Raw genomic sequence first — 108,723 nt, forward strand, 5'->3', positions numbered from 1 at the left:
CAACACATCAGCAAATCACAGTATAGTTCTAGGGATTTCCTCTTCTCTGATACCAGTTCTCAGCATGTTTGCATTCTGGGTCACTGGAAAGGATTGTTTTGTACTTTGCAATAGGAAACTACAGCTATTCAGACAGCTTTTCAAGCACCTCTTGAATCCAAGAATCATATGATCCTGCTCCTGTCCTGAGTCATTTGGCTGCTTTGATGCAGTTTAGAACTCCTATGAGGGATGCTGCTGATTCTTGCTGATTTTATTTCATTTTCTTTATTTTGACATGTGAAGTCTTCAGTTACCTTGGTTCAGTCTAGTGACTTGGAGTCAAATCTGAAGTGACAACTGTTGACCAGCTTCCAACCTGGAAGCTCGTAACTACTTATACAAATCTAGAGTTGCACAAAATAAGGACCATTGCTTTTATCTTTAACAGTGTTTCTTTGTGGTGTCTTCAGAGTTTGTGTATACTATGGAAAATCCTGTCTTGAATTGAAATACTGTGTAAGCCTTGTCGTGACGAGTTCAAAATACAAATTCTGGCCTCATTAAAAGCGTGGCTATGTTAAGTAAAATAAATAAATGAAAAGGCAGCCTGCTGGTAACTGGACTAGTGCTACAAAAAGTTGTTTTACTTGCAGCTATCTTAGTCATGCCATGGCTTTATACAAGCAGCTACAGTGGATCTTAAGGGCTGTGTGGAACGAAGCAGTGGGATACTCAAGGCTGAGTGGAGAGTTCACATGTATGTCTGGTATAGCAACAATTCAGGGATAACCTTTACTGAAAAGAAAATGGGGTTTGGGAGCAATTTCTGTTAGACATGCAGGAAGGTGATGAATTCTGCTTATTTGGTATGTTTTCCTAGGTTTTAATCAAGACAACAACACTCAGGGTTTCAGCACCTGGGAGCTTGCTTTGAAGACTGCATGCAATAATTTTCAGTCCTAGGCTCTGCACTTGGTGATTTTTAAATTTTTCCAGGGTTAAGTAACTTTAAGCTATAATATGTATTTCAAAGGGGTACAGTCTTTAGAGTTATCATTCCTGGTAAGTTACTTAAAAAGTTACTTGTTGCAGTATAACAGAATGCCACAAATAGTTAATGCTTACCTTGCAGTGATTCATTATAGAAAATGTTGGCATTTTTAATAAAACTAATATATTTCAATGAATAAAACAGGAAAGGTTTTTGAATTCAAATGTGCCATTCCTTTAATCTGAAAGTGTTATGAGTCTTTTCTTTCTCTAGATGACTCCTGATTTCTCTAGATGAAGTCTAAAAATAAAAAGGTAAATTTTCTAACAAGTCATCCTGGAGTAACAGGAATAAAGAGGAAGGTAAATCACTGTCACTTTCTTTTCTCCATGCAGTATCATGGTCAGCATCAACTGCAATACAGTTACAAGTGACTTACAATAGTTAATGTAAGAATAATGAAAGCCCTTAAACTCAATTTTCAGGACCTAAAGAAGTTTCAACAGGAAGCAGTGTTGACACCCTGTGGCTGTACCAACTGAGGGCAGCCTAACAGAGGAGAAAAGGATTTTATTTGTTCAGTACCCATGAAAAATGGGAAACAAAATTTTGTAATTTTTTTCATATATAATGTTGAAAAAGTCCTTCCCATTTTAAATGAATATTTCAGTGTCATTTTTTTGGTGTTTTTCAAAACCAGTTCTGTAAGTTAACTTCAGTGGTGCAGATTCTTACTGATTTTTCTCGACAAGAAATTACAACATAAATTTACAGTATTACAATGTATTACACTGTTGATGTTATGTTTTCTGGTTGGTTTTTTTTCCCCTTCTGGAAGAAAGTTCATATAGAAAGGAAATAGGAGCCAAACTCTGAAATCTAAAATAAGGACTAAAAGCTTTTCATTTGCTTTTCTACCCTTTGAGATGCCAGAAGCAATTTCCTCTTGAAGCTGACTTCCTTTCTGGAAGTGATTTTCGTCTCCAACCATGTTGAGGCTCTTTTCTCATTCTTTCATTCTGACTAACTTGGTTTTTTCCCCTCTGACTTTCTACCACAGTTGGGAACTTCTGGAGGTAAGTAATGACAGACAAGTTTCTCTCTAACTTTCTTTTTCAGTTCTTCTTCCCCCCTCCTGCCCCCCCTCACCCAGTCAGTCTAGAAGGACAAACAAAGCACTATTGGTGTCCTCTGCAAGAGAGCACTGATAGGGGCTGGCTGTAAATTGACGTGGCATGGAAAATCTTTGCTAGTTTGGAGCAGCTCTAATGTTGCTGCGAAATACAGGCTCCTCTTAACCAAGTTTGTAGCTTGAAATCACCATGGGCTTACTCATTCTATATTAAAAATGAATGGAAAGTACCTTCACTTTTCTGTTTGGGAACTGGACTTTTTCTGTATTTGGATTTACAGCTAATAGAAAACAAAATCAAAGGGAATTATTTGGTTACCTCTTTTTGTTGTTTGGGGTTTTTTTTCCCTGTAGTAAGAGCGACAGATCTTGCTGCTCCCCCCACCTTTTCCTGCCACTTAATCATTTCCAGATCTTGCCATGGGGTGCGGACTGAGGAAGCTGGAAGACCCAGATGATAGCAGCCCTGGAAAAATCTTTTCTACACTGAAGAGACCCCAAGTTGAAACAAAGACGGATTCTGCTTATGAATATGTGCTGCTGGATTTTACTTTAGAAGGTATTTTTTTGTGTTGTGTGTTTACTATTCTGAGATAAGAAGGAACGGGATTTAACTTAGCTCTGTCTTGTTTGACTTACAGTAAATCTTAGATACTTTTAGCAAAGCTCGCCAAAATGTAAGACTTTTATTTTGAAACACAAGTCATGACGAAGGTCCTCACTTATATAAAATTACAGTGGAAACTACCAAAGTATTTTTAACAACCAATCCCTCCAAATTACACAACTGTCCTTGTTAAGGAAGCTGGCTAAAACTGTGAGAGATTTTCCTGGTTTCCTGTGAGTCAGATACTGCCATCCGTGCTCACTTTGAATAATGGTTGTCTGAATTCAGTGTGACGGTTCAGAAAATACACTGTGCCTGAGCCTTAATTGAATAACAATTTTTTTTAAATGCACTCAACTTCTGAAAAGAGGCTGTCATTGTCCTTGTTACTTTATGCAGAAGTAAGTCTGTTCCTTCGTTGTATACCAGAAGTAACTTCCCCTCTTATGCCCACCCACCCCAGACTCTTCGTAGATATTCCTGTAAGGCTCTCAGAGTTTCATCTTACTATTTTTTCCCAAGTGCTTTACTTGTACTTGTTGAATAGTCTTTTGAAATCGTGACTGAAATGAAACAAAATCTGTATGCATAGCTGGAGGCAGACAGTGCTCTGTGGGATACTTCCTTCCCGAGGGTGTCCCGTCTCTAACAGAGCAACTCCCTGTTCCACTGAGTTGAAAACATAAACAAGCCCAGATGGCTGCCCTCGCAGAACAGACAGCTCAGTTTTGCGGTCACTTCATAGTAACTTGCATTTTAGAGCAGTCCAGTCTACTGGAAATGCTTAATAACAAGGATTTTAAGTAAATGGAGTTATTAGAAGGGCTTGATAAAGGAAGTGTAAGTACAGGGCTTACTGCAATTTCAGCAACTTTTTTATAAACAAAACTTGACTTCTGCTTAGTTTTATCTCTGATTTAAAGGACTGTAGTAATATTTTATTTAACATATAGCAGTCTTTTCATTGAAAAACTGCAAGATATTACTAGAAGACATATTCTACTAGGCTATAGTACTTGAAATCCAGCTGTATTTGTTCTGTTTATTTACACAAAGCTTCTTCCTGGCTTGTTCCTTTTGAAGAAACAAAACTCGTAGTAGTGGAAATATGCTGGAAATAAAGCTGGGCTGCCTAATGCACACATAGATTACCTCCTAATCTACTGATAATACAAAGGGTCTTTTTGAACTTGAAGAGCATTTCATATTCTTAAATAACCTGTGTTCTGGATACTTTTCCTGTGTTTTCAAGTCATGGTTTCTGAAAATGTTGTGTAAGGGACTTGTTGTAAAAGTGTTTGGGACTTTTTAAGTAAAAACATGTCAAACAACTGCAAATAAAGGTGCATATCTTTGTTTTAATAACCTAGCAGTAAAGATAAATTTTCTCCTGTTTAGTCTGATATTCAGAAATGCTGAGCTTCAGTGACCTATGAGTTACGTTTCAGATAGTTGCCCAGCTTTTTTTAGGTTTTTGACTGTAAGCAAGTGGATTTGTAGCCACAGGTGTCTGTCTGTTGAATAGTCCTAGCTGTGTATGTATATGACCCTAAAATACTCTTTGTTTGGAGTCTCTCTCCTTTTTAGAGCCAAGATAATGAATACTGAAAAAAAATTACGTATATACTGTCTTGGAGGCATTTCTGAATTCTGAGTGCTTCTGAAATGTGGGGATTGGCTAAAGTACTGTGGAAAATGTTGGGCTCTTTTTTTTTTCTTCAGTCAAACTTGGTCATATACTTGTTGCTACTTGAATATCCTTTGGCTAAATGAAACATCAGTGAGATCCTTCTATCACTTCACACCAAAGTTTTGACTCTGCTATCAAGTTGTGTTGTGTATCTTCATGGCACTTATTCAATGTCTTGCCAATTTTCAGAGCAAGGTCTTCCCCTACAAAGATTTCTGTTTGCCTGAGTGATTTGTGCCACTGGATCTCACACTGAGTGAAACAGAGAATCAGTATTTAATAAAAGTCTTTTTAAGATCCTGCAGTGAGCTATGTCCTGCATCAAGATAAAAGTACAGCAAGCCATAAGTGTGTCACTTCAGTTCAGTTTGCCTTATTCTGTGCTTTGTCAGGGATATGCTGCGTGAAGTGCAAATGAACCTGCTGGAAAGACTTTCAGCAGTCCCAGGTCTTCTCCCAAGCCATGATGCAGATTAGGTCAACCATGCTGTAGCCTAAATTTGCTGGCTGGAGTCCTTGTGCATCTTAACTAGTTATTAACAGTGCACTGAACCTTGGCCTCTTCCTTTCTAGTCCCCAAAATGTTCCCATCCCTACTGTAAAAATTGGCTTTGAGTTCCATGGAGGATGATCTGCATCAGGAGAGTCCCAAGCAAGAAATGCCTATCAGTGATTGTAAATTCTGAGGTCTCAATCATGAGGCATATCTCAGTTACAAAAACACAATGCTGTTTTTTCAGGTCATTTTAACCAGAAAATAGCAATAGTTTAAATATTTCTACTGAAGCAGAATGCTTATGCTTTGTCCACAACCCTCCTAATGGGGAAAAGAAGGAATATTGATGCAGCCCACTAAGATGGACAAGCTGTGAAGTTCTTGTCACTCCGAATAAAAATATGAATATGTATGAAATAGCTGATTTGTTGTCATCTTCAGTGTCCTGTGTCAGAATCTTACCATGCAGCTGCCAAGTTGGCTGTAGTTCTGGTATTGGTTAAAATGTTTTGGCTACCTGTTGACAGCACATCAGGAAGGAAATTTGGTTAATGAAAAAGGCTCAAGACATTTGCACAATCAGTGAAGTGATGGTCATGTTGCATCATTCCTGCTTTTTCAGCTTGTGGGCTGTGAAGCAATTATTTCTCAATACGTGTCTCCTGGATTTACTGAGTGGATCATGGGACTGAGGTATTGCCAAGGGCAAAATATCATCCCTTTACGAAAGAGGATGAAAACTTTGGCAAACCTGTGCTGGCATAATCACTCCTCTGTTGCTGTCTGTGTATGAATGTTGATTTCCTGCTCTCTGAGAGCATCCACAGTTCCAGTTGTACTTGAGAGGATTGGGAATTACTGCCCCGTGGGGAGAGGCTGAGGGAGCTGGGGTTGTTTAGCCTGGAGAAGAGGAGGCTCAGAGGTGACCTCAGCACTGTCTAGAACTACCTGAAGGGAAGTTCTGGCCAGCTGAGGGTTGGTCTCTTCTCCCAGGCACTCAGCAATAGGACAAGGGGGCACGATGGGCTCAAGCTCTGCCAGGGGAAATTTAAGTTGGAGATCAGAAAAAAATTCTTTCCAGAGAGAGTAATCAGGCATTGGAATGGGCTGCCCAGAGAGGGGGTGGATTCCCCATCCCTGGAGGTTTTTAAACACAAATTGGACGTGGCACTGAGTGCCATGATCTGGTAAAGGGACTGGAGTTGGACCAAGGGTTGGACTTGATGATCTCAGAGGTCTTTTCCAACCCAATTGATTGTATGATTCTATGGTTCTATGATCAGACTGACTGTAGCAGAACAGATCATCTGTTACCAGTGTGGAATCTTTTTTCTCTGTGCAGCAACTGTGGATCAGACTGTTCAAAAAAGGTTCTCCAGAAAGTTTTGCTTTTACCTGTGCTGTTTTCCCCAATAACTCTGTGTTCTTGGTGTGGCCCATTGATACCTGCACACACTGAGGGGTCCTCCTCAGAAATTACACACCCCAGGCTTACTTAGGTGACGTGAGAAAGGAACTGGGACTATGTAAAAATGTCAACCTACGTTTCACAGAACACTTCTAAGGGAAAAAACATCAAGAAAAATTAATTGTTGTAGGATTAAATCTGTTACACAGGAACTTACCTCAAAACTAGGTTGAAGAATACTGCATCAGTATGTTTAAGGCTTTGGCTGGATGAAATAATTGCTTTAAGCTCAGCCCTGTTGTGTGTTTAGGTGTTAATTCATCTGTTAAATCAGCTTGGCAAACTTAGATCAAACAGAAAATGTTGCCAAGTATGTTAAAAATAGATCATGCTAAGTTGTAAAAATAGTTACTTCAAGTAGTTGAATGCTGTTGAATCTGTGAATAATCCACTTTTTCTTGTATAGATAAAACTGTAGCTTTTTAGAAAATGCCTTGGGATAGGATTTACATAAAAGGACTTCACCTAAGACATATATGGATGGATATACACAGTATCAGATGCTTCTCTTCTGTTTTCAATGCTTTTAGCTTCCTCAAATCCAGAAGTTATCAAGATCAGTTCTGTGCTGGATATTGCACCTCAGGTGGAAGAGTATTACAGCCAAGGATATGTTGTGGGAGCTGTTCATCCCATTATGCTGCCAATTGGACGGAGAAGGAGTTTCCCTGCAAGTCACATGTATCGGGTGGTACTTTCACGATTAAAATTAAGGTAACAGGGAAATAATTTGAATATACTCATCCAGTACTTAAGCCATTTGTAAGTGGATTGCTCAACATGGATAACTTGTTATCAGTTTGAAATGAGTGCCTCAGAGAATCAAATTAACTGCTCTGTGTCTAGAAAGGGTGAGCAAGTTAATAATGTTTTTTTAATCAACGCTAAGCACACGATAGGTGAATGTTTACTTTGCCTTAGTAAATGTCAAAAAAATCTGAACTGTAATATCATCTGTCTTAGAACCTGCAGGAAAGAAAAGATGAACCAAAACAATAGGAGAGTAATAAGCTGTTCTAAATTATTTGGTGTCTGCTTTTCCTTTGTTTTCAAAATGTCTCTGTTTTCACTTTTCCCAGGGAAAATAACATGTAATTTGTGAATTGGCTTGTCAGAGACAGCTTGGGTTTTTTTCTTATTAAGGAGGAGGTAATCATTCTCTGATCGGAGGTGTGGCATCTCCCTCGGTGTCAAAACCAAGCTCCTGTAAGAGTTTGTTCCAGCTCCACAGTCTTGTTTTATTACTCCTATTTTCACTGTCTTATAATCACCATGTGATCATACAGAACATGCACAAAAAATGTTACCTTTAGTTCCTTTGAAGGCAAGGAATATAACCTGTTGTTCTTTGAAAAGCAAATTTCTTACTGCGTTAAAGGCTCTTGTGCTTCCCCTTCTCTCCTGAGTCCTTATGTGAAAGATTCTTTCACTTATTTGGAGAACTGGAAGGATATGAATTGGAACCTGCACGCCCTGCCACTCCAGTAATGCTTCTATAAAATGTGTTCATTTGAGGGAACTTCTGAGACCCTTTGCTTAAACAAGTGTTTTCCAGTAGCTCCTACAGCTTAACCTTTGAGTTCATCTGCGAACAAGGTGAATGTTTTTCATGTGGGCAAAAGCCTGAGTAGGAGGGTGCTGCTCTCTGGAACTGAGGCTCCTAAGAGCTCCCACAAGTCACCTTATCCCTGTAGGTGTGGCATCCTTATGAAGTTGTTTTTTGAACCTTTAGCCCTTGAATAGGTGAATGATGAGACCAGCCTGTGTGTGAAAATGTTTATGTAGATTCCCAGTTTCCTGTGCAGGTGTCACATGTACTTGTGTTGGTCTTGCTACAGGCAAATAGGCCTTCCCTGACTCCTGTGTGGAAAGTAACATTTTATATTTCAGTGTGTCTAATTCAAATGTTTATGTGAATGAAGCATCAAATAAAATCCTGTTGTATTATTGATGTACACTAAATATATCTGAGTAATAATCCAACTGCCTTTAGATGGAACATGATCAGTACTATTCTATAACTGTAAATGGAAGTTAGAGCTTGTCACTTCTTAAATCTGAGAGATTTAAACATTATCTAGCTCTCAGTAATTTTTGTGCATTGTATTTCTAGTATTTCCCTGTTTCATATGACAGCTGCAACTCCACTTTAGTTACAAAAACTAAGCAGCAGCATGTTAAGTGTAAAAGAACCATTTCTATTCATAGTGTTTTCTCCAGAATTGAACTTGTTTTGTGCTCACTAAGTTTATAGTTTAAATTTGTATTCTTTGCCTTATTTGAGACTCTTGCATTTATTTATTACAAAAGCAGAGCTGTTTATCAGTAAAGCTCAATTTCCAAAAGATGTCTATGGACAGCCTTCAGATGAAATGCCTGTTAACTATTCATATTCTTACCATGGCATTGTAACACATAATATCTGTCACTTTGTATAAGAAACAGAACAAAACACCAAAACCCACTGAGTTCTAAAAAGTATGAAGAAGCATTGTCAGAATTCCCTAACTATTCCAAAAGAAAAGGATTCTATATGCCAGCCTTTGCCCAAGTTAGCAGCAAACTCCTGACAAAGACTGCTTTCTTTCTGTTCCAGCCAGAAACACGCAGCACCCAGAGGACAAAGGCACCCCAGGCTGGTGATTGAGGAATGTCCTTTAATGTATGAAACACTGACAAATGAGGCAGTGAAAGAACTGTTAGAAAAGGTAATGGAGCCTTTTTCCAGCTTCTCTGACTTTTGTTGCTATCATATGTGTAAGTTATATTCAGTAATTTTTATGGTTTTAGTTTTGTCTTTATTTCATAGAAGCTACAAAGTGAAAAGAGTTCTTTTTCTTCACTAGTTGATTTTTCTAATGTAGGACTTAGTATTGATCCCTGTGAAGCTTTGGGAGACTGGCTGGTGATGCCACTGAAAGCAGAATCAGGCCCAAACTCAGTCATTCTTTATTAAATGCTTGTATGTCATGGAAAGAAGTTGAGGAAAAAGCATATTGGAGATCTTTTATCATACTTGAAATTATCAAAATTGTTTAAATTTTCTAAATGGCTTGTTTTGACTTTGTCAGGCATTTCAAATTTAAAGTGTGATTCCATTACGCACTTACACAATATGCCAATTGCCAGGTTAGTGGTGTAGAGTACCAAAGATTACAAGGAAGAGCACCCCTGAAATGAGCAGTGATGCTGTCTTAGCACATCTAATACAGTAGTGTAGGAGAATAATTTGATTTTAAAATGTTCTCAGTGTTTTAAAAAAATTAATCCAGTAAAAAATTGCTTCTATCTTTTAAAGATCTGAAACAATAAGATTTTGTGGCATTTCAGGGAAAAGATGATCATATTGCCTGTTTATTCTCTATATTGCTTGTTAAATTTAAAATTATTCTGGTTGTGAAGCAGCAACTCTGTATAATCAGCAATTACCTTATTGTATGATTGCTGTACTAACAGTAGTAGTAGAGAGTAACACTTCAGTCTACTGTGATGCTAATAAGGGGTTGTTGTACCATCAGCTGTTTGATTGTTATCAAATTGAAAATTGATAATCCATTACTTCAAGTGATTTCTTCTTTCTGCATTGAGGCTTCTTTATTTACCTGGGAAGATTTTCCTTCACAAAGAAGCTTGTGGAATCACCTTCCTAAATGTCAGCATTCCATATCCCAGAAAAAACCAAACTCCAAGAACAGACACATCCCACAGGTGGCACAGATGTTACAGCTGTATACTGAGACTTCAGTGCAGAGAAAGACATGCCACGTGCAGAAGGAGTTGGGGACTTCCATTTTCTTCCAGCTCTTCCCTTTCTCTGCTCCTTCGCTGTTCTCAGTAATAATGAAGCTGAGTAGCCTCGAAGGGAACTGGGGGATAATGAATCATGGCACATGACAGAGATATTTCTGTAGTATTGGAGGTCAGTATTTTTAGTACAACTGGTATCACATGTTTAAAGCAACAATATTATTTATTGCTCCACTATACTGCTTGTCACCGCATCACAGTAAATTAAATCCTTCAGGTTTGTTCTAAATGAAGGACTTGGTATGCCCTGAAGTCAGTTCTAGTGCTGGCCACCTTTCTTGGCTCAACTCCAGAGACATGATGGAAAACTTCCATTTCCTTTGAACCATGGGCAGTGTTAAAGACAAGCCACCCTTCTGTAGTTCACTGTTAGGCCTTCAGAAGAAAAAGTTCCATGCAATTCTAAAATGACTTTGCAGCTACATTTCTGTTGTGTTACAGGTTAACGAATCTGCTAAAAGAGGAAAGAAGTTTGTGGGATTTGTGACACAACCTTTTCCTCAGCCTAAAGCCTGTAATGGAACGAGCACAGATGGAAGTGCAGAGCTGGAAGCAACGCTGGGCAGAAGAAACAGGGACCACAGAAGAGACAATTTTGATGAAAACTATGAAAACTGGAATGAGGGTACATTGAGTGGTCACTCCTCTGAGAGTGGGATAGAGGAGGAAATGCAAGGAAAAAGCAGACTATTGGAAGATTCAGATTTCCAGTTTGGAAAAGAAGTCAGCCCTTCTAAACCACAAAAAGGAGATGGTAATAAATGTTGCTTATTTATTGTTAAGGTGCTGGAAAAAATAGAGCTGTTCTATCAACACTGGCTCAGGATGAAGCCTCTGTATATGAATATACAAATACATGTGTATTTCTAAAAAAAAGTTGCCAGTTAAAAAAGTGGAAGAAATATTTACCTTCTGCTCTGTGTATGCAAGGCTGTGGCAACATGTTAAAATAATTAAGTTTTCACATTGGATATTATAAATGTACTGTCCAAATTCTAGTTTATAATTTAAGAAAAAGGAAAACCACAAATCAAAGCCCCAGAATTGCCCACAATCTAATTCTGACTTGAAATGTGGCACAAACAGGTAGCTTTGTGGTTGTCTTTTATCTTAGAAGGATTAATTGTTGTAAAACGTTTTCCTAGATGCATATTGTTTTTTACTTAATATTAAATCATAAACCAGTAATGGATTTCAAGAATATATTGATTCCAGTTGTGCCTGTTTCAAAGGTGACAGAGAGCCCCTTCCAGCCAGAGCTGTAATTTTACATTCTTCTGGCCAACTCACATAATGTACAGCAAACAAATCCATTCATAATGGATTCTTTCTGGTTAATGTGCCTTCAAGAAGCATCCTGAAAGAGGCCACTTAAATTAATGCATTGACCATGAAATCAAAGACGATAACTGTTACAAAATTAATCTACTAGAGACAAGTAAGCATTAGAAGTATAGGAAGAGAAAGTATAATTGAAAATGTTGGTGGAGTAGTAGACAAGTTGTAGAAGAAATGAGAGGCTTAATATAAAGTGTGTGAAAGATTGCCTGCAACATTGACTGCTGATACTCTTAAGTGTTGGCTGCTGAGAGGAGAAGGTGTAAAGGAAGGAGTAAAATGAAGCATGAGAACTAATGCAAGGCAGCACTGTGTGGAAAACAGGCAGCGTGAAACTTACATGTCAGGCTGCATTTTGATATAATAGGTTCTTCCCTGATGGGCCAGAAATGTTCTATTTGCCCTCAAAAGCAACCTTTTCACTTCCCTGTTAAGAGTAAAGCAGCAGTTTGTAGACTGTCTAAGAACAATGCTAAGCAAAGAGATGGTCAATATCCCTCTTATTGTTAACACCTGAGTAAAAGCAGTTCTCATACAAGTGAGCCCTCATAGCATAATCTCTTTAAAGCTTAGCTCTTTTCTTACAGCTTGAAATAGCAGGTTTGGTATATGTGGCAAAATAGAAGTCCCACAAGGAAAGAGCAGGAAACTCCTGGTTCTGTTCAGGAGTATTGTTTGTGCAGCCTGGTGTGAGCAGGTGGGTTGGCAGCCACTGCATCCCCTGCATGCCATGCTCCCAGGAAACTTCTCAAAGCTTCAGAGAGGAGATGCCAGGCCTCTCTGTACTAGTCAAATGGTAAAGTCACTGGAGTTCATAAGGCTGAGCTTCTGGAAACTTAACCTTTCTTGGTATATGTTGTATGTAACCATTATTTAAAAAAATACTGATGTGAATTTTCAAAGGAAGCCTTATTCCTGTGCAGGTATGTCCTGCCATGTCAGCGTGCTGTTTTCATAAACCTCTGCTCAAAAGAAGCAGAACTATGTCCAAGTTCCAGATTTTGGGGTCATAACATACTAATTTTACATCACATTTTGTCTTATTCTATTAAATTTCTACTATAATACACAGCTTGGAAACTTCTGTAGACATGAGCAATTGAATAGTTGTATTGGGAAACAGGTTTTTTTTCCAACGAATAAGTAAGTGATCTCACTTTAGTCTAAGGGAAAGTAAATTAAGTTTTGTCAGGATAAGTGTATTTATAACCACCTGTGAAGGGGATAAAATAAAACCATAGCAAGGAGAGTCATCTCTTACTGCAAGTTCAAACTTTTGTTCTGAATTTAGTCTACCTTGTTCCAGGCACCTGATGTCACTTGCAGTGGGTGAGGTAACACCTCTCAGGACAGAGGGGTTCTCCCAGGTGCTGGTTCAGATTACTTGTGCTACAAATCATCCTTTGGAAATCTCTGTTTCTGGAGGGACTTGCTTCTTATGTGGGGTCATCTAAGCCGTGTTCCTTTGTTTTGGCAGTGTGAATACTTTGGTGTTTAGAGATTGTTTTTAATTGATTAGGCTGCTCAGCAGTGTTAGACCACCTGGGAACGTTTTTGGGGAACTGCTTTGTGTTATTTCCCCACAGCAGTGAAACACGAGTGTGTTTGTGGAACACATTGATATAGCTCGGACTTAGTCACTTGCACCAGTGATTTCCTAAAATGCTGTGGATCTGTGAATTTTAGTTGTTGATGAATGCCTGTTTGGACTGGTTCTGTAACAGTGGTGTATTAATACCTACATATAAAATGATTTGAGATATGTAGGTTTTGTATGTTTAACTGAGAAACCCCAGCAGTCAACTAATTATACCACCACTTAAATAACCTTCAGAAAAATAATGGGTAAAAATCAATATTGTACAAGGCATGCCTTATATTTGCAAACTTACATCTTTAGTTATTATAATTTCAAATATTTGTAGCCAGAAGTTCTCAGAGTGGCCGAAATTAAACCTGTTTCCAGTGGTTTCTTCTTAGCTCTTGTGTATTTCTTCTTTATGCAAAGCCCACCTACCTAAAAGGTCCAGTGGCAGCCCAACTGCAGTTAGGTCACATTTTCCTCATATACCCAAGTGTGTCTCCCCTCACACCTTGTCCTGAGTGTGTCTGGGCCTCAGGCAGAGTACAGTCATGTCAAGGAACAATTATTAAAACTGTTACTTAGAATTAGAAATAAGAGATTAATAATATTTTTAATTGTGGAGCACTGTCCTTCAGAGGTTCATTTCTCTTCCTTTCTCTTTTCTTAGACAAACTGTATACAGTCTTCAATGTTTTTGATGATGATTCCACCTGCTGGACCTATCACGAAGGTGTGTTGTCTATGAAAGTAACCAGGAAGGGGCCAGTTGTTAGCACTCTGGAAGCAGACTGGCTAGAATTAACTACATTTTATTATAAACAAGGATTATCCTTAGTTGATTCTTTTGTACACTGGGAAACTTCTAAAGGTGAGTACTGTCTCAGAATATCATGAGGTTTTTACTTGTTTATGTAGAACTGCATAACTTGAAGAAAAATAAGATGTTGCTTTGCTTCTTGGTATGAAGGTCAATATGTAAACATGTCCAGATAATCTATTGTAAATTTGTAGAATCTGATATCTAAAAAGGGAATAATTGGTTTTCTGGCCAGTTACAGGTTTAAGTAATGGAAATTTCTACTTTGTTTTGTCAAATTGAGAATTTCCAAAGCAGGAAACGAGTGTAATTTCTTCAGCTCTTTGCTGGGCTTAAAAATTCATTCCAAAACATGAAACTGCATTAGAATTTGCTTTTCTGGTCAGATGTGGACATATGTAGAGAAATCTGGTTTTGTCCTTGCATTTGGCTGTGGGCAGATCCTCCAGGACTTGTTCACACAGCTTGGAGAGAGGTCTTCCCTGGTCCCTCCTGCTTCCTGTGCTCTCCTGCAGGAATCTCCATTGACAGGCAAACTGATAAGATAGAGCTCTAGGCCACAGGGTTTTCAAATTTACTTTTTCATTCTGCCAGTTTCAGTCCGATACCCAGTTTTACTGTGGACAGATCCTGCTAGCTCTGTGAGTTCCCAGCTTTCAGCCCTGGTGTCAGCAGTGCCACTGCTGGACAGGCCCCTGCACACCCTGCTGAGCCCAAAGTCCTGCCCTGGGGCAGAGCTTGTACCACTGCTGACAACAGAGGCAGCTCTTGGCTGGCCCGAGTGTCTGGAACTGTGAAACTCTGTTGGTGGTAAAAATATGTAATTAAGAGATTCATTTCCATTTGAACTGAATTTGCCTGAAAGCCAAAAATAGCGTTGCAAAAAATAGTCAGTAGCTACAGTTGTGCCATTGCTGGAAAAAATGTGAAGAGAATGGTAGTTACCCTCGTGTTAGGTACAGACCAAGACAAACTGACCCAAATAATGCATTCTGAAACTAATAACTATTTAACAAATGTTGTTTGATGTTGTCTGAAACCTGGACTTTATACTTCTGCAAGGTGCTGCTTTGGTTGAATTTGTACATGTCTTGCTTGTCCCAAGTTTCAAGTTGTTGGTGTTGCTTTTCAATGAATTGTGGCAGTTAAGTGTAAGCAGGAAAAACAAAGGGCTGCAGTGGAGAAACGTTTTTGTAAAACGTTGGCTGAAAAGGTTTTTGCAATGCTCAGGCTGATTATCAAGAGCATTAGATAATTAATGTGTTCAAGTGGCTTTCATAAGTCATTTTATGTCTGCCTCTTACATGAATTATACAAGGAGGGTAAAGTTACTGGGACTTTGAGTAGTTGTTATATTTATTATGCCTCATGCTTTTTATCTGATAATTCTGATTTAAAATAATATGCATTCATCTCCTTTGCAAGGCAGAGCTTAAATTGAAGAAAAAATGTAAAACAAACTCTGTAAAAGCTAAATTATGTGGGCTCTTCAAAAACAAAATCCTGAAACACTGACAGCTCCTCAGTTTTCATTGCTCTCTGCCATAAAATAAATTTAGTGACTGTCGGAGGCACAGAAGCTCATCAGAGATGTACCTCAGATGGAATTTGGCAGCTGGTCTCTCTCAAACTGCATGTTTTGTGCACATAAACAGTCTAATGACACAGTTCCAAAGTCCTCTTTTTTGCTCTGAAATTATTATTCCTATTTATTCAAGTCAGTGGAAGAAGAAAATTTCCTTGGGAGAAGTAAAGATGAGAATTCAGACTCCTGATTTTCAATACAGAGTTTTTTAGAGCTGGAAAAGAGCTCTCTGGAGATCTCTTACAGTTCACTGAGGGGTGGCTTTGGCAGCTGTTGAAATTTATCTTTGCAGCTGTTGTCCAACAACAGTTTCACAGGCTTCCCATTCCCCACATAGACAAGATCTGCCTGCTCTTCTCTGTGTGAGTAACTACCCCATCTTTAATACCCAGGCAATAACATACTTTCTCCAGTATTGGAGGGGATTTAAGTCTCCTATTCTGTGGATTACATCATTTTACTGTACAAAATGTAGTTTGAATTTGTCAGCTGTCAAGGTACATCTCCACAAAAGGCTTCCTGAAGGCTCTTGGGAGCAGCAAAGCCAGAACATGAACCAATATCTGATGCACAGCTTTAGTTTGAGCCAACCGGATGCTCTCGGGCTTGGACGTGTGAGTCAGGGAGCCATGCTCTGAAACTTCCTTCCCATCAGGAATCTTCCTACAATTACTTATGCTTCAGGCTCTTCCTGTGCCCATTTCTGGTTTTTAAGTAGCAGTAGTTAGGCTTTGCACTTGAAGGTTCCCTTGTCTCTGTGTTCTCTCCCACCACACCAGAAGGCTCATTGTTGTCTGGCAAACGATACCGAGGCTGAACGAAGAGGGTTTGTGCCTGTTCCCTCTGCAGGGTGTATGTTGGATACAGGAATTCAGATTGGAGCATGGAAGGGGTTAATGCTTTTGAGAAAAATCAAATAGTTCAGAGTTCAGTTTGTATAGAAAAAAAATGGATTTGAATATTAAGTTGACTTGCATGCTTCCAAGTTGTAACTAGATGCAGAAATAACCACAAATTTGAGTTTGCTGAGCACAAGTCCTATGAGGAAAGGCTGAGGGAGCTGGGGGTGTTTAGTCTGGAGAAGAGGAGGCTCAGGGGAGACCTCATCACTGTCTACAGCTACCTGAAAGGATGTTGTAGCCAGGTGGGGATTGGTCTCTTCTCTCAGGCAACCAACAGTAGGACAAGAGGGCACGGGCTTAAGCTCTGCCACGGGAGGTTTAGGTTGGGTATCAGGAAGAAATTCTTTACAGAGAGAGTGGTCAGGCATTGGAATGGCCTGCCCAGGGAGGTGGTGGATTCTCCAACCCTGGAGGTTTTTAAACTGAGATTGGACGTGGCTCTGAGTGCCATGATCTGATAATCACAGTGGGGTTGGATTAAGGGCTGGACTTGATATCTCAGAAGTCTCTTCCAACCCAACTGGTTCTAAGGTTCTATGAAGTTTATTTTAGAGGAATGTTTAAGGGAGGGGAAAAAACCATCCCATGTGTACTTCTTTGTAGTGTATCAACAAAAACTTTGTTCATCTTCACAGGGGACTATTTGCCCAAATCTTTGGAAGGATTATTTATCTATGAAGAAGAAGGTGCTGGGGTTCCAGGTCCTAACAGGAAAGGAAATGATGCGATAGTTGTTGAACAATGGACAGTCATTGAGGTAAATTGGTGATTATTTAGCAATGCTGTTTGCTACTTGTATTTTTGTGCTTTTTATCTTGAGATACTTGTGCTACTGCTGGGTAAATGTTCAGGATGGTCTCCTGAAGCCACTTGCACAGGCTAAACTGAAGCCTTGAATCATACAAGTGAAGTCAGGTTTGTGGCTATTGGTGAAGGTGCATAAAAGAAAAACACTGGAGGGATTCTGGCTTGACATTTACAAGTGTTCAAACCAACAAATAACCACCAAAGAAAACGTTTGGGGTGGGGGGTGGTGTTTGAGACCAATTTAGATATAATTTCAACAGATGCAGATCACACTGATAGTGTGAAGTATTTTTAAATAAGAAGGAGAAGAAGATAGCTAGAACTAAAAACAGGAGAAAATTGATAGCGATTTAATGATGGTTTTCAGATGTATATTTTTATTATAATTTTACTGCTAAATATGAAATAAGATTACAGCAATAAAATGATTTTTTAAAAAAATAAATCCATTATAGGATTACTGGTACCAATGACATCTGAAATTAATTGGTTTTGGAGGATATTAAGGGCTTACTTATGAAATATCCAGTGATAAATACAGTTACCAATGTGAGAAGAATCAACATAACTTGTATATTGAAAAAAACCTCACCAAAATCTTAAGTATATAGATAGGTGAGATGCTCAGTCTTCACATGTGAAGTAAAAATAAATGCATAATTGAGACCTATTGCGATGTTTTAAAAGTTTTAGGCACTAATTTAGGGAAGGGACAAGCTGAACAAGTGAGATGTGCTTTGAATTGAATGTCTTGCTGAATCAGGGGTCATACCTAATGTTAATAAATTATTTTTCCTTCGTTTTTGTAGTCTTGACCTTTCAAATTGTTTTCAGTTTAAAGAGTGAATCTCCACCAAACAAGTTTGTCATCTCAAAGGATTCTCTTACTAAAAGTTAGAGGAGTTGTAATTGTGTAGAAATGCAAATAAAACCTGTACAGAGTCTCTTTACTACTTTTTATAATTATTAATGTAGGGGTGTGAAATTAAAACAGATTATGGACCTTTACTGCACACGCTGGCTGAGTTTGGATGGCTCCTGACCTGTGTCCTGCCCACACCCATCGTGCGACATGACAGGTACCAACTGTGCCCTTTGGTGTATTCCTCTCAAAATTATCCAATAGTTACTTGCATATTTCAGTGGAAAAGAAAGAAAAATGCTAATCATATTAAATGTATATAAAACTTGAGATGTAAGTAGCATTGTTGTGGAATCTTCTACCATGTTGTCTTAGGACTGCTGGTTTCAGTGAGTCTAATGTTTAGATTTACACAATGTATTTTAATTTTAGAATTCAAGATTTTATTTAGAAAATGTTTTGCCACATATCCAGCCCCCAGCGATGGGGTTACTCATGTGCTTCAAGTTTAAACAAGTGTTGCAATATTTCACTAATTTAGGACTCTGGTGAATGAGTAGTTTAGGTGATGGAACAAGTCATGATGTCACAAGACAGTCATGCAGTATTTATTGTAAATAAGGGTGGAGATTGTGCTAATTCAACAAGTTATTGAGCTGTTTCTCTTCTTTAATACAGACACTGTGGTTCACTTCAAAGGCAGTACCAAACTACTGAATTTCAGTTCTCTGGTTGCAATATTTATTTAAGTGACTGAGTGCACTCAGTCTAAATAAGAAGAGCTAAATAGGAGACCTGGGTCCCCCATAAGGTTCCAAACTTTTTTTTAACCCCACCCAAAAAGTACTGTGCTTTCCATCACAGGATCAAGTTAATAAAATGGCAAATGAAACACTGGATTAAGCACTCTTAATGCCCCTCATCTCTTTTTTTTTTTTTTTAAGTTCTCCCATTAGATTAAGGTTGCCAAGCCTTGAAAACAACCAGATGTAGCGAGGCATGGCTTAGGGCTCATTAACAATCATGAATGAGTGAATGACTTGAGTAATCTTTGGATCCCAGATCTCACTGTGTTAAATCAAGACAGCATGAAAAAGATTGAATGAAAGGTTCTACAAACTCCTGCAAGGAAGTGGCAGTTCTGTTCAAGTGATTTGACATAATTGAATCAACTCACCCCTGTGACAAGGAAGCTTTTCTGGTCAGGAAATAGGTGTTGGGCTTCTTTGGCTGTGGTTTTCTTAATAGTTGATCTTAACCAACTGGTTAAGTGCAAAGACAGAAGTGGTAAAACAGTATGGCATGTTCTGTTACTTTTGTTATAAGGGTCTCTCTGTGTTTTGTTTTCTTTTGAATGAAGTAGTTTCCAGAATACAAAACAAAATTATTTTCCTTTAATGACTTCAATAATTTTGTGGTCTAAATGTATCAGCTTTGAACATGGTGACTTATAAGGGTCTATGAACTGCCGAGCTTGTTTCTTCATAAACAGCTGAAATTTTGGCCAAATTTTAGAGCTTGAGAGTAAGTCTTCAGAATCTGAATCTAGTCTTTGAAGGTTGTCAGTGGACAATCAGAGAGAGATTTTTAGTAGTCATGGTGTGCTGTGAATCACAGAATGAGAGATTTCTTAACTTTCCATCTCTTGTGTCCCCAGGCAGTGTAACTGAGCCATCCCTGCAGGGTCTGGGCAGGCAGGGCCGGGAATGGCCTGGGCAGCTGCTCAGGAACACACTCGAGTGTCAGTCTGTGCTGCAGCAGGACAAGTGGTGCTTGTGCCTCGTGGGTTGCAGGGTCAGGTGAAAGAAGTGAAGTGCTGAAAGAAAAAAAGTGGGAGAAACACAGATTGATCAGACTGGAGCTGTTCTTGAATTAGTAAGAAGGCAATATATCAACCAGATATGTAAGCAGTGATAGATTCCTCAAATAGTGTTGATCCCAGATGTGAAACAACCAGCCCATTCATAGCAGTGTTCTTGGTAAAGGGGGTTAATCCCAGCCAAATCTGGAGCTGGATTCATTTTGTATCCACACTAGAATAATTCAAAGTAATAAAAAGCATTTGTTTTCTGGCCTACATGGTTGGGTAGGAGTCTGCATGAATTGTCTAATACTTGTTATCCCACTGTGGCTTGTGAGTTACTCTTGGAAGAAATAGAGTGAATTGTGTTTTATGTGCATGTGGTATATCTCATATATAGCTGTTCAATCTTTTTTTTAAAAAAAAGTAAAAATAAAACAACCCCATGAACAAGAATTCCTAATTAGGAATTGAGTTCATAAGAGTTGGAAAATGAACATCTTCCTGTCCTGATGGCCTAAGCAGTGATTGATAACTGCTATTTTTAGGCATTGCTGTTGGTATTTAGAGGAGAAGAAATTCCTGGATGGTTACTGTGTGTCTGATACGAACGATGCCATTACTGTGGTGGTGGTGGGTTATTCTAGGAATGCAAGTTCAGTGTCTCAATAAAGAAGGGGACTTTATGCTGCTCAGCAGCTGGGGGTTTTTCCCAGACTTGGAACTCTGACCTCAAAACCCAGCCTGAATATTAACAGGCTGCAGAAACACTGACAAAAAGAAAAGAAACAACATTTTGGGATGATCTGGCAAATTCATATTTTCATTTTATTTTTTAAAAAGAATTTGTGCACAGTATCTGGAAAATTTTTCTCTATTATCCTCATTCTTACTTGCTGTAGTACTTTGCTTTTTTCAGTTTTCTGCTCTTTCTGGCTGAAAAACTTTCCATCATCTCAGATCTCCTGTGATCTGTTCCCTGGATGTTGTGCCCACTTCTTGTCTGCAGACACAGAGTGTGACCAGCTGTGGGGTGTGAGGGGATTGTCATGCACTTATGGGTTCCTTTTTAGGCGTTTGCATGGTTGGGATTTGAAACAGTTTAAAAAAACCACTTGGCTGTCCTGTCTTGTTCCCCTGTGGTTTTGTTGTTGTTTAAAGTGTTTAATTTTTTGCAGGTGTTTTTCTCCATAAAATACAATGTCCTGCTGTGGGGAGTGTTGCCCCATGTGGTGGCTGAATGCCAAGGGTCACTGTCCTGTTTCTGGCAGGGTCTGTGCATCTGTTCAGTCCTTCAACTCCTGCTGCAGTGGCTAAATGGGTTGTAGGAAACATTTCCTTGAGAAAAAGTTCTCCTTGCTGTTACAGACAGAGCATAAATGTCATTTTTGAAACATACACAGTGGCCATTTTGTGCAACATTTGCAAAACAAATGTGGGTCTTGGTTTGTTTTTTGGTCAGCACACTATAGAAGGCATAGGAGGTGCCCTCTTCTGACTGGGATTTTTTTTTCCCCAGGGATATGAGAAAAGAGAGCATGAAAAAATGCCTATGGTATAATATTTGTTGTATCCATGCATGTCTTGGGTATTTAAACCGTGTCAACAGTCAATAAAGAGATTTTTTGTCCAAAAAAAGGAGACCATAAAGAATACCAGATAGACCCACAATAATATCAGTGACCTAAAGAGGCCCCTACATTATATACAAGTCTTACTTAATTGGTAAATGTCTTCCAGGTGAGAATTTGAAAGTAATTATGCCAAGTTCAGAATATCAATAGCAAGAATAAAATTAGTACTCCTTTTAGGAGTTAAATCTAGTAAGTATTGCTGCATTTTTTTAGTGTATTATCATGAGTTTGTAGAATTTCATACTTGTTTGTGGTTGAAAATTAGAATTATTTCTAAAGTTTTTTCCAATTTTTCATTAAAAAAATCCTTTAAGCCAGGACAGTTGGTATCCCAGACTGGTGTCTGTCTCATGACTGAAGTCTGGATGCTGTTCAGCTCCAGAGGAGTGCAAAGTTTTGTTCTGAGAAATACACAAAAAACCCTGAATAGATGAAACGGGCTTACTATCTTATTTCTTTTGGTCATTTTTAAGATAACTTGGTCTAACTTCTATTTGAAGTGCTTTGTAAATAAAATACTCAATGCATTAAAAAAATCTGTAGAAATCAGAGCCATGGGAGTACTACTGACCTTCTGGCTTGATGAGTGTTTTGGGGAGCTTAAATATAGACATGTAAGAGGACAAATGTTTTGCCCATCCAGCATAAACAGGCAGGCAAATTGCTGATGTTTCAACAAAAGTCTCTGTTGTTCTTCATCACTCTTAAGAGAGAGAAAAAGGCTTCAGCAGCCTCACTCTGCATTGACCTTTATTTCCCTCCCCTGATTACTGCAGTCCCTGAAGATGGGCAAGGCAGACTCTGAGCAGTGCAGTGCAAAACCACTGACTTTGGTTATTGATTTATCATGGCTCACCACTTAATCTCTGTCTTCAAAATGCCCTGACTTGGGAGGTAAAGAGGGAATGTGGAAACATGAGGGAAGCTGTGGAGCTTCCCTTGCTGCAAGCACTTTTTCTCATTTAAATTCTGTGGAAATCCCACTGTCATTGAGTTCTTTGTGAATTAAGCTCATAGCAGCTTTGTCGTGTGTGGCATTTTAATAAGGTCAGACTGAGAAAATTGTTAATTTACTTATTGTCTGCTCCCATTCGTGTCCTTTTTCTGTTCTAGTAGAATTTGTACAAGCTGTAGCTTAATGTTTGGGGGTTTTTCTAGTCTCTGAAGGAATGCAGACACTGTTACAAAATAAGCCGTAGGCTCTTCCCCATGCCAGAGGCTGCTCAGCCTTCCTGCTTACAAGATGGATTTCCCAGTTGATTTTATTAAAACAGACATAACTGAGGTGTAGGGAGAAATATGTAACCAAGTGGAATAAGGCTGCAGGACTGTGGATTTACTTGTGATGACAAAATCTTAACACGTTTTCTTTTAATGAGTGCAAACCGTGAGGTAGAGAAGAGACTCTTGGAGAAGGCAACCTTGTTAGCTTAAGGAAATGAATGGATTTGTTCTCCTGCATTCCTGTTTTTCCCATGAGCTGGAGTTTGAGAGTTCTCCACTCTTGTCCAAGGAACACGTGCAAAGATATGCCATGACCTGAGTTCAGCTGGGCTGAAAGGAAGTTTGTGAGGGGCCAAACACAAATCACAAACCCATCATCACCAACTACTGATCTGGGTACCTGCACACTGAATAGCTGTCTGTGCTGGGAGCTCTTCTCCTAGGAGCAGTTTTAATTCCTGATTTTTTTCCTGGGCAAATCTCTAATGTTAAATATAAATTAACTCTCAGTTGTAGCCCTGTCATGCAACATGACCAAGTTACCTTAACTTGGTCTGTGCTGTTACCCTTGTGACATACCCATACTGAAGTAAAAGCTACATTATTTTAGTAGTTCTTTCTGTAATGTTATGCAAAATGATACTGTTTTATGACTGATAGAATAGGTAAAATCATAAATATTTCAATTGACCTCACTATGTCTGTTTGGTGTTTCTATTTTGCTGCTTGTCTTTAGTGCACTCTTGAATCTGTAGTCACCCTTTTACTGAAGTATTTATGTCTTCCTGTATAAACATGAAAGTCTTACTGAATGCTGCCCAGAAGCAGGAGCTGGGGGGAGAGGAGCTTATAATATCTGATATTTAGAAGAGCACTGGAATTTTTTGAGCTCTCATTGTAGAGTTCTGGTCTTGAAATTCTCTGCACTTTGTCAGTGACACAGAGTTGGGCTTTGTAGTACCTGTGCTATCAATGGGGTGACCTGTGTTCTGGTGGAAAGGTGATGGAAATATGTTCTCTTGAAGTTTTAATGTATTTATCACCACAACCAAGAGTGTAGGACTTCTGAAACATCATGTCAGTAGAATCTGATTAGGTCTTGAGGAACAACTTTCTTCACCTTGTGGTGTTTATTTTCCTACAAGGATTTCTTTTGGAAGAAAAGAAACTTCTTGGTCTACCACAACAATATTAACATCTGTAGAAGTTCAGGACTGAAGTTGCACCTTTTTTTTTCTTTATTTATCTTACTAAAATACTCTCTGGTGCTTCCTGTGCTGGTACCTCCCTCATACAAAACAGTCATTTGTCTCACTGGTGAGGAGCTTATTAAAACTGAGCTGAGTCCTTTTATCTATAGCTGGTAAAGGCAACAAGCTTATCCTGCTGGGTCAGATGTCACGCTACAACCAGAGAACAACTTGGATTTAACAGTAAAGAATGTTAATTCCCAAGTTCCATGCCACAAAGTGTTGAGATACTTGTTGAAGCTGTGAGATCTGTTGAGATTGGACCTGGTTGTTATGGCATTAATAGGCAGTAATATGTTGCTGTATATTTGACAGTGAAGATTAGCTCAAAGAAAGACTCATGGGGGTTTGGTGCAGACATAAAGGTGCAGACTTGGATTAAAAGGAGGAGGTCTGGGACTGAAACTTCCACGAGTCCACATATTAAATAACTCCAGTCATAGTAATACAAGTTATTGGTCTGTCCATATTTTTATGTGCATCACCTTAACCCAGCTGTTTGCTTCTATTTTTGAAAAAGTGTGTTTACAGAACTATGCAGGAATTAATATACCAGTTAATGCTTGTAGCTTGTCCTCTTCTTACTCATGGACTTACAGAACTTAAAGCTGACTTTGAAACGTATGACTGTGTTTGTGACAATTATTGCCTTTAAAACATTGTAACTATTTTCTTCACATTTTAGTGAAGGAAATCTTGCTACAAAGCAAGTAATTTTTCTTCAGAGACCTGTTATGTGGAGTTCTGCTGTCCAGACACCAGAGGTGAGTAACATGTTTATGGTATTAATGTTAGAAAAAGTACTTTTCTTTGCCATATCTTTGGCCATCCCGTGGTGGGTTTCAATCATTTTTCATTTCTAGATTCCAACAGCTGTCCAACCTTTCTCCATTCAACACGGTTTTCCTGTGATAGCCTTAAGCAGCTATGAATGTTTTCACTCATGTCCAGCACCAGAGTAGTGCCTTTACTTACAGACTCACTCATGGCATTTTATACAGTGATACCTGGCTGTTTCCTTGTCCTTTTATATAAATACTTTCACGAGTCTCTGAATTTCTTGCAGTCATGTTTGATTTTTCTCTCTTTTACTTCCTATTCAGTCTGTTACCATCGTCTGTGCTTTCCTCTGTTTAGTATTTCTAAAATATGGTCTTCCTTTTTTTGTTTTTCTCCAGGCTTTTGCTTCAGCCTGACTTCCTTCTCACTGTGTCCCCTGACAATTAGTACTTCCATTCCTGGGAGAACTGCCTTCAACATGCCCAGTTCAAGTCCTGTTTTATTTTTTTGTCACTGTCTCAATTCCCACCTAGTTCTTGTACACTGTAGTTCATTTCCTCATTTACAAAACTGGAGCTTCTGCTTTTTTCTCTTCAGTGTTCAGTGTAGTCTCCCTTGCCAGTGTCTTAATCTTCTCTTTCATTCATACCCTCTTCTAAATTCTGCCAGGGGGATTTTCTCCTTTAACCACCCTCGCTGTTGAAAGCACCTTCAGCTTTCAAACCTTCTGCCCCTGCTTTCATGCCTGACTTTGTAGTCTCTACTTTCCTTCCTAATGAACTTCTGAAAGTGTGTTTTGGAACATAATTTTGATAGCAATATGGTAAAAATATATAAATTAAAATATACTAAATATATAAATATAAAAAATATGCCAGTGATTATAACATAAAAAACTGCTTTCCTACTTTTTCAATACTCTATCTAGTAAGGACATGAACTCTTGATAGGAGAACTCTTCCCTTTGCAAGGGGGATATTAATGTTACTTCTAACTGTGTCTCTTAAAAGGCAGCAGAACTTCAGTCTGAGGAACTGATGAGTCTTTGAGATGTGGTTTAAATTTAAAATAGGAAGTATTATGCTCACAGTTTAAATTCTTTCACCCAGTTGTGAGATGATAAACAGCTTTGGCTTATACAAATAAAATGGTGTGGTTTGTTACTTACTGTTTCACTTTGTTGTAATGGGAAACCTTTGACTTAAGTGTTAAACATACTGGAAGTAAACAAGAAATAGCTGATTTGTAGCTATTTACATCAGGATTTCTGTGTTTAAAATCTGAACAAACTTAATATCTAAATGTGCTCTTTAAGTACTAGTGAATATTTTACTTCTCCATCAGGAAATTTCAGCATGATGAGGTCATTTTAGCATGGGATAAATGGGTAACTGGGGCTGAAACTGAAACGTTTAGCAGAGTAACATTTTCCTTCTGTTTTGCCAATTATGTTGGTTTTCCCCTGAATTTTAATTTTTTTCTTCAGTTTTTTTGCAAAAATGTTTGAATTGGCAAACAGCATGTTACTTTCATTTCAATTTAAATTCATCTGTTTGTTAGTAATACCAAACTGGCATAGAATGTCCTGATGCCATTGAGAGTTCTGGTGTAAAACAAGCTCCTGAAATTTGAAAGTGCTCCCTACAGCTCTAAAACGGTATTTTTCCTTCTAAATAAAAGTCTCCTGGACATTGATGACACAGCTGTACAACTTTAGGGAACCCTTGCAAACATTTTCATAAACACATTCAAGTCCTGGTTGTGTGGATTTTAGCATGACATCTTCCTTTTCATTTGTGCTGTGTATCTTTTAATTGATGTTCATATTATATTAAAGCTCTTACTCAAAAAATTTTGCTGTCCACAGCTTAGGATGTCTTTGAAATACAGAAATACTTCAGATACCTAAAATTTAAAATAAGAAAAAAATTGCATCACAACTTATGTTTAAGTACACCCTTAGATTATTTGCAACTGAGATAGCTCAAAATCGTAGAATCACAGAATGGATTGGTTTGGAAAAGACCTCCAAGATCATCGAGTGCAACACTTGGTCCAACTCCAGTCCCTTTATCAGGTCATGGCACTCAGTGCCACGTCCAATTTGTGTTTAAAAACCTCCAGGGATGGGGAATCCACCCCCTCACTGGGCAGCCCATTCCAATGCCTGATTACTCTCTCTGGAAAGAATTTTTATCTGATCTTCAACTTAAATTTCCCCTGGCAGAGCTTGAGCCCGTGCCCCCTTGTCCTATTGCTGAGTGCCTGGGAGAAGAGACCAACCCCCACCCGGCTATAGCTTCCCTTCAGGTAGTTCTAGACAGTGCTGAGGTCACCTCTGAGCCTCCTCTTCTCCAGGCTAAACACCCCCAGCTGCCTCAGCCTCTCCCCACAGGACTTGTGCTCCAGTCCCTTCACCAGCCTTGTTGCTCTTCTCTGGAATGCTGCTAACAAGGCTGTTTCATTACTGCAATAAAACAGCCTCCTCCCACAGGCCTTTTCAACCACGAAGCCCCAGTGCCTTGGCCACAGCACGTTCTGTTCCCTGCAGTGCAGCAGGGTCTGGCCATGACAGGAGCTTTGCCCCACAGTGGCATCACAGGGCATGGGGTGCTTTGTGTGCTCAGGGCTGTATTTTTTGATTGTTGGATTGAAGTTAACGTTGCTGTTCCTAAAGGAAGTTTTGCTGCAGTAAGAATTAAGGGGAACCCTTATTTACCTGGTTTCCTAATCTCACAGGGTCTCTTTCTGAGGATGGCATATTTTATGTCCTTGCAGCTCATGTCTCAGCCACCTTGTATATTCATGGGGGGTGGGTGGGGTGTTATGGCCTGGCTTATGACTTAATGTAATGGTTCAAAAGCCTCTTGGGTTACAAGGGCTGTACTGTTTCCGTAGACTCTTTGTTTATCACATATCATTTGCTTTTCAAAGAGAAGACCTCAGAGGAGAAGATGCAAGATGCAACTCCTCGTGCTGTGTTTGAGGAATTTCTGGGGTTTTTTTTGTTTCTTTTCTTGTTTTCTTCCTCTATTTCCCTTAAGCAGAGTTCTCCATTCTCTAGCTGTGGCATCCAGGCAATACTAACTTCCTTTTGTTTCTCCTGAAGCACCAGTGTGTTTCCCCTTAGCCTAATTTCCCAATGTCTCCTGTAACAGCTTCCCTACATACATTTCCTTTACCCACATGGCCCATGGTTTTTACTTAGAAATGTGTAGAAGAGAGGCACAAACGTGGTAAAAGCAGTTGTGGGGTGGTTTTGTTTTTAAAGTGTTTACACTTGTGTCAGAGTGCTTGTGTTCTTCATGCACTGAACTGCAGCTCTGTGCTGAGGTTGTAGCTGGATGTGTTCCCTCTGTGGACAATGCTATGTCCCCTGGCAAGGGTCTCCTGGGTTAGCAGTGCTTGTGCTGAGAACAAGACTCCAAGCAGGCAGCTTCTGCCTTCTTGACCTTGCTCTTCTGTTGTGGCTCAAGGCACTGAGGCTGTTTCTGGGGGTGCTGCATTGTCACAGGCCTGAGTAACTCAGATAGCTCCTCGTGCTGAAGTGAAATAAACCTTTTATTTCTTTGAGATGCCTCAGAGGACCCTTGGCACGTAGTTTGGTCAGTCTCTTGTTTGCAGAAATCACAATCTGCTTACTTTTGGTTTTGACATTGGCAACTGCCATCATTCAGCAACAGACATCACTCAGAGTTATTCTATACAATCACAGACTATTCTGAGTTGGGAGGGACCCACCAGGATCATCGAGTCCAACTCTTAAGTCAATTGCCCATACATGGGATTGAACCCATGACCTTGGCATTGTTACAACCAAGTTTTAACCAACTGATCTAATCTCAGGGTATCACTCAACAACATCACACAACATTCAACTCCAGTACTGGTGTCAGACTGTATTTATACCAAGTTCTTCTGTGCAAGGACTCTGCAGACTGCATTTCAAGTGGCTGTACAGAACAGCCACTGATTTCCATCTGCATGGATTCACCATGAGAGTTGTGTCATTCTCAAGGAATGTGCCATTATCTGAGGAGGCCTTTGAAGATGTTTATGGGCAGAACTGGGAAGATGGGAAAGCCTATCAGTCTCAGCATTAGATGGGTCAGTGGAAAATCTTCAGTCCTATGAAGTGGTCAGGTCACACTCTTTAAGAAGAGTCCAATATTGGTGGAGCTTCATTCACACCTCTATGAAACATTGCACTGATGTTGAAGCTCCCAGACAGAGCTGTTTGGGAATGTGATCACCATCCAGGGAATGGCCTGCAGGGCAGGGCAGTGGCCAGAGGCTGAGGTGGTGGTGTGTGGGTCTGTGAGTGCAGGACAGTGAGGCGTGTCTGCCTGCGGTGGCAGCTGGAGATGGTGGAGGTCTCAGCTGCACCTGACACTGCCTGTCCTTCCTGCCCCTCCAGGTACTGGGACTGCTGCAGGCGAGAGGCAGCTGCCAGCAGGAGCGGTGCCAGCATCCTGCCCTGCAGAGCACAGGGAAGGGCAGCACTGCATCTGTCTGTGGCAGACATGGTCAGTCAGGCTGTTTCACTCATCTGTGTTAGTCAGAGGTGATGCTTTCTTCAAAGAGCTGATTTTAGAGTGGGCAAAAAGTTGTAAATTGTTCTGGTTCTGTCAAGTACTGCATAAGAATTGATCATTGTTGAACTATTTTTTCTTAGCATTCATCTGTACTTTCTTGAATCTCAACTATGTATCTTCTTTTGTTTCTCTTGAAATGTATCTGTTGGATGTTTTTTCTCCAAAGGAGTTCATAGTTTAAATGCAAGTCTTAAATGGTGCCTTATGTTAAAATGCAGCTCACACTAAATCCATGCATGACTCATTGCAAAGTATTTGGCTGGGTGTTTTTTCCCCTAAATATGCTGACATTTCAACATCCTCTTGTATTCCAGAGGAAATCCTTACGACAAGTTACTGGGGAGGAAAAAGGCAAAGTGTCTAGCAGAAGTGTTGGATTAGACACAGCTACTTCTTGCCCTCTGGAAACTGGCCAACCATCTGATGAGTTTCACCTATCTCCTTCCAAACAATGTTGGATCAAGGAGGGATCCTCTGAGTATGGAGGCTTTCCAGGATTCAGTAGCAGTGATGGAGTATTAAGGGAACTGGATGATGGACAATATGACCAGGAAGATGGAGTCACTCAGGTCACATGTATGTGATAAAGTAAGTAACTGCATCAGATGGACATGTACATAAATCACACAAATGGATTTTTAAAAAAATTATACTACTTTAAATGCTTTAGTGTAATCCCGTGACTCTTCCCAGACTTATTTTGTATTTTTGCCAATTTCTTTGTTGTGTTAATCCTACTGTAGTAATAATACTACTGCAAAATAATTTGCTTTTCTGCCTCTCTTTTAACTACATGGTTGGGTGTTCTCCTAACTTGTTAATGCTTTTGACAAGCAAGGAAGCAAAAGCTGCAAAAGAGTGACAGTTTGAATTGTGTAAGGGAGAAAGGAATGAGGATGTTAGTGTTTTCCACGAACTGGAGGAATGTTTTTTGGTTTTGATTGGTTGCTTTGTTGTTTGCTTTTGTAAATATTGATGGGGAAAGATGAACTGTCTGGCTGTTAAGTTTTAATGTAATTTTCACTTTATTTGCCTTGCATAAGTTCAAAAGCCTAGAGAACTGTCAAGTCTTAGCTGGCCTAGAATGTTAATAATTCAGGCTACATTAAGAACTGGTGTGGACAAACTCAAGGGCTGTAGGCAGACACTTGGTCCTGTAACAGTTTCACCTATGCAGGTTGTACCAGGGGTCCTTGAACATGTAAGCCAGATGCTACAGGAGCTTGTAACTTGTGTAACGATGCATTCAGAACCCCTGAGTGGGAATTAAGAACCTCTCATCCCCTGAAAGATACCTGGCTGTGTGTGAACAGGCAGTTGGAGCAGCTCAGTGAAAGCCATGACATCAGTGTGCACAGTGGTGCTGCTGACACGTGGGAGGAGGATGTGGGGTGCAATTCATGGGCAATGTTAGATCATGCAGTACATGCAAACGTGCTGATGTGTGGATGAAAAACTTCTCAGCTGAATGTATCTCCCATGGGATAAAGTGTTCAGCTGCATCGAACACCAGACATCCTTACCCTGGGGAGGAGCTGCTTGCATTGAGGGAGGTTATAATGCTGGCTGGGCTCTGTGGGGAGAGGCCCAAACAGGAATTACTTTTATGCTGCTGTCTGAAAACTACACTTTATAGAGGAGAATCTGAATAAAAATGCATCTCCAGAAAAAATTGCATTTCTCATTTTGTTTTAGAAGCAAAAGAATGGTAAGTGCTCATCACATTGAAGCTGATGCAAAATAATTTGGTCAAAATGAGAAGTCAGAACAGAACACAACTGAGCAATTGTCTTCACAACCCTACTCTCAATGTTTGCAGTACAGCACACACAGCCCCCAGGGATTGTGATACCTATCTCAGTGTGTTGTGTTGCAAACATGGAGAGAAATGCCATGAATGCACTTCCCTGCACCACTCTGCTCCCCTGGGGGGCTCCCACCAGCTGCAGTGGAAATCTGCCTGTCCACAGTGGTAGATACTGGCCCGAAATGCAGTGACAGGAGGACCAACGATTAACTCCAAATGAGCACCCCAGGAGATGACCAGCATAGTGCAATCTCAGAGCTGTGCAGGAAGAATATGGGCAGAAGATGTTTATTTAAATAGGCAAAAATTAACTCCCGAGGGGAAAAAAGTTTGATAAGCAAAAGAAGTATCAAGCGTGATGGTATTTCAGTTTATTTTTATAGGATGAGGGGTGGGGGATAATGAGCATAGTGCAAGGTTGAAGCATTACTGCTTTGGAGCTGCTTCCTGATTTGATTGTGAAATTCTTGTAGGCAGGCTGGCTTATTTTTTATTTTGGAAGAGAAACTCTTAAAATCCCAAACCTGCTACAAACAGTTGGGGGATTTTTCCAAGAAAATCCACAGCTCTGGAGCTGGAGACATTCTTTCAGTTCCTTTTTCCCCTGGCCTGCTGTGGGGAGCGATGGGAGCACAGCAGTACCTGTGATAGGAGACACAGTAAGAAACCCCTTCCTGCCGAGGCTTCTCTCCCAGCTTTCCCACCCACCAGTCCTGAGGTCAGAGATGGGAGTCAGGAACCTCGTGCTGGTTCCCTGTCTGGTGGCAGGCACTGTGTGGAGGAAGAGCCATCCCCTGCTCTCAGGGAGGGCTGGGCTGGGTGTTCTGCAGGGCTGACCAGAGCGCTGCTTTCTCTCGCAGCTCTGGGACAGCAGTGGGGTCACTCTGAGCAGGACTCTCCTCCGTGGTACACAGGGGGAAGGAATGAACATACATGTCTCTGGCAGAAAGCCAGGTAACTCTGGCATGTTAAAAATGGAGTAACAGCTGGTCTTCTGCAACTTGGAATATGTTGCTCTCCTTTTAAAAGCATTTTTCATGAGCTGTCCAAAACTCCTCTGTGTGTAATTTTAATTACTGGTCATTCTCCATACAAGTTAAACCTGTAAAATGACCAAAGATTGGTCAAAAAGTCCAACAATTCTGAATACTTAAAGTTACAACTTTTAGAGTGTATCAAAGAAATTACCATTTGTAAAGCAGTAGTATTGCTGAAGGTGGTTAACAGTAGTGAACCCTTAAACAACATTGAACTACAACTATTTAAGTTATAAAGTAGTACATTTAATGGAGGTAACTCTTTCTAGAATACATTCATTGGATAAAAAGAATCATTTAACTTTTGGTGAGGTCTTTCCATATCAGCTGTTGAGAGTGCAGAAAATTAAAATGAAATAGTATTGTTTTGAAAAAGAATTTTCTCCTTCCAATGTCTGGGATATACACAACGGAGATTCTGTTTTGGTACTAGGGTAGAAATTGAGCATGCCCTGGATGTCCACAGGTACACTCATCACTTTTGACAAGGCTTCTCTTAGAATGAAAACCAGGATTCCTTTCCAGTAGTCCCCAGTTTTAACTGTGCTTTATTTCTTGCTCTTGAATCTCACAGGTGTTACAGTGCTGCGAATCTCTGAATTTTTCTAGTCTTTAATTCAGTATAAATATGTGATATTGTTTCCTCTGCACCCACTCAGCAGTTCCTGTTAGGGACCAGATGGGGGTGTTTATTGTCATTTTTCTCACAGTGTGAAAGTTGCCCCTGCTGTAGAAACATTAATCTTGATTGTTTCCCCAGCTCTCCATTGTCTTTCACCTCACAGGGCTACATTTAGGCTCTGTATGGAAGAAAATAAACAAAATACAATTCTTCATGTGGGGGGAAAAAGCCAACCTGACAGGAGCCAAGACAGAGATCTGTCAGGTGAGTGGCATGGAGAGGGTAGCAAAGGAGTACATAAAGGAATACATTCCTCAGCACTCTTTTTTTGATACAAGAACTCAGGTCGATCATGGCATTTGTAAGTGGCAGCTTTGAAACAAGTCATGGAATCAGTCCAGCTGCCTGTAGAATTCCTTGCTGCAGGATGATGTGTAAGATGATTGAAAAACTCCTGAAAGCAAAATCATTGCTCTACTCTCTCTGAAAGTCACTGAGCCAGAAACTGTTGCAGACTGTGGAAACTGGTGTGACTGATGCACACCTGTCCTGGCCTTTGGATTACTGTAAGCACCAGGGGTGCATCCCCTGTGCACGTGGCCAAGTGTTCTGCTGCAAGGTTTGCCTTCAAAGTCAGGGCAAGTTACCTGACTTCATGCATTAGTCCAAGAACACAGAATAAACCACCTGCCCTCCTAAGGCATGGATGCTAAAACAGAGAAAATTAAAAGTGCTTCTGAAACAAATTACAGAAAATCTTCTATTTTGTTCCTTGTAGTTAAAAATTTTGAAAGATAACTGTATCTTTGTTGCTTAAGTGAAACAGGGAGGGTGTGTTTTGGGTATAGGGGATTGATTTGAGACTCATTTCCACCTGGTCTGACAAAGCAGAGCATCAAGCAATGCCTTTACTGCTCTGAGTGACCAGCACTGCCCATTAAGTAAACAAAGTTTGTAAATCAGGCCTGTCAGAGTAACTAATAAAACTTTCTGTATGCTGTATGCTATTATGTGTATAAATAGACTGCCCAGTTGTCATTTTACCAGAATGCATTTTACTTATCCCTGTGAGAATTACAAATTAAAGCATGGATGCATCCTCTGACAGAAGAAATAAGTATGCTTTTTTATGCAGTGACAGGGCTTCAGTCAGGAGCCTGTGTCTGAGCTGTAGTAGGAAAGGCCCTTCCCTGTATGTGACAAGGGAAATGCTCTGCAACTGTCAGAGACAGGAGGCAGCCAATACTGCTCATGAACCTCTGCAAAGGACTGTTTATACTTTCTGATGCTTGAATTGTTTGGAGAGGAAATGGTTTTCTAGTGTTTACAAACAGGAAGAAACTGTCCAAGGTTAAATATTTTGTACCCTGCCCCTATTTGTCAGTTTATTTACATACCTGGTCAACTGCAATAAACTGCTGTTTAACTTCTGTGTTTCTGGTCTGTAAAATACCATTTTTTTTGTGAAAGGGAAGATCTTTTCCACAGTTTAGATAGGAAGGTTTTCACCATTAAAACCACTTATCAAATCAGTTGGTTTATTATATTTGTCTCACAGTGACATCAGATGGGTTAGATCAATGTGTACCTTGCCTCAAGCTAGAATTACTTTTTGCCGTCTGGTTTATGCATCTGCCGAGCTCACAGGGCAAAGCCTGACAGAGTTGCAGCCATCTATTAAAAGCTGATTAGGTTTTCCTTGTCCTTAGCATATTGCTGGCTTGACAATTCCATATGGATTCATTCAGAGAATAGTCTAAGTTAATATTTACATTTTTCCAAGCCAAATTTCTGTATCACAGTTTAGATGAGTGCTATGAACTAAAGAAGTGAATGTGCCTGGCTTGAGGTAAGCACAACCTGGAACAAGGAGACTGGTTTGGAGGAACTGGTCTGATGACATGTTCTGATCTGTTTAAGCAGATGAACTTTGACAACATCTGAGAGAATTAAAATCTTAAAAGGAAAGTAGCAAAATCACCATGGCTGATGTGCTGCAAGCTCTGCTAAGCTGAAAGTCAGGAGAAACCTCAGTGATGAAGGTAAAAATAATGGAAAGTGAGTCTTTGCTTTCACCACACCTTTGTGTTTGTGAGTTGCTGTCATGATGTGCTTACTCTGCATCTGAAGGGTCTTCTCTGCGTCTCACATTTTTACTGCAGAACCACCTGATTTGAGAAGTGTATAAATTTGAGGTCTGACTTCCAAATTCCTAATGAGTATCATATTTCTCTACTTTTGAAAGAAGAAACACACCTTGATTTTAGCACACCTTGTGGCAGAGACAGGAGAGTAGAGAAGCTTCTCTTGGAAACAGGCCCTTGGCTGCATTCTTGGATGATGTGAAAAGTGAGAATAACTTGCCAAAAAATAGTAGTATGGATAAAGAAACAGTTTAATTTGATCTTTTTTTCTTTTTTACAATATAGTTCAGACAGTCTCAGTTTCCCTATTATGTAAATCTAAATTAAATGTGTTAATATTTATTAGACAAATCAATGGTTTGCTTAGGCTAACTGAAGATTTATGGTACCATCCAGGCACATGTGTGTACACAGTACTCATGTAAACAGTAGCAAGGGAAAATACAAGCAGTGTCTCACTTAGGCTGGATATAAAATCAGCTTAGTATAGCAAGTCAACTTTACAGTGCAAATCTGAATGAGAATAAACAGGATTAAAACTTCCCAAGTTTTATTTTGAAGTGAAACTCCTAGAGCGTGAGAGGAAGAGGTTTACAATTTTAATGCAGTCCTGAGCACCACATCATTTTCTTCAGTTTTGTAGAGAAAATGTAATTAGCAACACCAGTTACATGTTTGGCTTGTCTCGGTCACCGTGGCCAATACAAACATGCAGAGTGACTGGACAAGGGAACCACACCACGGATGGTCCTAGAGCAGACTGTAACAAAGCTAAATACATTTTACTACCTCCAGAACACAGTCCTACCTGCAGTACAAACTTCAGGGTATCTAACCCAGTCAGGTAACCTGGTCCATACAAGGCAAGTTACAGCTAAGTGTATAGACAGCAACTAAAGCTACTCCCACTCAGACAACATCTCATGCAATTACCCTGGAATTACAATGATAGACATGAGACAAAAAGAGCTGTTGAAGAGTAAAAACTGTTGAAGTACTTAAGCTTAGGCTCTCTATTTTGTCATTGTTTAAATTCCCTTTACATCCAGGTGATAGAGTTGCTTGAGGTGTGCTTGATTCATATAAAGAAAAATAGAATTTAAGGCATGTTTAGTACATTATGAAAAAAGACAATAAAAATAGGTGGACTCCCTTATTTCCATGTAAATATAATGTAGAAAACAAAGTGTAAATTACTGACAGTAGCTGAGCTATCCCATTCTGACCTGCTGAAAGAAATAAAGAGGGCTCCTGGCAACCTCAGAGAAAAAACCAACTAACTTCTTAAACAGCTATGCAAAATTCACTTAATATAAAAGACTGCTCCTGCTTTTAGACCCTGCATTCATGTACACTAAGCAGTATTTCTGTTATATGCATCTCTGAAACATTTAGTTCTATATATAACATAATTAAGCAGCACTCATGGAAATTGTCAGTTACTGCAAATCTGCAAAAACAGCTTCAGATAAACATCTGATAAGGAACAGAAGCGTGAATCCAAATCTTTTTGTCAATATAATTCAGGTGAATGAAGAAAAACAAATGTATGTTGAAAAGATGATTAACTCTTGCAAAGAATGGCATTCAGTATTTCAGGTACTTAAATGTTTTTTCTAGGAATACAAGCAAAGGCCATGCTAGTGTGTCATGTAGTGTAACATGGATAGTTGAGGTATAATCTGTGGGCAGTTGCCATCAATATGCACAGGTTCTTCAGAGGTCCTGGACTGGAGAACAGAAATCTGCCCTAACAGGACAGCCCCTGTGCCCTCCTGTGCACAAACCTCTGCTGTTAACAGAAAACACAAGTCCAGAAAGTGTGTTAGATACATATCAAGAATATCTGTGCTCAGTAGCATAGTGAAATTGTCCTTTTGGTTAATACTATAGATCTGTTAGCTTTGGATATACACATACAGCAATATGCACATCCAGAAGTAAATCTTCAAAGCTATCTTAAAAAAATAAAAGGTAAATTAGGAGTGAGCTACATTGCAAGAAGCTTCTTGCAGAATTATTTAAGGTGATAATCTTTGAACTAAGACTTAATACAGCTACTGCATTACAAAATGACTTGCTGTGAAAGCTCAGTCTCACTTTTTTCCCCACCCAATCAGATACATCTTCAGGATTGTGATTCAATGATTGTTTAGCAGCAATTTTAGAGAACTGTAAATTCTTTTATTAACAGGCATTATAAACAGATACTACTACTTTTATTTAAAAACCATGAGTGCCACACTGATGAATATACAGCTCATGAATAACTTAAAGGTATTTCCCATATTAAAAGGCAATGCACACAGCATACAAAAGTGTACTAAACAAAGCTATGAGGATACGTGATTGAAGTGTCTAAAATGATATATACAGTACATAATTGTTTTGTTTTATTCAGTACAGGCTTCTGTACTGCTGCTCCCATCATGCCTCACTTTCCCCTGACACTGAATTTTGCACTTCTTCCTCCAAAATTGGGACAATCAGGTTATCCTTGGACATCAGATTATACTTCATCACAAACTTAGTGAACCGGTGACACAAGAAAGTTTCATTCTGGAGATGAAAAAAGGGGGGAAAAAACAGGATGTACAGAAGGATTATTTTAAACAATTAGGAAGAACATTACAAAAAAAAGCCTGCTTATACACAATTGCCTCATTAGATTTACAAGTCTTACAAAAAAATAATCATACTTAAATAGTAAATTTTTACTGCTCTTTTTGTATCTTCACTGTTTGCTTTTAGTTACTGGAATTAATAAAAAACCTACTGAAGTTCAGGTTTAAGTCGGAGCTCAATTTAACAGCACTTAGGCCAGAATATATTTAAATATCAACAGAGTTCTGAAATTCCTCCTACATGTACTAACCCAAACTGAACAGGGCACAGCCATTCCACAGCTGCTCCAGCAACCTTAAGAAGGACTCAGCAAAGGTTTCCTTTTATATCTGGCTATGCTCCTTATCTCCTTCTTATCTGTTAATTTCTACTTTCCCATAACAAAAAGCCACAACAGAAGTTAAAGCTTCCTGGAGGTGCACAGGCTGTCACCACATACTCCATTTCCTCACAGTTTTACAATTAAAATTCTTTAGCTGCTGTACAGGAAATACATGTATATATATAAGCAGTACTAACTACATCAAGTGCTTGAATACATTCAGGAATCTTAAACACAAGATGAATTTGAGTTCTTTGTACAAAAACTCTCAAATTATGACCTTTTAGCCAACTGAAGGGAAACCATAATTGGGTAATTAATCATATAAATTAATTTTTACATGTATGTATAAACAGCTTTTCAGTTACTGTAAAACTGGAATCTACTGTAATCAATCCTGCACTTGAGTATAGATCTGGTAGGACCAAAATGTCTTACACAATTCCAGCACAGCTCTAACTTCAGTAAACGCCCTGTTTTGAGATGTCATTTGGAACTACTTACTTCATAATCATCAAATATCTGCCGGTGATGAAAATAAGCGTGTGAAAATATTCTGTAAATCCTTCGGCACACTGATCCTAGTTTGGCTACAGAGGATTCCTTTATGCTAACCCTGTAAGCATCAGGAGAAAGGTTACACAACAGATCTAATTAGTGATATGTACATTGACATGAATTCTGATTTTTAAAACTATATTGTATAATTGTATATGAAATTTAGACTTAAGTATTGCAGGTATCTGTGTCTGCAATTGCTTATTTTTGGAAGGAAAGTAAGAATGTTGGTTCAAGCTCCACATTTACAAATTGTACCCTGACTACCAAACAAGTTTTGCATGTAGCCAACCACCCTCAGTTACTCTGGTAGAGGCTGGATTTCTGGTTTCCAGCACTGATGGGCAAAGCAAAAGAAAGACTTCCAGTTGTGCTTGTCAGTAGTGCATTCCTGAAGAAGCACAGTTGTGATTTCTCAGGGAGGTTTCTGTGCTGTGAGCTGCCCATTCCATGCTCCCTGCCTGCTGTGGCTGCCCTGTCCCACAGGACATCACTGTTGGCTGCTGGGAGCTTTTGGGGCCAGACTGTTCAAGTCCTTAGAGCTGCAGCATCTCCCTAAAGGCCACCCTGTTGTTTGGGTGGGCACTGCTCCAGTGGGAGCCCCATAACAATAACAGGCACCGGTAAAACAGTCTCCCCCTAAAAAGCAATTGTCAGGTCCAGTAAAAGGCAAACTATTTGAATAAGCAAGAATTATTCCTTGGCTTAAAAGTGGCAGTGGGCCTACCAGCCTCTGACAGATGTAGGATTTCCAATATTTCCAGTACAGTCCATGAAAAATGCATTACACCTTTCCATGTGTTTTGTCAATGTGCCACCTCCTCCCTCCCTCCCTTCCTCCTCCCACGAGAAAGGGTTTTACCTGCTGGGGAAGTATTTATTGCTATTCAGAAGACATGCAGCTCCATCCAGTGTGTGCCTGGTGTAGTCTATAGCAGGACACTGCAGAGACAGACAGGAGTGAGCACCAGTGTGAGCACATCCATGACATCACAGACCTCATTTAAAAAGAAGCATTTTAATTGTGTTTCCTGATGCTTCCAACTTCACTGGTCATTTTTATTCCCAGAAGTTTTCCATTGCTTCTGGTATAAATACATTTCCTCTTTAAGTGAGCCATTTCTCTTCTCTATTTCACAACACATGTAAAATACTTCAAGAAAAAAATTTACTGTGGAAATGTAATTATGCACAAGAGTAAGTGAATTTTATGCATCTCTGTAAGTGAAGCTGTATAATAAGAATACATGCTGGAAGTGCACTGAAAGGAAGGATGATTGTTACCTCACAGTTCATTTGTTTCCCACACAGTCAAGCTGCCAGACACTCTTTACTGGCTCTCAACCCAAACCTGCACCTCAGTCTATCAGTGCTTTTTCCCTTGGCAAAGAAAACTGAAATCATGAGTGTAACTACGTGTATAAGGATCCAAGCCTTGACTCTGCAGTCAAGTACAGGGAGAGCAGAAGGAAGAAAGTGAAGATGAAGTGAGACAGGCTCAGAGCAGGAATGTCTGTCCGTGTTGCTGCTCACCAGCTCCAGGAGACTTCTCAGCTGTACATTCCTGTCAGAGGCCAAGGTTCCAGCACCCACTGTCTGACCACTGGCTGTTTTTTAGCACTGATGTGGAAAACAGGAGGTGAGTGCTGCATGCCCAGAGATAAAAAGCAGCCTGAAGTTCTCCAGTTTGGCTGAGTGAAACACTGCCAGGCATCCCAATACACTGAGCGGGGACAGGGGTTCAAGGAGGGATGGGAAAGAAGTTGGGCTTTCAGAGCTAAATCAAGACATCTCAGGAAATTAAAAGCAGAACAAAACAAAAAAGGTTATGGGACAAAAAGGATAAGGTTAGAAATGATCAATACCTTGTTCTGGAAGATGAAATATAAATATGACAGACTGTACTACTGCCATAACCGATAGCAACAAACACCTTCTGAAGGCAAAAAAGATATACCAAGTGGTTCAGTAGAAGATCTGAACAAAGTTTAAAGCCATTAGACACTGAGGGAGACCAGTCACTGCCATACCGAGAAACCCCCTCGACATGAGGCATTTTTATGACCCCACCACCTTTTGGGAGTAACTCCAGTAAGAACATGCACCTGCAGTCACTTCCTGAGGGTCAGGCTTACGTTGTGGATCAAGGCCAAAGTTAGAAGACAACAAGCTGTTCCCAGCACCTGCTCTTCTGGCAGTTGAGCAAAGAGCTTTTCCACTGAGTTTCAGGCTGGCTCAGCACAAATTATGAGAAAAGAGGGGAATGTGTGAAGTCACAAATACTGAGCTAAAAAGCAGTTCCTTCTTATCTCATCCTGTAAAACACTATGGAATGGCAAAGAGGAACAGCTCAGGTGATACTCCCAACCCACACAGGCCTGGTCTGACCAGGAGGCCAGGCCATCATGAACACACCAGCTGTGAAAGAAAATCCCTGCAGCACTGGGCTCAGTTTTCCAAAATATGTTCATACCTCTTTGGGAGTTTTATGAGCTGCACAGAGAAAAATCCACTGTTCAGTTGCTGTCATCTGAGTACATGTGTCAGGGTGACATTCACTCTGTTAAAACAATTGTTCAGTTAAGAAAACCACCCAACAGCAAAAATTAGCTCATCTTTTCAAATAATTTCCTTGCCTTCCTTCCCTGTCCCCCCCAGAAAATGTTATTTGCCAGGATAAAACCCTACAGAACTCTCACCTCAAACCCCTGGTTGGGCCTGTGCATAAAGGGAGAAGAAGCTCTGCAAACTCTGCATCTACACAATACAGAAAAGTCTCCCCCTGATACAATATAAAAGTCTCAAGAAAAGAATTACCTGAAGCTTGACAGCCAGTCCATTGAGCTCAAGGCAGAATTGTCTGAAAGAAATGTGAACAGAGCAGCATCAAAACCAACTCTTTGTTTACTCACTGGATACAGCTCATAAAAACCCATGGTGTGCATTCTGTTCTTCCTCACACCAGTAGATTTTTTTTATTCAGCTAAACAATTCTGTTTCCATTCTTAACTGACAGTACAGGCTGAGCACAACCAATGATTCAGTGGAAGTGTTTAAGATACCAGCTTTGTTATGAATCAAAGTGCTGCTTCACAAATACAGGTTAAAAAAATTAAAAACCACTTCAATAATGTAAATTCTTGAAGAGTGAAAGTTTTAAACTCATACAGCTGGATCATTCCATCCTTCTAAGACAGAATTCCAATAATTTAAGTGGCTGAAGTCCCACCACAGATTGTTAGAGTGGGATCTCTGGAAATACTGTTTTCACTAAAATGTCCCTGGAAGTGTATTCCTTAACTTGTGTGAATTCCCCCCTCCATCCTACAAGAAAATCTGAGTAAATTTTCCAAAACTGACAAGTTTTCTGTAAAACCACCAAGATTTTTGGTCTGTGTGTGAAAGGACAGGGGAAATTCTCAAAATGTCTTCTGCAATTGAGTATATACATTTCTTCCTTTCTTGAGGATCCTCTGTATCTGTTGGAACTGTTGCAGACCAGAGAAGAACAGAGACAAAAAGTCAAGGTGTATAAATATAGGAGGAGCTTAGAACTGTTCTTATTCCTGAAAGTGTATTTGATAAAGTCAGAAGAAATCTAAAAATCAGGACACAGGTACTCCTGCTTTCCCAGCTAAAGCCTATTTTCCTACAAGTTTCAGAAAAAGCACTGGGAGCATCTGGAAATCACATTCCCAATTAGTGAAGAACTGACAATACTATGAGAAGGTGCTATGGAAATTCATGACTGTATTTTCATATTCAAGACATGCTAATACAGTTTTTGAAGTGACTTAAAAACGTTCTCTTCAAACACATCAGACACGTCAGAATGCACTATAAATCCTTCAGAATTAACAGGGAATTCAGAAAATAATACTCATAATTAACAACAGAAAAATGAAGTTTCATTACAGTTGGTTTTGATCTGTCACATTCAAAGGGATGCACCAAAACTCAGAACAGACACAGCATTGACAAAAGATGGATTCTTACCTTAAATGTTCGTACTTCCACACACCTTCATCCTGGCCCTCAGGAGGCTCCAGGATCTTATCAATGTTGGAGCAGTCTGCCCTTATGTTTTGTTGAATATACTAGGAGAGGGAGGGGAAAGAAATCTTCCTGTAATTACACAAGGCAACAGATCAAGGGCATTACATGTTTGAGGGACTCGGGTTTTCTCTATTTAAGAAGTGATTGACAGACTAAAAAGTTGAAGAGTAGATGGACAGGGTAAAAAAACTGATATAAAAAATGCTGGATCTGAAAAAAGTCTTTCTTCAATTAAAAAAGGTAAAAGAATGGGGAAATTTTACAGCTTTTTCGCAACATTCATCTCAAAAAGACCCTTGCAGGAACCCCCCACTATTTTCTTAAATCTGATTTGTTCAAACCAGACATGAGAATTGTAGTTATTTCTACAAACACAATTAACAATTAGTCTTTTAATATATAAACATGCTTGTGAAATTCACTGCTGTGCAGATAAACAGGATGACCTCACTGATAACATTTCATGTAAGGAAGAATACCTGCTGGACAGCCAATGTGCTATCCATTTCTTCAAAGGATTCATCAGGCCAGTTGTAGAAATCCTGTTAAAAAAAAAAGTTCAAAGCAATTTAACAAACCTAAAGGGGGAGGCACAAAAACGCACAGCCTACAATAAGCTTGAACATGCAGGAAAACAGATGCAGTTTACACAATTCCAGGAAGCTGCATCTTACCAGCAGCAGCAGAGTCCTGGCAGGAACAGGGTGAAATAATGGGATTTATGCTCCTAACGCTGAACTGGAAGCTCTGCATGACTCAGCATGAACATCCTCCCTCCCCACACCTCGCTGTTAACACCCCCTCAGCCTGGGTGTCTGACACTGAATAGTGCACAGAGCACTCATTTCACATGGCAGGCCAGGCAGGAATGTAAAGAAACGAGGTCTGTAGAGAGCAGCATTGTACAATGGTTATAAAACTCCCAGTGCCTGCAGTGACACAGCACTGAAAACGTTTCTCTAAACTGAGCGGTAACGCCGGGCCTGCCCAGCCTGGTACCACATTCCCCATTCGCCTGAATTAATCACCTGGATGGTCACCAGCCCTGCTAACGACAAACCCCCCCCCAAGTGTCACCTCAGACGCAGCTGCACCGCAGTGTCCTGCAGCAATTCCCACCTGCTGCACCTACAACCACCCCACACATGGGCATTTTCTTAGTCCACATTTTTCATATCTACAACATGAAAATCTACTCCCTCATCCCATCCAGAGGTCCTGCCCAGCAGCCTGCCCTGGCTATCCCACCAGGTTCAGTGGCTCAGGGAAAATGTCCCCAGCTGCAAAGCTCAGCAATCTGCTCCTGACAGAGCACGTCAGCTCTGGAGAAAACACCTACAGTGAGTATCCACTGCTGGAATATCATTAAGTAACAGTATTTACAAGCTAAATAGCTATTCTAGTGTCATCCAAAAAAATTATCTGTAAAAAAATCAACCATGTCTACACAAAAAAACTCTTCAACCTACATGAACTTTATAATATTTGACCAAATCCAGGTCAATGTCCAGCTCACTGTTTTTCAGGATACCTCAAATTTATCAAAGGTGCACGACATTCCGTCTCATTCACACATTAAACACCTGCAGAATGAGCTGATTTACAGGGTTGTGTAATAGTTTCACCTCACAAACAGGAGAAAACATGTTGTGTCAAACACTGCCCTGTTCTGACCATGAGCTCTCCTTACAAAAGAGAGGAAAAGTCTCACATACAAAGGCTTCACAGATCACATCTCTGAAACAATCAAGAAAACGCCGTTTACGCGTTTGAGATGAGCCTTTTCCAGCTGACCCTGAAGCCCCGGAGATAAGCGGATTTAATTTCGACAAGGAGAAGGGACGCGGCACGGGCAGCGGTGGGATGGCGGGAGGGGAGACCCTTCCTGGGGGCCGGGGGGACAGCGGGGCCCGGGGGGGGCGGACAGCGGGGCCCGGGGGGGGGCGGACAGCGGGGCCCGGGGGGGGGGGGCGGACAGCGGGGCCCGGGGGGGGGGGCGGACAGCGGGGCCCGGGGGGGGGGGGCGGACAGCGGGGCCCGGGGGGGGGGGGCGGACAGCGGGGCCCGGGGGGGGGGGCGGACAGCGGGGCCCGGGGGGGGCGGACAGCGGGGCCGAGGGTGGCAGCGGGCGCGGTGTGACAGCGGGCTCGGTGTGACAGCGGGCGCGGTGTGACAGCGGGCGCGGTGTGACAGCGGGCGCGGTGTGACAGCGGACTCGGTGTGACAGCGGACTCGGTGTGACAGCGGACTCGGTGTGGGAGCAGCCCCGCCCGCAGGGCCCGGGTCAGCGCTCGGCCCGGCCCGGTGCGGCCCCGGCGCCCTCGGTGCTTCGGCCGGGCCGAACGCGGCCTTCACCGCCGGCCCGGGGATCGGAGCGGCCCTTCCGCCGGGCCCGCGGACACGGACCCGCCGCTGCCGCTCCCAGGCCGGGCACAAAGCGATCCCCGCAGCGCCGCCGCCCCAGCCTCGGTAGGCCCGGCGCGGCCCGGACACCGCCCCGCCGGCCCAGCGCGTCCCGGCCCCTCGGCAGCGGCGCTGCCCGTGCGTGCCCGCCCGCCCGGCGGCCCCGGGGGCGCGGTGGGACCGCGGCTCACCTGCGCCTTGGTGCCCGGGCGGTTCCGCCGCAGCACGGCCGTGCCCTCCGCCATGACCATAGCGACCCGCGGGCCCGGATGTGCCGCCGGAACGGCCGCGGGGGCGGGAACGGCTCTCGCGAGACGGGGCGGGGGCGGTGCGAGGGGCGGCCCGGAGGGAGCCCGGCCCGGCCCCTTCCCCACCCCCTTCCCCACCCCCTTCCCCACCCACAGCCCTGGCCCCTTCCCCACCCACAGCCCCGGCCCCATCCCGGCCTCTTCCCCGGCCTCATCCCCTGCCCGCCCGGCTTCCCCCGCCCCCAGGCAGCGCCGACCGGCCGCCCCTGAGCGGCGCCGGAGCCGCGGCCGCTGCTCTGCCGGGCAGAGCCGTGCGGGAACCTGAGGGACACTCGCCCAGGGCTGGGCTGTGCAGTCCCGAGGGGCAGCACCGACACCCCCGACCCGCACACACTGAGACACACACACAGACTCACACACAGACTGACAGACAGATACATACACACAAACACAGACTCGCACCCACACACAAACACAGATACAGACACAGACACACACAGACACTCACACAGATAATGGAGAGCTGGAGAGCAGACAGGCAGAAAGGGACCTTGGGGTACTAATTGACAGGAAGCTCAACATGAGCCAACAGTGTGCCCAGGTGGCCAAGAAGGCCAATGGGATCCTGTCCTGTATCAAAAATAGCATGGCTCTGCATTGGTGAGGCCACACCCTGAGTACTGTGTTCAGTTCTGGGCCCCTCAGTTCAGAAAGGATATTGAGGTGCTGGAGCGAGTCCAGAGAAGAGCAACAAGGCTGGTGAAGGGACTGGAGCACAAGCCCTATGGGGAGAGGCTGAGACAGCTGGGGGTGTTTAGCCTGGAGAAGAGGAGGCTCAGAGGTGACCTCATCACTGTCTAGAACTACCTGAAGGGAGGTTCTAGCCAGGTGGGGGTTGGTCTCTTCTCCCAGGCACTCAGCAATAGGACAAGGGGGCACGGGTTTAAGCTCTGCCAGGGGAAATTTAAGTTGGATATCAGAAAAAAAATTCTTTCCAGAGAGAGTAATCAGGCATTGGAATGGCCTGCCCAGAGAGGTGGTGGATTCATCATCCCTGGAGATTTTTAAACTGAGATTGGATGTGGCGCTGAGTGCCATGATCTGGTAAAGGGACTGGAGTTGGACCCAGGGTTGGACTCGATGATCTTGGAGGTCTTTTCCAACCCAATCGATTGTATGATTCTATTCTATACACAGACTCACACACAGAGGCACACACACACAGATACACAAACACAGAGACACACACACAGATGCACTCACACACACGCACAGATACAGACATAGATGCACAGACTCTCATGCACACAGATACACACAGACGCACAAACAGACTCTCACTCACACACTCACACACACACAGAGCCAGGAGGCGGGCACAGCTTTAGCGGCTGTCGCTCTGTCACAGCGACCCTACAGCCACAGGGCTGCAGCAGCGAGCGAGTTGTTGGGTTCGAGCTGAGTGTGGATGTATGGCCAGGCTTCGCGAAAGAAGATTTGGGCAGGGCTCTCCCCACGTGCCCTTCCAGTCTGCGCAGTGGATGTTTTAGGTGAGGCACAGCGTGCGCAGAACTGGCCCCACCGTTTAAGTCCTGAGGTCCATTTGCAATGGCCAAGTGAGCTTGGACAGTGACAGGGAAGTCCTCGGGACTGTCACAGCACCCGGTACTAACCGGGGCTGACCCTGCTGGGCATCCGAGATGTGACGGGATGGGACGGCAGGGAGGCTTTAACTGCTAGGGGATGGTCCCCACTGAGACTGGACCTCAGGTCCTTGGCATTCAGAGCCCAGAGTGCTCTCCTTTACACCACGGGACCGCCCACCTACTCAGTTAATTTGCTCTAAATAACATGTGCTTCCCTATGTTAAAACCTCTTCCTTCTACCCAGTGAAAGTTAAGAGTTTGTGAAATAATTCTAGATGGAAAGCATTGAAAAATCTCTGATTAGGCTTTCCCATCAGAAGGAGAAGTGCACTTTGAATCCTGATGTTGCTTGGGCAATGCCACAGACATGATTGTGCCGCGTTCTGGAGACCGGGTTAGAGCTGAAAGGTGGGCAGGGTGGGGGCGAGGAGAAACGGGTGACAGGGTCACCTCCCGACCCAGCTAACCCGCAGGTTATACGGACAGCAAGGCTGCTCCTCTCAGTTACACTGTAACACAGAGCTGCCCTCCCAACCTCAGGCACCTGTGCTCAGTTTGCATTAGTTACTTTTTTACTGCTGGTCTGCAATCCTGCCCCAGGGATGTCAGCTCTTGGGGTCCTGTGGCAAACCCAGCTTGTGAAAGAAACCATCCAAAGGTTTGGAGAAATTGATGTATTTGAATGAAGGTCGTTACCTCATTAGATCATCTGTATTCCAACACTAATTTTTTATGGGATTGATATTATTATTAGCCAGTCTCAAAATAAAAGCAGTTCTAGCTGTTTGAGTCCTTCAAAATTCAGCAGATTGTTTGGGTTAGTTTTTATTTGTTTTCGTTTTCTTTTCCTATCACCATATTCAAGGTTTAACTGGTATCTAAAGCACAGGAGAGTTGAGGATTTGACATTCCATTTGTCCCTGACTTTTATTTCATGGCCATCTTGCTTTTAAAATGGAAATAAATCTGACTGTAAAGAAATATTTCTCAGAGAGAAATACCTATCTGTTAATCTGCAGCTGGCTCATGGGTTTGTAGAAAAAGGGAGAGAAATCTGCCCTGTTTATTAAGGTGTTTAAGTCTGTAGCATATCTCTTATTGCCCCTTGATAATTAACCCTGTATTCCTGGAAGCTGTTAATTATTTTTATTTTATTGGATTTCAAGTTCTTTTTAAACAAAATCTGATCAACAGTAATTTCAGGGTTTGGGTTTCACCTGGTCCTCATTGTCTCATTGCCTTCAAGAATGAATAGTTGAATATTTGGCCAAAATTTTACCAACTACTCATGTGCTGTTTTGGTCCTGGCCTTCCTTTCTTCTCTATTGGCATGGAAATGTTTCACCCTTTTCTCACCATGGCAGGGTAACATAACCAGGACAGTAAAAGCTTTCTGAAAACACTAAAGCTGCTGCTAATGGAAACTTCTGGAATGTTAAAACAGGAAAGTTGCAAAAATAGATGGAGTCTACCTTGTTTCCTTATGATTCAGACAGACTGAAGAAAGGTGGAGAAGGCTTGTATACCCTCTCAAAAGCAGGTAGGGCAACATGCAACATTATGCCAAAACTGAAGTTTTGAAATAATCTAGAAAACAATAATCTAAAGAAGCCTAAATTCATACAGGAACAACACAACAAATAAAGACAGTTTGTGATTGATTCTGTCCTTCTCTGGAGAACCTGAGGGATGTGGAATCTGGCATGCAGTCATGGCCTAGAAGGCAGTAACAGGAGATGCATCACCTTGGCTGTGTAGCTGTTGCCTTGTCCTTGCTTGCAGTGATGGCCTCATGGGGCAAGAATAGAATGTTCCCTGTCTGTTGATCCAGCAAATGTCATATTTGATTAGGCTTAGGAATGCTATTCCCCCATCTCTAAATTACTTGTTCCCATGAAAGTCTCTTTTTAATCCATTCTGTAGATACAGACATGCTAAATATTTTGCTCAATAAGCACAATGTCAAGCTGCTGAAAGCCTGGGCTGGAGGTGGAGCTGGGGAAAGGCAGCCTGGCATGGTGTGTGGTGAGAGTTGTGATCCCACTTAATTCAGGTCTTTAAAAGACATTATGAAAAGAAATGCTGAAATGTTAGGCCTAAACATTTCCTGTTGGGAGTTAATTCCTACTGCATCCTTTTCTCATTGAGATGGAGTCTTGTTTCTCTGCCTGGTTTGGTTGTATCTGAAATACCTTCCCCTCTTTGGTGTGTGACTGCACCAGACTGGCTGCCTTATCAGGGCAGATAAAGGCGCGAGGGCTCTGGTGAAGATAACGCTTCTCGGGGAGTTTGTGCTTCATTACACAATCAATTGTCTTTCAAGGTACTTGTACTCTGATTATCTTGTTTCAGCTCTAAACTGCAGAGCTGTAACTATTGCAGTAAACCAGCAATAGGGTGGATTTCAAGGAGGCTTTTTATACTAAAATGTGTGCATTTATTAATTTGGCACCTTCCCTGTCAGTACATAGTTCAGTGTGAATGGAACCACTGGAGCAGTGCCTGGCCTGCCTTCAGCTCCAGAGCAGGCCGGGGTAACCAGCCAGAAAGGATCACACCCCATGGATATGGGGAACAGAAGACATGGCAGCCAAGACTGCCAAAGGCAGCTCCTGGTGGAACAGCCGGGAGATCCTCGGCATACAGGGAAAAATGTGGCACCAGCTCCTTTCTGTGCTCAAGTTCAGCTGATGGGGGAAATTTCTGTTGGAAGAAAGTAATTCTGTTTCAGACTACAAATACATCTGAATGTTCAAAATACATTCTGTGACAGAACTCGAGTCTCTCCCCTACTGCAGCTGCTCAAGGAGTTCTGAAAAATATTTTTCATTAGAGTTCTTTGCTGTTTCCTCCAGAATAAGGGTTATATCTAGTAATGTTGATTTCTGATCAGCTTGGAGGGAACGGGCAAGTACAGTTCAACCATGGTCAATAAAGTTTCAGTAGTGCTGTCATATACTTATTTAATTAAGCATTTCAAGGCAGTCTGAGTTCTTAGACTGCACTAACTCACTGTATGAGCATCAGCTTTCAAAGTGTCATTGGGAATAGTGTGTAAAGTGCAGAATCCTGCATGAACAACCTTGAATCAAGGCAAGATAAGGTGTCACGAAATGTGCAAATTCGACTGCTTCAACATTACTTAAGTAAATATCTTGCTGTTTAAGAATGGTGTGTTAAGGATAAAGGAAATACAGTTTGTGACATCAGGTCTCTACTGAGTTCTGGGAAAGCCGGAGATCTGGGTGTGACAGCAGAATAATCAGTAAAGAAACTTCACTGAAGATCAGCATCAGCCCCAACTCTGCCTCGTTAACTGATGTGGGGAAGTCATTTTCTATTGGCAAAATTCACTGAAAGATACCAAAGAATAGTGGTTAATTCTTATCTGTTTCATCAATAAACTGGATGATTTTGTTCCAGCCCAGACGGGACTAGTACCAGGCTCCTTCAGGCTGCTGTGGGACAGGCTGTTTGCAGCAGTGCCTCCTGTGCTTTAACCTTCCAGCATGTTGGGGTCTTCAGACAGAGGAGTTAAAAAAACCCCTGTGCTATCTCAGGAGTTCCTTGTGCAATGGAGATAGCTGAAGGTCCCAGCATTTGTCTGATAACCATTTTAAACTCATTTCATACAAGCCCAAGGAAAAAAAATTATTATTACACCTGAGTGTTTCAGAGAGTTAGTTCATTACACAATTCAGACTCAGTTTCACTGAGTAACAGCAGAAACTGAGACAGAAGCAGAAGAGTTTTATAAGTTTATTGTAAAGACCTTTACAACCTCAGTACAGAGATAAGGATATAAAATGACGTTGGTTGGAATAATTAAGGCTGGTTGGTGGTCATCCAAATTTCACTGTTCAACGGAACTCAAGCAAGAGCAACTGATTTCTGACTGTACACATTTTTATTTGTGTTCCATCGTTACAGTGAGATCACAAATTATTTCAAAGACTCAATGCCTGCTTATTATAAAACAAAGGACATTATTTACATGATGAAAGAAAAATTTCAGCATTTTAGTGGAATGGATGACTGCTACTGCAAGAGGTTTAGTCCAGGTATTTTCCAAGAATGTCACCATCTCTGAACAAGTAGTAGTCCTGCAAAGAAAAGAAACATTAGAATGTGGCAGATCAGGTTTTTTGTTGTTTTGCAAATACTGTTTTGTTCTGAAGTCACAGCTATCACAGTCATGAAGTACAAAACCAAAGGTGAGCTAACCACGAAGTCAACATGGACAGCTAAGTCTTGTAAAGATTTCTTGTGTTCATAAGATACTCTTTGCAGAGCTACCAAGTTACTACTTTTAGTAGTGGGAAGTGCAAGAACTGTTAAAGACAATTCTGCAAGGTTTCCCTGTCAAAGGCAAGAATTTCAAAGCCTTTTTGAGTTCCCCTAAAATGTGCTTGACAAGTTGAACCATTTTATCCACCCAGCAAAGGTCAGGTCAGAGGTTTCCTTTTATGCAGAGGCAGAAGTAGCAAATAGCTCAGGTACCAGAAGGTGGCTGGATCCCCCTGCTCCCACTGGATACCAACACCTGCATTTCCTGACTGCTGCCAACACTATGAAGTAACTCCAGTATTTATCACAGGCATTTGGGGAACCAGCCTGATTTGTGCTCAGAAGTTGGGAAACCCACCTTATCCTCTAGTACGATCTTCGTACCGCCATACTCTGGTAGCAGAACCTTTTCACCAACTTTCACACTCACTGGCTGAATCTCGCCATTCTGAAGGAAAAAGGAAAACCAAGAAATCCTCAGTTTTACATAATATAGACAGATGTAACAGAATTCCTTTAAACTACAACACTCTGTCCGCAGGTAAGAAAATATTCAGGAAATCACAACAACTCTGCATTTAGTTTTGACTGTAAATGTAACTGTGAGGTCATTTGACAGACTGAATAGAATTTCACTTGAAAAACCATGAAACCCCTTTGTAAAATCAAGGAGAAAGTCCATGTCCATATTCTATAGCCAAGGCTAATTTCTCCAAGTGCCAATTAAAAGTATCTTCCCATCTTTGTTACTTTGATCAACTTGTCACTGTTGCTGCCAAATTAGTTGTTTAGAAACACCTGATAAAGTTTAATTAAATTTTTGTTTTATAAATAAAACATTAACACATTAGTCAAACATTGTCACCATTTCACAATATATAAAGCTTTAAAAATCAGTGCTGCAAACCAGCATGGTATGGATGGGGGGGCTCATAGTAAAGAACAGCCGAGTCAACATGCCCCGGTTGAAATTTAACCTGTTTTCCAGTGTTGCTTCTAAACCCAACACTGCCTTGGAGGGGGAAAAGCCCTTCTGATGCTGAAGCCCCAGCCACTGGCATTATGTGAAAACTGTTCTTTCACAGTTTCCACATATGTATTCAATGTGTAAGATTAACAGTCATTTGATACTTACTTGATACTTATTTGATTCCTAATTTTCTTCAGTTCCAAAAGCCAAATCCTTATGAAAAGTGGTATTTTGCACAGCACAAGATAACTAATACCCCATTCTGGAATTACACCCTGCTCAAGTCACAGAAATTCAGGCATATTATAATTGTAACAAAGAACTCTGCTAGTCCCTCAAGGACCACAAAAAACTCCACTCCATTTTACAAATGGTGAAAAGAATGTTGGAGTTCAAGGTCAGAGCCAGTCAGGAGAATTTCTACCTCCTTTCTGAATTTGCACTTCCAACTTCAAGCCATTTCTGTGAGCTGTCACCACATCTGCACTGTAACCATTCTGCTCTCTTGGCAATATTTCAGCCACTGCCACACCATGACTAATCCCACCCATATGTAATGCTTCAGGATAGTCACCTTTCCTCTGGCTCCAGATCCAACCGCTACGACTGTTGCTTGTAGCACCTTCCCTTGAGATTTTTCTGGTATCATGATCCCTCCTTTGGTTACTGTCTCAGCTGCACATCGTTCAACCAGTACACGATCAAAGAGGGGAAGAAACTTCCTAAATGCTTTTCCCGCCTGTGGAAGTAATTACACATTGTAACAAAAGGACCACAGAACTGCAATTAAAAAGAGTTTTAAAAAAATTCCAACACATAATGATTTCTCTCATAGGAGAAATTAATAGTTTAAGACAAGTGCTAGGCATTTATTTAATAGCAGTAAGCAAATACCCCCTCTGATGGCATCAGAAATAGCTCAAGGCACAGGCAGATGCTGGGCAATCCCAACAGCTCAGCCGCAGGAAGAGGCATTCCAGCTGGGGAATAAGCCACCCACAGATGGAGAAGAATCCCCTGGCTGGAAAGCTCCACAGGCTTTTAACCCCAAACACTTTGGTGCTGCAGTGCCATGAGTGTGATTATTGATTATATGAACTGTATCTATTCAGTTCACAAACACATTAAGGAGCCCTTGGGACGGGTGCATTTGTATTTGTGGAGGGGCTTACAGTCCAGCCACGTGGCCCCTCATCAGTCTTTTCCAGAAGCTTTCAAGACTTAACCTTCCATATAACAATACCTGAAAATCCAATTTACTTGTACTGACTTCTACAAATAGACTCAGACTCTACACGTGAGTTTAGGTTTAAGCCCCTGGAAACAGGAAGGCAGGCACCCTCCCAGCTCAACTGCTTCTGTACCTACCTCTGCTTAAGCACAGTCAGGGTGAGGGTTTTTGTTGAGTGTTGCACCCGGGGGACGTTTCTCATTTGGCTTTGATTAGTTTTGGTGGTTTTTTTTGCAACTACTTACTGCTCCTTGTCTGCATTTCAGAAACAACAGTTTAATTCCCACGTGCCAGATAAATGCGAGCACATGCATTTATCCCAACAAGCAAGGGTCAGAAAGAAGGAACTTGCTTTGATTTGTAAGGAAAGTTATGGCAACTTGCCAAGTCACATGGAGCTGGTACTCCGCTAGACAGGTACCCAGAGCCCACGCTGGGAGAAAGAGCTAGAAACAAGGGCCTGGCATCCATGGGCCCTTTGCTGGCACTCACCAACACACACACTTTAGAAGGGGGAGAAAACAAAGTTACAGGCAGAGCTCGAGCAAAAGACAGCACATGAAAGATGCGTGTCCCTCCCACCGATGGCACTACCACAGCGATGGAAAGCAAAAAAGTAAGAAGCAAAAAGGCTGCCACTTGTGTCAGTGGTCATTCTGTGGAGAGAGAACATCTCTTAAAAATAAAATTAGAGATGTTAGAGAAATAAACTGGCCAGATTTATGGCCAGGAACATTTTACACTAAGTATTAACTCCTCACGTTACTATTACCATAAAAATCAGCACCGCCGAAAGAACAAGGGCAGCTCTGCCTTTACCCAGTTGATCTCTGCAAAACCGGGCACAGGGCAGGCAGCAGGGGCGCTCCGGCAGCACGCGCGGTGCGTCTCCCTCTGCAGGAGCACTCCGGGGCCTGCGCGGCCCTCCCTGCAGGGCCCACCTTGCAGGGCTCTCCTTGCAGGGCCCTCCCAGCGCGGCGGGCGGAACGCTCAGCCCGAGCCCTGCCCAGCCAAGGGCAGCCCCCGCAAAGCCCCGGCTCGCAGCCCCCACACCCAACCGACCGTGGGGCCGCTCCTGCCGCACGGACTGCATGACCTTGCGGCGCCGCCAGCCCCCCGGCTCCTTTCCCTCCTCCCTCCCTTTCCCCCTCTCCCTGCCGGGCTCGGCGCAGCCCGGGCGCGGCGGGGCCGAGCACACCCGGGGCGGCGGCTGCTCTGGGGCCCCGCAGCGACTCGCCCTCCGGGGGCAGGGGCAGGGCCGCCGCCGGGTCCTGCGGGGTGTCCGTGCGGGCGGGGCGGCGGCCCCGACAGTCACACAAACAGTCGGTCTGTCTGTCCCTCCGCCGCTCACTCACCATGGCGCTCCCGCCCCGAGTGACCGCACCGGCCCTGCCGCCAGAGCACACACGTGAGGAAGGTCACTGCCTGCGCATGCGCGCGCGGCGCACCGCCCCCGGGCGGGCCCGCCTCCCCCGCCCGCCCCGGCCCCGCGCGGCTCCAGCGCCGCCGTTTGTTTTCGCCCGCCGGGGCCACGTCCCGGTCCCGGAGGCGGCCGCGGCCCGAAACCACCGCGGGGCCACCGCGGGGCCGCCACGCAGCGCCCCGGGCCGGGTCGCGCCCGGAAGTGAGGTCAGCTCACCTCTGACCCGCGGCGAGCATGAGCGTTCCAGAACGTTCTGGAATCGGCGGGCCCCGGAACATGAGTGCTTCATGCTGCACCCCGAGACGCATGCGCAGTCGCGGCTGGCGCCGCAGCGCTGCGGGTGGGCTGTGGGCGGGCTCGGCGGCCATGCTGGTTCCGGGGCCGGGTGGCCGGGGCCGCACATGGGCCGGCGGCGGCGCGGGGCGGGGCCGGGGCGGTGAGTGCCGAGCGCCGCCCGCCGCTGCTGCCGCCAGACGAGCCCCGCGCCCGAGTCCGCACAGCCGCGGAGCTGCTCCCGCGCCGCTGCAGGTGAGCGCCCAGTGCGGCCGGGGGAGCGCGCCCGACCCGACCCGGCCCGGCCCGGGAAGGGCGCGGGGACCGTTTTCACGCGGTCGCGTTTACCGGGGGGGGGCCCGCGCCGGGAGCGGCCGGGCCCGGGCGGGAGGGTGAGAGAGCGGCCGTGGGCTCGTTGTGCCCGCACGGCGGGGGCGGGGCCCGCAGCCCCCAGTGCCGGCGGGCCGGGCGGCGCTGACCTTGCCGCGCGTGTCCTGCGGCAGCCGCCATGTGGTCCCTCCGCCCGGCCCTCACCGCGCTGCCCTTGGGCGGCCCCCCTGCCCGGCCCTCACCGCGCTGCCCTTGGGCGGCCCCTGCCCGGCCCTCACCGCGCTGCCCTTGGGCACCCCCGGCACGGCCCCGCAGCCTCGCCCTGGGCTGAGTGCTCGCTGCCGCGAGGCCCCGCAATGCCCTGGCTGCGCCCGGCCCCGCAGGCCCGGCGGGAGCGGCGCGGTGGGTTCGGGGCCGCGCTTGGGGCCCGCTCGGGACAGCTCCGCAGCGGGATCGCAGCTCCACAAGGCGGGATCGCGGCCCTGTGCATTGCAGTGGCCTCTGGGCCTCGTGTTTAGCCAGCGGAAAACTGAGCGCTCCTCGGGATCACTTGCTTTGCTTCCTAAATGCGTTTTCTGCCTTTTACTGAAAAGGCAGCTGTGCGAAGCCATAATGCTGATCTTTTCTTTGCATTTGGTGTAATCTTTTAGACATGCTCCGTCTACCTACAGTACTCCGTCAGATGCGACCAGTGTCCAGAGCGCTCGCCCCACATCTCACACGAGCCTATGCAAAAGATGTGAAGTTCGGAGCAGACGCGAGAGCTCTGATGCTACAAGGAGTAGATCTTTTAGCAGATGCTGTAGCTGTCACCATGGGGCCAAAGGTAAGGGGAGATGAGGGGCTTGTTTTATGTTAACACTGAATTAGTTGGAAACACCTTAGGTAGCAGAGGAGAATGGTTTTCCTCAGTGGAGCTGCGTGATTGGATCTGCAGAACTGCACTGCAATGGGTGAGGGGAATGGACAGGCTGCTGAAAGCTGCAGGCAGCCATAGTCTCATGTTTGTCACCTGGAGCTTGACAATGGTGCCTGAGCTTTTCCTAGGAACAAATGAAGGTTACTTGGATTACTGTGGAAAGTGCAGTGTATGTGTTTAAACGGTTTGAAAGTTAAGGGGATGTGCATAATGTGTTACCTGCTCGGTTGATAGCCTGTAACAATGCAGGAGATACTGTAGCTGTCCGTGTCATGAAGTGGGTTTAATCTGCATGTGGGGTTTTGGTTGGTTTGTTCGAGTTGTTTGTACCAATTAACAGTTTTCACTCTGTTTGCCTTTTAGTATTAATGAGCTGAAAAATACACCCAAAGTGTAATGCTGGGTTTTCAGTTGTCTGGTAAATGTTACCAGTGTAAGTGAAATTCTGTGGCAGTGGCATTCAGTTACGTTACACTATATTCTGTCCTATAAGGGAGTTCTAGGTCCCTTGGAAAACTAGCTATGGTATTCTGCATAGTCGTGCAATGTGAATAAAGCTTGAAGCGAGCTTTGTTTTTAAGAAAGAGTCACTGATTTTTCTTTGGGTTCATACAAATATCTATGCCACATAATACATGTGCATGGTAGTTCTTCTCAAGGCCTCCTGGCCTCTGCAACATTAATTCACATATTTCCTGCACATCTTTGGTGTTCTACTGGCTTTATTCAAAAATGCCATAAGCTGAGCAGATGAAGGTTGAAGAACACTGATGTCAGCAAGCTGTGGCTGTTTTCCATAAAGAACAAAGTTTAAGTGTAGTTAGTTAATTTAACTCCTGTTTTGTGGATTGGGCTGTTTTGAATGCCCAAGCACAGTTCTAATGCATTAACTAAAGGGCAGTTGCTGATGCAACTTCGTGTAACCTTATGGGGGTTTTGTTCCTGTGTTCTCACTTCTGCTGTTCTCTTTGTATTTGTACAAATTTAGGGATTGTACTGCAGTGCCTGATTCTGCTTCTGGCATTTTTAAGAAATATCAGTCTGGTGAGGAAACTTCCCCTAAGCATTGCTGTGCATTTTAAGGAAGATGGTTTGCAGTCCCACACAATCTTTTAGTAATGCTTCAAAGGGCTGAACAGAACTAGTTTACATGGGAGTTCAGCTTCTCAGTGTGCAGGAGTGTTCCAAAGGCATGTACATTTACTGGTGGTGTTCCCTTCTTCAGGAACACCGATAAGTGTTTTGGTTCAGAGTAAGTCCTTTCATGTGATTGGATAGATGTAGATTTTATTGTGCCCTTCTCCTCAAAGCTGCAAACAACATTTGGAACAAGATTGTATCAAAGTGTAGAATAAAGTTAAGCAAAACTGGGAGGGACTACATGAAGAACTTTCTAGTAGCAGAATCCTCCAGGAAAGAGTTTTCTTATTCTTGAACCATTTTTAGATTCAGAAGTGCCGGTCAAATAAAATAGTGACCAGCCAGGCTATGAATTATTTAGGCATAACTGTTTCATGACACAGGTAAATTTCCATGAGCTCTTGCCCACGTTCAGCCTCGGTAACTGAAGGGTAACCTCTCCTCCGTAGCTCCGAGGGGTGGTTGTGCCTGGGGAGCAGCCTCGTGTCTGGCCGGGAGCCAGAGCGAGCTCGGCGGCTGAGCCAGATGTGCTGGGGCTGTGCGGGAGGAGCGCAGTGAGCGGCACAGCGCGGCGCGGGCGCTGCAGGGAGTCCTTGGCTGGCCGGGCACGTGATCCCAGCCCCGGGTGGAGCTGCAGCCACGCTGGGCTGGGAGCAGCCATGGCAGGAGGCAGCGTGGGCAGCTCCCAGCTGGGCCTGGCACTCCAGGTGAGAGAGAGCACTGTGCCGGGTCAGCTGGACCCTGTCTGGATAGCTCAAGTTCCAGGACAGCATGGACCAGAGGTGGCTCCTTGTGTTTCTGCTGCCTCCAGGTCAAACTGGAACATGATTGTTTGGGGCAGCTGCTGGAGCTACTGAATACACCTGGGAACAAGCAATCTTTTTGTGCAGATGCATTTGCCCTGTGTTCCCTGTATGGGTCACTGTTACCCCTGTTACTTGTGTCTGTCTATGTTAGGTACAATAGTCCAGCTTTCAGTTGGACTCAAGTGTGGGCTAAGAGAAGAAAGGCTTGTTAACTTGCAGTGTTTGAGAAATTATTATAACGCATGAACACAAATTTATTGAGTATTCTCAGTTCTCGTTGCTAATCACTAGTGAGGTTTGCAAGTCTCTGCTTTTTTTTCTTTCCAGTACCTGCAACAAGTTAATCCCTGTATTACCTTTTTTCAATCACTAAAACTTTTTATTGTGATTTGATAGAAATTTTGCATGCTTAGTTTTTTTGTTTTGCTATATTTAATTTTGGAGTAAAGTATTAGTGTTAAAAGGAATCTCTTCAATTATTTTTCTCTGTAAGGACAGTGTGTCTTTAGTTGCAGACTGTGGCATTAAGCATTATGGCTGAGGAGTGAAGCCTCATTCTATGAAAGCATAAAACCTGTGAGCCATTTTTGTGGTTCTGGAGGACCTTGGTAATGTGTGTGCTTGGGAAGTCCCAGCTGAAGGTTCTGTGCAAGGTGTTCAGCTGTGGCTGTTCAGAAGGATCTTCATCTTCAGTTGAGCTCTTAAGAGTCATGTGCTGTGGCTTTGGTTTAATAGTTGTTCTTTGTCACCCTAGGGAAGAACAGTTATTATTGAACAAAGCTGGGGAAGCCCCAAAGTGACAAAAGATGGCGTGACAGTAGCAAAGGCAATTGACTTGAAAGACAAATACAAAAACATTGGAGCCAAGTTAGTTCAAGATGTTGCCAACAATACCAATGAAGAAGCAGGAGATGGTACCACTACTGCAACGGTGCTGGCACGTGCCATTGCCAAGGAAGGCTTTGAGAAGATCAGCAAAGGAGCTAATCCAGTAGAAATCAGAAGAGGTAACTTCTTTCCCTTGCTTTTAATTTTAATCACTGTTGTTTATTTTTCATATCCTAAATTTGACTGACTGCCTGAAGAAGTTGCATTTTTTTTGAAGAGCCACACAGTGATTCTTAGAGAACACACTTGTTTCTGTTACATTGCTGGCTTTGAACAATACTTCTTTTTTCTAATAATTTTGCTACTTTATATGCAGTTAACTTACTTGTTACAGGTAAACTCCAAAAGCCATTTCTGCATTTAAATGATTTTTGATAACTATATAGATTTACTGCTGCCATGGAAACCAATTTGTGACATATTTCGATAATGACAAGGTATCTCACACCAGTTCCAAAAAGAGGTCACCAGATACACAAAAGACAATACAAAACTTGTTTTTGAACATGCAAACTTGATGCATTTTTGCAATGTGGACTTTTGTTTTTAAATGAAACCTTTTTGGTGGGTGGTTTGGGATTTTCTCTGCTGAATACCTTGTTTTTTTCACTCACAAGTATATTGTTGTCTTTAGGGGTGATGCTTGCAGTTGATGCTATCATAGCTGAACTGAAGAAGCTGTCTAAGCCTGTTACAACTCCAGAAGAAATTGCACAGGTAAAAAAAAACAAACACAATAAAATACAACCCAAGTTTACCCATCTGCTTTTCAGAAAAAGTTTAGTGCAGTTGGGTGTAATGGAGTTGGGTTGTGTGCATGTGACACCTGGGCATTTTTCTCTATGCACCAAGATTCAAATTACATTTCACTGAATGATATTCATGGTTACACTTTATGTTCCTATTTTAACATTCTCATTATTCTGCTTTCAATTAACTGCTAGAAGTTAGCAGAAGTGGGTTGTTTTTTTCACCTTCAAGTTTCATTCCTGAGTGTGGTCTTAAAACATAAATTTGTGTACTTGGGAGGTCTTAAAAGCAAAGCTGTGTGTGTGGATGGGAGGTGGTGGCAGATCACTCAGGTTGAGGTGGTGCCCAGGTGGGTCTCTGTGGGTTGTTCCTCCCTGTGGCTGCGTGTTCAGGTGGTCTGTGTGAGCCCAGGGCACAGGGCTGGCCCGGTGCTGCTGCTGCCCAAGTGCTGTGAGCCCTTCAGCAGGGACCTTGGGCCCTGGTGTGGCTGTGCTTCAGTCACCTGCCCTGTTCAGTTGAAAGGGGTTCTTCTGGTTTTTGTTACAGTGAGGAAATGGATCACTTGCATTGTGAAATAAGATGAAATGCTTTACTGTTTCAGGTTGCCACGATATCAGCAAATGGAGATCAGGAAATTGGCAATATAATCTCCGATGCAATGAAGAAAGTTGGACGAAAGGGTGTGATCACTGTCAAGGTAAGAACTGGCCAACATGAGAACTAAGTGCAAAGTGTCTCTTTTTTCCCTGGTTAGGGCTGTCTCTTGTCTCATCTGATGTAGCTGCTGCTGCTCACATACAGTGTCCCACCATAATTTCTCCCCTGCTCCTTTAGATTGGGGTTTGATCGTTGTTCCCTCTTACATTCCTCGTATTTTGAAAGGAGTGGAACTGATGTGTGGATTGCATCAGAGTGGCATCAGTGTGGTCCAGAGCCTTTCACTCTGCTGTGCATACTATGCTAAAATTATATTTGTGCTTTTGGTACTAAATAAAGAGATCTTCTAATGTGGACCTTCTTGCATCTAAACAGGATGGAAAAACTCTAAATGATGAATTGGAAATCATTGAGGGTATGAAATTTGACAGAGGCTACATCTCTCCATATTTTATTAATACAACCAAAGGTGAGTTAACAATAACCAGTGTCAGATACATTACCTGGCTCTTGTAAGTTACAAATAATGGTACCTATTATAAAGATTTTACAGACCCTTATGCTGGGTGCCACAACAAACAGGGCAGAAAATCTAACTTGATGAAAACTCAGAGTTTTGGGAGTTCTGTTTTCCTCTCAGCAAAGAGTTGGTCCAGGCTGGCCCTGCAACACAGCAGAGCAGTGTAGAATTGGAAGTGGGGTCTTGGGGAAAAGAACTTGGGTCTTTTTTAAATGTAGTGTAAAAGTGCATCTGTTTAAGTTAACAGAATGCTTGGTATGTTTTTGTAATGGACTTGTTCAGATAATGCATGTTGTTTCTGCAGGGCAGAAATGTGAATTCCAGGACGCTTACGTTTTAATCAGTGAAAAGAAAATTTCTAGTGTACAGTCCATAGTTCCAGCTCTTGAAATTGCCAATGCTAACCGGAAACCTTTAGTCATTATTGCAGAAGATGTTGATGGAGAAGCTCTCAGCACTCTGGTCTTGAACAGGTGAAGCTTAAAATCCATTCTTTTAAACAAATAATGCCTTTTTTATTATTTCTTTTTTTTTTAAAGGAGTACCTACAAAAGAGTGTGTTTGACTTTTCCACACTGCATTGCTGTTTGTTCTCTTGGCTGTGCCAAAGCAACAATGGCTTTGGGTATCATCACACTTTGTGTCAACTCAGGCAGAACCTCAGTTGTGTCAAACCACCTTTTTGAGCAAAATCAGCTCAGTTAATGATTGATTGTTTGTGTGATCGTTAGAGCTGTACTGAAATAATTGGGTCTAGTAATTAGACTTGTTCTCTGAACACATGTGGAGTTTAAATCTTTGAATTTTTCTCTTCAGACTGAAGGTTGGCCTTCAAGTTGTTGCTGTAAAAGCGCCAGGTTTTGGTGACAACAGGAAAAACCAGCTTAAGGATATGGCAATTGCTACTGGTGGCGCTGTAAGTAATGATGTTTTAAGTGGCTTTTTGCTCTGAAAAATGTTCATGTTATTTATGGAGAAGAATTAATGTATATTTTTTAGGTCCTTCACTTGTATTTTCTGGGTTGTAGCAGTAACTCATATTTGAATCTTCCTGGTTTTTTTTTAAATGGGGACACTGAAAATTGCCCTGGCCATATGTCCTTGTAACTGACTGAAGTCACACGTGGTTTCCTTGCAGGATTTGGCTACTAAGGGGAAGGAGGAACTCCAAGGCAGTTTCTAAGAAATAGCAAAGTGTTCTTGCTGCCTTATTAAACTGTCTAACAATTGCCTGAACTTAAATGGCAAACATAACTGTTTAAAATGTTTGGAATAGACTGAACAATTTTCTTACACTAAATTTTGCATATAGTTGATATGTTGATTATTGTCCCTTTGTTATGCCTTTTTTTTAATATAGACACTTCAAAAATCATGCATGGGGGGCCCTTTGAATTCTGAATTTTCACGTAATTTCTTTCAGGTGTTTGGAGAAGAGGGTTTGAGCCTAAATGTGGAAGATATTCAGCCTCATGACTTTGGTAAAGTGGGAGAGGTCATTGTGACAAAAGACGACACGATGCTTCTAAAGGGGAAGGGTGAGAAGGCTCAGATTGAAAAACGCATTCAAGAAATCATCGAGCAGCTCGAGGTGACCACCAGTGAATATGAGAAAGAGAAACTGAATGAGCGATTGGCCAAACTCTCTGATGGAGTAGCAGTATTGAAGGTATTGAACAATGAACTAAACCTGTGTTTAGGTTTGTGAAGTGCTGAGGTACAGATGTCTGCCAGCATGGGAGAGGCTGGGTTGGCTTTCTGACACCTGTCAGTGCTGTTGGCTACTAAGTTTGGTGGCAGCAGTGTTGTAGCCAGCAATGCTCTCCCCTGGGCTCCTCCTGGGGACCCTGACATGTGGCTTTGCTGCTCGTAGGTCGGTGGCACCAGCGATGTGGAGGTGAACGAGAAGAAGGACAGAGTGACGGACGCCCTGAACGCGACGCGCGCTGCTGTGGAGGAGGGCATCGTGCCGGGAGGGGGCTGTGCCCTGCTCCGCTGCATTCCAGCCTTGGATGCCTTAAGTCCAGCCAACGAAGATCAGAAAATTGGTAAGTTACGTGTGTGTGTGGAAGTGTCGTGAGTAGCCTTTCTCTTAAGGCTTTATGAGAGTACCTGCAGATGGCTGAGCTTTTAGTTACTTATCTCAGGAGCCTCACACCCCCTTGGTACGGTGGTCTCTGCTTTGCAGGGGGAGAGAGGTCCCAGTGGGTCCCTGACTTGCCTGTGAAGGCCTCAGTAACAGTACAGCAGCAGTGCCCCCTGCAGAGGGGGCAAATGGTTAGAGTTGAGAGCTGGCTGTTCCAGGCATTGCAGACAGACCAAAATCTAATGATGCTTAAGAGATTGTGCGGCAAATCAAATGGAAAAATGCTTTGTGGCATGTTACATGTAATTATAAAGAGTAATAATACTCCTTTTACAAAACATGGTAAAGCTGAAATGTTTGAATATCCTGCAAAGATTTAATTTTTTGGCAAATGTCAAGTAGGAGAGAACTCTTCCTCCTAGAACTGATACAACAGCTTATGTTTTTCTCAGAGGGTTTTCTCTATTGCTTTCCAGCAGCATATGCAGGCATGCCTGGCAGTGGGAGCAGTGTATGCAGCACGGATCTCTAACCACTCTTTTTCTTGCAGGCATTGAAATAATCAAGAGAACACTGAAAATCCCAGCAATGACGATTGCAAAGAATGCTGGTGTCGAAGGATCATTGATAGTTGAGAAAATCCTGCAGAGCCCATCAGAAGTTGGCTATGATGCAATGCTTGGGGACTTTGTAAATATGGTAGAAAAAGGAATCATAGACCCAACAAAGGTGACCTAATAGTCTCAATTCTCATCTTTCCCTCTTCCCACCTCCTGTGTTGGTCAGCAGGCACTAAGTTGTTCCTTCCCTGTCTGTAGGTTGTGAGAACTGCTCTGATGGACGCCGCAGGGGTCGCGTCTCTCCTGTCGACAGCAGAGGCCGTGGTGACTGAAGTTCCCAAAGAAGAGAAGGAGCCGGCAATGGGAGGAATGGGTGGGATGGGTGGAGGCATGGGAGGTGGCATGTTCTAATTCCCAGGGTAGGGATGCATCATGAGCTGTGCTGTTGAAGACTGACAGTTCTGACTTAAAAAACTTGAGCTATCAGTGTCAGAGGGTGGATAGTGACTGAAGTGAGGCTGGTGTTGAAAAATCACTGTAACCATCAGTTACTGGATTTCATTTAACACACGTGTAATTGTTTACAGTCATTGTCCATGCCTACAGATAATTTATTTTGTATTTTTTGAATAAAGACATTTGTACATTCCTGATAACTGGGTGCAAGATCCATCTACCAAGGTCCTGATTTGAACTTAAGGCACTTGATATTCTATTTCAGAATTTCTTGGTGCTTGGCAGTACTAGGAAGAACTTAGAAGCCACTGTGCGTGAGACTAGAGAATTGTGTACAAAGTAGGCAAATAGAGTTATGTGACCTTTATGTAATAAACTGCTCAAAAGTTATGAAATGTATCACCTTCTTCATCTGCCACTGTCATGGGAGAGCCTGGACACCCTGCTACTGCTGCTAAGGTTTACTAGAAATTGACACTTATGCTTGAAAAAAGAACAGGGCATTTCACACCAAGAAACATTCTTTTGTCTGGAATGTTTCTCAGAAATGCAAGTGAGTTTAATTTTGGTAAGAAATATCTAAGCTGAACTGCACTACAGTTCTTTGAAATATTAAACAATGCTCTGAAAACAAGGCATGTGCACTGACTTTATTTTGCCCTGTCTATGCTGGTTGTTTCACGTGCTGGAACAGGCCCAGTGCACCTTTCATAGTTCATAGGAAGGGAAATGCCCAGAGGGTATTAAACAGGTAAGTCCTGGCTAATAAAGGGTTCTGGATTTTTTAAACAGTTCCTTTGCTCTGCTGTAGTTTGTGGTTAACCTCCTCACCTTGAGCCTTCTATTGTCTTCCTCCTTTCAGGTAATGGGTTGCAGAATTTAGATATTTTGCACTAGATGTTACTTTACTCTTGGAAAATACTACTTTGCCACTTGTTCTTTGACCTGATTAAGCTGGTAACACTGATGTGTAAAGTCATCTGCTTTCCAAACTGCACAACAGTGGTGTTCCCAAACTTGTGTGTGTTCATCTCTGATTGCCTCAACAAACAAAACAGCATTACAACTTCTCAGTGCTGTAAAACTGACCTCAATCCAGATGTCACTTTCCCTTACCTTCCTGCCCTTAATAAGAACTTACCCTTCAAGACGGGATGTGTGACATTCCAATTATTCTTTCTGGAAAAGTAAATTATTTGAAACTGTTTGAGGGCTGTCTTTATTCTGAAACACCTTCCTATGCTATTTAATACGCTGTTCTGTAGTGACTGATACGGGTTATGGACACTTCAGAGAAAGGATCAGTTTCAGCACCTGACCTGGAGCTTCACCCCATTTCAGTACGGAAATTTGGTAATGCAGTGCTTAGGATTTAGAATCTGTTCAAACCTATTCACTTCTCTTTCTTGAGAGACTGGGAAGATAGTATGTGGGGAATAGAAGCACTGAACATGGATTTAATCAGACAGCTGGCACTATTCTAATGGGCTCATAACAAAATGGTGGTATGGTACTGAAAAGCCCCTCAGCGGTAAGGTGTTCAGTGCTTTGTATGCTTCTTAATGATTGCTGGCCGTGGGTGTGCTTGGCTGGAGCAAGAGGAGGAGATCTTGTTCCCTGCTGCCAGGGAGGACAGAGCTGTGGTCCCTTTCCCTCAAAGAGGTAACACATATTTCCTTGTTTTACAGCATGGGAACTGTTTGCATTGGATGAGTAACTGAGCCAAGTGCAACTTTAACAGTGAAGGAGTGGAGAGGGGCAAGCTTAGCCTGCAAAGTTCACTACAGACTCCAGTGTCGAGCCCAGACAGAGCCTCTGGGAGCCACTGGCTGTAGCTGAGACTGCTGCACTCAAATTCCCATCCTCCTTATGTGTACCCCCTGCATTTAATTTATGACACCTGGGGTGCTCCGTAACTGTTACAGGTCATTTCAGGAGCAGCAGGAGACTCCTGACTTGCCTCTGCCATCCATTTGGATTAAAAGCACCCACTACTCAGTGCTTGGCAAACTGTTTCTTTCCCTGGAAGCCAGAATGTCAGTTTGGCTTGGCCAGAGCTGGTGAGTTGATGTTACATTCACACAATTATTTGAGTTAATATGTTACAGTGCTAAAAAACAATCAGGAGCTTGGATAAGGCAGGACTTGGCCCGTGATTACAGAAGCCGTTTGGCACGTTAACGGCAGCCTGAGATATCTTGGGTTACAGCAGCTGCCAATTGTCTGTCACTGATAAGGCTTTAAGTTGCACTTGATTGCAGCTTTTGAACATTCTATACACGTCTGGCTGAGCAGGTGTGTTTGGTACAGTATAAAATCTTACACACAGCTCAGATAAGAAATAGATGCCCCAAAGGAGGAGCACAGTGCTTTGTACATGTAAAATGTACAATCAAGTTTATAACTGAGGTGGTTACAGCTGTCCCTTTATGTCTGATGAACTTCATGGAGCATCAGCTCCCGAGGTATGCTGGTTTCTGGGCCGTGGACTTTGGATGCTCTTCTTTGAAAGGCTGCAACCATCTGCTTTACCACTTCATCAAAAAAAAGTGTAGCAAGTTTTGAGTGTAGAAGTGAACGAAATTCAAAAGAAACCTGTTTAAAACAATAAAGAAGAATTATTTTTCCTGTATTTACTGTTGTGGTAAAATGCTGTTGCAAAGAGACAACTCTATTAAAGAATGTCCAGTGAAGTCTGCAAGTAAGTTGTGGGAGAGAGAACAGTCAAAACTGAGGTATTGGTGAGTGTGCCTGTGAAGAAAAGCTGTATTCTTTGGTCTCAGGACTGTCCCAATCAGCTTTTCAATTAGAAGAATCCTTTCATTCAGTTCTCTGAAGTAATCACTTACCTCAACTGTCTCTTATTTAATAAAAATGCAGTATGGAACAGATTTGTAGAAAAACTACGGACAACCAGTAACTGTTACTTTGTGCACAGAATTCACTTGGAGGACTAAAGGAGTCAGAAGAAAATCCTGCATGGCAAGACAGCAAACTTACAGGTAAGCTGGAGCACACCCAAGAGACTTGAAAGCAGCTTATAAGAGTTACTTATTAAATACGAGTATTTTAAAGCAGTAGTTCCTTACTGGTGGCTGGAGTTCTGGCATGTTCAAACAAGCACTTTTACTAACACAAACTACAGATTTGGTTTGTGTTTTGTATCTCTCACCTGAACAGGTCCCACTCCCAGCCTGACACGGGCAGTCAATGAAATGGATTCAGATTTAAGTATTTGTGTCATTCCTGAGAAATCAGCAGATTCAATGTCAAATGGAGCAAATACAACTTCTCCCAAATTCCTTTTGAGCAATGCGTGTGAACTGCACAGAAGTAATTAAATGACTTGGCCCAAAAGCCAAGTGTAGCTTCATTTACGTTTGCCTGACCTCAAGCAACAGTAAAACTAATGTGCATTTGCAAGTTCAGAGAGCTGTCACTGCAGGCATGCAGAGTTCTGCAGAGTGGGGAGAGTGAAGCTGGTGTCCTGCTCAGGAATTAGTAAATCTTGAGGTATGGTACATTTTACACATACATTTTATGAAGATTGCAGATGCAAAGAATGGTGCTGTGCTTCAGGCTGTGTGTGACATCATTTCAGAGCTGAAACCAACCTGGGAAAGTTCCCTGCTGTGTGTGTCTCCTGGAATCAGGCTGGCAAAACAGGACACAGCAGGCTGTGGGAACCAGCATAACCCAGAACTCACAGAACATTTTCTAAAGCAAACAAGTATTCTTGAAATCAGTTTTCTCTCAAATATCTGTGATTGCACAGCATGTTCTGAGGAGTTTGTTGTGAAATGCTTATCGTGCCCAGAGGCAGGACCAGCAGGGCAAGGGCAGAGTCCCTGGGGAGGCAGCCCCTGCCCAGCTGGCTGCACTGGCTCCTGCTGCCTCAGAATGGGGAGAGCAGGAAGAAGTGCTCGTAGTGTTCCCCCAAGACAGTGAAAACGTCCACATCTAGTGCAGTTTTAATGGAAGTTCCTGACCTGAAATGTCAAAATGTGGCTTTGGTATGGCAGAGGGCAGAGGGGAGGGTGTTTCCTCACGGTCTGTACTTAAATTATAGGGTTTATAATAGTTGTTTAAATCAAGTTTTTTCAACTGATTTATGGCCTGGGGTATTGGTTAGTAGCAGGAACTGGTGCTTATTTACCTGGAGAGATTCAATTATCGTGAGCAAATAATGTGCAAACATCATGAACAATTCCCATGAGAAATGTATTTTTTGAGTGTCTGTAGATTCGTTTTTACTGTTGAACTGCAAGAAGTGAAGTACAGCAGTCAGCTGGAAGTTTTTAACACAAGGAGGTTCATATGCTAGTTTGAAATTACTCCAGAAGCTTTTTCCTATTTACTGAAGGCAATTTTCAAAGTAGCATATTCCAGTAGATGGCAGTAGGATTAACCCATCTCTGTGCACTTCTGCAGCCTGTTGTGATCCCCAGCTCATTTACGTGCTCAGTACAATTCCTACACTTTATGCTACAAAATGCAAGAAAAAAAAGTGATGACAGATTAAACATACAACATGGAAAAGCAAAAACTGGAGCAGAAACAACTTGGCTGGGAGTAAAATCAGGCTACATCAGATACTGGATTTAAAGACCAGTAGTTTGGGCTGTAGTGATATTCCATCACAGATTAGAAAGATTGGACAGGGAAAATCTACTATGCCTGTATTACAGAAGGACAGAGTAAGACTTGAAATACATGAAAGAGTAGAATTGTGAGCCAAGAAATTAAACTGACCAAACTGCAGGTCAAACAGGACAGATGGTACCAGAAAATGGGTGCTCTCCCAACTTAGGCTGTAGAACAAAGGAAACAGCAAAGCATGTTTAGCATTTCTTCCTCTGTATTTGACTGTCTATAAACTTCAGCATGTTTAGAACAGTACAGTGAGAGGTGCCCATCCCTGGACTTGTGTGACACGCAGACACCTTGCAGAAAGTTGCTGTCTGTACAGGACACTGCAGTGGTTTCTGTGTGGTCACATTTGCAAAATATTTTTTGGATAGTATGGACTAAAACTAATTTTCTTTTTTATATATGTGTTTAGGAAAATAGTACTAGACATTAAAAAAGCCCACCCCCCACAGTTGCAGACAGTGTTTCCAGGCACTGCTCCTTAGTTATGATACTTACTGAGAAGTCCAGTGTACATGTCCGGGGATACCCAGGGATGCCGGGGCTCAAACGCCACACTGTTTCCAAGTGATTAAATAGTTTTCCATCTGTGCACGATGCCTAAAGTAAAGTTTAAAAAGTCAGGCTACAATTAGGCTTTTACAAATGTGACAAACTAAAGTTTGTGTTTGCACTTGTTAGACAGTGACGGTCATGGCAAAGTTAAAACTGTTCTCACAGCACAGCCAGAATGAGATCCCATATGCAGAGTCATTTATGGCAAAATAACTGAATTCCTTTTAAGGGAGAGGAGAAATTTGTGTGTGGAGTGACATGAAACAGATCTGTGGCATGATCTGTGGAACATCACACTAGTTATATCCCAGGATTTTGGACAACACTGCTTTAAGCAAAGGGTAAGGATATTTACTGGGGTTTTAGAGAGAGATGTTTATTACATGTATGGAATGGTTTAGAAACTGATATCTAGACTGGTAGGTTTGGGCCATAGGAATGCTTAGCAGCAAGACCAATGTGGTGAAGACAAAGTCCAAAGATCGATCCTCTGTCACAAGATACTGCTGTGACCAAGAGCTGCCACGAAGTCAATGGACTATAAACTCAAGCTCATTATCAGCTTACACATTGCCTTTGGTTCCTGGCAAGCCACACTTACCTAATGCTTCAGGACTGTAAGCTTGCTTACTCTCCTCCTTTAAAACAGTAAAATACTGGCAGGAGTTGGCTTCATAGTTTTCATGACAATAGGGGTTTCATTTTCACTCATTTTGCTCTTGGCACATAGAGCTAATTTTGTGTGGCCATATTTGTAACAAAAAAAGACTGAAAGATGTTTCAAAATCATCCAAATACATAAACACAGCTGGGTTGGAATTTGTAGAGAAAATGTCTGGATTTTTTTTTAATCCCTTTTTTGTTACAAGTTTTTATTGTTACTACAGGCAGCTCTGCTCCAGCAAGACACCACCTGCAAGGAGCAGGTATTGCTTGGGTTGGAAAGCCATGGAGAGTCATCTCAAAGACTAATCAGCAGCACAGAAATACCTACATTTTTCTCGCCAGGAATGAGATGATGCAGGGCCTTGCTACTTCTCCAACAGAAAGAAGGGAGTAGAGGGAAGATTAGACACAAAGAGCTGGGCTTGCTTTCCCTGCTGCTGCCAAAACAGCAGGAAGAATGGGAAAACTTCCACTGTGTCCCTCTTGCTCCCAATCTTACAAGGAGCAAACTCACTCCATGCTTTCCCCCTCAGCAAAGCCTGATGTTACCAGTCTTGGTTTTTCCATTGTTCAAACACTTCTGCCTCAGGCAACAAACCCATCCCCACTTTGTTCCCACCAGTGTCCTGCTGTGCTGACCCCATGCAAGGTGTCTGTGCCCAGTTACCTCAGAGGAAACACTCCAGTGGCTTCTCTAGAAATGTTCCTACAGTTGTATGACCATAGTGTAAACCTCTGGGAAAAGTAATTACAGCAGAGAAAAGGCTAATGAGTCTAGGAGGAGAAAATCTGAAGAAATGGTTTTCTTCAGCACTTCTGGGCTTTTTCCTGAGACAGGAATGCCTCTTTTGAGTGAATTAAGAGGGAATAGTTGGTAAGGCAGTCTGATAGCTATGGGAAGGAAAAAGCCTGTCTTGTCAGGGAAGAGTAGAAGAGGAAAGCTCTCAGCATGCAAAACACACATTTTCCATTGTAGCTACTCAACTTTCTTAATAAAGGGAAAACTCTTTTTCTCGTTTCCAAAATCAGGAAGTGCATTAAATAAAAGCACTTTGCATGTTCCTTTTCCAATTTATATCTCCCTTTTACTTCAGAAAACTCATTTTCTATTAAGTGTCTCTTATTAGGAAGCCTAGAAATAGGATATTGAAACAATCATTTTGAACAGCAACCAATTGTTGTAATTTCCACTAATTATTCCAAAGCGATCGAGATCTGCCACACAAAGGGAGAAGCAGTTTTGCTGTAAGGAATCTGTTCTGAGCTGTCCTTTATCAGAAGAGGTTGGAACATATAAGACAAACAAACAGTTAGGAAATCCAGGCATCATTTAAAATTTCTGCCTTGACACTGTGCTACTTTTAATTTTTGAAAAGCTGAAAGGAGAGGTACAACTGTTTCTCTTCTGAACAAACTAATTGCAAAAAATTAACTTTAAATACACTCTTAATATACTGACTAACCAAGCTCTTCAGCAGATTTCACACTTAAGACTAAGCCTTTTCATATTAACTAGTTAAAACTCTGAGAACAAAAGTAATAACAGATAGTGTGAAGGCATCAGAAGCTCGTGGTGTCAAAGACAACTTGTGAGTGGGTACTAATTTTGTATTTAGAGAGGCTTGGACAAAATTATAACCAAAAAACAAGTAAAAATGTTGTATCTTTTCCTTCATGGCTGGCAGCTCCTCCAGCAAGTTAAAAAGCCATTCCTCCTCCCCCATGTGGCAGGACGTTTTAAAAGCACATTCAATTTCTCCACAGTTGATCTAAAATCTTTACAGAAAAGCCACACAAGTTTTTAGCCACACAAAGAACTTTCAGCATAAATTTTGAAGCAAGATGCTCCTGGAATATTCAAATCTCAACAAACAAATGTTAAGCAAAGTTAGAGAAATAAAAAAAACCAGTTACCTTAACTAAATGTGGTCTCACTAAGGTAACAACTGATGTGTATTTCTCCACCACGGGAGGGAATCCTATTTCCAGCTGCGCTTTGCAGTACCCAGAGCGCTTCGAGAGTATCTCTGACTTCTTACACCAAGGAACAAACAGCTTGTAATTCTCCACAACAGCAACAACTTCATACATTTCCTGCATAGAGTACCTGGAAACAGAAATATGAACCTGGTTACAAGGTGTTTTAGCTTTAAATTCAGTATTAAAAAGTTTCAAAGATGATATAAATGGCATAGGCAGTTGGAAGGTGAACATAAAGTCACCTGAGAACTACCACTGGTTCTGGAGGTTAAAAATGCATCTTTGCTAATTAAGAGGAAAAAAAGCAGTAAAGTGGTGATAGTCTTTGCATAAAGAAGCAAAATACCACACACCATCCAGCAGCAGAGTGACCAGTGAAGCTGGTGCCTGCTGCTTTCTCCAATATCATGGAAATGTGCACACATTTCAAATTAAACAGGTGGGGTTTTTTCTTTCCAGCACAGCTCTGTCTTCATTTAGGCAGATCTTAGACATTCCAGGTAAAAAGAAAGTCCACACTTCATGGCTACCAAGACAAGGTGTATCAAAACTCAAGTATGATATTCCATAAGGTTTAAACAGGAGCACATCACCTTCTTTGGCTTAGCCCAAATTTAAAAGCTTAATTAAAATTACATGTAATGGAAAAACCTTCCAGCATCACAGAATGGTTGAGGTTGGAAGGGACCTCTGGAACTCGTCCAACCCCCCTGCTCAAGCAGGATATTGAAATCAGATGAAACAATTTACCAGCAACATTTTAGTTGATTCTACTGTAACCTGACAAAGTATTATGGAGCTATGGGGTTTAATTTTCAGTTCTGACTCAGAAGCAGATGGGATTAAACGTGCTTCAATTGTTTTAAAATGAAGTGTATGTTCAACAGGACTCAGCAGTGGGTGCTCCTGCACAAAGGCCCTTTTTAAGTGACTGTGCAGATAAGTTGCAGGTCAGGAACTATCACATAAATGTTAAGTACAGTCAAAAAATCATGCTAATAAACAAGCAATTCATACTATTGTGGACCAGAGACTGGGGGCAGATCCCAGTATCATTAAATGAACTGGGATTTTCCCACTAGCTCTAAGGCAAACCGGATTTTAAAATCTTCTGTCTATGTTTCTTCATCACACAACTAATTCTTTTCCTTCTTTTAAAGAAAGAAGAAAATTTTGAGAAGTACAGTATAACATATGGGCAAACATTTGCACATATTTGGTACAGAATGGAACAGAGTTTTCACACCTGCTGGTTTATTCACATTTTACTGGGTTAAATTATTAGTGTATTACTCCCTCTCAAGGTTGGTTTTGTTTTTTCATGGAATAGAATGGTTACTTATGCTCTTTCTTTCCATGGGTCAAGGGTTTTGGGTTCCTACTTTTTTATACTCAATTTCAGACTGGTACAGCCTGATCTGTACAGATTTTGAAAATCAAATCCTCTATTTAGGTTCCAGCTGGGCAGAGCCACAGGGATCTGTAGGGATGGGGTTTCACTTCTTTTGGAGTCTTTTGAACTTCTACTGTTTCAGAGTAATTACAGCAACTATAAAAGTAATAAGCATTCAACTGTTTCCACAGTTTTATACAAACCCTATAATTCTTCTTTCAGAATATTCTTTTCTTTTATTTACTAGTGGTGCAGCAACGTTGAAGAAATTCCTTGAAAAAGTGTGGCTCGTTTCAGGCACTTGCAAGGGAGAAGTTCTGGTCATCAGAATACCACAAGAAGCCAAGTGTCTGAAACAGTGAAAATGCTTTTAGGGGTGTTCAGTATCAGGAAAATAAATAACAATCCATTCAGGTGGGACAAACAATCTGTTGTATAACATTCCAGAAAATGTCAGTCAGATGGAACAGCAAATGCTCAGAACAAAACACAAACTGTCAAAACAACCTTTTTTTCCCTTAAGAGAAACTAAAATTAACCCCCAGTCATGGCAAAAGGAACTGGCAGAGTGAAATACAAAGGCCCTCATTAAACACCTGAGTTCATGTACAAGCGTCACATGCACTTCAGTTGCAGAACAGGCAAAGTCAAGGCATAGTCTGCAATTCCCTTTTGGAATATACAAAGTAGAGCAGGTTTCACTTGGAGATACAAAGTTGAACTCTGCTATAATCCCTCTGGTGCCATCCTTCTCTTAAAAGGACAATTTAATTTCCAAAGTCCTTTCAGAAGGTGCATTGTTTACCCAGCTTTCAAAGTTTCATTCAGCAAATATCAGTGTTTTTGTAAATAAAACTTAAAGTACTAGTAAGTTTAAGATTGCACCTCAGTGTTCTGTTTGTGAACATTCACACTAAAATCTATTCATAGTGATTAACAGGTTTGTGCTGATAAATTACTGATTTTGCCTGGCTCACATAGGTCAAAATGCTGCCTCAAAAGCTCTGATTTTTGGCACCAGGAAATTAAAAATGCTGCTATTTGTCCTCAATGACTCTACAAACATAAAGAGTAACCCAGGTCTTTTACTGTTCTTTCTCTAATTAAAAAATCAGGACTTGACTTCTGGATTCACACAGTCAAAAATGGAACCAAACTTCCCTACTTAGCATTGGGCTTCTTTGGGGACTTTTTGGGTTGTTTTGGTGGCTTTTTAAACACATTGAACAGATAGATGAATTTTCTTCCCCCAACCACAACATAGCAAATTAGCTACCAATTTTGAACAATTAAAAGTAACATTTTTTAACAATTTCATTTCACGGTATGTTATTCAAAAATCAACATAACTTAGAATTCTAAAGAGACAGTAGCAGCCCATGGCTGAGCACATCAGCTTGTGTGGTCACTGCATTAGGAGACAGGCAAACAATAAATTGGTATTGAGGTTAGAGGAAAACAATATCATTTGCAGCTGGTTAGAAACAATCTGTACAAACCTTCTAAAAACCAACTTTGCAACTGTGGAGCAAGATGACTGACAAATAAAAATTGTAGCACTGCAGTTGGAAAGAAATTATTTCAGATGAGACAGAAGTACTATGTCAGAATTAAGAAAGGACAGGTCCACTTTAAAGCCTTTAGACAACAACTCTGCAAATGTTTGCAACTGTATCTCAAGGAGTGTGGTCATAGTCTGTTTTTTTTCCACAGACTGGACCAGACTTAAAGAAAAGCTTTGACAATTGCTGTGCCAGGAAGCTGGAAGGGCGCCAGTAACATTGTAGCTGCCTCAGCCAGTCACGAAAGTTCAAATGTAAGGAGCAGACCTCATTCTGCACAGCCGACTTAAATCACTTTGTGTGGGGCCATGCACAGCACACAGTCCAAGCTGGTCACCAGGTTTCCTCTCTTGGTCTGTTTTTGCTGTACTGCTGTGCCAGTACAGTTGTTTTGTACAGTTTTATCTGAACTTGTTTCAGCCACAAGGCTGAAAAACAATCCCTACAAACAACCCCAGAGGTGCTGCAAGACAATGTCCTTTTCACCAGTATTTTGCCATTCGAGGAAGACAGGGTTGGGAGGTTACAATGCTAACAAGCATGCTGAGACTCCATCCCTCTCCTGATTTTATCTGAGGAATAACAGACGCTGTGAGAATGTGCTGGGCTTGGGCCCAGTTCAGGAAAGCAGATCTCCCCAAGAAATCCCAAAGTGTGGGTTTCCATGGACTGTTTTTGTGAACCTGGCCTGGGCCACAGAAGAAAGGCCAAGTGCATGCTGGAATTCAGCCACACCCGCCACCTCTGTGTGTATCCTCTGACAGCAACAGAACCATCCCCTCTCACCCTGCTCTCACTCGCATCACTCACTCCTCTCTCAGCATTTGGGCACCCATCACAGTATCACCCACTGGCCCTGATCTGAAAAGGGAGCATTTGTGGTGTGTGACATGCACATGTAAGTAATCTGTATTCAGGGATTTTTTTAGTAGCTACACAATCTTCTAAGACTAAAGGATAATGTATTTTTGAAAAAAAAAATCTCAAACTCCTCACTGTAAAGACTGACATTAGTGCTAAGAGCATGCCAGGGCAATTGTGTTTATTGTACCTTAACTGCTTCCATCACATTAGTGATAACCTGATGGTCATTTTATAGTCTGAGACACCAGTTGATCTTTTTTCATATTGCAAAAAATGAGTGTACCGGCAATTGTCCTCGTTAGCATATAAATCTGAATAAGCAGAAGCGACTGCCTACCCCTGGCCCTTGCAGTCTCAGCCAGGGATCTGCTGAGCTGACACCTGCAAAGCCAAAGCACTCCCAGCAGGTAACAAAGCTCCGGGTCTGACCCCTGCGCTTGCCTAAAACCACCGTCAGACTGAGGGTGCAGGTGGTTATTTAATGTGTTTCCCCTTCCCAGCAATAGATTTTGCTCTCCAGACTCGTAATAAATTACTTCTAAAATAAGCAATTTTGTTTACCAGGACTCAACTAGTTTAATGCAAACACATCCTTAAGATTCTGCCACAAGGGATGCAGAGTAAGGAACACGGTCCAAGGTTAGGTTATACCACGGCACAGAAATGATTACGCCAAATGATCGCTTCAAATCTGACATCGCGAACCAACCTCTATTCCACTTTTTGACACTTTCAATGGATGACACTTTGACAAAGACACACAGCAGTTCTGCTGTAACAGTGGCAACAGGTGAACCATTTTCTTTCTCCTGACATTTTCAAACTGCACTTTCTCATCTGCTTGTTCGTTTTGATTCCAGTTACAAGACTAACTCTTGGCACACTCCTTCTCTCGAGTCTCGCAGCCACCCCACGCGTGCTCACGGGAGAAGGCACAAGTTGCGCTGCCACCAGCGGGGAACACTCGGCCGTTCCTCTCCCTGTGCAGTCTCTGCTCTCGCAGCCGCCGCCGCCTCGGCCCCGCTGCCAGCCCCGCGCCCGCGTACCTGCCGGCGGCCGCTCCGCACAGCGCCCTGGCGAGCGCCGCGCCGCTCCGCGCCATCCCGGCCCGCCTGTCGCGCCTGTCGCGCCTGTCCCGCCTGTCGCGGCGCGAGCCCGGCTCGCCCTGCCCGGGGGCGGCAGTCACGGGACGGCGCGCGCGGCCGCAGAGCTGCCCCTGATTGGCCCAGCGGCGCGCGAGCCCCGCGCGCGGCCATAAATGGGCTTGGCAGGGCGGGGCGTCCCCGCAGTGCCCGCGAGCGGCGGGAGCGGCCCCGGAGCGACCTGGCCCTGGTCCCGTCCCTGGCCCGGGCCCTGTCCTTGTCCTGGCCCCGTCCCCGTCCCCGTCCCTGTCCTGGCCCGTCCTGGCCTTGGCCTTGGCCTGGCCCTGGCCCGGCCCGGCCCCGGCCCCGTCGCGAAGCCGCCGGTCAGAGCTCCCCTCGACTGGAGCTCCTGCTCTTGCGGGCTCAGCGTTCTCCTGATCGGCGTCATTGGAGCTCTACAGGCCCGACTGTAATCGGAGAGCGTCGTTTACCAGGAGCTGAAGCAAAGAGCTCGTTACTTGCCCTTTCTCATAGTTCAGCTTTCGAATACAGCCTCCCTCATGGAAAACGTGTTTCACAACTACACTGCGGTTGAAGAACTACTTTTTAACATAACCTATCCCACATTTCATACTTTATGTAATATGTGTTACATGTAAGTTGTTTAAGGGTAAGTCCGCAAAATCTGTTTTCATGAAATAGTTTGCATGTTAGGGTTTTGTTTGTTTGTTTGTTTTCTGTTTGGTTGGTTTTTTGTTTAGTACCTGGAGCACTGGCAGACTTCTTGCTGGGAATCTTGAACTAAGACTTTTGTTTACTCACCCTGAACTTGAACACGTGTCTGGGCTGTATCCCAAGAAAACAATCTTGGTTACACTGACAGGAACATCTCAAAGTTTTCGAGGAACCCATTCCCACCCAATTAAGTGCAAATAGAATTATAAATCAAATAAAAGCCATTTTAGCTAAAGCCATGTAGTTAAATGCTGAATGCATTGAAAAGCATGAAAGTTTCTGCACAAAAATAACAGTTCCAATTGGGTAAGCCCACAACAGCATCCTGTTCAGAAAAGTTCTCCTTATAATCATCCCAGTGTCCTTGCCGTTAGCAAACCCACTCCTTATTAAACAAGAACACCACCAATTTGGATGACTGAAACTAATTGGAGCAGCTTTTACTTCACTCCCCCAGGGCATGGTGTTTTTCAGATAAATTGTCCTGTAGCATATTCCTATTAACTTGATGAAAACCAGAAATATGTAAAAACACACATTCTCCAGAGCAGCTGAAAAACAAGCAGCAAAGCCAGAAATACAAACACACCCCCAATCCCAGCCTCCCCCCTTCTCTAGTCCTTATTATTAACCTGATCTCTGTATTTTCCAAGTTCGTTTGGAGCTGCTCTTACTTTCTGGTGTCTGTGTTTGCCATGGGAGTGTGTTCTGAGCCTGTTCTAATTTGCTCTGTGGATCAGGAATTCCCTCTTAGACTGACTGATGTCTTTAGTGTTTAGAATAACTGAAGAGTCAAGCATGGAGAATTCCAAGATGATGGATGGCCAAGTCACTGCGAGCTTTTTTTCCTTTTTTGTTTTCTCTTGGTAGGCTCAGGATTTCAGTCATTAAACCTTGCTTGATACCTGTTGCTAGAAAAGAGATGTGCATTTGCTGCCTTTGACAGGAAGGGTGGCACAAATTAATACTTAACACCAGAGGGGTGCAGGACATTTCTGGTACACCAGAAAGAGATGTATTGTCCAGTTATACAGAGTATTTTTTTCCAAATGCTATTTTATGTAACAGCACTGTCATGAGAAAAGGTTAAGTTTAAACTCTGATTATGAGATTTATACTCTTGGAAAAAGATTAGAATTCTTAGGATGTCTCTAAGTGGGCAGAGAGACAGTCCATCCTAGATGAGGCAAACATATCCCTGTGTAAAAGCAGCTACTTTTACACAATTTATTCAGCTCTGTTTCTACAGATTACACTGAAAAAGGCAGCTGATCTAGTATGTTCCTTTAACAGATAAGATATGCTAAATAAAGCAAAATTATAGCCATTGTTCTCCTATTTATAAATGAGTTTTTAATAATACTTGCCTTTGAAAGATCTCAAAGTATCTCACAATCATACATTTAGGCTAAGAAAGATGATCTGTGAGCATGGGTGATGATTAAGTTGGTAGTTACATGATCTGCAAATGATGCAGCTGGGAATTAAGGACAGATTTACTATTTCATACTAAAGTGGATTAATCAGGAGCTACAACATCAAATCACATGAATTTTCTTACATTTCACCAGCACCAGTGAACTTGGTGTTAGTAATAAGTGAAGTATTTGGCTGTAAACCAAAGGCTGTGTAAAGGATTAGAGTTGTTAGACCTTCATAAGATTTTGGTGGGCCTGCAAATCCAAAAAAGGTTGAAATCTCAGTGGGTACTCACTCACAGCCAGTTTGGAGATCCAGCTGCTCTGTTCTTACTCTGCCCCACTTCCAGAACAGTCTGTATTTGTTTAACTGCTGAGGAGGAGCGTGATCCTCACTGACCCCCAGCCAGCAGGCTCAGCTCTGGCAGAATGGGGGAATTGCTGCTGCAGGAGGGTCGTGTCTTTGGCCTCTCCTCTGGCTGTGCTGCCGCCCTGCCTGTGCCAGCCCTGGGGGATGTGCTGGAGGTGACACTGTGGGCTCTGGGCCTGAAGCTCCTCTTGAGGCAGAATCCACAAAAAGATGCTCAGACACCCCCGGGGAGCCCACAGGACTGTGGGAGCACAGACAGCCCCATCCCCTCTTTCACTGATGTGCCTCAGCCTGTCCTTGCCAGCAGTGACACAGTGCAGGGTGGTTTGGGCCCAGGTTACACACACCCCTCCCCTGCTGCAGGACACAGAGCAGCCCCTCACTCCAACCCCTCAAACAAGTCTTTCATCCAAAGTGTGGGGTTTTAACTCTCTGGCTTTCCAGTGACAAAAAGGATCATTTCTACCTTGTTCTTTCTTGACATCAGAAGCAAAAATGGAACTGGAAGAGATTTTATTTTGTACTATTTTCTTTATTCATATTTTAGGTTTCTATGGAGTTGAAGCATAAGGGATGCTGTTCAATATTTCTTCACTTTGGTTTATGAATTTTTTCCCTTATCTTTATTAGACACATGAATGTCAGTGAAGTGTCCCTGGCACATGAATCTAAGCACAGACCTGGGGTGAAATGAAGCACTGGGAGTTTAGATCAGATTTGCAGTTTTTCTGCATAATGTCAGCCCATTGTAGAACTCTTTATTTGTGTGTGGGGAAAAAATGAATACAAATAAAAAGTTCTTTTTGGAAGAAGGAGCAGGAGGGTGTAGTCAGAAGCCTGGCCTGTTCGAGTGAACCGGTGCCAGAAACTTCCCCTGGCACAATGGATGGGGTCAGTCAAGGACGGGCAAAGTGTCTGGATGATGCTTCCAGCAGCAGTGCCAGCCAGGGACAGTTCAGCTGCCCATGAAATTGGACCTGAATCTTACGTAAAGTGGGACCTCACAGGTCTTTAACTTAGTTACGATTCCAAATCTGCAAAGCTTATGGGCTGTTAAATCCAATCTGTTTCAAATCCATATAGGAATTCACATGTATATGTGGGGGGAGGGATTCCCTGGAACCTGGGCAGGCTCAGTGGGACTGGTAAACCACTGAGTACCAGCCCTGTCAGTATCCTGTGGACATTGTGTGATGGAGTTGTTGTTTGGGAGGCAAAAGTACATACTCAGGGCTCTGACAGGCAGGCACAAAGAACCTGGGGCACCATGCAGAATTTGCCAGGAAAGCAGGGAGGAGACACCAACAGAAAGCTGTGTTCTCATTGTTTCATCACAGCACGGTTCCTGCTTGTTCTAATAACACATAGCTCCCTTTTATGTGGGAAATGGCCTATTCCAAAATGACTACTTTAAAGTGTCCCTTGGGATCTCATCCCTGAGCTCAGTTTTGTTTAATAACAGAGGAATTGTAATATTGCAACTGTTCTGCTTAACATAAGTTGGAAGTCAGGCTCAAGAAATGAGAAAGATACTGCAAATTGATCTTCATAGTGAATCCAAGCATGTGACATTTACCTAAAATAGCTACATGCATAAAATTCTTGCCAGTAGGGAGTTACTGTCTGCCTCAACCTTCCCCTCACATGTCCTTGGCATGAGCAAGTGCCTCTTTCTAGAAATGCAGAATGTGAGTTTAATAAAGAACCAGAAGAGTCTCTGCACCTTCGAGTGACAGTTGTTCTCAGGAACCTTTGAGCTTGTGTAGTTTGGTAAAATATTACAAGCAGAACTGTCCAACAAACTCCTGCAAACCAATCCAAACAAGGCAGGCAGATCTATAGATCAATAGGTTGACCACATGGATCTGTTAACACAAACACATGACCTTGGCATTACTTTCTTTATGATAACCCTCAAAACCCCATAATGTGACCCACCATCTTTTGTAAGGGGAGTGAGGAGTCAATGTGAGTTTTGCCATCATGTATTTATCACCCATTTTGCAAATAGTTTATACATTTTACCTTATCGGAAGTTCTCAAGTTGACTTGACCTGTGCCTGTTGCAAAGGCTTCTGAGGAGATGAGGAACTGACCAGTTGTACAAGAGAACTGTGTGATAGTAAATAAATTATGTAAGTTTACACATGACACAGTGTTATGAAATGCCATTGATGTGTTGTGTGAGTAAGCAGTCCTGGACTTTGTACTCAGGTTGTGCAGTCAGCCTTGGTGCTTTACTGACGTGTGTGCTTCCTACTACTGAAGTTCAGAGAATGAGAAATGAGCTCATTCACTACACTTGGCTGTGAGGGAGAGTCCCCAGGGCTTTGCACGTGGATAGAATTAATGCCATTCAGTTATGAGGTACATGGTGACAGTGGTGCTGAAATATGTGTATGTCACACCCACAGAACTGGGGAAAAAGTTCACAGTTCCCAAACAAAACGTGGAAGTGGAGTAAGGGCAGTTACTGCAGAGCAGCTGAACAATTTGTTCCATCCCCCCCGGGCCGTGTTTCACAAACCTCTGGCTGTTTGCTCTGTTCTCTTCCAGGCTCTGTTGAGTTTGTACACGAGTTTATTGAACTGCAGAGGCCTAAAACGAACTCCATTCCCGTGTGCTCCATCAGTGGCTTTGGCTGTGCCAAGGAAAGGGCAACGCTGCTGGGCAGGCCTTGTGTGCAAAGCCACTTTGAATGGGCTCGAAGTAATTTCCTTCCTCTGCACAGCCCTTGGCTGCTGACAGACCTGCAGCTTTGATTTGCTGTCCATGTCACCATTTTTTATTTTTTTTACCTTAAATTCAAATACTGACTTAAAATTCCGGTATGTAGTAACCTCTGCTTTTTGTTACCAAAGTTCACCTCCTTGATCTCAGATTCCTTCTTGTATGAATCAATATAAGAGGATTCTCAATTCCTTCCCCCACCTCCCAGTGGTGTGGCCAGTTTGGTGGCACCTGCCAGTGCTGGAAACGCTGTTGGAAACGCAGATTCCCTTCTCTCTTTCAAGCCCTTACTAAAGCACTGAGTAGCCTTGCCCAGGCTGAGGGGCTGCCCTGCAGTTAATCCCCGGGGGCTGTAACAACGAGTTAATTCCTGTGGGTTTCCCAAACCTCCCTCAGCCTCCCGTGGCGCGGCCATGGCTGCCCTCAGGCCCCGCCCCCGGCTGCCCTCAGGCCCCGCCCCCGAGATCCCCGCGCTGCCATTGGCTGAGCGCGTCGTCAATCAGACGGGTGGGCGGGTCCAGCGGGGCCATACACGCGCATGCGCAATGAGGCCGCGGAGGCCCCGTGCGGCGGAAGGGGCGTGGCCTCGGCAGTTCCGCCTCGGCGTCGGCGGCGCTGCACAAAATGGCGAAGATCGCCAAGACACACGAAGGTAAAAGCGCCCGGGAGGCCCCGCACCCGCCCCCGCCGGGCCCGGCCGCTCCCCCGCGGCTGCTGCGGTGCCTCTCCGCGGGTCCGGGCGGCGCCGGACGCGGCCGGGCGGGCGGCGGGGGCAGGGCGGGCCGCGGCTCTGTGTAATGGCGGCTGCGCCGTCAGCGCCGGGCCCGGGCCGGGGGGGGGAGCCGGGAGGGAGCCGGGCCCGGCCCGCGGGCAGCGCTCACCGAGCTCTCTGGGCACCGAGCGCGGCCCGGCCCGGCCCGAACTGGGAGCGCGGTGTCCCCGCTCCGCTCCCCCCGGCCCGGCCGCGCTCGGCGCAGGCCCCGCGGCCCTTTGCGGGTTTCGCATCGAGGCGCCCACAGCGCGTGTGTGGCCGAGCCCGAGCCCTTTGGCCGCAGGGGCGGCGGAAGGAAGGAAGGAAGGGGTGTTCCTGCTGGCCGAGAAAAGTGCCCGGAGGAGGGAAAGCGCCGGGGCTGAGCGTGCCCGCTGCCATTTTACACACATTTCCTGCCGGCCGCGGCCTCACCGGGCAGAGCGGGCCCCGGGGCGGCCCGGGCAGCGCGGCCTTTCGGGGCCGTGTGTTGTTCCCAAAGTGCCTTAAGTGCTGCTGCTCCCAGCTCTGCGTAGCGTGAATCAGTCCTGTCCTTGTGGGCATGGACAGCGGCTTGCCTTTCCTTCAACCATCTTCAGGCAGTGGGGAATAATGTTCACAATTATACTGCTCTGGTTCTGGCTTTTTTTCTCGTGTTTTTGTGTATAATAAGTGGCCTGCTGTATTTAGTCTTAATTTATATCCGTAATTCATTAATCGAGAGTCCCCTCCGGGCGGTGGGTGTGCACCGTGGGGTGGGCAGGGCACACAGATATTCGTTGCCTTTGGAGATGGAGGGTTTTGTTTTCAGTTTTGCACTGAAAAAAACTTTCCAAATGAAGAACCATCATCTCCCATGGAAATAGGGTTAATGTAGTTTGTAACTCTGCAGACCTAATCTGAGTTTAGGGATGAAGGAAAGCTTAAACTCACCCTTTTTATTATTGTTCTCACCTTTTTTATTTCTATTTTTTTTAAGTTTTAGGACATTTTCGTGGAATTGCAGTTGTCTTGTCCTTTGTTTATGTGCTGAGGGTTGGTGAGATACCACCCAGCGAGAATTGCCCATCACAGTGCTCTGCCTCTCATATTATCTGGGGAGGTTTTCTTAATAAAATAGTACAATTGTTGAAGCATGGGTTTTTTTACTTAAATTGCATATTTATTGGAGCAAATCGTGGTCTGTTGGCTGCAGTGGAGACATTGATGTGCTTCCAGTTGCACGTTTTGATTAGTGATGTATCAGAACAGGCTTTAAACACGGGGTAGTAAAATGAAAATATGTATAAGAGGGTATGGTCATGTCCCTCTAACGTGGAGGCATTGGCTGAACAGGTTTATTGTTTTTATTCTGAGCACTATCCTGTCTTTTTTCAGTTCCAGACTAATCTTCCTAATCCAGTTGTTTGTTACTAAATCATCCTGGAAGACTCTTATGTATTTCTTTTATTTCGTTAAATACTGGTCGATGTGTTAAGTCAGAACGTGACAGGAGTATCAGAGCAGTTGGAGGTTGTGTCAGCTACGGAGTTCAAGGGGGAGCTCTGGTTTAGGCTGAAAAGGAAGGGGCAGCTTATGAAGCCTCAATAAATAATTGAGCTTTGAAATCTGCTGGAAGTAGTTTATAATTTGATTTTTTTTTCTTGCTCAGAAAAGAACAAATAGATCACCAAACATAATACAGAGATCTAATATGTTTGAGAGTGCTAAAGTAGCCAGAAATAAAGCTGCACAGGGCAGGCTAAATGTGCAAAACTGTGATAAGGCACGAAAACATAGGAAGTGTTTACTCTATAAAGTGCTACTGCAGTGTAGGGCAGGTTCTGCTTTTCAATCTTGCAAGTAGAACTCCCTGCGTGGTAACGGAGTCGGTGTTTTGGGACTGGCTCTCCTGACCTGTCTGAGCTCAGTGTTCACTGACCTCCAGTTCAAATGGGGTGACTTTATAGTGTGTTCAAAATCAACTGTGCATGTTAAAGTTACTTCTTTTAAAATACCAAAATATATTTCACAGAGTAAAGTACAGAAGAGGAGAATATTATCTCACTCCTTTTTTCCCTCTCCTAAATCCCACTCCCTTTACTGTTTCTCTGTGACTGAAGTTTCTATTAGTGGACTGGTTAACTAAATATTTTAACAAGTACTTTGCTTTGCACGATGTATTTTTAAGCTTTGTGATTACTCCCTCTTAATTTGTATTGAAGTGGTTTGTTAAATAGGGTGTGAAGTTTTCCAGGGCAGTGCCCGTTATCTCAAGGAATGTAAATACATCCTGGATGTCAGAATAGCATTTTCCAGCTGGCCCGCCGGGCTGCCTGTTGGTGCAGAGCTGGTCTGGGGGTTCTGTGCATGTCAGGGGTCGTCCTCTGTGGAGTGCCCCTTTAATCTGGCACCTGTGTGGCACTGGGTGACAATTGTGGTGGCCGTGAGTGGCATTTGTTGGCCCCGCCCTGTGCAGACGTTCGTTCCTCTCTGGTGCAGGTGCCCCAACAGCCTTTGCTGTGAGGAACAGAACGCTCCGTACTCTGCCAACAGATACAGGCCTTGAGATGTGGAGGAGAAGGCCAACAATAAAGGAGACCTGTACTCTCCTCAGTAAATGGAGCTGTTTTAAAAAACAAGAGAACAAGGCTTTAGTAAGCTCGGTGTTGGTAAGAAGTAGTAATAGGAAAACACTTTTGCATTAATGCTTTTGCTGCAGAAATCCCACAATAGTTTTAACAGACCGTGTGGGTGGGAGGCCACGCACAGGCAAATAAGTGTCTGTGGCCCATCCTGCAGGGCAGGGGACTTGCTGGTGTGACTGGGCTGAGTTATGTGGTCAGGCTGATTCAGTGATGGACAGGCAGGATGATCCTGCAGTGAAGGCAAGATCTGTAGGCTTTTTTTTTGGTGTTGAACAGCTATGTGTGTTCAGTCAGGACTTTCTGAGCTACTGAAGGGGCAGAGTGTTGTTCTAGTAACTGCTCTTTAGAAACAAGAAACTGGTACTTGTACTCTAAAATCACCCAGAGGAGTAGTGTTGCCATTGGGAGAGAGAGAAGCTTTGGGTATTCCCTTTCACCCCAGAGCTGCACAAGGAACCAGGAGCTTGATCTGCCCTCTGGGAGAAGCAGAAATAACTAAAAATTGCATGAGGAAGGTCTTTCAGTTGCATTGGCTCCACAGCCATGGCACAGGATGGCTTCACTGAAGTAGAATACCTTAAAGATGACATGGGACAGCAGAACACATTGAAGGTGATCAGAGACCCCTGTGGGCAAGAGAGAGATCCCTCATTTGACAGTAATTTCTTTCTGCTGCTTCTCCAGGAGGTAACATATTGGGGACCAGTGTCTGAATTCTGGGCTCACTGGAATCCCTGTGCTGTGCAGGATTTCAGTGGGAGCTGGATGTCTCTGCTGGACTCAGCGGGTGCTCCCAGCCAACAGAATGAGGCTTTGGTCAGGTTTCAGCTTCTCAGGAGCTCAAGGGACCCTGAGTTTCTGTGACACAGAGGGGACTGTCCAAGTTACTCTACTCCAGAGAGCTGCAAAAGGTTGATGGAAGCCCTTAAGTGGCTGGGGAAGATTTCAGTCAGCCTCTGTGGTATATCTTAGAACCATAGAATTGATTGGGTTGGAAAAGACCTCCGAGATCATCAAGTCCAACCCTTGGTCCAACTCCAGTCCCTTTACCAGATCATGGCACTCAGTGCCACGGCCAATCTCAGTTTAAAAACCTCCAGGGATGGGGAATCCACCACCTCTCTGGGCAGGCCATCCCAATGCCTGATTACTCTCTCTGGAAAGAATTTTTTTCTGATCTCCAACTTAAATTTCCCCTGGCAGAGCTTGAGCCCATCGTGCCCCCTTGTCCTATTGCTGAGTGCCTGGGAGAAGAGACCAACCCCCACCTGGCCAGAACTTCCCTTCAGGTAGTTTTAGACAGTGATGAGGTCACCTCTGAGCCTCCTCCAGGCTAAACACCCCCAGCTCCCTCAGCCTCTCCCCACAGGAGTTGTGCTCCAGAAAACACAAGGAGGCACAATTTGATTTACAGTGGTGTGTGTGTTTTTGTTACTTTTTTTGTTTGTTTGGGGTTTTTTTTGTTAGTGGCAGTCTGATAAGAGATAAGAAAAGGACCCAGCTCTGTGGCTTTAAGTCTTGAAGGTTACAGGCTTGACAGTTCAAACTTTTAAACTAAGCAGTTCTGATCCAATAATTTGCATTAGCATCTTACCTTAAGAAAAAAAAGGTAATTTTTGTCAGATTTCTTAGCAGGTGTTGTGGTACAGTTTTTCTTGTTGCATTACAGCAGGTAGGAGGAAGACGTGGTTTAATTTCTTTCCTTGTTTTGTGGATTAGTAACTTGATGTTCTTTCTGAAAGTACCAAATTTCCAAGGTCAGAGTTGGCCACCAGAGTTGATGAGAGTCACATCCTGATACAGCAAAACAATGACAAAGCTCCTGTTTCTCCTGATTGAAGGGCAGGTGTTTTGTTATCCAGAAGAACAGCAGACTCTCAAAAGGTGGTGGTGCAGGCAGGAATAACGATGAGTAAATAACATTTGAGCTGCCGAAGTGAAAAGTTTGGGGGCTTTTTGTTAAGTTTGTACCCAGTGACATATGAGAGTGTTTATTTTTGAAATCACAGTGCTGTGTTGTTTTATGAAATCTCAGCTTTGAGAACTCCTGCAGTAGCTCTTTTGAACAGCTTTGTTTAAATTAGGAAAATTGGTAACATTGTGGAGGGCTTTTTTAAATGAGAGGATTGCATTGTTGTCAAAGTGTTGGTGTGGTGTTGAGCAGTGTTGCTGTGCTGTGCTCTCTCTGGAAGGTGAAAGTTATCAGCAGTGGGTTTGAATAGTTTGCCTTGCCTTACAATTAAAGTAGTCTGTGCTGGGTAATAGTACAACTCAAGGAAAAGCTGCTTATAAATACTGTGATTCTGTGGGGGTTTGTGTCATATTTGTTCATTTCTTTGGCGATAATCTTTGAGCTTGCACGAAAAACTGTTTGCTGTACATCTTAACATATTACATTATCTGTAAAAAGACTTGTTTTTTGTCTTTACCTTAGATATTGAAGCACAAATTCGAGAAATTCAAGGAAAAAAGCCTGCTCTTGATGAAGCACAAGGAGTGGGCCTTGATTCCACAGGATATTATGATCAAGAAATCTATGGGGGCAGTGACAGCAGGTTTGCTGGATACGTCACTTCCATTGCAGCAACCGAATTGGAAGATGTAAGTGATTTTGTGTATTTGTTTGTTTAGGGCATGCAATCTAAGTATTTTAAAATTAATTTTGAGAATTTTTTAATAGCAGTTGCTTGTAGTAAAAACAGTTGTTGTTATTAAAGCCATGTTGGACCAAATACATCTTATCTGGGAGGCTCATAATCGTGGAATAGTTTGTTTGCAAAGACTACCTGGTGCCCACCCCCCTGCCATGGGCAGAGACACCTTGCACCAGGCCAGGTTGCTCAATGTGGCCTTGAACACTTCCAGGACTGGGGCATCCACAGTTTTTATGAGCAACCAGTTCCAGGGCCTCACCACCCTCACAGTGAAGATTTTTTTTCCCTAATATCCAATCTAAACTGGCTCTCTCAGTTAGAAGCCATCCCTCCTTCTCCTGTCACTACATGCTCATGTAAAAAGTCCCTTTCCAGCTCTCTTGTACCTTCTCTTCAGATACTGGAAGGTCACGATTAGGTCTTGTCTTCTCTAGGCTGAACAACCCCAGCTCAGCCTTTCCTCCATCCCTCTGATCACCCTGGTTGCCCCCTCTGGACTCACTCCATCCAGGCCTGTGTCCTGTTTGTGCAGGGACCCAGAGCTGGATGCAGCACTGCAGGGGATCACCAGAGCAGGGCAGGGAGGAGAATCCCCCCTCATCTGCTGCCTGTGGGGCTCTGATGCCCCCAGGACATGGTTGGCTCTCTGGGCTGTGGGTGCCCATGGCTGGGTCATGTCCAGCCTCTCATCCACCTGCACACCCGAGTCCTTCTCAGCAGGGCTGTAGTTCTAAGTCTGGCTTGTACTTCATGAGTTGCACTTTGAGAGGCCTGGAGGCCCAAAACGAAGGCAAAAAATTGTGGCCTGGAACTTAATCAGTATTAGCCTTGCCTGAAATAATTAACTTTGTTCTGTTGTTACTGCCAAGATAAAAAATGATGGCAAAAAAAGTCTAATAAATCTTTGTCCAGCAAATTTCAGTGACCGTTCTAAGACTTCTATTTCCACTTCGTTTCAAATTTCAGAGCAGTTTTTGAGAATTGGCTTTTTCACAGTATTAGGTTCTCATCTATTCTGGTTGTAAGATTACTGTATGTTAATTCCTAATGTTAAACATTTGACCAGCCACATTTTCAGTTGCAAGAGCAGCCAGAAACTGAAGATCTAATCATAAATACATGGGCAACAACATATTAGACTGAGTGAATTTTATTTCTAAGAGTGAAGAAGATTGTTCAATTTAGTACTAGTTGGTACATTGGATTTTTTTTTTAGTGATGTACTTTGTGTCATCCATAAACGTGTAAGAATCCCTAAATTAAATATTACCACTACTCTGGGACTCACTGAAAAAGTTTCATAGTTTTAAGAGCAGTTTTTCTAAGTTACTGCATAGAAACTGTCTACTGATACGAAGAAATAAATAGCAAAAGAGAATGCTCATTATTGCCATTGTGATTGAGTACAACTAAACTTACATGAATGTCTCTGAATTTTTCACTCTTTCTGAAGCTTTTTAATAGGGTTGTTTACTCAAGTTTAGTTCTGTAGGTATAGCTGACTTCTAAGGAAAATAGTTTGATTACCTGCACCAGTTTTCATATCCCAAATAGGGAGGTGTATCAGCAGTGCAGTATTTTGTCTAACTAGTATAGACAGCATGCTTGATGAAATGTGGCATATTGCAGAATATTTGAGCCTTGTGGAGAACAAGACACCCTTTGAGTGATACAGGTGGGTTTATCTGATTCAGCAGTTTGGAAATAATAATAAAAGCTGTTTGAGAAAGCTTGCTAAAATTTGGAATTAACTATTATGCTTGTCCATTTCTGTCTTTTCTATGACCACAGCATGTTCATTTGGTTTTGTTTTGTGTAAATACAACATCAGCATAACAGATTTGCCGTGTCTGTTCACTGACAGGATGACGACGACTACCCTTCCACCAGTCTGCTGGGCCAGAAGAAGCCGGGGTACCACGCGCCAGTGGCACTGCTTAACGACATCCCACAGTCTACTGAGCAGGTGTGACCCTGAGATTAGCTCAGCTGGCTAAAACTTGGTTGTAATAATGCATGGGTTCAATCCCCTGTGTGGGCCATTGACTTACGAGTTGGACTCGATGATCCTTGTGGGTCCCTTCCCACTCAGAATAGTCTGTGACTCTGTGACAGTCACATTCTGGTTTAGGCATTAGGGGAAAAAAGTGTTAATCCACATCTTGTCTTCTGGAAGTACAAGATGTATGGAAAAGGCTGTGCTTTTTCAGTTTTGCTGTAAGGTTGTAACTGCTTTAGCTTGGAATTTCAGAGTAGTAAAAGTTGATGTTTGTGCTTGTAAAGCCAATATGGGCTTATGTCTTGGGTTGAGCTGGCAAAATGCCAACTGCCCAATACAGAGTCAGAGCTTTTCCTCCCCGGCCGAGAAAAGGGAGGAAAAAACCCCAAACCTTCAAGCTACGTTTATGCTTAAACTAACTGTGTATATTTATACAGAAAAGAGAAAATTAAAACTGCGATATAACAGACACTTACACAAGTTAGAAGTAACAAGAAATAACTCCCCACTCCCCTTTGAAAACAGATTCTATCACTCTAGATCTGTAAGCACCTTAAAAGACACCCAGCAAGAAACAGAAAGTGTAACAACAAAATGTTTCTACTTCCCTGCATTCAAACAAAATGCAAGTAGGGCAGCCAGAGCCGGGCCCACTTCAGCAGGGCAGCTGTAGCGTGTCCTGCCTTTAGTTTGGGCATGGTGGAACTGACCAAACACCTCCCACTCCTGCACTCATTCATATCTCAGGTTTGCATCATGTGGTATGAAATATCTCCCTGGGTACTTAGCCAGGTGATACTTGTCTGTCCCAATCCACCCAGACTCCTTGAGCCTGCCAATTTGAGGCCTAACTAAAACTACCACAGCATATAAACGAAACTATTTATTTTTTTTAATTGAAAGCCACATGCTTTGAAAATTAAAATAACTGGAAACCTAAATGTCCTTTATACTTCTGGTTTTTTAAGGAAAATGTAATCACTTAAGTTTTATATTTCTGGAGTATTTTTCTGTGAAATTCAAAATTAAAGTAGCATTAAGTCAAGCTACAAAAGGAAAGGGAATGGTTGACAGCACAGCATGCTTTGGTAACAAGGGAATAAAGTCATATAATAGAAAATTTTAATCAGAAGTGATTTCATAAGAAACTCTGTTAAAAAAGTGAAATTCTAGTTACAGAAGTCAGATTTATGTTAGAGTAGTGCTTTGACATTCCTACATAGTTGAGATGAAAAATAATCTAGGCCTTTTTAGTAACTCCTGAAGTTGAATACAGTACCAGACACTTTTCATGTTGCTCCACGTAGACAGGTGACTGACAGGCTGTTTTTGGTTTTCAGTATGACCCTTTTGCAGAGCACCGTCCTCAGAAGATCGCGGATCGGGAAGATGAGTACAAAAAGCACAGGCGGATGATGATAATTTCCCCTGAGCGTCTTGATCCTTTTGCAGATGGTAATTTATTTTGACTTTTCTATACCCTGTATGGAATTTTTGTCCTTAATTGTCTTTAGCCCTTTGATTTCTGTTGGCATGCTTATAAACTTAGTTTTGTTTTAAACATCCCCTTTTCATAGAGATTTGGTTGAAAATCTAGATGCCATATTCTTCATCTTTATAATACGAATTTTCTTTCCAGGTAGAAGGACAAGAAAATTGTCAATGAGCCATTGCCATAGAAACACAAAGGGTTAAAGGTTTCTCTTTTCTTTTGTTTTGGGTTGTGCGTTGTGCTTTGAACAACTTGTGTATTGAGTGCTCAGATTCATTCAGTACCTTGAAAGTTTTCATTCCAAGTCATAGATTTACAGGGTTACTGCTTTTGAAATGCTGGTTCTCAAATAGAGCACCTGATTCTTACCATCCTATGTAAACTTTAGGTGGTATAGCTAAAAGAAACAAAAGCATATATAAGACTTTGATACTACTAATAGTTCAAGTCTGTTCTGATAATTTTAGAATGCAAGTCAGGAAAAGGGGTGTTAGTGGGTCTGGCAGAAATTTTCTTCAGGTGAGTGAGTTTCACATGTGGCAATAAGGTGCCTGTTGGCTTAAAATTAGTAGCTATTTTGCAGGTTTTACAATTGAGAATTTCAGCCTGCATGAATTAATAGGGATATTAATTATTTTACTTGCTTAATTGTAATTGATATAAACATGTATTGTCAGAATTCACAGGCCCATACTAACTGTCCTTAATTTCTTTCCTACAGCAGTACTGCTATATGCCAGTCCTGTCTGCATTCTTAAGGGTGCAGTTCAACACATCCTGTGTAGATTATGGTGAAAAAGTATTCCAAAGGAAAGTCCTATCAAAGCTAGTGTCAGAAAGACACAGCCAATTGGGCAGTGATCTTCAGCATAGAAATGTTTAAGAAGTTTATTTTTTTCCCTAAAGTATAATGCTATACCACTTGTATAGCAAATCCACACATTTTTCTTAAAGAAAAGTGTTTTTCTTGACAAGTCTCATTTCTATAAAGTTGGGCTTCTTTTAAAGTAGTTAAAAAGTTAGCTAATGAAAGATACACAGCATAAAACAGCCTGTGGTGTACAAAACCCATTTCCTGTGAGTATCATTGTGGTGGTGTATGTACTGTATTGCATTCAGCTCCCAATCACAATTGTACCTTCAGAGGACAAGAGGGGGAAAGTGTCATCAAACAGTTTTTTGGGGTTTTTTATTTTGTTTTATTTCTATTTTTTAATGAAGCCCTGTTACAGTATGACACTAGAAGGTCTGTGAGACATGTCCAAATTTGTCCAACTTATAAATGGGTCTTTATGATAGAACAATTTAAACATTACTTAGGTATGCAGTAGTTATTTATAGTCAGATAACAAGTAGGATTTAACAGCTTGCACAAGGTAATGTTTTGATTATAAATATCTTTCCAAAGTGTTACTAATGGTAAAGAGATAATTTTCTAGGCTTCTATTCTGCTGCTTGAAGTCAGAACTGCTGATGGAGACAAAGGCACGAAAGTGTACGTATTCCGGATTAGCAACCCAGGAACCCATCACTTCTGAAGACTCTTTACTGTGTTGTCATTGTATCATTTTTATCGGCTTTAAAATATTTGTTTGAAACTGCAGTAGTTATGTTTGTGTTCAAACAGGTTAAATTGATCAGCAAACTGAATAAACGTAAGATACATGTAATTTTTAAAAATTTCAATCAAAAAGTAAAATTAAATGATCATGGAATAGTATAATACTAGAGCAGGACAGTAGAAGTCAATAGTTTCTGCTTATCCTGTACTCATTGTGCTCCATTCCTGTTGCTGTTCTCTTATACAGGAGGGAAGACTCCAGATCCTAAAATGAATGCCAGAACATACATGGATGTTATGCGTGAACAGCATTTAACTAAAGAAGAGGTGTGTGGGGAGGGGAGCGTTTTCCTCTTGAACTGAGTTTCATATTACAGCCTTTGAAAGCATGCTAAGAAAGTGGGAACATAAATTCTGCTTTGTCTTGACTTAAAAGTCCTTTTCTTTGTAAAATCCTGTTCTTCACATATTGAAAGTCAGTAGAATTTAAAGATGAAAGTTGTGAAAAACATCTGTTCTACATAATTCCTAAGCAATGCAGGGAGCAATAGTTTCAGTATGTTTTCATTTGGATTTTTTTATAGCACTTGGGCTTTCTGTTTATTTTCCTCAGAGGGTGAGAGACAAAATCTTAACAGTAACTGAGAAGTATTCAGTGTCAGACAAGTTTGTTTTTGTGAGCTGTGTGTCAAGGGAATCCAGGAAGGTTTTCAAAGGCTTTTGTTCAGTACCAACAACAGATGTTTCAATACTACGATGTGGTGTAAGGTTGACATTTGGTTTTAAACATTAAAAGAAAAGGTAAAAATGATAAAGTGCATGCTTTACTCATGGCTATTAAAAATTCATTTTAATAGGTAAAAAGATACTGGTAATATAATCAGATTTCTTGTGTAAAACCTGCCATGCCATCTTTTTAATTGGAGCAAGACCTTATAGTTCCAGTGACTTCTCACATTGATTTGTCATACTTGTATTACCCTAATTTAGGAATTAGTTTGTAATTTTGATAGTCTTACTGCTTATAGATCCATTGATAAATGCAAAACAGTCTGGGTTAGTGTGCAGTTTCACCATTATCATCTCAGAATGTTAAATGAGAATCTCAGGTATTCTGTATGCCATGGGATGTAGCTCATATGAACATATTTTCTATGTCATCCACCTTTAGTTCACTAAGTAGAAGTTGTTTGAAACAGATGGGTAATGATTTTAAGGCATACATATGGGTCACAAACTGACAGCTTTCGGAATTCTCTATGCGCTTGCATAAGCTGCAAGAAGGGCTTTTATAGAAAAATAAATTTAAAAACAGCCCCTCTAAACACATACCTGCTCTGTCAACACAGAGTAATTTGAAAAAAGTGTGACCTTGAAATGAAAGCAATAGCTAATTATGTGTTATTTGAGCAAAACCTCAAAAAGAGGCATAAAAAGATAGAGCTGAAAAACCTTGTATAATCTCAGAAGGCCTTCTTAAGAAATATGTTTGTTTGTATTTTTGAACTTTTGAACAGAGGGAAATTAGGCAACAACTAGCTGAAAAAGCTAAAGCTGGAGAGCTTAAAGTCGTCAATGGAGCCGCATCTCAGCCGCCTTCAAAACGCAAACGGCGTTGGGATCAAACAGCTGATCAGACTCCTGGTGCCACACCTAAAAAATTGTCCAGTTGGGATCAAGCAGAGGTAATAATCCTAGTGCTCATCAGGCATGTACAAAAGACATGATTAGTGCTTATTCTCTTGAATGTCAGAAGTTTCTTACTCTACTTAGCAAGAGGGGTGACCCCATGGTGTAAAGGAGAGCACTCTGAATCCCAAGGTCCTGAGTTCGAGTCTCAGTGGGGTCTGTCCATCTGATCCCGTCAGATCTCGGATGCTCAGCAGGGTCAGCCCCGCTCAGTACCGGGTGCTGTAGGTTTTAGTCCTGAGGACTTCTCTGTCACTGTCCAAGCTCACTCGGCCGTGGCAAATGGACCTCAGGACTTAAACGGTGGGGCCAGTTTTGCACATGCTGTGCCTCACCTAAAAAATCCACTGCGCAGGCTGGAAGGGCATGTGGGGAAAGCCCTGCCCAAATCTTCATTCATGAGGTCTGGCCATACTATACTACTTAGAGCAAGTAGCAGTTTTATACTGTACAGTGTGAGCGATGCTGATACTTTTGGCTTTGTGTTGTGTAGACTCCTGGACATACACCATCTCTGCGATGGGATGAGACTCCAGGCCGTGCAAAGGGCAGTGAAACTCCTGGTGCCACCCCGGGGTCAAAAATATGGGATCCAACTCCCAGTCACACACCAGCAGGAGCAGCAACACCCGGCCGGGACACGCCTGGTCATGCAACGCCAGGCCATGGAGGTGCCACTTCCAGTGCGCGCAAAAATCGATGGGATGAAACACCCAAAACAGAAAGAGGTACTGGTGGCAAACTGGAAAGTGCACAAGTTCTGAATGGTTAATTGTAATGGATTTTTTCACTGTAAGCTATCAGTGAGATCAGAAGTCAGTCAAGAAGTAATTATGTTGTGACATCTAGTGGTTGTTGTGGGATGTTGCCGCCAGGCCTGCGCTAGAGGAGACTGCACACACCAATGTGATGTAAAGCAAATCCCAAGTTTATTCAAAAACACAGGTATATGTGACCTCAAGTGACCCCGCCCCAGGTGCGGTGGTCTGACTCCAATTGGTTGAGGCTGGAAACATGTCCTTTTAAGGTGAAAACAAAACCTGTAATGTGGTCCTCCAGACCCACCTGGAACAGGGCTGCAACAGTGGGATGTTGTTCTTGTCAGAGTTTGTACTGTTGAGTTGTGCCTGTGAGCTTAACTCACACCTGGGAAAGTATCTTGGCTCAAAAATTGAAGCAAAGTTACGTGTTTCTAGTGACTGCTGTGAGTTGGGGTTTTAATGTGTAGAGGGAGCTCAGGTTGAATTGCTTTTGTGTGTGTTGCTTTTAAAGTTTTTTGAGGAGGTTATAATTAGAACAAGTTTTGGAGGAGTTTTCTCACCTACCATGTTTGAATTTGACTCTTGTGTCAGAACAGTGAAAAATTGTTGTTGCCTAATACTTTAATCAAGGGAGTATGTGGAGTATGTTGTTCGAATTCTAAAATATCTGAGTAGTTCTGGGTTTTTTTAGAATTTTACCTTTTTATGCTGTGTGTCAGCAAGATAACACAATTTTGTCAGAAAATAGAGTTATCTTTTGGATGTTTTTTAGTGTAATGCCTGCATTTTTTTCAATATTCATGAAAATAATCTTTACTCTTTTGTTTACTGTTTGTTCATTTGATACTTTTTAATTTGTGTAGAAATGAGGACCTTGAAAATTGGTTTGGATGTTGATACTATAGTCAGAGTATGTACTGTTCAGCTTTCTGCAAAAATTGGTTTGTTTTTTTTCCTTAGATACTCCAGGCCATGGCAGTGGATGGGCTGAGACACCTCGTACAGACCGAGGTGGTGACTCCATTGGTGAGACACCAACCCCAGGAGCAAGTAAAAGAAAATCCCGATGGGATGAAACACCTGCGAGCCAGATGGGTGGCAGCACTCCTGTTCTGACACCTGGCAAAACCCCCATTGGGACACCAGCTATGAACATGGCAACGCCTACCCCAGGTAAGCTCAGTCCTTTGGCAAGACTTCACTTGGGTTTGTGGGAATGGGGATTTATATTGTGTCTTGAAATAGACTGCCGGCTAACAGGCTCTCTTGCCTCAATGAAATCATTCAGTATATGCTCAGTTTACTGTTTTTAAGGTCCACAGTAGCTTAGCTCTGGAGGGGAATTGAGACTTCATGTCTGTTGCTGTTTAGTTTCATTGGTAAAAATTCATAAAAGGCTCTCAAAAAGTCTGGTCTCTTACTGATACCTTACTGCTGATTTCAAGTGCTATGAAAACTCAAGAGAGCACTTAAGAGTGAAATAAAGTCATCTCCTCCATACAGAAGATTTTTTTAAAAATACTTTTCCCTTTTTTAAAATTTGAATATAGGTCATATCATGAGCATGACTCCGGAACAGCTGCAGGCTTGGCGTTGGGAAAGGGAAATTGATGAGAGAAACAGACCACTTTCAGATGAGGAATTGGATGCTATGTTTCCAGAAGGATATAAGGTAATTCATCTGGATTAAAATACAGCAAACCATGATAGGTGTTTTTAATTGCCAGGAGTTACTGAACTGCGCCCCTCACCCTCCAAAGTAGATTGTTTCACATTAACTGTTGATTATTGATAGTAGATGCTTGTTTGATTTGGTTATTGATTTATTATAAGTCCATTAGAAAGGAAGATCTAAAGGTGATCTCACACGCCAGTCATTATTCTGCTTCTCAGTGTTGGGAATGCCTGTCAGGTCCAGAAATGAGCACTGAATGAACTAATAAAAATGTTAAGACCAGATGCAGAAGACATAGAAGAGAGTAAGAAGCAAGTATACTGTGTTAATGCAGAATTTGAAGTGCTTCTTTGATCCGTGGAGACTTGAAGATATATACTACAAGCCCTCAGTAGTGGAAGTGAGCTTTCTTCTGGAATATTGTCAATACAGGATAAGCACAAATAAAAACCGTCACAGTGAATTTGTTTGTATTGATGTGAACATGGAATGGGTGTAGGCAATAACATTTGTACAAATCCCCAAACAAATAAAAGCGAGAACTTGAGCGATGTTTTGTATTTGATGCTTTTCTCTTTTTATGTCTCTTGCATTAAATTTTGTTCTTTTTCTGTAGGTTCTTCCCCCACCAGCTGGTTATGTACCTATTCGCACTCCGGCTCGTAAACTCACAGCGACTCCAACGCCCTTGGGAGGCATGACTGGATTCCACATGCAGACAGAAGACCGGACTATGAAGAGCGTTAATGACCAGCCATCTGGCAATCTTCCCTTCCTGAAGCCAGATGATATCCAGTACTTTGACAAACTGCTGGTAAATGAGATTTCATTCATGCTGATGTAACTTTCCCCATTTCTTTTGAGTATGTAGCAATGCCCATTTACTTGTTTGGACTTACTTGTAGGTTGATGTTGATGAATCGACTCTGAGTCCTGAGGAACAGAAGGAGAGAAAAATAATGAAATTACTTCTGAAAATAAAGAATGGCACACCTCCCATGCGAAAGGTAAGATGAACTGTCAGATGCGCTTGTGTAATTATATTTTTCACCAATTGGTGTTTGTTTTCAGGTTTAGCTTCAGTTGTCTGTGGTATTCTCTTTAAGATAATCTTCTAAACTTTGATATCTGTTGTGGTTTAACATCAACTGGCAGCTAAGCCCCACACAGCTGCTTGCTTCCCCTCTGCCTCCCCTCCAGGAAGTTGGACGAGAGAATCAGAAGAGTAAATGTGAGAAGACTTGTGGGTTGAGATCAGAACAAGAATAATAGTAAAGGAAAATGACAAAAAAAAGGGAGAAATAAACCCCAAGAAAACAAGTGATGCAAATGGAATACAGTTGTTTACCACCAACTGTTGGCCACCTTGTACCCGAGCAGTGGCCCCTGCTCAGCTTTTCCCCTGGTTTGTATGCTGAGCCTGATGGCATATGGTGTGGAATATCCCTGTGGTCAGCTGGGGCAGCTGCCCTGCCTCTGTCCCCTCCTAACTTGTGCACCTCAGCCCCCTTGCTGGTGGGGTGAGGAACAGAAAAGGCCTTGACTCTGTGTAAGCCCTGTAACTGAAACATCTCTGTGTTATCAGGACTGTTGGCAGCACAAATCCAAACATCCTCATTCTCGCTGCTGTGAAGAAAATCAACTCTATCCCAGCCAAAACAGCTTATCTCTTTAGTGCTTTCTTCCTCTTCCATATCTCTGTGGCTTTTGGTTTGTCATTCAGTGTATTTGGTATTGCTGCTCTTTCTACAGCAATGCCAGTCACTAAATGTTACATGGTTTGAATATTGTTCTTTTGCAATTATGAGAAACCAAATTTTGCTGATGGGGCTTTGTAATTTTCTGGAGTTTGCTTCCTACACTTCAATTAGCAGTGTAGCTCTTGGCCTTGGCCTTAAGCATTAGACAACACAATAACAAGCTTTTCTGCACAGGTTTGCTCTAAATTTACCATAACACCAAGCTGCCTATATGCAAGTAAGTGCTGTGAAGCTGCTTTTCAGATGGAGCCAATACTAGACCAGAAGCAGGCTTTTCTTGAAAGCAACACCTGGGAGCCAGCAAGCACAGTGTGTGTCATCACACATTTGTGTTCAGACAGATCAGCATAAAACTGTTTAACTTAGAGTTTTGTGGTAGGGGCAAGTATTTTTAAGCCTGTGGTTAGTCAGTTACATGTTAACTTGGTTAGTATCTGTTTTATAATTGTTCAGGGTTGTTTCCTCGGTCTAACTGCATTTTGGTCTTGCCTAGGCTGCGTTGCGACAAATTACTGATAAAGCTCGGGAATTTGGAGCAGGGCCGTTGTTTAACCAGATTCTGCCTCTGCTGATGTCGCCAACACTTGAAGATCAGGAGCGTCACTTGCTTGTCAAAGTCATCGACAGAATTCTTTACAAATTGGATGACTTGGTCCGACCATATGTACACAAGGTCTGTTGCAGTTTACTGTTTCATCTGATTTGCCTTTTCTGCTTTTTAATGTGGATATTAGAAGAGGATGATACCTTGTTTTTTAACATAATTGGCTTTCGTATTTCTGAAGCCAAACTTAAAGTTTTTATAGTGTGATTGAAGTGTGGACCTTGTACTATTAAGGCATGGTGTAAATATGATACATGCCCTCTTGGAGGTGGGAAGGAGATCCTACCCTGATCTAGGTAATATCTCTGGACCAGGTCCTTCACAGACAAAAAGCTGTGAAAACAGCATAATAGATGTAATTTTTTTCTGATTGTAGTAAAGTTTTAAGCTTGAATCTATGGAATAATTTTTGTTTAATGGACTCTAGTAGGGCCAGAAATACAATTAAAAGTATTAATGAAAGGCAATATTAATCTTTTTCAGATCCTTGTCGTCATTGAACCATTGCTGATTGATGAGGACTACTATGCTAGAGTGGAAGGCAGAGAAATTATTTCTAACTTGGCTAAGGTAAAACTGCATTCTTCACTGAAGCACTGAGTTAGCTCACATATAGTTGCATGTGTATAGATATGGCAGAAGAATTTACTGTGCTGTTCATAAATTCAATTGGTGTTTCATGTGTTTTTCCTTCAGGCTGCTGGTTTGGCAACAATGATCTCCACAATGCGACCGGATATTGATAACATGGATGAATATGTCAGAAATACAACAGCCCGAGCCTTTGCTGTTGTTGCCTCTGCTCTGGGCATTCCTTCTCTGTTACCCTTCTTGAAAGCTGTTTGTAAAAGCAAAAAGTCCTGGCAGGCCAGGCACACTGGCATCAAGATCGTGCAGCAGATTGCCATTCTTATGGGTTGTGCTATCTTGCCTCATCTCAGGAGCTTGGTTGAAATCATTGAACATGGTAAGTTCTGCTTTCCCAGGCAAAGTTTTTTTAATCACTTTTTATCTGGAGAATTTTACGTACCTCAGTAAGGCACAGTTACAGCAAGGTCCTGGTTTTGTTGTTCTTCTGACACTGAGAAGCATTTCAGCTCAGTCTGAAAGAGGAATAGTCGTTCAGTATTCCTGAAAATAAATGAATCCCCTTCACACCGCTCCTCTATTTTTGCTGTTTTGAACTTAAGCCTCAAGTACAAGAAGTGCCACTAAACACTGTTCTCTTGCAGGGCTGGTGGATGAGCAACAGAAAGTTCGCACCATCAGTGCTTTGGCCATTGCTGCTTTGGCTGAGGCAGCTACTCCCTATGGTATTGAGTCATTTGATTCTGTTCTGAAGCCTTTGTGGAAGGGTATCCGTCAGCACAGAGGAAAGGTATGTCTGAAGTACTTTCTGTAGTTTGAACTGAAATGGATGTGTCCCTTCTGTAACTAATCAGAGACAAATTTCTGTATTTAAATAGGGTTTGGCTGCCTTTTTGAAGGCTATTGGTTACCTGATTCCACTCATGGATGCTGAGTATGCAAACTATTATACCAGAGAAGTCATGCTAATCCTTATCAGAGAGTTCCAGTCTCCTGATGAAGAGATGAAAAAAATTGTGTTGAAGGTATGTCACAATGGTTGTTTAGCATTAATATGGAATACATACATATGTATTTATTTTTCTTAAACAAAAAATACCCCAAACCCAAACCAACCAAATAAAAAACTCCACCCCAAACCCCACACCATACAGAATTAAAATGGTTGGCTTTTTATTTCCTGTCAGGTGGTAAAGCAGTGTTGTGGTACAGATGGTGTTGAAGCAAACTACATTAAAACAGAAATCTTGCCACCTTTTTTCAAACACTTCTGGCAGCACAGAATGGCATTGGACAGAAGGAATTACAGACAGGTATTTTGGTGGTTTTTTTTTAATTTGGAAAATTACATATGGTAGAATAAAATTCACATTAGAATGTTCATTCAGCCTAGATGCTCAATTTTGTCTGTGTCCTGAAACTGATTGTTGTTTGTACTACGATATAGAAGTTGTGTAGCTATGAAGACTTGCATGTTCTTAGGAGGTTATCAAGACATTTTACATATGTCGATATGAGTCTACGTCAGTTGTCAGGTGGGGTAGGTTGCCCCATTTGTGTTAAAAACTGGATGATTTCTAAAGGTAAAATCAGTTGTTTGTAGTGCACTTAATGTACATGATGCTGGTTCTCTTCAAACTAGGGAAATTATTTTCAAGATGGAGAAGGTAGATTTTAGCAATGCTTGCTTACCCAACATTTGTGTGTTTCAGTTGGTTGATACCACTGTGGAGCTGGCAAATAAAGTCGGAGCAGCAGAAATTATTTCTAGAATTGTGGATGATCTAAAAGATGAGGCTGAGCAGTACAGAAAAATGGTCATGGAAACAATTGAGAAGATAATGGGAAATCTGGGGGCAGCAGACATTGATCATAAACTGGAAGAACAACTTATTGATGGTATCTTGTACGCTTTTCAGGAACAGACAACGGAGGTATGGCCAGGGGTGTTCAGCATTTGCTTCACTTCATTTGTAAGCCAGGTCACTGTTAGCTCTACAGAAAGGTCTACTTCTAAGACAGATTTTTAGAATCCCTTTTTAGATATCAATGTTCTAATTGATGAAGTGCAGAAGAAGTGTATGGAATGTTAGCATTTTAATAGCGATTTTAGATTATACCAAATTTTGTTCAAATGTAGTGGTGCTTTTGGTCTGATTTTTCCTTCATTGTTTTTACACTCAGGATTCTGTGATGCTGAATGGTTTTGGCACAGTGGTTAATGCTCTTGGCAAAAGAGTTAAGCCCTACTTGCCACAGATCTGTGGTACAGTTTTGTGGCGTTTGAACAACAAATCAGCTAAAGTCAGGCAGCAGGCGGCTGACCTGATCTCTCGTACTGCAGTGGTCATGAAGACTTGTCAAGAGGTATTGTATGGACTTCTCCTACCAAATTTGCTCTAGCATGTCATAGCAATGAGAGGGGAGAGAATTAACTTTCAAATCTTTTTACTTGGTTGCAGGAAAAACTGATGGGACACTTGGGTGTTGTTTTGTATGAGTACCTGGGTGAAGAATATCCTGAAGTACTGGGCAGCATACTCGGAGCACTTAAGGCTATTGTGAACGTTATAGGTATGTGTTTGTATTCATCACATGACTGCTCAGGAGGAAAAGGAATAGGCATTATGAAACTAAATGGGCTTCTTTGAATTCAACAGGTATGCACAAGATGACACCACCCATTAAAGATCTGCTGCCACGGCTGACACCTATTTTGAAGAACAGACATGAGAAAGTGCAGGAGAATTGTATTGATCTCGTTGGGCGCATTGCAGACAGGTAAGTTAGTTAATGATAAAATATCTGACCATCAGTGGACAATTACTGTAGCAAAAGCTTAAGGTGAGTATTGGGTTTGGTCTCTGGGTATTTATTCTCATCTCTTGGTATTTCTGAAGTTAGGCATAAAATTAGAGATATTTAGCAGATGGTCTGTTGAACACACTGTAATTATATTATTCTTCAAATACTTGGTAAGAAGTATGTTGTCCACTTATGCAAACTTACAATGCACACAATATAATAAATTTTGAGCACACCCTTGACTGGTTAAGGTCTAATACTGACAGATACCTAATTAAGGAGATGCTTGAGCAGTATTTCTCTGTTGATTGCAGATGCTGCAATTCATGTCATTTTATTGAAAAACTTCTAACATCACTGAAGAGGTAACTCACTATCTTATCTTTCAGAGGTGCAGAGTATGTTTCTGCAAGAGAATGGATGAGGATCTGCTTTGAACTGCTTGAATTGTTAAAAGCTCACAAAAAAGCCATCCGAAGAGCCACAGTGAACACCTTTGGTTATATTGCCAAAGCCATCGGGTAAGTTGGTTTTATGCTTACCCACTTCTACAGAGTTACCAAACGTAGTGATGATTGACAGTTTTGTCCTGAGAAATATTCAAACTTCTCTACTTTTTAGATGTACAGACTTGGTTTTACTCATTTTGTAAAAGAATACAGCCACTTGTTCTTCATTAACACAGGATGCTGCACTTCTGAACAAAATTTGTAGACTATCCAAGTTTGAGTGTAATTTGGTAGTAAGAGCTGTTTGTCTCATGACTTTTTGATACTGTGAGGTACATTCAGACCCTCTTTGTATTATTTCATAAACTCTCCTTTAAATAATATTTTTTCTTTTTTTTTCTCCAAACCAATACTTCCATTGATTTGTAAAAGAGTTTTTGCCACTAAGGTGTTACTACAAGTCAGCAAATGGTAGAATGAAGCACAGTTCCCATCCTTGTGCATATACTTTAAGTGACCTATTACTTAATGCAGATACAGCAAGGAGCCAAAGAGTGTCGCAACTACATTGTCCATGCAAACATAACCTGTCTCTGTTAATGTGTATGGCTTTATATGAGTTGATAATTGCCTGTGGGATCAGAGTAACAGTGGGGATGCTATGCTGCCTCCCGGAGTTTACATGAGGCAGAACAGGAGGGAAAAACCTGAGTCTAGAGAAAGTAAAATACATTGGTTATGAAAATGAATGGCTTCAGCTGTTTAGTGGTTTATGTTGTTTCCCAGTCCTCTAAAATATTTTAAGGGCTAAGCCATGCTACTCTGCCACTTGCAGTTGGAAACTCAACTAAATTGATCCAAATCCTCACTGAATGTATTGACATGGATGCCCATGTTGTCTCTTTCAGACCTCACGATGTGTTGGCAACACTGCTAAATAATCTGAAAGTACAGGAAAGGCAGAACAGAGTATGTACTACAGTAGCAATTGCTATTGTGGCTGAAACATGCTCACCTTTCACAGTCCTGCCTGCACTCATGAATGAATACAGAGTTCCAGAGCTGAATGTCCAGAATGGTGTGTTAAAATCTCTTTCTTTCCTGTTTGAATACATTGGAGAGATGGGAAAAGATTACATTTATGCTGTTACACCATTGCTTGAAGATGCTTTAATGGACAGGTGAGTATACTTCTTCTATGGTACTAAGTACATAGGTGGTTCTTACTGATAGCAAATACATTTATTATCCTTTTTTGCTAAAGGTTTTGAGTGACCAGCATAATTTGCAAGCCATTATTTGCAAATAATTCAGATTATATGCTTTCGTTTTATTAATACTTTTGAAGATTAAAATTATAAAAATGTCTGAAGTAAGACTTCTTACGTTAAAACTACTTTTGATAATTTCTTTGGTGGTGCTTTTGCTGTGAAATTAGTGTGGATTAATTTGTCAGAAAACTCCCATCTTTTTTCACTTCACTGATTTTTTTGGTATTCTGCCTCTTGCTGTCAGTAAGTGTGGGATAAAAGTATTATTAGTGCTTTCAAAAAAGGTGTTATTGAAAAGAAATGCTGTGGTTGTCCAATTATGTTGCTTCTAAGTATAATTTATTAACAGACCATTGTTCTCCTTGCAGGGATCTTGTACACAGACAAACAGCCAGTGCTGTGGTGCAGCACATGTCCCTGGGCGTTTATGGGTTCGGCTGTGAGGATTCTCTTAACCATTTGCTAAATTATGTGTGGCCCAACGTGTTTGAAACCTCTCCCCACGTCATTCAGGCAGTCATGGGGGCTCTGGAGGGCCTCAGAGTTGCTATTGGTCCCTGCAGAATGTTACAGTATTGTTTACAGGTATGTTCTTATGTGTGCTGGGATAGCAGAGGCAGCAGTTCTCAGGCAGGGACTCTACAGGAGACAAAGTCAGGTGAAAGTGATTTGCAGCAATGAAAAGTTGTGGGGTTTTGTCTCTTAAAGTTTTCTTTAAAAATGGCATTCTGTACTGAGGGCTTGAATAATTGAAATATGCAAAGATTTTGATATGGTGAGATAGCTGATTACATTGCAGAGCTTGCATAGAAATAGCAGGTAACCTAGAATGTAAGTTAATAAAAATAGCCTGGCACTTTGATTTTTATATTGGAAGCATCTCACATATTTTGAGTCCATGAACTAATGACTGGTAAATAAACTAGTCCTGTCAGGGCTTAGGAGAAAAGTAACCAGTGAGATAAATAAATAAGAGGATAGTCTTAATGTGAATTCAGTATGATTTGTTCTTAGCCAAGAAAAGCAGAAAGCCATTTAATACTGTATCAATGAAACAGCAGAAAACAGTGCTGTCGTTAGAATTTATACTGTTAGATCAATACCAGCGAGTTCTGCTTCTGTAAATGTGTATGTACTGATAAAATTGGAAGGCTCCTTTTCTGTGCAATGGCATGTAACAGTTCTTGCTGTGTTGACTGGAGACCCTAAACTCACCCAACGGGGAGCAAGGATTAATGTAATGCACATCAGTGTAGAGAAGGTGTGACAGCATTTTATTAGTTACCTGCAGATAGGAAATTTCCCTGTTTCTCAGTGTGGGGACATCAGCACAAAGATTCTGACATCAGTATCAAGGTGAAAAATTTCTTGCAGTGTGTATTCTTGCAAGTACTACTTGCATATTTCTATTGTACAGAACTAGAACTGTCTCTTTCCTAGAGCTTTTACATTCTGCCCATTTATTAAATACTTACTTGCAACACTTGGTTGAATTCAATGAAAGACATGGGGACCTTAGGCTTTCAGTAAATTTTGTTCCATTCTGTTTTCTAGGGTTTGTTTCACCCTGCCAGAAAAGTCAGAGACGTTTATTGGAAGATCTATAATTCCATCTACATTGGCTCACAGGATGCTCTCATAGCACATTATCCAAGGATCTATAATGATGAAAAGAACACCTATATTCGTTATGAACTTGATTACATCTTATAATCTCCTTGTTCAGTTGTTTGTGTTTAATGCACAGCTGTTGTTCAGTTAAATGCTTCAGTTTTGACGATGTAAAATTTTAAAATCTTGGCGATCAGCGTAGAGCTGGTCAGAGGCAGAGCTAGATATCCAGTAGCATGATTTTTTAAATATGTCCTTGTTTTTTGATGTTAAACAGTTAAAGCCAGTAGTGACCAACAAAACAGTGATTACAATGTACTGGAGGGAGTTCGTTTTGGATCCATCTTTCTGAAGATTTAGATTTCATTCCTTGTGTTTAAAGGGGAAGTTTATTTGAGAAATAAACATTTGTGTATAAAAACTAATTTGTGTGTGGTTTTTGGACAGAGAGGCTTGTAAAATGAGTCCCTTTGGATTAAGTATTTGTTCATGTAATAAATAGGTGGTATGAAACATTTTAACCCTTTTTGTCATCCACTAGCTTTTGAATAAATAAGAAAAATGTACCAAATGTAGTTAACGTGTGTCTCTTTGTCATGCAGTAATGTAGCTGCAGCCTGACTGATGGTTGTAGTAGCAGCAGTTTATTCTCATGGGAAGAGTAGTGTTGAATTGCTTGTTGATGCTGCTTCATCTGCAGTATCCTCGTGGGCATGGTTTAGCTTGTTAAATTATCAGAAGCTAAACAGGTTTACTGTGAATAGTATGTATAAAACCAGTTGTGAAAACTGTGCATATTGATCACACTGTGTTTTTAGCATTTATGGCTGTATGAAAAGCTACATAATATTTATAGTCTGTGCTATAATCCTGTTAAACATTTAGGAAAGTTGTCCCGAGCACCTTGGGTGAGACAGTTCCTAAGCAAAACATTCTGTTTCCTCATTTGCTTTTTGCCTTCTGTGCAGTTACTACAAAGGAAAAGGTTTTGATATGTGACAGTAAAGTACATAAACCCCAAGGTGAAGTCATTGTGGTAGTATTTACTTTATCACATGTTTGTAAGATAACAGAATGTAGTAGCTGCCTGTCAGGCAAGGTGTTCTGTGAGTCCTTCCTTCAAGCTGAGTGATTAATTTCCATCTTACCCAGTTCAATGCAGTGTTGTTTGCTGAATTCTCTCTGCTGTTCAGCATATAAGGAAATTCCACCCTACATTTCAAGGCCTGACATTTTGTTGGGGACTTGGGACCCTTTAGTTAATGAAGGTACTAATTTGTTAGGAAAGGAAAAAGACTTTATTCAGCAGTGAGCTTTATTCTAAATTTAAGTGAAAACAGCTGGAACTTCTTGAAGTCTTTATTGCTGAACTGTTCCCTTGGAGAGTAACATGCACATTCCAGTCTATTCCTGGTGCTTTGTCACTGAATAGCAGTGTCTGTGTTACAGATGGCCTGTCATCTTCATTGCCTCAGGAGCTGTGCATGATAAAACCAAGCAAGTGCCAGTAGAGAGGGAGGAGGACTGAAAAAAAAAACCACTCCTGAGTTTTAGAGACTAGCCAAAAGAGGGCTCTGAAACAGGTAGGAATTGATAGCTCCTGACTTCCAGATACATCTCAGCAAATTTGTTATAAATAAACAAAAAATATTCTCACAAGATGGGGGAGAGCAACTTTAAATTGAGCTTGTGGTTTTGGTTTTTTTCAGCTCATCTCTTTGAATTCTCAAAAGTATTTCCACAAATCTTTTCGAGGAGGATGGAATTTGTTTTTCTTTCCTGAGAAAGGGAAAGGAGAGCTGTTGGATGAAAAAGAATGGTACATGAAGCTGTAGTCTTCATCTTTGGGTTTTTTTTGCTATCCCACGTATCTGGTATGAAACTGTGTTTGAAACAGCAGTTCTTCATATACAGTGTTGTCAGTGGGCATTTTTGTCCTCCTTGAGACTCTTGTGGATCTTAGAAGTCTCAACCTGAAACAGCCATCTGTGGGTCACGGAGTGCTTTATGTGACATTCTAGGAGCCAAAAGCTCTTAAAGGATTTGCCTTTGTTGTTTAGCAACCACACCAAGTTTTGTTTAGCACAGGAAGATTAAGGAGCAATATCTAAAAACATTAACTTCTATTTTTATTCAGCTTGAGGGGAAAAAAATGTGGGGACAATCAGTAACTGTCTGGATATACTGGTGTGACATCCATCCATCCGTAGACAGACAGACATGCTACTTGTTCAGGACCAACTTAAGTCATTAATGAATGAGAAAGTTTTACTCTGAGGTGGTGGCTGGTGCTCACCTACAGATTTC

The 108,723-nt window shown here is 42.3% G+C and overlaps 5 protein-coding genes across 11 annotated transcripts; 3 read left to right on the forward strand and 2 right to left on the reverse strand.

The window, feature by feature from the left end:
- Positions 1-1,947: 1,947 nt before the first annotated feature.
- RFTN2 (raftlin family member 2) lies at positions 1,948-34,255 on the forward strand. Of its 3 annotated transcripts, none has more exons than XM_071562609.1 (10): positions 1,948-2,049; positions 2,460-2,664; positions 6,897-7,080; positions 8,963-9,074; positions 10,615-10,927; positions 13,764-13,964; positions 17,036-17,157; positions 18,183-18,286; positions 24,664-24,742; positions 29,668-34,255. In XM_071562609.1, the coding sequence occupies exons 2-10, from the start codon at positions 2,526-2,528 to the stop codon at positions 29,935-29,937; spliced, it is 1,524 nt and encodes a 507-aa protein (XP_071418710.1). In that variant the 5' UTR covers positions 1,948-2,049; positions 2,460-2,525; the 3' UTR covers positions 29,938-34,255. The 3 variants fall into 3 exon arrangements, with proteins under 3 accessions (XP_071418710.1, XP_071418712.1, XP_071418711.1); XM_071562611.1 differs by having other exon boundaries at positions 13,764-13,826; XM_071562610.1 differs by having other exon boundaries at positions 2,518-2,664.
- Positions 34,256-35,196: 941 nt separating this feature from the next.
- Positions 35,197-54,779, reverse strand: LOC139674895 (MOB-like protein phocein). Of its 2 annotated transcripts, XM_071561853.1 has the most exons (8): positions 45,119-45,227; positions 43,004-43,066; positions 42,465-42,565; positions 41,286-41,328; positions 40,942-41,028; positions 39,331-39,410; positions 38,415-38,526; positions 35,197-37,522 (listed from the first exon to the last, which is right to left on the reverse strand). In XM_071561853.1, the coding sequence occupies exons 1-8, from the start codon at positions 45,176-45,178 to the stop codon at positions 37,391-37,393; spliced, it is 678 nt and encodes a 225-aa protein (XP_071417954.1). In that variant the 5' UTR covers positions 45,179-45,227; the 3' UTR covers positions 35,197-37,390. The 2 variants fall into 2 exon arrangements, with proteins under 2 accessions (XP_071417954.1, XP_071417955.1); XM_071561854.1 differs by lacking the exons at positions 35,197-37,522; positions 38,415-38,526; positions 39,331-39,410; ... (3 more) ...; positions 43,004-43,066; positions 45,119-45,227 and adding exons at positions 50,568-50,924; positions 51,467-51,556; positions 52,653-52,817; positions 54,665-54,779.
- Positions 54,780-55,141: 362 nt separating this feature from the next.
- HSPD1 (heat shock protein family D (Hsp60) member 1) lies at positions 55,142-64,751 on the forward strand. Its single transcript, XM_071562819.1, has 12 exons — positions 55,142-55,260; positions 55,986-56,161; positions 58,955-59,207; positions 59,723-59,805; positions 60,440-60,535; positions 60,871-60,964; positions 61,320-61,488; positions 61,832-61,931; positions 62,439-62,684; positions 62,889-63,063; positions 63,652-63,830; positions 63,920-64,751. Exons 2-12 carry the CDS (start codon positions 55,988-55,990, stop codon positions 64,070-64,072), a joined length of 1,722 nt encoding a protein of 573 aa, XP_071418920.1. The 5' UTR covers positions 55,142-55,260; positions 55,986-55,987; the 3' UTR covers positions 64,073-64,751.
- COQ10B (coenzyme Q10B) lies at positions 64,252-77,004 on the reverse strand. Of its 2 annotated transcripts, none has more exons than XM_071562821.1 (5): positions 76,834-77,004; positions 73,565-73,711; positions 71,903-72,095; positions 69,266-69,367; positions 64,252-66,712 (listed from the first exon to the last, which is right to left on the reverse strand). In XM_071562821.1, the coding sequence occupies exons 1-5, from the start codon at positions 76,887-76,889 to the stop codon at positions 66,545-66,547; spliced, it is 666 nt and encodes a 221-aa protein (XP_071418922.1). In that variant the 5' UTR covers positions 76,890-77,004; the 3' UTR covers positions 64,252-66,544. The 2 variants fall into 2 exon arrangements, with proteins under 2 accessions (XP_071418922.1, XP_071418921.1); XM_071562820.1 differs by lacking the exon at positions 76,834-77,004 and adding an exon at positions 76,497-76,731.
- A 5,684-nt stretch (positions 77,005-82,688) lies between these two features.
- On the forward strand, positions 82,689-107,004 carry SF3B1 (splicing factor 3b subunit 1). Of its 3 annotated transcripts, XM_071561630.1 has the most exons (25): positions 82,689-82,774; positions 87,932-88,098; positions 90,016-90,117; positions 91,491-91,605; positions 93,451-93,530; positions 94,721-94,888; positions 95,386-95,620; positions 96,614-96,826; positions 97,204-97,325; positions 97,945-98,142; positions 98,234-98,335; positions 99,582-99,761; positions 100,176-100,262; positions 100,389-100,659; positions 100,925-101,070; positions 101,159-101,305; positions 101,468-101,593; positions 101,993-102,214; positions 102,465-102,647; positions 102,743-102,854; positions 102,941-103,061; positions 103,475-103,606; positions 104,443-104,715; positions 105,174-105,390; positions 106,360-107,004. In XM_071561630.1, the coding sequence occupies exons 1-25, from the start codon at positions 82,747-82,749 to the stop codon at positions 106,516-106,518; spliced, it is 3,906 nt and encodes a 1,301-aa protein (XP_071417731.1). In that variant the 5' UTR covers positions 82,689-82,746; the 3' UTR covers positions 106,519-107,004. The 3 variants fall into 3 exon arrangements, with proteins under 3 accessions (XP_071417731.1, XP_071417733.1, XP_071417732.1); XM_071561631.1 differs by lacking the exons at positions 82,689-82,774; positions 87,932-88,098; positions 90,016-90,117; positions 91,491-91,605 and adding an exon at positions 91,626-93,137 and having other exon boundaries at positions 106,360-107,003; XM_071561632.1 differs by lacking the exons at positions 94,721-94,888; positions 95,386-95,620; positions 96,614-96,826; ... (15 more) ...; positions 105,174-105,390; positions 106,360-107,004 and adding an exon at positions 93,082-93,137.
- The last annotated feature ends 1,719 nt before the right edge of the window (positions 107,005-108,723 follow it).

This window comes from Pithys albifrons, chromosome 8 (assembly GCF_047495875.1).
Source record: "Pithys albifrons albifrons isolate INPA30051 chromosome 8, PitAlb_v1, whole genome shotgun sequence".
Classification (NCBI taxonomy): domain Eukaryota; kingdom Metazoa; phylum Chordata; class Aves; order Passeriformes; family Thamnophilidae; genus Pithys; species Pithys albifrons.

Coding starts and splice junctions, on each gene's coding strand:
- SF3B1 (XM_071561630.1), top strand. CDS start 82,747: ATGGCGAAGATCGCCAAGACACACGAAG. Junction 82,775..87,931: donor GATCGCCAAGACACACGAAG/GTAAAAGCGCCC, acceptor TCTTTACCTTAG/ATATTGAAGCACAAATTCGA. Junction 95,621..96,613: donor AACACCCAAAACAGAAAGAG/GTACTGGTGGCA, acceptor TTTTTTCCTTAG/ATACTCCAGGCCATGGCAGT.
- LOC139674895 (XM_071561853.1), bottom strand. CDS start 45,178: ATGGTCATGGCGGAGGGCACGGCCGTGCTGCGGCGGAACCGCCCGGGC. Junction 41,029..41,285: donor GACTGGCTGTCAAGCTTCAG/GTAATTCTTTTC, acceptor TTGTTTTAACAG/AGTGAATGTCACCCTGACAC. Junction 39,411..40,941: donor CTCATAAAACTCCCAAAGAG/GTATGAACATAT, acceptor CTGTCTCTGCAG/TGTCCTGCTATAGACTACAC.
- RFTN2 (XM_071562609.1), top strand. CDS start 2,526: ATGGGGTGCGGACTGAGGAAGCTGGAAGACCCAGATGATAGCAGCCCT. Junction 2,665..6,896: donor GCTGGATTTTACTTTAGAAG/GTATTTTTTTGT, acceptor CAATGCTTTTAG/CTTCCTCAAATCCAGAAGTT. Junction 24,743..29,667: donor CTGCTGTCCAGACACCAGAG/GTGAGTAACATG, acceptor CTTGTATTCCAG/AGGAAATCCTTACGACAAGT.
- COQ10B (XM_071562821.1), bottom strand. CDS start 76,889: ATGGCGCGGAGCGGCGCGGCGCTCGCCAGGGCGCTGTGCGGAGCGGCC. Junction 73,712..76,833: donor TGCGGAGCGGCCGCCGGCAG/GTACGCGGGCGC, acceptor TCACTGTTTCAG/ACACTTGGCTTCTTGTGGTA. Junction 72,096..73,564: donor TCTGAAAGAAGAATTATAGG/GTTTGTATAAAA, acceptor TTCTGTTTCCAG/GTACTCTATGCAGGAAATGT.
- HSPD1 (XM_071562819.1), top strand. CDS start 55,988: ATGCTCCGTCTACCTACAGTACTCCGTCAGATGCGACCAGTGTCCAGA. Junction 56,162..58,954: donor CTGTCACCATGGGGCCAAAG/GTAAGGGGAGAT, acceptor TTGTCACCCTAG/GGAAGAACAGTTATTATTGA. Junction 63,831..63,919: donor GAATCATAGACCCAACAAAG/GTGACCTAATAG, acceptor CCCTGTCTGTAG/GTTGTGAGAACTGCTCTGAT.